The 121896-nt window shown below is 38.6% G+C and overlaps 4 protein-coding genes across 7 annotated transcripts; 1 reads left to right on the top strand and 3 right to left on the bottom strand.

The window, feature by feature from the left end:
• Positions 1 to 1627: 1627 nt before the first annotated feature.
• ALPK1 (alpha kinase 1) lies at positions 1628 to 57597 on the bottom strand. 2 transcript variants are annotated; one of them, XM_081960232.1, is made up of 14 exons: positions 57464 to 57597; positions 30472 to 30652; positions 26261 to 26415; positions 17459 to 17657; positions 15938 to 15997; positions 15311 to 15397; positions 14268 to 14344; positions 13048 to 13143; positions 10796 to 10900; positions 8106 to 10182; positions 6724 to 6877; positions 4294 to 4456; positions 3988 to 4174; positions 1628 to 2809 (listed from the first exon to the last, which is right to left on the bottom strand). In XM_081960232.1, exons 2-14 carry the CDS (start codon positions 30584 to 30586, stop codon positions 2610 to 2612), a joined length of 3675 nt encoding a protein of 1224 aa, XP_081816358.1. In that variant the 5' UTR covers positions 30587 to 30652; positions 57464 to 57597; the 3' UTR covers positions 1628 to 2609. The 2 variants fall into 2 exon arrangements, with proteins under 2 accessions (XP_081816358.1, XP_081816359.1); XM_081960233.1 differs by lacking the exon at positions 57464 to 57597 and adding an exon at positions 53527 to 53607.
• On the top strand, positions 57091 to 59061 carry TIFA (TRAF interacting protein with forkhead associated domain). Of its 3 annotated transcripts, none has more exons than XM_081960236.1 (2): positions 57091 to 57214; positions 58348 to 59061. In XM_081960236.1, the coding sequence occupies exon 2, from the start codon at positions 58370 to 58372 to the stop codon at positions 58907 to 58909; it is 540 nt and encodes a 179-aa protein (XP_081816362.1). In that variant the 5' UTR covers positions 57091 to 57214; positions 58348 to 58369; the 3' UTR covers positions 58910 to 59061. The 3 variants fall into 3 exon arrangements, with proteins under 3 accessions (XP_081816362.1, XP_081816361.1, XP_081816360.1); XM_081960235.1 differs by lacking the exon at positions 57091 to 57214 and adding an exon at positions 57612 to 57766 and having other exon boundaries at positions 58348 to 59060; XM_081960234.1 differs by lacking the exon at positions 57091 to 57214 and adding an exon at positions 57615 to 57861 and having other exon boundaries at positions 58348 to 59055.
• Positions 59062 to 63753: 4692 nt separating this feature from the next.
• On the bottom strand, positions 63754 to 84206 carry AP1AR (adaptor related protein complex 1 associated regulatory protein). Its single transcript, XM_081959736.1, has 10 exons — positions 83880 to 84206; positions 79188 to 79236; positions 77077 to 77103; positions 75264 to 75289; positions 73913 to 74009; positions 72117 to 72215; positions 68596 to 68648; positions 68167 to 68240; positions 66967 to 67095; positions 63754 to 64387 (listed from the first exon to the last, which is right to left on the bottom strand). Exons 1-10 carry the CDS (start codon positions 83957 to 83959, stop codon positions 64122 to 64124), a joined length of 900 nt encoding a protein of 299 aa, XP_081815862.1. The 5' UTR covers positions 83960 to 84206; the 3' UTR covers positions 63754 to 64121.
• Positions 84207 to 97790: 13584 nt separating this feature from the next.
• FAM241A (family with sequence similarity 241 member A) lies at positions 97791 to 112251 on the bottom strand. The gene is made up of 2 exons (XM_081959326.1): positions 111666 to 112251; positions 97791 to 99929 (listed from the first exon to the last, which is right to left on the bottom strand). Exons 1-2 carry the CDS (start codon positions 111867 to 111869, stop codon positions 99684 to 99686), a joined length of 450 nt encoding a protein of 149 aa, XP_081815452.1. The 5' UTR covers positions 111870 to 112251; the 3' UTR covers positions 97791 to 99683.
• Between the last annotated feature and the right edge of the window lie 9645 nt (positions 112252 to 121896).

Genomic DNA, 121896 nt, shown 5'->3' with positions numbered 1-121896 from the left:
CATATCACACAGGGTGGTACAAAACAGATGCCTGCTCTATAGCTGAGATCCCACCATTGTTTAACATTGGGAAAGCTACAAAGGTAATTACTACTTTTAAAGGGGGAAAAGGGTTGAGAACCACACTTCTCCTCCACCAACTTTACAAAATGAAGGGGAACTACGTAACACTAATGGATTTTGTGCAGGAAAATGTGTGTTATTCTTATCATATTGTATTACTGTTATTATATTATATCACATCATAAAAATATTCCCATATGAATATTTAGGAAATGAAACAGAGGGCTTGCTCAAAGCCATCTAACATATTCAGGCTGCTTCTGGTTTGACGCTCATCCTCTTTGAATGTTTTGTAGTATGTATGCTGTTCTTGCACTGGGTAAAAGCAGCTGTTACCTTTTATTCTTTCTATCTATCTATCTTTCCTTCTTGTTGTTTATGAAGCAATCCTTTGTGTTTTTTGATCAAAGCTTAAAATTCATGGATGTGACCTTCCTGGACTTTTGTCAGCTACCACCTGGAAGACTTTAAAAAGAAGCAATAGAGGAAATACATCGTTCTAGGATCAATGACAATATCATTGGCCAATGGGACAAAATGAGGGACCTCTTGATTCAGGAATCGCTCTGGGAAAACAGCTACGAGCTTTAAAAATTAAGATTAGAAAACTAGCAGAGAAAGTTAAGGCCCGGTGGCTACAAAGAATGTTTGCGAAATAAAGATGAATTTTATGCACCTAGCCTCCCAATGCATTTCAAAATGATTTTGGGTAGGTCCACCCCAGCACATTTATGCTTTAATTTGTTTTGGGAGAATCTATATTTATTTCTGCTGGTATAGCTTTGCATCAGTTTAGCAATTTAATAATTCTAGTATTTTAATTACATATTAAAATACATGTCCAAACATACACACATAACAAGTTCATATGTCATTAAGCTCCTTAGATCCAAGCTCTTTCCACAATTATACTTTTATTTTGAATTATTAACTAACATTTTCATTTATCGACTTCTTATTCAATGTTTTATTTTAAGGTTTGGTCTAACACGGTACATTCCTTAAAAAACACTATGGAATAAATTAAGACAGTTTTAAATAGTTTTATGGAATGCATCTTTCTCTATCACAAATGTGAGATCGGCATTAAAGATAATATTGCTGATTTTTGACACTGACTTTTTAAGAAAAGAGTTAAATGTAGGACTTTTTAATTGCTTCTAATAATGTTTTTGTTGCTTCAATGTTTTAGCATTGGCGGTGTTTAGGTTTTTATGAAGTTATTTTTGTTTTCATTTGTTTGCTTTCAAGAAGCATATGATTTATACCTCTGAAGATGCCAGGCACTTGAAGAAACATCAGGATACTGGATAATTAGACCATGACCTATAACATCCATAATTATCACAACTTGAAAATTTTTTTCCTTCTTCCTTGTGAATTTTTTTGGGTCACCTTGATTCCATGACTATAATACGAGGTAGTGTTTAAACCAGTGTTTCTCAAACTTGGCGACTTTAAGTCCTGTGGACTTCAACTCCCAGAATTCATAGCTGGCTGGGGGATTCTGGGAGTTGAAGTCCACAGGACTTAAAGTCGCCAAGTTTGAGAAACACTGGTTTAAAACATGTGGGCAACTATTATCATGTGTTCCTTGTTGGTCCCTAGATAATAAGTGGAAAATGAATCCATGGTCCATGACTCAAGTTCAAAGCAGAGCTCCCACTTAATGTATAAATCTAAGCAGTTGTTGAAGTCTGTTGACTAATGAATTTAACAGTGCTCAGCTAGTTTATTTATGTTGCAGTATTAATACAAGAAGGGAGAAATGCAGCCTTTTGGAAGAAAATGTACTTAAAATGCATGACACAACAACAAGAGAGTTCGCTGAGCTGAGAGTCTTACCAAGCCTATTTTAGCTTTGCTCAGCTGCATTAATAATCATTTCCAGATAGGGTAAAGTGGTGTATAGGCTGCCTTTGATCAGTATACTGATTTTCAATGACTAATTTATATGATGCTGGGGTACAAAGCTACCGGTATTTCTGTACATAGAACAAGACTTCTATGCATACAACACTGCAATTGTACAAAGAGTAAGATACAAAAGAAGCAACTAAATGCATGGTCCAGTGATGGGTTCCGGCTGCCGCTACTGCTGGTTCCCTCCGGAACTTGCGGCACGCATGCGTGTGCTTAACATGCGCGCACTTGATGCCCGCTGTACAGGCATGCGCAGTGCAACAAAAAATGCTCTGCGCATGCGCAGAGGCAAAAACAAGATGGTGCCAGCGAGAGAACCGGGTCAGGGGCCTGGCAGGCCTGGGGCGCTGCTGGTTCCAGCAACCCAGGCTGCTAAGTTACTACCAGTTTGGCTGAACCAGTCCGAACCAGTAGGAACCCACCTCTGGCATGGTGTCTCCTTGTGAGTAACATCCCTGCCTTACCACAGAATGAGCTTTTGATATCAGAACACACATAATAAATATTATTAACACAATATTAATTGGATTTTATGGTACAGATATTTTTTAAAAATGGGAAAAGATGTTTGTTGAAAAGTCACAGCAGGGACTCTTGGGTAAAAGGGCAAAGACCATCTAATATCACTTTGGTTTCTCTATGGTAGGTCTTGTCAATGAAAGACGGGAACAGATTTCATTGCATTCTGTATGCTGATTATTGAAGAAATAGTAGATTCCTTTCTTTCCAAAGTTTGTGAGGCCTGATGTTTCTTTCTTAGAGACAGAATGGATCTGGGGATCAGTAAGATAAATGAGGCCTTTTCCATTATCAGTCACCCAGCCTGAAAAAGGGAAACAAAACAAAAAGTCATTTTCTTAATTTAGGCATTATATAAACTCTCCTACTCCAACAAACATAATAGTGAAAATGCACAAAAAATATTTTATTTATTAAACAAATTTATATAGCCATCCAACTCACACATGATGACTTGTGACTGCGCAGCTTTGAAAACGTTCCCATTGATTAAAAGTTGTAATCTTTTATTTATTTGATTTATATTCCATTTGGTAGTATACATAGCACTTCCTTATACAATTTTCCCTGGCAACCACCTTGTGAAGTGAGTTGCACCAAGAAAGAGTAACTGGCCTAATCACCAAGCATGGCTGAAGATGGATTTGAATCTAGATCTATCTTAGTCCCTTAGTATTAAAGGCGTATTTGTTGACAATGTAACAATTAAAAACAGTTTCAAAGTACGAAGTACAGCGGAAGTAGAATTATGTGCTCTTTTGATTCTATGTTCCTAAAATATTTCAGCAGTAAATATTGGTTCTGCAACTGGATCAAAGGGCAGAGGACCTCAAGGCTAGCAACTGGGATTTTATGAGTTTTAATTCTATTTTTCAGAAAGACAACAGGGTAACCTTGGGCCAGTCACTCCTTTCCAGAAAAAGGAAGAAGGCAACAGCAAACACTTCAAAAATTTTGCCAAGAAAACTATATAAGTATCAGAAATTAACATTGATTTGAACATACCAAATAAATAGTCAGTGTCTTTGAATCAAGGTTGATTCCTAACAGTAATCCCTCTGATTGAACAGCCATGACACCATAACTACTTGAGTAGAAAAATGTCTTTAGATTTATTTTTGCAAATGAGAACAAATGGCATCTAAATTATTTATGGAATCTACTTAGGAGAAATTACTTATAGCTTAAGTGAAATGGACATTAATCACTTGCATCTTCCAATCAATCAGTTAAAACTTTTGCTGCTATTTGGCTGCTTTTGAGATACATTAGTTCCATTCCATTCTTCCTTCTGCCTGCCAACATTTTTGTTCTTCCTCTCATCTTCGTCCCATGTAATTATTTAGCATTCTACGGCCACTGAAATTAGAACTCTAAATAGTCACATGATGAAGGTATGCCTGTTCAAAACAAACCTCAGCTTTTAATAAACCATTGATCTAATAAAAATGTTAGATTTCACCACATGATGACTTTACAAACCTTGTAAATCGACCACCACATCTGTGCCTTGGGAAAATTCATAGCAGAAATGACCATATGCAAGTCCATATTCTGTGGCTTTGTACTCCAATTTTACTACATTGGTGTTGTTGGATAACTTCACAAATTCTCCTAGAATGTAGGGTTCCACAGTTACACATCCTTGGATAGACTTGCCTTCTAGTATCTGACAAAGAAATAAGAGAGCTACAGCATGAACAGTATAGATACTGTCCACTATTTTCATGAGGACATTTCTCCCTTGTCTTCTGCTGAATTCCTTATAGCTTTTTGTTTTCTCCTTACCAAGAGCACCACTGATGGAATGTAAAAGATTTGTGTAGAGATGTTTTGCTCATACAGTCTTTTGTTGAATTCTGTCACATAGTATTGAGCTGTCATTTGCCGTTCCACATCATTGAAATGGTACATAATCTCTTTTTCTTCTTTGTATTCTTTGCCAACATACCTAGGGATAGTGTAACACACAACACAAATAATATTCTTCAATTACTGGGACTAATATAACAAATATCCCCGGTAATAATTCATGTTTATTTAGAAAATGTGTTCATTGCTCTTCTCCAATAGCAGCTTAGGTGTGACATGAATATATATATTTAATATAAACACATTAAATATGATCTAGGCAGAATGACCCTATGAATAACCTGGAAGATTTTCCATAGCTGAAGAATCACTATCTTATAAGTCAGTCTGGGTTCATAGTAGAAAAGGTTCTGAACCTCCTTCTGTTTTCCATTATTTTTCCCTCCACCTTTAAATGATAATTTATTTTGCAAAAGAAGGAAAAATGCTTTATGACGGATACGTTTTCCTTATGTGTGGAAAGTGTCTAACAAAATAGGGATATAATCATGCAATTGATGGGCTATTGCAGTGGTCGGCAAGCCGTGGCTTGCGAGCCACATGTGGCTCTTTACACATTTTAATACGGCTCTTCTGTGTGCCGGGCGCCCGCTCCCCTCCCTCCTCTCGGGCATTTCAAAACAAGCGCCCCTTTCCCTTTTTTCTTTTCGACCCACAATGATTAGGGAGGATCCTGAAGTCAGGCGGGGACGAGAAGCGAGGAGGCAGAAAAAGAAACGGAGGCTAAGGAGCTTCCCCCCGTCCCCTCCCAGCAAAAATCTAACCGGGGAGCCGGGCGGGCAGTAGCAAATTAACCGATCACGCGGCGTGATCGGCTAATTTGCTACTGCCCGCCCGGCTCCCTGGTTAGATTTTTGCTGGGAGGGGGCAGGGGGGAAGCTCCTTAGCCTCCGTTTCTTTTTCTCCCTCCTCGCTTCTTGGGGCTCCACCAATGGGGGAGCAAGGCCCGCCCAGCGCCAGGCTTTGGGCTAACACAGAGGTCTGAAAAGTTGGCTGTTTTAAGACTGGTGGACTTCAATTCTCAGAATTCTGGGAGTTGAAGTCCACCAGTCTTAAGAGCCAATTTTGCAGATCCCTGGGCTAATATGTTTGATGCCTTTGGTGGACTTCAATTCTCAGAATTCTGGGAGTTGAAGTCCACAAGTCTTCAAGCTGTCAGATTTGAAGACTCCTTGGGGTTTTTTCCCTAAAGGGTTAGGGATGCAAGGATCTTGTAACTTGACAGCTTTAAGACTTGCGTGCTTCAAATGCCAGAGTTTATTGAAACTAAAAACAGTGTACCATCCTATGTATTTTCGGTTTTAAAAATGTGGCTCTCAAAATAAATTTCAATCGTGGTTTTGGCGAGATTTGGCTCAGTTGAAAAAAAAGGTTGCCCACCACTGGGCTATTGGAATAGAAGTGGGAAAAGGGCAAAGGTCTTCGTGAAAAACATAAATAATATTGAAGGAAGCCTTGTACAGGAAGAACTGTAGAGGAGGAGATTCATGATAAAATGAATCGCTGGAAGTTCCCCACCCCCAGGATTCAGGTTGACCCAGGATATCTGCTATTTTAATGTTACCTTTTCCCTAATTCAACTTCAGAAGCAACCTGGTCTGGTAACTGAAATTCATCCTTTGATAATATGGGTACTCAATACATGTGAGTACTTCAGGTCAGCAATGCTTCTACTGCTGGGGAATTCTGGAAATTGAAAACGAAGTCTATAATCAGTCACAGGTGGCACATGGAGCCATATCTCCCGGCACACGAGCCGTCAGCTGATTTTCAGCCTTCCAGAGGCCTGGGGGAGGCCGTTTTCGCCCTTTCCAGGCTTCAGGAAAGCCTCCAAAGCCTGGGGAGGGCAAAAACAGGCCCAATGGGAGAAGGTCCGATAGGAGGCTTTCCTAGAGCCTGGGGAGGGTGAAAACGGCCTCCCCCAGGCCTCCGGAGGAAATACCAAGCTCAGCTTGGAGGCGAGCAGTGCGATGTGCGTGGAGAGGGGAGTGTGTGGCGGGGGATTGTGCGTGCATGCACGTGTGGGGGTGGGGGCTTTGCATTATGGGTGCCAGCACGCACATGCTCACATTTTTGGCACCGAACAACAAGAAGGTTAGCCATCATTGATTTAGAAGGTACTCAGATTGGGAAAGGTTATCTCAGGAAGCAGATGTGGGAATCAAGTAGTGGCTGACTGCTTGAGTTTGTGTTGTATTTGCCACTTATCCTAGCCTGCTAAAATAGCATGTAGCCTCAGCAATGGTGGAATACTTTACAAAGGCTGAAGTAAGATTCCTATATATAGTCAAATGCAACACAATATTGCGTGAACTTTTCCAGATCATATATTAGGTTGAGTCATACCTTCCCAGGGTTTCTTCTTGGTGCAGAAAGTGCATCCAAAAAGCATTCCTCTGCTTGCCTTTCTTTGCCACACTCAAGTTATCTCCAATATATGCAGCTGTTTCCTGAGCTGTCCACAGCCCAGATATCTTAGAATATTTCAAAAGAAGAGCATCTAGAGAAAAAGAATGGATGAAGTGACAGAGTTATAGTATGTCACATATACTTTCGCAACCTGGTCCGTACTGCAGCACAGCGCTATCAGTCTCACATGTGCACAGAAAAGCAAAACAAGATGAATTACTTTGGACTGAGAAGATATTTCTCAATAATATCTTGCTGATGACTACAGATGTATAAACAATTACGGCCATGCCCTTCAACGAAGTATATTGTATTGTATATGATAACCACAAACACACTAAAATCAAATGATTCTGCAGCAGATACAGAACTTTAATTGAAATATGTGTATATCAGTTTTTAGATTCTGCCTCTTATTAAACCATTAACAGTTTCTTTACATCTTACATTTTAAGAATATAAATATGATACAAAATCCTTAGAATGCCATTGTATCAAACATCATAGCAAGATCTGAATTCAGAAGTCTTGATCTTTTCCTAACTTTTGCAGCCTCATTTTTTCCCCTTTATTTTTGAATGAAAAATAAATTTTATTCAATTTCACATCAACATTTTGATGAAATTCGCATCGGCAGGGTATGAAGCTTGTGTGTTTTAATTAGCTTCAATACAGCCATAGGGCGAGTATTATGCCCTTCACTGTACTACCCTCTTTCCAGCAATGGACTACAAGATTCTATACAACCATCTGACTCCAGCAGTCACAGAACTTCTGTACGTGTGGTCAGTTGCAGCTTTGAGGAAGAAAAAAGAAAGGAATAGCCTAATGGCATTTTATGTGGTAGCATGGAGAGAATAGCGTTAATTGCATCATTCCCTCCAAATAATTATGTGATTGGTTTGACATAATATGCAGGCTGTTACCACATTTGCTCTGGTACAGACAGTTGTAGTAGAAGATATATCCCGGATTTTGATATTCATGCATTAAGATATAAATTGGAGAAAACGAAGAAATACAAATTCAGAATGAGGCTAGACAATATTGACTGATATTTATCCCTCAAAATTTGGTGGTACATATGTAAAACAAATAAGCATAGTGCTCACTGATGGCAATAGCAGCCAGTCCTACTGAGCTTCTGATCCCAAACAGGGTGGATGAGCTGGTAACCCTACCATGAGTCAAATGGTCCAAATTTATAAATCAGTATGAAAATGCCAGGATGCAAACAACTTCTGTCTCTGAAAATAGCATAGATTTATGGGGATCAAAATTCCTGGAGCAAAGATAATAGTTTAGAAAATGTGACTTACGGTGTGTTTTATGAAGGAGGTTTGGTTTAAAGACCCCTGTATTCTTCATTCTCTCAACTAGCCAAGAATGTTCAACACCTGAAAACAGCTTGTTATAATCATCATTACTCAGAGTACGAGCTTGTTGCATTTGTTCTTTGACCATGCTAATAAAGGAAAAAGAGCTTCCGCTAGAATTCATTAAGGGAGAACTTCCCAGTTCAGAAAAACTACTGGAAAAACTGGGTCCTTTGTACCATGATTTCAGAGAGCTTGAGCTGTGGCTGCTGTTTAAAATGCCTCTCACATTTTCGCCTTCATCTTCTTCAGTTGTAGCACAGTCACTAGAATGATTTGAAACCTGCTTGTTGCCCGATCCTAATGAATCACTTGGGGACTCAGTCCTGTAATTTTGTGGATCTTTTATTATACTTTCATTAGTATGATGGTCTGTTAACTCTCTTCTATCATCAGAAACCAGTTCCCAGTCATCTTCTGCTTGTGTTTTAACTTCAGATATTTTAGAGGAGCATCCTGTTAATGTCATATTGGCAGATTGGTTGATCCAATTTTGTACAAAAGGGTCACATTCAGCTTTAAATACATTGTTTCTTATAAAAACAGGTACTCTCTGTTCACTGGGTAGATCTGGATTCATTAGTGAATCTTCCGTCCCATCTTCTGTTTCTCCTTCTAAGTCAACTATTTGCCAATGATTTCTACTTATTGGGCCTGAATCTCGTGTATGGTTTGCATTGTCTTCGATGCTTCCTTTTCCAATACTAGAAATAGTAACATTGCTGCTGTCCTTGGTTCTGGAAACCTTCCCTGAAGAAATTATTCCCAAAGGATCTTTTTCAGATGTAAAACTCATTACTTTATCTTGTTTGGAGCTGCTGCTACTAGCTCTGCTGGGTGACTGTTTTGAAGCATCCACTCCTGCCTCCATATGTTTCTTACTTAAATTTGGGTCCAATTCTTTTGGTGTATTAGTGAAAGGGATGCTTTTTGGAAAGGGATGCTTTAAAGAACCTGTGTCGTTTTGAGAGTGTTGAAGTGTGATTTTGTGTATTTTATTAGTTAATAAACAAAGATCACTCTCTTGAATTTTCTTTTCAATATCTTCAGGCAACTCCATAGTATTCTTTGCCTTCTGCACCTTATCTTGGGGTAGATCTTTTTTATTATTGACAATTTCTTCCCAACTAGTATTAGAGCTTGATCTGGACAATTTGCTCCAAGTTCCCTGTTCACTAAAGACTTTATTCCCACTTTGGGAATCAACTGAAATCTCACCAGCTTTCTTTTGATTATCAGAAGTTTCACTTTCTGTCTGTTCATCAAGAGAAACCGTCCTTGTAACAATGTGAGAAATTTTCTTTCCCATTTGGTCTTTAAGGCCATCGTGACTTTTCCTTGCTTTCTGTGAAACTGGGATTGCTACACTCTGATTTTCATAATGAGAATTTGCTTCAGTAGCACATATGGTATCCATATTTCTGGTTTCGGTCTTCAAAGTTGTTATACAGGCTCTTGCCTTCCCTTTTCCTGGTCTCATTTTATAGTTTCTGCAAGTACTTTCAAAAACATCACAGACTGATTCATGATGCTGAAAATACATTCTGAGAGCCTCCACAAAGCTCAAATCACAATTCAGAACCTGTTTTTTGACATCCGTTTTATAGCTATCAGGAATGTAGGATTTGGCATCTGAATTAGGAAAATTTTGCACTTGCAATTGTTCTTTAACCGACATGACCAGGGACATAATGTCTTTAGCAAGCAGTTCTTTTTCCTGCTCTTCATTTTGAAGTGAATAACCGTAAGCATAAAGCTTCTCCAAAGCTTCCTGGCACAACTGATTCACCTGATTAAGGCCCTTGCTTTCTCCATACAGCCGCTGGTGTACTTTGGCAAGGGAGAAAGCCGCTTTGATAAAACTGTGAAGCTCCTGTTTGCTGGTGACCAGTTCTTTGTCCTTCTTGCTCAATAAACCAATTTCAAAGGATTCCTTTGCTTGTGATAAATAAAATGCTTGCTTTTCTGGAGGACATGCACTTGAACAGCTGTAAGTTAGCAAACACATTCCCCGGATATTCTGAAAAATAAGTATAGTGGGAATGAATAGGATTTGTCAAATTTGTGGGTCAATATAGGTGTCAAATGTCTTAAAAATCTATTCCAACATGTAATCAGAATTGTTTTATTCAATTTTCAGTTGATTATAGTTTCTACCTTTAGTGAAATATTATTATTAGTTTAATTAAACAAACATTTATTTAGCATAACATTTTAAATCACTACTCATCATTGTAGAAAATGGGGGAGCTTAGAGGAATACAATAAAAACACCTTCAAAGCATTAAAAGAATATAATCAGTCTCAAGCAAGAATGGGTATAATTACAACAGAAACAGATAAAACATCCAAATGAAAGATACAAAACATCCAAATTAACTCAACCAATGTTGTTAGTTACCCAGAGTCACTTAGGTATGATTCGTGATGTAAACATGTGATGAATGAATGAATGAATAAATTACATATGGAAATTATAGCCTTGAAATGTGAAAGAAACCACATTTTCTACTCCAGCATCAAGTAAAGCAAGATTAATAATGTTAGGATCATATTATATCAGTAGTTGACAAAGACCACTGTAAAGAGTTTTCAGAGTGGAAGAAAATAGGAATGATGAACATGGTACTTACAACTGCAGTGAGCACAAACAATGGTGTGAACTGACTCAAGACTGCAGCCAGCTTGCAAGCTTCGGCAGCTGAAAGTAAACGATGATCGAATTCTTTAAGAAGGTTCTAATAAAATAACAAAAAGAAAATGGACATTGAAAGATACTTGTTTTGACGGTTTAAATGCATTTTATATGACATAGACTCAATTGCATCTCTTGATTCAGAGACAGTGTATGATAAAAAGAATAGGCTTGAATGACAAACTATTTTTAATAAATAAGAAGCTAAAGATTGATAAATGTGCCAAAAGCAGTATATGATAGCATGTGTAATGATAACATGTGTAATGATAAATGGAATTCTTACAGAATGGTTCAATAGCAAACTGAAATAATACAAATGTGTGTAATATCATCTTATTGGCTTAATGTATACTTGGTCAAATAAATAAGGAATGGTGATAGTATGCTGGATGATACATTAATGTATCTGTGTATCAGTAAACAAAAAATATCCTGTGGATTCCTGACAGTCCAAATAATTTGTAGCGAATGTAATGTAAGTCTGTCTGATGCAATTAGAAATATAGATTACAAAAGTAAATTTATTAAATGTACTTGCATTTGAATTAGAAAATGGAGGGATCAATTGTAAAGTATACATAACTGGTAATAACTGGAGCAAGTATTTGTTCTTTTTACATAATATTTAAAATAAATGAAAAAATGAATGGATTTTGAATAATGAAAATGTTTGTAGAAAGAGAGTGGGTACTGTGTTGCTGGTTGAAATAAGTGAAAAATAGCTAGAGTAACAGCTTGCCTACTTTGTTGTACAGAAGGGAGAGTTGAGTACATGCAGATAAATAAGCTATACAACACATGGCCATGAATGAATGAGTGATGCACAAATGTGACTTGAATACAAACATCAATAAATGATGTAAAAAAAAAGATGGGTCAAACATTGAAAATGATGAACTTCAAATACAAAACAAATATATGAAACAGGTGAATGGGTTGAGAGGATGGAGAGGATGGGGATGGAGTTACTGAAAGTCTTGAAAAGGAAGGTGAGAAAGGACAAAAGGCTAAATATGTGAACTATATGGATGCGGCAGAAACAAGAATGGTTAGCAAGGGAAGACAGCTATAAAGCGTTATGATGAATGATGTTGATATATATTAGTATTAGCTAGGTTTACTTTTCTTTTTTCTTGTTCAATTCTTTTGGTTTATATTGTATATTCCAGGGGTGGCGAACAAGTTCGACAAAAAGAGCCAAAATTTTAAACTGTGAGAGTCAGAGAGCCACACCACGCAGTGACCTGCCAAAACAGACAAACACTCACACAAAAGCATATAATTTTAACAATAATATATTAAACACATAATATAACATGCTCAGTCAGGTGTTTTTTGTTATAAATTTTTATAAACCCATTAGAGCTGCTGTATAACTTTTAAATCCATAAATAAGTGGAATCTCTGTCCACCTAACAACCTACAAGATTACTTGATGACCACAACCAGGAATGCCACACTTGCAGTCATTAAACAAAGCAGTCACATATCTCACTTAATGACTGCTTTGCTCAGTGACGAGATTGTGATTGTAAATCAAGTACAACCTATACATGGGTAAAGCCTGGTCCTAATATTATCTTCCTTTAACCTAATATATGTATTATAATATATATATGAGTTTGGATTATCTTTGATATCTATTATAATTACAGGCTGTGAGAAAAACACTCGTAGAATTTTGGGAAATATACTAACCATGGAAATTCAATTAAATGTTTTCTCCTATTTAAAACTCTGCTGCTCCTGAACCCAGAGCTTCAATATGCAACCATTATTATTAATTTGAGCAATCATTAGAACCTCACCAGAATCCTGCAGCAACTGTGCTAGACTTTGAAGCATTATTTTTTTGGGCGCAGCAGAGGGCGCTGTTGAGATAAACCCGGAAGTACGGTCGACGCGACGACGCTTGCCTGCGCTCCACCAGCTCAGAGCGCAGGCAAGCGTCGTCGCGTCGACCGTACTTCCGGGTTTAGCGCGCGATCCGAGCCACAGTATACTAAATAATGGTAAGAGGCAAAGAGCCTCATTTATTTTGGCCGCGAGCCGCATGCGGCTCGCGAGCCGCGTGTTCGCCACCCCTGGTATATTCCTTTTCTGTACTCTGCACAATGCTTGCTCCAAAAAGTATGTATGTATGAAAATTACTTAAAGCAGGTTCATCTCTGCTGTAAAAATAGTTACCAAGCCAAGCTGTGAATTGTTTTTAAATCTGATGTAATCTTCTTCACTCATGGATATAAAGATGTCTGCCAAAATACCCAGTGAGGTAGCTATTCCCTAAAAAAGAACACATATGAACAACGATATATATTTATATATTTATTTGGAGTTTGTTTCTATTTTAAGCTATTTCAAACATGTCAGAAGAAAGAAAAAATGACATCTAAGGCTCTTTATCTACCTAATTCTAGTGGGACAGGGAAAATCAACTTTTTTTTCACCAGTCAGGAAATTTTAAACTATATATTTCTGAAGAAAATTTACTTTTTTGTTGCAACAGATTTGCAACAATCTATATTTTTCCATTTGTGAGCAGATCTGATCATGAAGATTACAATAAATCTGGACAATATGAAGTACAGTAGTTGAACAAGATGAACTCTGTAGACACTAGTAAATAATAAGAGAACAGTGATATTAGGTACTTACAGGTTTTATGCCTGCTGAAACAACTCAAGATTAATTAGATATATCAATATTTTTTCAAGAGTAGTAGCGACCTGAAGAACACTAATAAACTAACTCATATTGCAGATGCAAATATAGAAATAAGAAAATATATTTAAATTTCACAATTAATTCCCCATCCAAATCACCTGCTATGCTTCAATTATTCCAAAATCAGTAATTTCTCTTCAATTAATTTACCTCTAATTAAATGTTCACACTGTTCCTGTTCAAAATTAAATTTGCCATCAATTAATTATCCTTCATCTTAAACTAAATTGCTTTAAGGTATAAGCTGCAGAATCATATTTTTATGTGGTGGTGGCATATAGGCCTGCCTGTGTCAATGAATCCATGAGAGAGAAAGCATAAAGTGTCCACATTCTTCTAGGAATTCTATTTCTTTCTTAGATACATGCATCTATATAAACCAGAGTCTCAAAACTTCTCACTTCAAGCTATTCCACTTTTTAAGATCAGAAAAGAAAGACAAAATTGCCCCTTAGATGCCAATGGCTCAAGTACCAAGGGGCTTCAGAGAACATGGAATTTTGCCACTTCAAAATAAACATTTTTTATGAAGCAGTCTGTTTCTTTGTAGTCATTTGAATGTATACAATCAGTGTTCAACATGTCCATTTTTAATATGAGCTTCTAATAAGCACACAAAGTGCTCAAACATGAGGCATAACTGAGTAGGAAATATTCAAGGTGCCAAAAAATACATTTATTACCTTCTTATCTGGCTGGGGAAGCGTAAAATAACCCAAAATTGAGGCCCAAATCAACTCTGCTGCTTCATACCACATCCCTAAAATACAACACACACAAACAAATGTTCATTTTTAAAACGTTTGTTTTATTTTTCAGAAAGAGTTTTGCTAGTGATGAATTTTGGAGCCAGTTCACAAATTCTGATAATGACAAGGGTTGAACATTTCATGATAGGAACAAATACCGTCAATGAGTATTTATTAATAATGTATTTGTTACCACTTATCAAGAAAGCCTACGAATTCATATTTATATGTTTAAATATTAAATATTTATATATTTATATTAATATGTACATCTATTTTTATCTCTATATTAAAAGACAGCAATTATATGTCAACATAATGCAGAACAAACTATGTATTAGAAACTATACCAAAACTTCATATTTTTGTTAAGAAATATTTTTTAGTATGAAAAACGTTTACTTTAAGTAACATTTAAGATTATTTTGTTTCTGAATGAATATCCATATTGGTGCCTTCAAGTCAGTCCTGAGGCCTGGCAATGATATGGTATCCATGACGTTTTATTGGCAACTGTAGATAGTTTGCAATTGCCTACCTCCTCCACCTGATAGGGAATGACAGGTTCAAAATCAGGGGTATCAAACTTGCATAGTCATGTGATGTATCATGACTCCCCCCCCTTCGCTAAACCGGGTATGGGCGTGGCCAGCAGGTGACACATCCAGCCTGCGGGAAACAAGTTTGACAGCCCTGCTCAAAATCATCCAGTTGACTTTGGTACCTAAGGTAAGATTAGAACTCTACTCTCCTAGCTACTAATCCAATATCTTTAATCACTACATTAACTGGCTCTCAGGAGATCATTGATGTTTTGTTATTAGTGTTATTATGTGCAAATTATCTCATTTATTTTTATAGATTGGGTTTTCCACCAAATTTGTCCACATGAAACAATTACTATGCAATCTATTCCAAAGTTATAGCTTCAGAACAGCATAGAAAGTGAGATTCTTGAATTTATGTAACAAACCTACCCAGTTTCTGTAGAATCTGTCCTCTGATCTGTATACAGACAGATTGAACAAGAATACGATCACTTTCTTTGCAGTACTTCCATACTCCTAAAAATCGAAAGGAAAAGATCAGTAAAATATCATTCAGAGCTTTAAAGATGAGGAATAATAATAGGAAGACCAGAATTTAACACTTGGTTGAAATTAACAATCCTTGTTTTACAGCTAGTTGTTTTGTAACTTAAGCTCTGGGAGACTTTCAAAGACATAAATACATTATTTATATTTTATTTTATGACATATTTATCATTGGATAACTACAATGGTAGTTGCTTATACAAAGACTCGTTAATTAACACACACACACACACACACACACACACACACACACACTACAGTTCTTCAGTGAGCTATTTAAAAAAATGACGATACATTAAAATTGGTTCCCAATAGACCTAACATGCAAGGTGAAACATGAAAAATTGAAGAAGTAAAACCAAAATGAAGTTTTTCTCCCAACGAATTAATTTATAACTTAAGGAACACGCATCCAAAATTATTTGCATATCCCAGTGAAAGCTATAACTAGCAATAACGGGAATATATCAATTAAAATGGAAAGAAGTCTAAAAACCACAATTTATTTACCTGTTGCTCCATTGTCAATAATAAGACTGCTAAGAATATATTCAGCCTTCAATAATTTACCTAGAAATATTAAATATTTTTGTTATTATCAACATGATAGGGCAATATCATTTCATGAGTAAGGTTCCTTTAGTTCAGGGCTGTCAAACTCCTGGCCCATGGGCCGGATGCGACAAACACTGGTCACTCCCACCCCCGGTTTAGCGAAGGGGGGAAAAAGTCCCAATATGTCACATGACTCCGCCATGATTACTTGAGTTGGACACCACTGCTTTAGTTGAAATGATCATCAGGGTGAATACAGACAGCTGCATTACTTCACGTGCAATCAACTTTGGGGTAATGATTTCTCACCATGCTTGACATAATTATAGGCTTTCTTTTAAATAACACTAAATCCCTTTAGGGAAAAATGGCATCCGGGGATCTACTTGTTAACCTGGTTTGTAGTGTCTTGTAATCATGATCAGGACCCACCTTAAATTAGGCTGTGACTAAGCAGCAACCTTGGTTAAAGACTGCTTGATATGATGGTCTCAGTCTCATTCTGTTAGCTAAAGTTGCAATTTATTTGGGATTAAGCCCTATTGAAGACAGTATATTAAACAATGAGACAATGCACAGCCTTACAATGCTTAGTTTTGTGTGTGTGTGTGTGTCTGTGTGTTTATAGGATCAGATTCATCCAAACAAATATTTTGTTCTATTGAGGTTTTATGATTTTGATATGCTACTTTGACGGACATTGAATTAAAAGAATGAACAGACCTATCCCTATTTATCTTGCATTACTCGGTATTGTTCTTGAGTTACTTATAAGTAATTTACTTTACTTCAGTTTTTATGCTATGATTTTTCAATTTAGTAGCTGGAGCAGTGAGATTGTGCAGTGAGCCAAAACACAGTTGTGGTTAATTGATTGTAGATTGCTAGCTCCTGTGTGAGGCAATCTGTGCTGTGATTGGTTGCTGTGGGTCTGAAAAGGAAGTTTCCTTGTTTCCCGTCTTTTTTTTTCTGGTCTGTGTGTTTTGCAATTTACCTCATGATGCTCCTGCTGTATTGACATACCTGATGAAGCTCCTGTTTGCCTGACTATCTAATTTAGTGTATAAATAAAATATTTATTTATATAAAACAAGTTTGTGTCAGTGTCTCTGGTTCCATTTGGACACCTGCTATGTAATTCTCTGACAGGTTATGGGCCCAGAAACATCCTGAAAAGGTAGTAATATTTTTCTGAGGTAAAAGTTTCTTCGTGAGCCCGAGGGAAGTTGAGGACAATTGGCAGGGAGCAGCCTTTAGGCAACAAAAGCTCTAATTAGTGTTTTCCACATTCTTTTACAATTTTTTCCTGTTTTTCTTCCCCATTAGAAACTTGTTGTTGGCAAAGTGCATGGCATAAAGAAATGTCACCTTCAGAAAGAGACAAAGTATCCTCTTGAAAGTCGAGTATCTTCTAATTGGAATTGGGCTAAGAAAATGGAGAAAGGGTCAAGGGGCTTGCAGACAGCATTTCATTACCTGAATTCACAGAGATGCGAGCCTGACGGATAACCAGCTGAGGGGCAATTGGTACCATAGGCTCAAACTGATGCAGCCGTTTGACAATTTGAAGAAGCTGGCTGGAACCATCAACCCAATATAAAAACCGGTCAACCAGAAATGCAATAGCTGTTGCTGTCAGATAGTCTCTGTTGACAATGGAGGTTTTTAAGCAAACCTGAAAAGAGGACCAAAAATATGTGAATAAGGAACAAGCTGCCCTAGGAAACTCTTTGCAGAGGATGATTCATAAAATACATCATTCACCAGAAGATAGAGAAGGTATCAAGCTGCAATATTCATTCACTTATTTCTCTGAAAGATGTTTACACTTCCCTTGAGCTGCAGAAACTCCCAAGGCAAAGTTGGGAAGTATTTCATCCAATGCAGAAAACGAATAGAAAAAGTTGAAAAGGGACTTAAATTAGTCTTCACAAAATACGGTGTACGCTTTTGGTATAGCAGCATAATATTTTACCTTTCGTGCGCAATGACATTTTTCAGGTTCACTCAGCTTGTTAACCAAAGTTAGGTGAGAAACTTAATCCTGTAAACAAATATATAGATTGTACTAAGCCGCTACTACTTTACTTTGTTGATTAAGCCACTGTTGCTGGGTTCACAGATAATGCAAAAATATAAAATATGGTTGACAAACTAGAGATTGAATTCACACCATAGGCTAAGCTAACTCACCATACAGTTTAAGCATAATGTGAACCTAGGTATTAAGTTAATCTACAGCTAAAAAGGTTAAGTTTGGTTCTCACTAAAATCAAGGGGGCTTAAATTGTGGAGAATGTATCCTAGAAATTTTAATCAGAACTAAGAACCGTGCACAGCATCTCTTCACATAAGTGCAAGAACACTCTTTTCCAGTCATGAGAATTTCAACACATGTCTCTTCTCCTTATAAAGAAATGTTGAAAGCTGATTCCCTTTCATTATAGTGAGGGAAATTTTCCTGCATTGTACTAGTGGGAATGCAGAGTATATGTTTACTCACAAGATCAGGGTGTTAATTACTTTGAAGTTTGCTCTTCAGATGATTTTGGCAATAAAAAAACTGATTCATTTTGAGGATTTTTAAAAGCAAAATAAAGTGTGACAATTGAAAAGGATTCCCTTTTCCCAGGAACATATACTTTCCACTATGGGAGGAATTCCTCCTCTTGAAGCACTTGTAAAATGATACGGCCTAGGTATAAATTCTTCACAGTGTTCCAGCATCTACCATATGTATAAGTATTGCCTTCATTGCCTAATATATATTTTCCCTTTGGTTCTTGCCTTCCTTTAAGAAACTGAAACACAAAAGCATGGGAGAGGGTGACCTGCCAGACAAAAGAGCCTTTGAGTTCCTAGGAAAAGGAGATGTGAAGAAGGGTAGGAGGAATCCAAGTGGCCCTATTATTTCCACTTGCACTAATTAGACATTTTTCTGTCAGCTATTGAGCACCGCTGAGAGGCCAAACTCACTGAATTCATTTCTAAAGTGTTTACAGAAGTTTGCATCTGTTTGTGTCTCTTCAGGAGGAAAATAAGCACTTCAATAGCATTGTGAAAAAAATCTATACCAAGTTTCCCTATTCTGGGAGGCTGGACAGCTGCATAATTTAACATTCTGCTTTAAAGCTGAAACCTCTTGTAACCCCTCTTCAAAATCAAGTTGACATAAAATAGGGCAAAGTCAAGACAGGGCAAGAATATTGTCTATTTTATTTTCCCTTTCCTTGATGGTAAGGTGGCACTTCACTCTGATAAATTTAGCTTGATATCAGTTGTTGATATTATAAAACTCTTTTCTGGTCTCTCTCAATGATATGCAATAATAAAATATTTGACTATTTCATTGCCCATAGAATCATACAACAGCATTTAGTCCACAAGAAAACTGTAAAAATTATAGATGTCAGACTTCTTCTTAAAAATATTTAAACATTCAGGCATAAAAAAAATCAGACAAATTCTGGAGACAAGTCTGAAGCAATTGAAGAGTGTAACAATGAATTCATACTGGAAGCCTAATAAAGCATTAGGCTTTTCTTCCCCTCAAAATCATTGGCAGAGATCTAATAAAATTATTTCTCACAGAGACACTAAATTCTGTCCAATTCAATTCTGTTGATCTCAAAGCCTGTAATAAATTATTGGTCTGCCATCATTTCCTTAAAAAACTCTATGTGCTTCTGGAATCTTCTTTTTTGACAGATTAATGTTGAGTTATAGCAAAGCTAGCTTCTCTTTTTGATAGCATGATGTAGCTGGAAGGATGGTACCCTAGTTCAAATGTTCCTATTCACACAGATCAAGAAAATTTAAGAATATAAGGCTAATGAAGAGATTGAAGACTTCCCTTTTAGATAATTTGGTCGATAAACTGGGATTGGATTTAATAGTGTTTAGGAAAAAACAATCCCTCTTTGTAAATTTATTTTTCACATTTTCACTTTCTCTAGCCATAGTTAAAACTATTATAGTTATAATCCAGTAATTTTGAAAGAAAACAGTAATCGTGACTGAAAGAAAACCCATTTCTTGTGTTACAATCAAATAATGACTATGTATAAATATGCTAATAGAAAAAAGGTAAAATATGCTGATCATTTGGAAATGTATGTTATATGTTTATACATTATATCAGTATAATCAAATACATGATTTATATTATTCCTTCCATTTATGTGTAATATGTAAGAATAGTTGGTTTCTATATGATTTTCATATACAATTATTATGACTTTTGAAAGCCATTATGCAATGATCTGTTACAGGTTTTTAAAAACCCATTAAGATAATAGATTACAATTTATGCTCAACTCCTGGAGTTATTTTCATAAATTTTCTTTGCAGTAGTACAGAAGTGGCTTCTTATTGGCTTCTTCCATGATTTTTCAAATCCCCAGTCTAGTTTACAGCCTTGATATTTCTTGTAGTCTCTGATCTAAATATAAATAGGTCTGACTCTGTTCAGGTTTACCAAGTTCAGGCAGGTGCTGCCACCTGCTGTGGCAAAATAAGTTTGTACTGTTAATGATACCAAGCTACTATCCTTTACAAAGGTATCGTCCAGAGCGCATAGTTGTGCTAGCGCTTCTGTATTTGAATGCTTCCATTCACTATGTAATCTCAGTAATTTCTTTGCCAGTTTTGAAGCAAAACTAGTTTTGATCTTGTTGCTGGTTTTGTTTCCAATTCCACACCAAATCCAGTATCTCCCGCCTCCCCATAAAAAAGTGACTGGTACATATAGATGCATATAATGTACCTCCACCAAATTAGTATAGTTTCAAATAAATCAATTTAAATTTGTAATTGCAGTATTTTTACCAAAATATAGTGTAGAAATCATTGTTTCAGTAAATGCAAACAGCTCAACCTTAAAAAAAAATACATGTAAAAGAGGATGGATTTGGGGGGGGGGAGTTTTTGTATTCATCATGGGTACAGAGAGGAATAAGTACGCACTCTGCTTGAACATCTGTTCAATGTGTGTATTAATTGAATTTAGGGCACAAAAGGAACTTCATGGCTAAAGAACTGAAGAAGGTGCAAATGGAATTAGATTTGCAGAACTATATATGCAATTAAAATGTTTGCATCTGGATAAGTTGGCAAATTGGGGATGAAAAAAATGTTTTCCCAAAGAGCTTTTTCTAAAAAGCTTAGAGAGGATGAATGTCCTGTATTCTACTACCTTATTTTAATGATTTAAATCTTTCCAGTTTTATGGGATTCATAGTTTCATTTCTAGCCTCAAGACCAATGCTACAACATCAAGCATTTGCCAGAAAAACTCCTACTTCTTCAAAAAATCCTACTCCAGTGATTGTTAGCAATATTACAAATACAAACAGAACCAATGTCTCCTAAAGTCATTTGCTGGTTCTGATTCTGTATGTTATAATGGCTCCTCATTAGAGACTGAATCACCAACACCAAGTCCTCTAGGAATTTATAGCATTGCAGTATTAAGAGCAAGCTGGTTCTCTCATTAAATTCAAATTTTGAAATACATAAATTTGAATCTCAATTAATGACATTGAAAATCCCAAATATTTTTAAAATGTCTCAGTAATCTTATTTTCAGAAGTGTGCAGATTCTACCACAGTACATGTAGCTTAGCTGCATGAAGAATGAGGCTGATTTCTATTTTGGCAACTGTAGCTTGTGATCACAAAATACTCAACTAGAATCAACACTTGGCTATGAGAAATCTACATTACCAAATAGGGGCATCAATGAAGTCTCTTTTGGCCTATCCTTTGGAGGGAGCTGTCCCCATTTTGTGACTATTTTTACCTTCTACTATGGAGACAAGGCATAGCACAATGGTTGAGGCATTAGACTTAGTTCAGAAAGATCAGGTTCAAATTCTTCTTAAATAATAAAAGTTAATTGGGTTACCTGGGGCAGCTATTAGCTTTCAACCTAGCTACACAACATAATTGTTATGGAAAGAACTGGAAGAGGGAACCATATTTACATAATTTTGAGGCCAGGAGATAAAGGCAGAATAAATAAATAAATAAAATAAAAATATGATTGTGCTAGCCCTGGTGGATATTATCTCCTGAAGTGGAAAAACAGGCAAAAAGTAGAGGGGGAGGGAGGAATTCAAAAATAACAACTGAAATAAATAATTGTAGCAAATAAGAATAAAAACAATGCTGAACAAATTCTAAGTTGATAGTTAAAATTCAAAATGTTTGGGCTTTTTTGGAATAACCATTCAAATAACTTTAATATTAAGTGTTCTTATTGTCCAGAGGGACCATATTCTCTGCATTTTATTGAATCAATTAAACATTGATCAGATGCATTACTCTGAATTTAAATTAATGAATGAGAATTACGTCCAAACTACTTAAAGAATTCATGAAAAATTGTGCTAAGAGTTACTATATCTTCTTTTCATTTCAAATTCCTAGCTAAAAGTTCAACAGTGAAAATCATGACGAGGAGAAAATATATATATATATTGCAGGGTAAACATCTCACTCCACCAATTTTTGAAGTTTGGTAAAAAAAAAAAACAACAACATGGGGATTCTCTCCACTCCCTGCCAGCTCCTCCGTGTCTTTTATGATCATTCTCATTCTGCTAGTTTTGTACAATAGGATTCTGCAGCCAATGCCAAGCTGAACTGTTTAAAAGGCTGATGTAAGCAGCCCTGATTGCTTTGCATACTCAGCCAAGCAGTGGTCTGCAAACAAAGGTTGGCTTGTAACAATGCAAGGCTAAGTCAAATTTTCAGACAGGAGACCCAAGTGCTCTCACAGAGATACTTTGAGATCAGGGAAGCTACTCAAGAAGTAAGATGCTGCATGCTGTGAATAAGGACCACAAAATCTGGCCTTCCAGAATAATAAACACTTCATTCAAGGATCCCGGAGCATTTACAAACACTGGTTCATTCTGGTTGAGAGCTTATTCTAAACTCACCACTTTAGAATAAACCCAGACATAATATGTTAACTGTTTTTCCCAACAATACCAACAAAGGGTTATTTGTGTTAATCTGTTAAATTAAAATAATTCCTCAAATCATATGAAAGCATTAAAACATTCATTTTTAGCTGTCAAATGAATTCAAAATTAGCTGTAATTTTGAAATATATATATATATTTCAACTGAAAATCTGATAATGCCTCAGTTATTTAAAAGGAAGGGGGGATGGGGGAGGCAAAGCAGGAAAGGAAAAAGCCTTTCTTGACTAATACTAATAATATGGGTCAAAATGTCAGTCAAAGTACGATTAAAAGGAAAACAAAAAGAAGTGTCCCTTTTCTCCTGCAGTACAATGGGCGCTGGAATATAAATTACCAATGAAACTGAAATAATGCTTCAAAGCCCACACGGAAAGGACTACAGTATTTGGAAATAACGTCTTACGGTAGGATGAAACCACGAAAAGGATGGGTAACTCACAAACTTTGGGACACTTGAGTGAATAGTTTGAAACTAGCATGACCTGGGGCCAAGAGACCTGCAGCCTGCAACCCCAAGAACTGCTTTGTTTTGCTGGGGCAGCTGCAGTTATCAACAGATGTTTCAACAATAAATAATTGGTATCATCCCAGAAATGGTTCATCTACCTGGGGTGAGAATACAATGTGTGCAAACATGGCTTTGCTATTACAGCCACATTAATCTGCTATCTATCCAGGTTTCTCAGGGGTTTTTACTGCAGGTGTTTTTCCTAGGAGGGAGCAGACAAATGCTTTTGAGTCTAGGGGCTTTGTGGGCATTGTCAAAGGGTCAGCCTCCACCATAAATATCTGTCTAAGGCCACACACCAGAAAGGAAAAGAAAAGTTAAAAGAAAAAGAAAAAAGGAACGGGCTGGGTGGGGGGGGGGGTTAGAGGGTAGGGGAGAGAGGGAAGAGGTAGAAAATAGCCAAAACAAATTCAGAATCACAATGAAACTCCACTTAGTGCCAGGAATTTGTAAAACAGCAACTGAGCCCTCCTCCTCTGTCAAGGCGTGTAAGTTACATCACACACGGAAATTAAACCCATTTGCTTATGGAGGGGGAGAAGAATGACTTAGTACTGACTCAATAGAACTTTAAATGTTACAACTCTCAGGCAAGCACTGCATGATGTCAACATTCAGTATTCTATTTTAACCCACTTGAACACATTTTTTCTGGTTAATGGCCCACAATCCCATGGATAAAGCTTGGAAATTCATATCCGTGCAAATACTTTTTAGCAACATTTTAAAGGCAGAATTTAGCAGAAAAAGCTGACAATAGGAAGTTGGGTGCCTTGGATGGGAAGGGTCTAAATAAAAGATTTTGGAATCCAACAGAGTATGCCTAATAGGACTATCTTATCTCTATGCATTTACCTAAAATGTAGTAAAAAGAAGTGAGCAAAAAGTGGAGTTGTTTCATTAGAGAATTGGTCCAGGCAATTTGTGGTGCCTGACGAATTTTGGATATTAGGAATATTTAGGTGATTTAAAGTGAAATACAAAGCATCATTTGGAGCCTGAGTGGGTGTATATGAAATATTTTCACCTTAAAGCAACTGCCTCTTTCTTGGGGTTTCTTTGGCTGCCAATTGTGGCTGTTTTTCCACTGTAGGAAAAGGTGTTTGGTTAATGGTCCTACCGGTGCTAATTGCACACTCACAGAACTTTAAGTCACATGTTGCCCTTTGAATAGATTTGATTTCATTCTTCAGCATGAGATGTTTCCTCTATAAGAGGCTTAATTCACCTTTCAGAGCCAATACTGTATTTTGGGTAAGGCAGAAGAAATATGAGTCTGCTTTTTTTTTTTTTTGCACTGACTTGTTGGCATCCTAAAATCTGATCCTCAAGTCCTAGGACTGGGATGGTGAATCTATGGCACGTATGCCACAGATGGCATGTGGAGCCACATTTGGGGGCACGTTAGCCATCAGCTTTGGCGAGAGCTGATTTTTCAGATTTCCAGAAGGCCAGGGGAGGCCATTTTTGCCCTCCCCAGGCTTCAGGAAAGCCTCTGGAGGCTGGGGAGGCCGAAAAACGGCCCCAACATACAACTGGAAGTTTGGAACTTCTGGTTGGCCCATTGGGGCTGTCTTTCATCCTCCCCAATCTCTGGAGGCTTTCCTGAAGCCTGGGTAGGGTGAAAAACGGCCCCAATGGGCCAACCAAAAGTTCACAAACAATCCGTTTCTGGCTTTCAGAAGGTCCAGTGACGCCATTTTCGCCCTCCCCGGCTTCAGGAAAGCCTCTGGAGCCTGGTGAGGGGTTGCACGCAGATGTGTGTGTGTGTGGGGGGGTAGGCAGCACAGGCGCAGTTGGGCAGGGAGATTGAATGGGCACGCGTGCCCACGTGATAGCATATGCGCGTGCAATTTTGTCAAGCCGTAAGAAAAAGGTTCGCCATCACTGCTCTAGGACAAAGTAACCCAAAAGCATACTGGGATTAAAAATGCAATAATAATAATAATTTAGGAAATATACAGATTTGTTTTCCCAATTACTCAAAATCAGTTACCCATCACCTAGTAGCTTTGAGAAGAAAGGTAGCTTCTAAAAAAGTTTTCAAATGGAAATACCCATTTCAAAATTATAATCATAATGTAACAAATAAAACAAGTTTGCTGTCCCTCAACATAAAGCTAGGCAAGCCACTAATGTCAATCTTTATCTAACAGGTAATATTTAGAATAATTTTTTTTACCTGAAGGGGAAAAATACTAGACATTTTAATCATTGCTATAAGTAACTATCATGGAACTATTATTTCAGAAGAGATTTATCTGCTTGCAATTTGCTTTGATAACCAGAATCATAATGGCACATATTTGATTTTTTAATCATTTTATGCTCACCTTCATGTGGCTGAATAAGATTATTCTTTATCAGGCTAACAGACAAAATGTTAGATTTGTGTTTATTATTTGCTCACTCCAAAGTATACCTGATGCACTTGAGTGAGTGGCTTCTTTCATCTCTTTACTGCAGGAAGTCCCCTTGTGCATGAACCCTGTGCTTACATGAAAATGCATACTAAACTACAGATCAGGTTACATATCTTGCAATATGTGAACAAAATCAAATCACTGACCCCATGTCTTCCGATGACAACAGGAATCAATTTAACTATTGACTTGAATAGAAGCAGGCTAGCAACTGTCATGGGGTAGAAGCAACAGTGAAAAATAGGGGTGTAGGGGGGAGGGGTCACCGGTGAAACAAGGAAGCTACCATCTGTTGGATCACTGTAAATTTAAGAGCTAGTGCAGGTTTCAAGGACAGGTGTCTTTGGTGTCATACCAGTAACTCATGCAGCCTTGCATTGATCATATCTTGCAAATTTGTTTTGTCTTCAAGGTCTATGGCTTGTTTGTATTGCCACCTTTCTGGCACAAAGGGCCACTTCATTTCCTTGGCCTCTTCGATGAGGGTCCTCAAATCCTCAGGGAGTGAAGCTGAAAGGGTCAAAGGGCAGGTAAGTGAGTCAGCCACAAAGGTTACAAGGTGATACCTTTCTTGCTGAAAGCATTCCCTTCCCCAGATTGCCTCTAAGGAACCACAAGCTGCCACTTCTTCCAGCAACAGACCAACAGGGAGAGGGGCTACCTGTCATCAGGTGACCTCTCATCCTTTGCCCTGCAGCTAAACTGGAGCTGTCTGCCATTAAAGAAATAAATTTAGCAGGAAGAGAAAGACCAGATTGTTTCATGGGTATCACAGAGTGTAAGTTGGAAAGGAGAGGAAGATATAGGAGGCTCATAGAAAATGCATGAATTTGGATATAAAGGATTAAAGCAACAAACATACGGTTTAATTGTTCTCCCTTTCAATATTATGCATACAAAATAAATATGGACCATTTCATTATTATCTGATATATTTATGCCCTTCAGAAGTTCAAGGCAGCTCATATAGACCTATATTCATTTTAACTATGCAAAACAATTCTGTGAGGTAGGTTGGGCTGATTCAAAGTCACCCAGTGTATTTTCACAGTTGAAAGTCTTTGTCCAACTCCTTGAACTTTTACGCCACACTGATTCTCAACAAAATTGTTAACTATGTTTGACATTTTGCATCTCAAGCTAAGAACTCGGACAAGTATCATAATTGATTGGATCCAGATTTGAACATTCTTGTTCTATAAATGGGTTTAATGCAACGATTATATTTTTTATCCTGCTAAAATATTGTTTAGAAGAAAGTGGGAGATATTGTGAAAAATTATCATCCCAATTATCTAATCAATCCAGGTTCTCTTGGTGAAAAGCAGCTTTTCGTGAGACGCTATTCTGATGTTAAATTAGGATAAGAGATAAGTCTCCAACTATTATATGTAATAGATAAATAGAATCTCAAGGAGAGCAGTGATGTATAGTAGTAAGGATACTGAACTAGTAGAAAATCCAGCTTTAGCTCCATCCTCACCCATGTTATTTCTTAATCAATGAATCAGTTTTTTAAAAAAATCTTCACTAGAATTATTTGTTGATCAACGTATGCAATGGGGAAATATGAAAAGTGTATGAAAAAGTTATATAAAAGGAACTAACACGGAAGATAAGAAAGACAGTGCTGCTACAAGGTAAGACACACACACACACACAAATTCAAAATTTTATTTATCATGGTTTTAATGTGTGCAATAATGAGCATTTGCATTTCATTTCAACAATTGGTGTTCAAGGTGAATTTGGATGTTAATAATTTTAACGCTTATTTAATGGCTTAGGGATTTACAAACTGGAAAGGTATCTTTCCAAATCATCTTTTTCTCTCTTTTCCCTTTTATCTCCTACATTCTGCCTCACCCGAGCATCATAGAAAATAATAACAGCTCCTTGTTTTGAATTCACCAACCACCATAATAAAATATGCTGCACCATTCCTGTTACCTTACAAGCATGATGCATGCTTTATGAATTAGTTGCCAAAAATTCATGTTATAGCTTTGAGATGTAAACTTCTCTTCTTAACTACCTCTGTGTGAAGTTTACAATACAAGTACTAAACAGAAGGGCTTGTATTGTGATGTCATAATGCACATTTTATCACCAGGGATGGAAATGGACACCTACAAATTTTTAAATTAATCATACAGAAAATCACATTAGGCCATGACCCAATTAACTGCATTTTAAGCCTGGTATTTCTACAACTTCAATCACTGAAGAATCTAAAGCAATAATCTCTGTTCACGCATTGTGACATTTATCAATATGGCCCTCTTCATTGGTTCAGGCAGATTTTTACCCTTTTCTCAGCTGTGGATAATCGATCCTAGGAAGCTCTGAGTCTCAGATCCTTCACTTCCTGAAGCAGTTCACCTGGAGGGCCCTGTCTAATGAGGTGATTATAAAGGCATTGATGCAGCAGATCTGGAACTAAAGCGATTGTTCACCAAGATCTGCAGCATTTCACAGAGGAAGAAGCAAAGAAAAAGCCACCCGATTAGAAGCTGCACAGCCCATCTGAAGAGAGGTAATACAGCTGAGAGGAAATAGTGACAAGGAAGCAAAAGTACCCCTTAGATTTATTCCTGCTAAACTATATTCTTACAAGGAACTATTGTATAATCCAAACTATACATCAGCAATTCACAAATTGTAGTTCAAGAGGCTGTCCACATTCCCCAGGATGCAGTCCACATCACTTCTATAAATAGTCACCAAAGTAAAAAATATTAGCTACAGATCTAAGATACAGGTAGTCCTCAACTTACATTTAGTGACTGTTCAAAGTTACAATTTCACCGAAAAAACTAGAGTCTGTTGAAGCACCCTATGGTCATGTGATTAAAAAGAGTAGGTAGTTAAGATGGTACTGACATTTTTGGGTTTTTTGATTGCCATTTGCAACCTTCCCAACTGGCTTGCAATAAGTAAAGTCAATGGAGGAAACTAGATTTGCTAAACAATTTCCTTAGCAACTGCTTGATTCACTTAACAAGTTTACTTAACAATTATGATAAAAAAATTGTACAATTGTGCATTATTTGCTTAATAACTGTTTTGCTTAGCAATGAAAATTCTGGTCCCACTTGTGGTTACAAAAGGAGAACTATCTGTAAGGATGAACAATCATATTAAAATAATGCATTAAGTGTAAATGAAATTATCATGGATGACTTATTACAAAATAGCAAGTATTACTTGCTATTATCAGACTAGGTGGAGATAAATCTCTCATCTGTGTGTCAGAAAAGGTTGTTACAAAACCTGGTACATACAGGCAAACTATAGTACATGTAATGATTGCTTGGAGACTTTTAATGAATAAGAAAGCAAGCATAATTATTTGATATGAAATAATTTGAAAAAAGTTATTGTTCTTAAAGGGTATGTGAATATGGCAGAAAAGTTGGATGACAACCATGTTTTCCCAAAATAAGACAGGGTCTTATTTCCTTTTGACCCCTGAAATAAGCACTTGGCCTTATTTTCGGGGAAGTCTTATTATTTTTGAGGTGCAGGAGGTGGCAAGCGTGGTCACCTCATGGCTGCTGCTGTGTTGCAATATTTTGGGGGAGGGCTTAATTTTGGGGGAAGTCTTATTTTAGAGCATGCGCTCAAAAGCCCGATTGGGCTTATTATCCGGGGAGGTATTATTTTCAAGGAAACAGGGTACTTTATAATCCAATGCATTGTTAGTCATTTGAAGTTATGCATGGAGTTTGGAAAACTTTGCAAGTATCAATCGTTTGCAAGTTTCTCTGCCTTAGGTTCATTGAGTTCAAATAGACTTACATTTGATCGAATGCATAAATTTGCACTGTAAAATGATTTAATGTTTCTATTAACATATTGGGATAGCCATCTGGAATAATATATCCCAAAAGACTAAAAATGCTAGCTTTCTTTAGAAAGTAAAGAGCAGTAGAGTTTTGTTGTATTTTTATGATCAATAAACCACTCTCTTATGGAAGGTCTTGTTTCATCATATGGCACACTACATAATTTACAAATATAAACACAAATTGTTTATATATATAAAAATATAGAAAATGTATTTCATATTATTAGCATTTATGAGCCTTTGTTCAAAGTATAAAAATACCACATAATATTCTATAAACGTATCTTGCTCTACTTTATTTTCCACAATGACCTATATAATGAAAAGGCAATTAAAGGATTCTAAAATAGGGGAATTTGTCAAATGTGTTTGTAACAGAGAATGATTTTCAGCAAACGGAAAAAAAGTAACAGGCAGCATTCAAGACATTCATCTTTATTTTTTCAATAGTTTAAATATATGTGCACCACCAATCTTTGGGGACATTGTTTTTGTCAAGGGAAAACTGCTCCTTACAACCTATGTTTACTGAAGCTTAAAATGGAAACTGACAGCAATTCAATGGTATAATGTGGCCTTCTACTCTGCCTGCCTCTACACCCACATCCGGTTTGGGTTCTAGAAGTTTCACAGCTAAAGAACAGAGCACATTGGTGACCATATAAGCACGGGTGATCAGCTGTCTTGTATCTGATTAGATAACATAATTATCTCACCTCCGAAGAGTTGATTCATGCTTTCCTTGGGCTGGTCTTCCACCATAAGTGAGGGCTGCTCCAGCATTTGCTTGCATTCTTGCAAGAGACAGTTCACCATTCTTTGATTATTCATGTTGCACACTCCTGCACTGCTGGAATCAAGAGGAGGGGTTGTTCTGGTTGCACAGTGATCAATTACCTAGGAGAAGACACACATTCTAAATGAAAAGAATCCCTTTCAGGCTGGCATACCTGGTGAACAAAAGAAGTAGTGGGGGAGATGATTAACTAAAACATCATCAATTATCTGCAAGGCTCAAATAGGGTAGGATAATAGGATATGTATATTATAGCCTCCAAGGGCTTTATTAGAGAAGGGTATGAAATTACTCCAGGGTCCACACGAGACAGGCTCAAGTACAACAAACATCTCCTCGCAAAAGGGTACAAAGAAAGAATTTGAAATCCACAATGTTTTAAAACCCAAACAGTGAAATGGCCAGCTGACCTGTGAATAAGAGAATCACTTTACATATATACAATTTCTTGGGCTTAAGTGCTTTAAACTGAAAAAAAGCAAGAAAGTATTCTAGCTTTAAATTAGAGGAAAGAGACAGAATATTAGATAGACTAACTGAGTTCTATCATATAGTCAATCAATCAGAATACAGCCGTAAGGGACCTTGGAGGTCTTCTAGTCAAACCCCCTGCTCAAGCAGGAGACCCTATAGTAATGGTGGTTGTCCGGTCTTTTCTTAAAGACATCCAGTGATTAAGCACCTACTACTTCTGAAGGCAAACTTTTTCCACTCATTAATTGTCCTCACTGTTAGAAAGTTTCTCCTTAATTGAAGATTGCTTCTCTCCTTGATTCGTTTCCATCCATTGTTTCTTGTCTTACCCTCTGCTGCTTTGGAAAATAAGTTGACCCCCTCTTTTTCGTGGCAGCCTCTCAAACACTGGAATGCTGCTATCATGTCATCCTCTAGTTCTTTTCTCTACACTGGCCAGACCCAATTCCTGCAACTGTTCTGCATATATTTGTCTCCAGCCCTTAATCATCTTAGTTGCCTTTCTTTCTTCTTTCTCCAAAGTCTCAACATCTTTTTTGTAATGTGGTGACCAAAACTGGATGCAGTATTTCAGGTGTGATCTTATTAAGTATTTATAAAATGTACTAGTATAAATATATGATAGGTTCACGTACTACACAGGAGTTGGAAGGTGGCAACCTGTAACCCCATCCCCCCACCAATAAACAGGAATGGATCAATTTCCCTTGTAAATGATCACATTGATAGCCCTTCTTAAAAACTACAGAGCTACCAAAGAACATGGCTGTTGTGTACTGGCGAGCCCGGCCAGCAGAGGGCGTTCAGAGAAGCGCCTCTGATTGGTCTAGGCGCACCTGCCGGCCGGCGGGAGAAATACCCAAATCCTATTGGTTCACCGTCTGACAGCTGCATGTATCAATAGCTGTCAGACGGCTTCTGTTACAATGGCATTATTTTGTTGGGTGGAATTCTGTAATAGCTGAGGGTAATATATGTGATGGACTCCGGGAAAACTCTCTCAATTTTTAATGCATAGTGCTGCCAATTTGATTAACTTATTACGTGCTGAATTTCATTTTCCATGATTTCCTAAGCAACATGACCAAAAACTGCGGGGAAATGAACCAGGTTGAAAAAGACTACTGTGTTTCCCCCAAAATAAGACAGGGTCTTATTTTCTTTTGACCCCCCCCCCCAAAAAAATGCTTGGCCTTATTTTCAGGGAGGCCTTATTATTTTTGAGGTGCAGGCGGCGGGGAGCGTGGTCACCTCATGGCTGCTGCTGTGTTACAATATTTTCAGGGAGGGCTTATTTTTTTGGGAGGGCTTATTTTAGCGCATGCGCTCAAAAGCCCAATTGGGCTTATTATCTGGGGAGGTCTTATTTTCAGGGAAACAGGGTAGTCTACATATTCTCCCTTTAAGTTTAAAATGCTGTCCTGTTCTGAGTTTCACTACCCAAGAGTAGAACATGAGTGGGAAGGGAAAATGTCATAAAAAAGTATATGATTTTGACAGAAACCTAAGTATTCCTGAGGTGGAAGTTTCCTTCAATATAGTTTCTAATTTGTCTGTGTTGATTTTTCATTTCTAAATTCAAGGTAGTTCATATAATCTAAAAAGTTTAAAGTTCTGTACTCAGTTTATGAAGCTGCCATCCCATGCAATCATATTTTCTAAAGCAGTATGAGTACAATCTCCAAGACTTTATTAAAAACCAATGCTTCGAAGTAGATCATAAATATCTCATAAACGCTTGTGTCATAATTGATTTCTCTACAAGCAAATGCAGAAAAACTGATTTTCTTTTGCAACACATCAACACAGAAAAATCCTACATTTTATATTGTTAGAAATTGAATTTCACATTCTGAAAAGCCAATTAGATTACTTAAGCCCTTTTATTCCTTTTTTTAAAAAAATTACCCTAATTTTGATCTCAGGTTACACTATTTAATTCCAGAGACCAATAAACGGGTAACAAAGACTTGAGGCGTTCTATGAGGAGGCTGTATTTATGGATTAATCCCAACAGGGAACAAGTAAAGCTCCTCACAGGCGCCTTCACTGGGACTTAGCACAGTCAACGGAGAAAAAGCGATTGTTATTTATGGCTACTGGTGTTTTGACTTTCAAATAAATATTTTAATTATTTTAAAGGCCGCACCAAAAATTCCTTGTTCTTTGAATGGAGATCTGTGGTGGTCCTAAAATAGATGCAGCTGTAATTATACAAATCTTTTTGTTATGTTAGGATTCATTTGCAGAGCCAAATGGGGAATGAGAGATGCTTGAATTACTGGGGATCTGGCAGCTGCAGGAAGCACAAAGCTCATTATTACCATTAGGAGTTCCCTTATTTCCCTTTGGGGAAGGTAGCCTTCTCTTCTTCTTCTTTAAAGTATTCAACTAAAGATTCTAAAAAAAAACCCTCTGGCTTTCAAGCATCAAAAAATTAATTATTCAAACATGGAGAGGCCCAGGCTTTCCTTACATGCAGTGAGTCCAAGTGGCTCCAAGTCTCCATCAGGAGTATCTTGAAGGATAATGCAGGCCTGGAGTGAGACCAGCATGGAACTGCTAACTCTGTTCTAAAACCATTCTGAAATAACATAGTTTGTTATCCTGATTTTTAAGTTGGTTTCTTTGTTGCTTCATGTAGCTTTATTTTTTAAAAACATTTGACAGATGGTACACTACACAAAGAATGTCTGTTTTAGGGTGGTATAAAAGAACACTCAGTCTATCAGATATTTTGTTTCTTATCCATGAACTTACTGGATGAGAAGTGAAACTGTCTTCAAGCAAAACAAAGAAGGCCAGTTGCCTTTTGAAAATGCACCTTTTGAGACAACCATGATTTGGACAACTGAGAATCTCCACAGACAATTATTCTATCAATTTAGATCAGTGATTTGATGCAATGCATTGCATTCCCTTGCAATGGGGAGACCCAAGTCTATGTCTCTTCATATCACAAAGCTCACAAGGCAATTTGAGGCCAGTTTTTCCTCAGTCCAACCACTCTTACAGGATTGTTATTAGAATAAAATTAGAAGAGTTCTAATAGAAAAAGCCTATGTAAAGCATGGCTACTTGGTTCATGGAGATTGTCTTGATTCCAATAGCTACAACAGTGTAACCCCAGAATTGCCCAGTCAGCATAAAGAATTTTGACTGGTGAATTCTGAGGACTAAAATTCACATATCTCAAAGTTGCCAAGTGTGAAAAACACTAGGCTAAGACAATATACTATAGCTATGATATAAAGAAACAAGATATCAAGGAGAACCTCTGTGTTTTCATTAGCTATTTTACCAGAAGTGCCAGGAAAGAGAGTCTTCTGCCCATGTCAGAACAAAGAATTGAGCAGAATCAGCACAAAGATGAAGTATGATTTAATAAAATTAATTTCATAAAATTAAATTAGATAAAATCATAGTGTTTTACCCAAAGCTAGACATGTTTTCAAATATCAAAAAAAGAAAGGAAGTTGTAGAGCGCTGTATTCACCCATAGTATTTGCCTGGAAGGACCAGCTTTAATTATAGTATTGTACACAAATCAGGAAACTAAGGCAGTTCAAATGAATACAAGGATTTATTGCAAGCTTAAGCTCTCTACAAGAATCTGACCTACTAATGGTCAAAGCAAAGTGTGAGGTGGACTTAGATCTCTTATGGGCGTGAAGGGACTCGAGACTGATGATGCATTTGACCCCTCCCATGGATTCAGCCTTGTCATCTCCCACAATTGTATGATGCATGTTACTATTTCAGAATCAAGCTTTTAATTTTAGAGCCAAAAATGAGAATAAGATTCCAAAAGTTGTCTGTTACCTATGGAATGCATTTCATATTTATTCTTCTTTAAGGACAGTCAATGGATAACCTAGATGTTTGTTTGTTTGTTTGTTTGTTTGTTTTGTTTTATTGGATTTATATGCCGCCCTTCTCCCAAAGGACTCAGGGCGGCGTACAGCATTAAAAAACACGTATTACAAAACTTAAAAGAAAATTAGAAACAATCCAAGAAACAAACCAAATTAATATAACACTTTTTAAAAATTGGATAAAATTATTGCTAGGGTCTATTTGTCTGTGTAGGAACTACTCCCTGCGCAGACATCTGTACTATAATCAGGTTTCTCTATCCTAGTCCTGGTAACTCAGGTCTATATTCAGGCTTCTGTAAGTTACATAAGCAATCTTTGGGATTCATATCCATCTACCCTCCCAATCCCCCAAGTTTTTCAGTAAGAATGCTGAAATGTTGCATATTTTTTTCCGATACCTTAGAGCAAACATGCATGAATGCCAGAATATGATGAAATAAACTATGTATTACTTTTTATTATTTTGTTCGCAGCTGGAAATGGTGTGAGGATACCGTCTAGAGGCTGTCAATACAATGGAATCATCTATGGCAGCATATCATTAGAACTCATGCTATTAAAGTTCTGTTGCAAATAAAAAGAAACAGAAAAAGAATTGTCAGTTTTGCATCAGATAACAATTTTACAATCACATGAATAGCATGAAAAGTTATTTCAGTTATAGAGTAGTAAAATAGATTGGAAAAATGTGATAAAAGCTTGTAAACACAACTGCAGGAGATGAAGTCTATCATCAGGGAATGGCAGGCATTATTGTAACAAATACAGAAGCCAATTTTTATTTGTTCTAGCAATAACGGAGCGGGAGTTGCAACCATAGCTCTCTCCTCTGATATTAGTTGAAAAACCATTTTTAGAGAATTATAAACTAATGCATCCAGTGTTCAGCCTGACTGCAAATTATCTTCCTTCTCCTACTGCACTTTGAACTGCGTGCTTATTAAAGCTACTTTGAACCCGTGTCATTACGCTACAGTGCATTTTGTCTCTATTCTTTTAAAAGGGGGGTCTTTGCTCTCCTTGGAATTGAATAGCAAAAATCCTGTGGTTCTGTCGAGAGGAGGAGGACTGAGGCCCAAACACATGGCCTTTCCAAAGGTCAGATTTAATTTTTTTTAAAATTTTCACGATAATGAACCTTCTCCTCATTTTCAAAACAGGAAAACCACATTTTATTTGCACTTCCTACACTTTTTATCTGAAATTACATTTAAAGCAGAGTCGAGGATGCAGGGGGAACGGAGCTACCAGTTGTTTATTTTGGGAGGCGTTATTGAGACAAGTAAAAATTACCATTGTTGGCCTTTCCCCATTTAATGCGTTCCAGATTTTTGCTTTGGTTTCCTTTGCAGAGTTTTGTGAAATAAATACCCAGCGAGTTTTTCAGCTCAACAGTTATCAACAGTAGAAGATACGAAGCCTTCCTCCTTCTCTTTCTTTTCTTCCTGGCAATTTTTGTTGCTTTTCACTCTTGTAATAAGACATAATATTCCACACAGCACGGAATCAGTGTAACACAATGATCTAATGTGTGATGAGCCAGCCAATTTGCTCATAGTCCTATTTCCATCTGATTTGGGGACTGCAAGGCTCAAGGCTTCCTTTTTTCTGCATTGCTCAATACACCAAATGACCCCAGTGGTATTAAAATAAGGAAAACCCTGACCAAGAAAAGCCTCTCCGAAGACAAGCTTACTTGTTAATATGCAACTACATGAAAGGCTTTCTTTTCTCCTATGCAACCATCAGACTGTGTGTGTGTGTGTGTGTGTGTGTGTGTGTGTGTGTGTAAATTGCAGGGGGCTCATTGGCATAAATCTTGGCTGCGACCTCTGAGGTAAACGGGATTTACATTACTTTCTGACAAGAATTAAATGAAGGCCTTGTGACTATATGAACAGCCTTCGAGACTGCAACAGATGGGCATGAATGCGCTCCCTAGACAAACTACCAGTGACATCTGTGTCCCCCAAATTCTGGTGGTCTCGGCCAATTAACAGGCAAAATGAGGGAAAGGGGAGGGGGACCAAGAGAGGATATCCTACCCCACCCCCTTTCCTCAGCAAAAGCTGCAGCAGAAATACTTGGGTTTAGAAAGGAGATCAACAATACTCTGGAGCAATGTAGAAATTGTTTGCAGAAATAATTGGAATGAGGAGATGAATATGTTTTATTAGATGTTAGTTCAGGACCAAGGTTCCTTTATAAAACAAATATCCCCATCTTCCAGAGAACTATAAATTTATACAAATGTGAAAAGATGCAGAATTTAGCTTGGTAGGTCAAAACAAAGATAGCTACACAGCAAATATCTTGATTCTCCAATTGCCCTAAAATGTGTAGATTTCTTGCATTCCTATATGCATCTAGTAGCATGTTTCCAGAAATTGGATCCAGCTATTGTGGATATTGATTTGACAGGGGTGTCCACCCCATGGTCCCAAAACTACATGTGGTCAATGAAAAGCTTGCTGGGTGGCCTCTAGAAACTCCTCCAAAGTTTGCCATTAAAAAGGCCTTTTCAAAAGGACAGAAGGGGGAGATAATCAGACAGATAAATGTACTTGAATAATTTAATTTCAAGTTTGCTCTAATTACAGTAAGTTAAAGTTGGGTCCTTGATCCACCAAATTTTTTGTGGATCACAAACCTTTCTGGTAAATGGCCTCTGGTGTAGCATTCAACAGCCAAGAATAAACCTATCCCTCAAAATTATGATTCCAGCAATATAACATGATCCTTCCTCCTATTTACCCACAATTATTATTTATTAAGTCACCTATAGTGGGAGATAAGCAATCATTTACTCATGCTCAGTTTTATTAAATCATCTGAGATAAGTATATGAATCCAGATCCAAAACAAGAAAGCGGTCAATTTTAGAACATTTTTCATATGAGAGGGAATTACTATATCATGGCTTGATCTGTCACCATTTATCTTTGGGCCAAAAAATAACCCATATAGCTTGGATGTAAAACTTTATTATTAAATATATGCAAGTATGTCCAACATACATACATGGGCATATTTGCTAGGCATTCTAAGAGGTGCAAAAAAAAAGTATTCTTTAATACTGTATTTAAACCCTTGGTTAAGAAATGTGTCTGCAATCTTCTGAAGACTAGCATGATTTTTTTTAATGTAACCAAGGAGATAAGAGTTGTACTGACACCATCAATGCACTACAATCATATTCCACCCACCCACCCACTCTTTAGTTAACGAAAGTGACAGATTACCTAATGATTCATTCAGTCTCATATCTAGCTTGACTCTGACTGTACAATTCTTTGCATAGTTACAGGGAATAAATGACACCGAACCCAAAGACGTTGTAAAATAAACATGCATATGTAGGTTAGCCCTCTAAAACAAAAATGCTTATTGGAAATCCTACACCGTTACCAATGTACATATGCTCATTTCTATGAGGCTAATTCTAATCAGCCCAAATCAATCTACTGAAGGATAAAGATCTCTTCGTTAATGGCTATGGATCTAACATGCTTCATTCAGTGTGGGTTGGTAGATTACTAGACAGATGCTTTTCAACATCCCAAAGCAAAACTGAAAGTGGGTGACTGACCCAAAATCACTTGGGTGGCTTCCAGGTCTAACAGAAAACTTGAATGTGAGTCTTCCCACTGCTAGTCCAGTACTTTAATCACTACAGTCTGCTAGTTCTCATGATGCTAATGTGCAGATAACTATATTGACGATAGAATATCATGCACATCTTTTCATAGGATTAAGCACACATTCCAATGAACTTTACTCAAACTATCTGCATAGGATTGCAGGCATAATTTTACAAAATGTTTTAGATAAATCCCAAATTGTATTTTACTTTTGAATTGTTATGCATATTTTCTTTAACGGAGACTACCTGTACTCGATGCTTTCCAAATCTGTCTCATTTTAGGAATTATGCATATTATAGTCTAACAGGGAAAATGTTTCTATAATATGAGTTTTGATGGAGATGGTGAAGTGGGAAAGATGACCTGCATCCACAGATTCCCAGATTCCCCCTTCTTAAGATGCAAGGTAAAAGTGCAGATATTCTCATTCTTCCCCCTTCACATATGTAACTGCTTATGATTAAAATATATTTTACTTTAAGTTTTGTTCGCTCAAAGAGTTGAAAATCTTGTTTGCCTCAGGAAGGATGGTACAGCAATTAGCAAGGTAGGCAGAAAAGGCAAAATCTGTTGCTATGTCATCATGCTATCTAGAAGTTGCATAACCTTTTGCCTTCCAAAGGGCAGGACCAATACCTCCTCTAGAGCTGGCTCTACTGAGCAAAGTTTTTTTGTCCCCACCACTGGGAGTAGCCAGGGAACCAGGCTGGACCCATTGCCGCTGGACCACATCCATGAAGAGACTAGGAACCGGAACAAGGTCCTGAGGTACGGCCTGCACTTTAAACATGTTGTCGTTAAGAGTTAGCCAGGGTGGAATCCGAAGATCCTTGACCGGCCTGGGGCTTGGTACCCAACTAGGAGGTGTTCTTGGCCTTATGAAAGATGGACTTAAATAAACTGGGTTTAAAGAGACTGGAGAAAGCAGGGGCATCTGGGGGGAGGTCTTCATCCTCCGAAAGTTCCTGCTCTTCCTGCTCTGGGTCCTCCGAGACAGATACCTTGCTGAGCGCAGAGGACTCCAGAGAAGGATGGCGGACCCGTCGGTTGGTGACGGTCGCCTCCTGTCTGGACCCAGCTGGTGTCAGTTTATCCGGTATCTGATCCTTCTTTTGAAGCCCCTCGGCTATGCCCTGGGATATAGCGCAGGTGATAACTGATTGCATGTGGGCGGACAATTTGCGCTCCTGAGCTACGATGTTCCCTGCCCCGCCCCTGTCCCTGGAAGAGGAGTGACCCTGATGGGAAAGGGATGATCCTGTAAGCTCCCCCAGATTTGGACCCACGTATCCAGGCACCAATTCAGAGACTGAAGAAGGGGTAGGAGAACCTGGATCTGCCAGGGATATATAGGGTGATAGATCCTGAGACTCCACTTCCTCATCAATAATGGACAGGGGATCCCTCCTTGGAGGAGGCGGGAGGGCTGGCTCAGCCCGTGCAATGGGCTGAGGGGCCTTTGCCGCCTGGAGTTGGGCTCACTTGAATTGCTTCTCGAGAGCCTGCTGCTGCCGTTCAGCATCCCTGTCCGCAGCCACGGACGATGTGTGGTAGGGATGACTATCCTGACTGGCCACCCTGCCCCTCCTTGCCCTCATGCCCTTGCCTGAGGTGGATCCCTGGCTAGGGGCTTGGGAGGGCCCTGGTCTACTATCAAGGGAGGCAGGTGGCTGGCTCAGGAACAGGTGAGTGATGAAGGGCTGAAGAGCTTTCTGGTCGCAGTCAATTGTGAAAACAGTCCCAAATTACAGAAAGGCTGGGGCTCTGGAAGGAGTCCAAGGAAAAGGGCCAGCCACTGAAGAGTAGGTGTGGTGAGGAAATGCAGCCGCAGCTGCAAGACCTCGCAGAGAGATCCAAGGAAGGTGAAGGCACAGCCCTGTGTCGGGTATGACCGCCAGGCGGCCAAGACACCAGCATCATCCAAGGATTCGTTGCACGTGGCAGTGACCCTGCCGGAGCCCCGAAAAGAGTCACTAGCCACCCGGAGGCTATCTGCAAGAGCATGGACGAGCATTAGAGAGCTGTTGGAAAAGGTGTGGAAAAAAGGTAGGAAAAGCCACCGCTCTGGTGAAAGAGGAGGAGAAAATGGCGGCTGAAAGTTTCAAAATGGCTGTGCACCTCTCCGCGGCAAGCGGCGCCTTGCCGAATGAAATTTAAGCAAAAGCACCCGCTCCTGGCAGCCCGAGAGCCTTGCCGCCCTGCTGCACTAAAGCAATCTGGCAGATCTCCGCTGCCATCCTTAAGTGGCATGGCGAGTGGAGCACCCCCCATGTCCACTCCTACTTCTGAGTCTCTCTGAGAAGCCGATGAGCCAAAAAAAAAACCAAAGAGGAAAAATTAGAAAACAAAGCCTAAGCTAGAAGGAAGAAATGAACAAGGAAAAAGAAATAGGCAAAAAATGGGGAGAGTCTAAGCCTGAATTAAATTATAAACTGGAGCTCACAAAACAGTCCCTAAACGGGCCAGACTGAGGAAAAAAATCTGGTGTTATGGAGCACCAGGAGGCGTGGCCAAGGAAAAAGATTCCTCAGTACTAGAGAAATCAGACTAATTTAACCCATTGCTTGGACTCTCCAAGCAGTGCACAGGAAAACAATAATCTTCACGGTTATTGGTATTTATCAATCCCAATGAAAATGGTCAATAATTAATAAATATAGTCAATATTATAAGAACCATCAATTAATTATCCATTCACTTGATCACACGATCATCTTTGACTTGTTTAGTTTGTATTTCAATAAAAAACTATTAAATAAGAGCCAAGAGATGTTCTGAATTTTGTGTTGCAATGTTTTCAAAGTCAGTCAAATCTGAGTATTCTGCATTGTTTATATAATACCTTTTGAGCTATACTGCTTACAGTATCTGAAAAATATTGAACTCTGTGAAGGATTTGAACACTTTGATGAGATAATGTCAAAGAATTCATCCTTGCTTCAAGGACAAAATCTTGCAAATGTATCTGAAAAGTTATCTCTATGCTAATTAAATTATGTTCTGCATTCACTTCATAGAAATATTTAATAGTGGTACAAGAAGAATAGATCTGGACTTACTCTTTCTCTTTTTAATCTTTTAATTTTAGTACACACTTTATAACTGATTAATTTTTTATAGGTAGTGCCTTTATTTTATACCTAACCAAATACAATTGTACAAACCTTCTGGAAGCTACCTGCTTCAATAGAAGCAATCTAGTCAGAAAATATTATAATCCAATGAATGATCCAAATTAACCAAATAAAACTGATTATTCGTCTTTGCCACTTGTGCAATGCCTTCTTTTTATTTTTTTGAAAACCATTGGAAATTGATCCTCACTAAAACATTCATTTTTCTTCCTAATTACAAGAAGTTTATTTTTTCCCCGTCTTAAATTATCTGCTCTTATTTGTATCCACATCTGTGAGCTTTATTATGTTTTATGAAATAAAATACTTAGGTACTTGGTACTTAAATTATTTTATTAATAATTTTAATAAATAATTGTAATTATTTTATTAACTTAATTATTCTATTCATGCTAATAGTAAATCTGTTAATTGCTGCAGATGTTACTTTTCTTCTTCAGGCAGATCTTATGTGATCATTTGCATTCTCTGCTTATTAACCCATTACTGTAAAGTAATCTCCTATTGAAGCATTCTATTGTACATGTTCCATGCTTAATTAATTCCATTTTTTGATTTTTGTGATGCATGCACCAAAGAGACGGGATTTCAATGCAATGCTGTGATTGTTCTCTTCATATTTTGATTTCCCTACTGCAGATGCTGCTGGATCAGGGGTGTCCAAACTTGGGAACTTTAAGACTTGTGGACTTCAACTCCCAGAATTCTCCAGCCAGGAGTTGAAGTCCACAAGTCTTAAAGTTCCCAAGTTTGGACACCCTTGCTTAGAGGCTCTTCGAAAGCTTCTGTCAAATCATAATATTTAAACATGACAATGACGAAAATATGAAGTGCATGAAGAATAATCTATATGCCATCCTCAGCAGTGGTGAAATTCAGTTTATTTCACTACCGGTTCTGTGGGTGTGGCTTGGTGAGTGTGGCAGGGGAAGGATACGGCAAAATCTCCATTCCCTCCCCACTCCTGGGGGAAGGATATTGCAAAAATCACCACTCCCACCCCACTCTGGGGCCAGCCAGAAGTGGTATTTGACGGTTCTCCGAACTACTCAAAATTTCCACTACCAGTTCTCCAAAACCTGTCAGAACCTGCTGGATTTCACCTCTGATCCTCGTGTATTTACTTTTACATTGGGCCTTCCTACATCCTCAGTCTGGCTTTTTCTTCTTCTTGGATGCCCCCATGAAGCACAGTAGACAGAGGCCAGTAGAGTTCTCTGCCTCGAAAGACTTACGGTCTTCCTTTTTGCAAACACAGTTTTTATATGCTGACATATCCAGGTCAAGTATCCATCTGTTATTTAGCCAGCTCATTTGGGTTTCTAGGCCTTGCTTGGGATATATTTAGGTCTGGGTGGCAAATTTAAAACTTACCCACTTTTCTTATGTGATGAATTATTCTATTCATGAGTCCTACATTCTAACCATCCTCTGTATGCAACTCCATTCAGGCAGGAAGATTCTGTGGCCAAAGGCAGAATCTGAAGGGAGTCACATTTAGGAACAAAAGCACCTGTTGTTTTCCATCACTAATGTTCTTAAAAGTACAAGTTTGGACTGTTCCTCTCTAAATATGGCCATCTCAAAACTACGCTACATGTTGAAGAGAAGATCATGTTGAAGAGCAATAAATTTGAGAAGCCCATTAAAAAGACATAATGAATTTGGTACACTACATATTTCTAGATCAAAGGTACCTTTGAAGTGACCAAAGTCCAATCCGTGAACAACTGAAACTGATTCCTTTTTGTTCTGATCTTGCTTGGTGGCGTCCAATAAAATAGAAGTTAAGGAAATTGTCATTATCTGAATATGGTCAGAAGAAGTCATCAGTGAATGACAGCCTTGTCCCCAACAACAATTGGCAAAATCATTAGGAAGGCAAGGCCAAGTGATGCAAGGATTTCCCCCCCCCCAACTAATCTTGTCATTCAGCTGTTGTCACCCACAACTCCCATCCACTTGCTGTGTGAAACCAGCTTAGTCTTTGTCAGTGTTAACAGGGTCGGGAAAGACTTTCTCATTCATGAATATGTATCATCAGCCCACAAGTCTACAGAGACAAACCCTTCAAAACTCCAATTAAAAAAAAAAAAAAACCCCGCCAGCCAACCAGCCACTAAAACCCTGAGCTATTGGGCTGAAATGCTAGAGAGTAATGTGAGCTCACGCTTTTGAAATTAACCAGAGGAACTCTCTGTTTTAAACCTTTCTTTGCAGCTTGATGAGGTTTGTAGAATATTTCTTCATGTGCAAATGTGTAAAACCCAGTCTCTCAGGGGAAAAGAAACAATTACGCATTTTAGGGATCTGGTCCCTTTTATGTACCGTATTTCAAATGGGTTTCCAGAAGCACTGTGCAGGGGTCAAATATTTACACCTATGTCTAAAATTGATAGGGTCTTAGTTTTAAAGTGGCAAGACACAAACATCGCCGTTTCTGCAAAACAAATCTGGAGAATTTTTTATGCGACAAAAACTCTTGATACATATCTACATGATCATGGTGTGTGAATACTTTCGAGTTGTGAAAGTATTCTTTAAATCAATATTTGATTTAAAGATTTCAAAATGTTTATCATGTTTGAGATTCAAGGAAGTTAAAGTCTGTCAATTATGCTTTTGTATATATAAATAATATAATCTTTATGAGACTAAATGTTTATATAATGCACTTTTACAAGTGACACCAATATGTTGCAGAACTTTGTGGTTTTTTTTTAATGTTGACTCTCTGCATTAAAAAAAGAGAGGAAAACAGAGATATAGAGATACAATTACAGCATTTCTCCAGAAGTAACACCACTTTAAATTTCTTCAATAAATAGGGGAAATAAAACAAAGTCTAACGTATCTTGTCATACATAGACAAAATTTGGAGTACTATTTAGACCACTATATATGGTAATATGCCACACTTTCAGTCTATAGAATATGACAAAGAGTTTCAGATGAAGTAAATAGTGTAATCAGATAAAGAAAATAATAAACAAGTTATGGTATGGAGTATGTGAACAATTCAGACAGAATGCGTATCCACAATTATTCATCACAAGATGTCTGTGCTGCAACACAGAAGGGAGAGAAAGGAAAAAAAAACAAGTTACAAGATCAACCACATGATACCTCCTGCCATACATTCAAAAACATTTCAGAAGCTGTAGAATGGGGCTTCCAAGGTCTGCAAGGGGGCATTGCACACTGCCCAGAGCCTACCATTCGAGGACAAATTATGCATTGTAAAGATTGCTTGGAGGTGGGAGATACTTCCAGTGTAATCTACCAGATTCCCTGCATGGATTGCCCCCGTGACTATATAGGACAGATGGGGAAGAAGTTTACCATCAGTTTGCAAGAACACAAGCAAGCGGTCAGACGAGGAGACCCAAACTCATTGGTAGCCTCACACTGCAACGAACAAAAACATACTGTATTTAATTTTGCAGCTATTAAGATTGTTGGATGAACAGGCCCAAAAAACAGCCAGAAAGTGATTGAAGCCTGGGAAACGGGAGAAAACTTCATCAGTCAACATATGCTGATTTACCACCAGCTTATCAAGTACTTAGGAGACGAGGACTTAGCAGCAGAAGCAAATAACAGCCAACAACTTAATAGCCAATAACACCCCAATCGACATCTAAAAAGCCACATACAACAGGCACCATATAAATACCACACACAGAACAGCCCAAAGCACACAGTCTGCTAGAGAGAAGTTCCCTGAAGATGAATGAATCAAAAAGCTTGGAAGACAAAACCGCTGATCCTGGTGATCGACCCAAATTGGATCCTGAAGCAAGTTATTGTTCTCTTTATACAGACACAGGTCTGTGAATAGGATACATTGAAATTATATTGTAGTCTTTAAAATCTTTGGAGCTTGCATCTGTATTCTTATGTTTTTGCCAAGGGGTATGCTTACTCCTCGCCTCAGAAAAATAATTTCCTTATTATACCAAAAACATGCACCTGCACACATGCAACAACTTATATCATGTTTAGTACTTCCTACATTATTCATGACATTTTACCTTTGCAGCAGAACAACAGACAGGATGGAATTCTGTGATAGAGTAACCACTTTGGATTCAGAAGATCCCAGGGACAATATATAATGTCTCCAAAAGCCAGATAGCAGGGTGAGTATAGTCCTCTGAAGGAAAGAAGATAATGCAACTGCATCTACAACTGATTCCAGAAGAAACAATATGGAAATAACCACTTATATATAACTTCCTTCTTGGAAATATATGGACAACTAGGGGTGATAGTAGTTGTTAGTTGCGAAGTCGTGTCCGACCCATCTGACCCCATGGACAACACTCCTCCAGGCCTTCCTGTCCTCTACCATCCTCTGGAGTCCATTTAAGCTCATGTCTACTGCTTCAGTGACTCTTCCAACTAGGGGTTAACAACCAACATGTACTCCGTATATTAGAAAACCATAGCATGAAAGAGTATTTCTTGTATTTATGACTGAGAAAGATTTGAAATGGTACTAGTCTGTGGCACTCTGGATTATTTTTGACAAAGCGTATTCTACTGTGTTTATTCTGAAGACAATTCTGGTTATTCAATGGTGCTTGCTCCTGGTAACTTTCCAGATGAGGTGTCTCCCCCTCCTCCCCAAAACTGGTCTCTTTCAGATGTTAGGGTACAAATCCAGCTGTCACTTCAGCCAAGTGTGGATTGTATATCAGCTTATCGCATTCATGAATGATACAAATTTAAACTAGATTTGAGTAGCAAATATTCAGAATTCCGCTGGGTGACAGCAAAGAGATACAGAAAACTCTTAAATTGTTGCTGCCATCTACTGGTTTAGACTATGTAGTCCATATTTAGTAATCCTAGCAACGAACTAAAATTTCTGTCCTAAGAATTTTCAAAGAAAGATGCTTTTCATGATGAATCAATTCACCCTAAGAGGTGTGTCACTATTATTTTAATTGAGTAAAGTAAAACAAAATAAAAATACAAGTAATTTTTTTGCTTTACTTAATATTTGGAGAAACTTGACTCTCAGAAAATACATTGCTGTTAAGAAGAAAACACAAATATATTTCTTTCCTTATCACTATTCCCTTTGTCATAGTCAGATAATGCCCTGGTGATTTTGAGATTTTTGTGCTTGTGTGCTCTCCCTTTCTGCAGGGAAGTTGCTCTCTATATGCCATGTCTGACATCTATATTACAAGATGGGCCACAAATAACCACAGCACTGTCTACCTCCAACAGACTGATTCTCTTCAGATACCAGTGCACTGATTTTCCATATATTAATTCAATTATTGATACCACTTGGGATACTATTATAAGTGGCAATTTCATGTTGAATGCACATCATTTGAAGAACTTGATAATGGCTGTCAAAGTGTCATACATTTTAAAATCATAATAAAAGCAGCTTTGGAAGTAAAAACAGTGGTTTTCTTACCTCAAATGACATTGTACCTTATTTCTATACATGGCGGTACCATTTAACCTTTTTATCTATTGTGTTGAGTATTGATTATCATAGTGGTAGATGGCTGGTGACCTCTATGTATTTTAGAGTGTAACTCTCATAATCCATGGCCCTTGGCTATGCTGACTAGGTCTGATGGAATTATGTACATAATCTTACTATATGAGTTGAGCACCAGCTCTATAGTCTGACAATGCAATGAATTGAATGTAGGACATTTTACATGTGAATAGTTTACATTTTGTCTTCCAAATTACTTTCTCTATGTATCACTAACTTCAGAATTTGAACTGATAGCAACTGGATAATGCGTTGGTGGGCAATTAATTTTCCCAGGAGGCCACATGACAAACTGGGACTGTTGTGAAGGCCACTACTCCGCCGCCACCTTGTCCCCTCTCGCTGCCACAGGCTGGACAGGGACAGACAAAGGGGCAAATTTAGGACACAAAATGCTCAAGTCTGGGCTAAAGACTTTGTAGTTGCACTCTGCTATACACCAGGGCCATTGTTAGTGGACAACCAGTAAATCAATAATATACTCTTTTTTCAGTGCTATTCCAATTTTGAGCAGTCATTAAATGAATTGTTGTAAGTCAATGAGCACATGCATTAGGTTTTTGTAGGACTGTTATCACATGAAATTGGAATGTAGTCTCATCCCACAATTCCCCCCTTTCTATTCCCCATTTAATCTCACTTTGGGTCAATGACATCTTTATGTCACCCCTTTGTTTTATATCCTTATCCTTGTCATTTAATTGCTTGCTGATTTTCTAGTTCTTTGTTTGGCTTCTATGTGGTTGCTCATACAATATTTCACTTATTAATCTTACCTTGGACTTTTATCTATGACTCTTCAATTCTAGTTATTTCCCACTTTCGAAAACTGTTAAAGCCACAATCTTACTCTTGGGGTTGCCAGAAAATTAGGAAGAGAAAGTTTGTGTGATGCTTCTTCAATTTTGCCTCTGTGCCTGAACTTCTTCATTTTAACTCTGAACGTCTCAAAGGAAATGCACACAAGTAGAAGTAATGTCAAGTTCAGTGAAAAGACTGGTATGTAAAAGGAATCACGTTTAGACATTCTAATAGGATCAGTTTCTGCTGAAGAAGTAATTTTTCAAAAGTAGAACAAACCAAACATTAATGGGCAGTATGAACTCATAAAATATGTCTGATGCAACACTGCCCTCTAGGGATAGGAAAGAAAATGCAACTGTTTTCTCTAAACCACACGCTATGATTTACAAGAGTTCATTGAAGTTTCAATAGCACTGAAAAAAGTGACTCACACTTACGACTATTGTATTGTCATGTGATCAAAATTCAGACACTTGGAAACTGACTCATACTTATGACGCATCTCAGAAGATTATGTCGGGTCATTATTTCTTGTAACCTTCTGACAAGCAAAGTCAGTGGGCAAACCAGATTCCTTTAACAATCTTGTTACTAACTTGACAACTGCAGTGATTCATTTAATAATTGTGGTGAGAAAGGTTGTGAAATGGGGCAAAACTCACTTAAGGAATATCTCATTAGAAATTTTGGACTCAACTGTAGTTGTAAGTCAAGGACTACTTGTATACAGTAGAGTGGCTGCAAAAAATCAGAAGGAATCTGGTGTCATTTCTCAACTAGCAATATTTATTAAAAGGAAAAGATGGCTCTAGACTCCTGTTTTTGTTATCACATATATTACTTCTTCTGACTGCCGGCTCACTACGATTTGGCAGTTCGATTCTCACTGGCTCAAGGTTGACTTAGCCTTCCATCCTTCTGAGGTCGATAAAATGAGGACCCAGATTGTTGGGGGACATATGCTGACACTGTAAACTGCTTAGAGAGGGATGTAAAGTACTGTGAAGCGGTATATAAGTCTAAGTGCTATAGCTATTAATATAGCTATCTATCCTCTTACAATATAGAATAGCAGGAAATCTTTGAAATAACTGGGCAGTGTAATGTATCTGATTGAGATACATGTTTTTTTTCATTTGAGAAAATAAGGAAAGTGATTTTTTTCTATAATTTTTACATTTATTGTATTAATATTTTCCTAATCTCTATTTTTTCCCTTTCTTATTTGATCACCACTTTGCTCATTAACATAAACATTTTTCCAATTTCTTTGTGGAAGTTGTACAGGCAATTATAAAGCTTATTACAAAATCTGAAAGCTTATTAATAAGAGCAGAGTATGTACTTCAATCTTCCAGTGAAAATGAAGTACTGTAAGAGTGTTGGATTTTGGTTACATCATATATTTAGAATAATTTGTGGTAAAAAGGATCTACAGACTACTCAGCTCAATTGCTCCATTTTCTTAAAAATATTTCTTTACTGAAAATTTGTTCCACATTTTCCCCAGAAGTATTTATTAGATGAAACTATTGGGGTTTTCCCATGCAACTCTGTAGGCTTAACCTCTTTTTTCTACTTCAAAGCAAGCCATGACTTACTGTTTGATTCAAACAAGAAAACTAGACTTTTATTTGCTGATCTTGATTTACAAAGCAAGTTCACTAGCTTATCACTTTGGCCCTTTCTGTAATATGCATTATTTCTATAATACGCACTATAGAATGGGAGAGACTCATTGACAATACAGGTAGCCCTTGAATTACAACCATAATTAGATATTAACTAGAATTTTTGACGTAAGTCAGAATGTGGTTGTAAGTCAAACCATCACCTCCTTGGATTTGATTTTATCAAACTCTTTTTATGACGGACATAACTCAAGTTACTGTGTCGGTAAGTCAAGTTGTATGGTCATAAGCACGAACTCAGCTTAACCAAAGGCTTCAGGTGCTGATTGGTGGTTACCACTTTGGGTGCTTGGCAATCAGTTTGCAAGTATGCAGTTGTAGTTTTCTGTGATCATGTGATTGCCTTTTGCAGCCTTCCCTCTGCTTGTCCACCAGCAAAGTCAATGGGGGTAGCTGCAGGAGGTTGCAAGTCACTCTTGCAATTTGCTCCCACTCTTCCACGTTTTCACCCAAGGAGCTCCGAGGGGCATGGGGACCTCATACTCTCTAGTGCCCATCTGCCTGTACAACCTAGTCCCCACTTTTGACCGCTATCTGCCTGCTCATACTCCACCTGCGTATTTGTGATAGTCACCCGCCCCTAGGAAATTACCCACCAGCCTGCTTGCATGGAACACAATTTCACCAGCACAAGCAAGCCTTTCCGGATTCTCTCTTTTTCCTACATCAAGGTCTCATGAGTTCATTGCTTAACGACCCATGTGGTTCTTGTTCAACAATGGTAACGGGAACTGTTGGGATTGCTGCTGCTAAATGGTGTAGCCAGGTGATGTCATATTGTATGACTGCATTGTTTAGTGACAGAAATTCTGTTATAAATTGCTAGCGTAACCGAAAGACTATCTGTAGTTTATTGCAGGTAATTGTCACTTACTCACAGCTTTCTTCAGCGACTGTTTGAAGTTACAGGATGCTGAAAAAGTAGGTTTATGACCCGCCCTTGAACTTGCGGCTGTTGCAATATCCCCATGGTTCTGTAATCACAATATGGGTGCTTTACAACCAGCATGCATTTACCATGATCTTGGCATCGTGTCTATCCTTGATTAACCTGGATTCACAATTATGACTTATGACCCCCGTGATTTGACTTAGAACCTTTGTAAAAATAGCTGTAAAATCAGAACAGGTGATGATTAGTTGGTTAGGTGATTACTCGATTTAGACCACAATGACTTACAATGTAAATTACAGTTCCAACTGTGGTCATAAATGGAGGACTACTTGTAATGCCGATTACAGTCTTTCCTATCACGTTATTGCCACCTGCAATTTTCCAAGCTGATTTGTGATCAGCAGAGTCAATGGGGAAAGTGGCAGGAAGCTACAAGAGGAGATTACAAGACAGCTTGCTTAACAATGCTTAATAATAGCAGTAGAACTGATGTCGTAAGTCCAGCACAATCATGTGACTATTCACTTTATGACTACCTACAGCAGATTCGCCAATCTTGATTGCGGTTGGTAAGTCAGCATTAACCGTATTAGTTTCTGTTTGGTATTTTCCATATAGATGAAGAATGGGCTTCTAAATTAAGCGACCAGCATCTATATTTACAAAACCAGCCAGCCATATTTCCCCAATAATATTTTGTTTATAAGAAACAAGTTTAAATAGTTTCCCATCTTCCAAAAGGAAATTCTGGGCAGCAAATAGAATAAAAACACAATACAATAAAAAGACCATTTAAAACAATAATGTTGAGGTCCCAATGAAACTCACATTCACTTACCAATCACCCCATGCCAGCTCCATCATATGAAACAAGAAACAATGGTAGATCACAGGCATGATTCTTTTGGGAAACTTTCTAATATTTCTTTGGGCAAATGTTTAGCTCAAAGAAGAACATAAAGGATATAAAAGACACCAGAGACTACAATTTAGTGACAGACTGAACACAGGTTCGATCATTTTCCCAAAATAAATCTCTACTTGAGTATATGAAGTAGAATTTATCTAAAACTGTCCACTTTTGCATCCATCTCTAATACAAAACAGATAACATACATACAACCTATTTAAGGTGAAAATGATTGAACTACTGCACCACCAGTAAATTAGATTCACATTTTCCTCCTCTCTTTTAAGCACACATTTTTAATTATCAGTAGTCATCTCTAAGTAATTTGAGAGAGAGAGAGAGAGAGAGAGAGAGAGAGAGAGAGAGGGAGGGAGGGAGGGAGGGAGAGCGAGCTATAATAAACCAACCTTCTTTAAGTAATAAATCAAATCACTCCTTGAACTTCACTGAAACATTTTCTGGTTTTATAGATAGCAATAAGAATATCTTCATTATTCAGGAAGTTGTTTTATTCTTATTTGAAAAGTTTATGTTTCTTGTAACTTGAAGACATTGAGGAAGAGAAAGCTAGTAGAGATTTGCAGGAAATTCACAGTGAGGACATTGGTCTCAAACATTGCTCAAAAGGGGATTTCCAGAGATGTCTGTGGCAAATGACATCAGGTCCTTGTGAGACATAGACAAATAAGGTTGTTTGGCTAATACAAACACTTTTCCAAATTGCAAATGGAAGTTCAATCTTGCAGCTACTGTATTTAGAGTGTTATAATGTTTTCTTTAAAAAAAAACCCTGTTCTAAATGAGCATAACCATGAACAGTATATAACAGCATATATTAAACATGAGTAATGAATAATAACAATAACATCTGTAATTCATTTGTGGATTTAACTTTGACAACGCTGGGACCAAAGTGAATTAAGCCATTATCAAAAAAGCAACTTAGCTAAATTTGCAAATTGCTCATGATTTTATATAACATGCTAAGCCCCATACATGCAAGCAACATTGTGGCTTGTCAATGTGAATCAATTACATCTGAAGGAAGCACTGATCACCATAAGAAACGAGACAAATGAGAATAGGTATCTGTTCTTAGCCATGAAGCACACATTGTGACTTCATGATGCAAGATACAAACTCTGCTACTTCTTTGTATTGAAATATTGCATTCATAGATGTAACAGAAGAGTTAACATCTCAATGTCACACAACACAAAGATGATGAAAAGTGCTTCCCTCTGGATGCCCATATGAATGAAATAGTTGAAATGGCTGAAAGGGAAGATGATTATATGTGAATGAAATAATCCCATCAAAATGCAATGATATATTTTGGATTATCTAGTGAAGGAAACCTTCTCTGTTCTACAGAAGATACAGAAAAGAAATGGCCCACTATCATCTATCAAAAATCATATAGTTAGCAGTTCCCTAGAGACACCTGATATTGATCTAGGAAATTCCCTGAGATATTTCACCGTATTTTTTAAATATGGAGAAAGGAATAGGAAGATTCACACTGAATATTAAACCATAATTTAACATACATACATCAAAATAAACAAATCAGAGTCAACATTTAGATGTTCTTCCACATAGCTATGAAGACATATTAACTAGAATTCAGTATGAAATCCATACTTCTCACTACATACAAATTTTAAAAGAAATTATACTATAAAGGCTAAATAACACAGTTGTAATTTTTATTTGTTTAAGATTTTTTTTTATTTTAGACCACAATTTTTGATTTTCAGCAAATAACATACCAGGCATCAAGTAAAACAAAGTGGATTCTTGGTACTTTCTCCCTACTCATTGTACATCATTTGTTTGATGCTATCCTAATTCTTAATTCTACATGCTCATCATTTAGCATTAAGAACTACTGCTACTATTTAGCATTAAGAATTACTATTATCCAAAAGCACTTTTTCCCCAAAATGATTTTATTTATATATATATATTCCATCTTTATTATTTTTATAAATAACTCAAGGAGGCAAACCTACCTAATATTCCATCCTCCTCCTATTTTCCCCACAATACCTCTGAGTAATGAGTTGGACAGAGAGAATGATTGGCTCAAAATCAGCTGGCTTTCATGCCTAAAGTTAGAACAGAAAATGATGCCTCATTTTTCATCAAGATAGGGTGATCTACAATTACACAGACATGGTTGGTACAAAATATTGTTGCTGGAAATTGACAGCAAAAAGTTAGAATTTTTTTTATTGCCTTGCTCTATCTATTTGGTCAAAAGAGTTTTGTAGCCTAAATCTAATAATGCTATGTTTATTTAATTATGATTTTTAAAAAAAGAAATGGCTTGCTTTTACAAAATGGTAGACATAACCTGTGTTTTACAAGCCACAGTGTCTGGTATCACTTGGTGATAAATCTAAATAATTTTAGGTTAGCAATGACATGTAAAGAACACAAAGCTGACTTTCAATGACATAAAAATATTGATATTGCTGCTTAACGGTTAAATTGACCAAATTTAGGTCAACACTATGTACTTTCTTGTTTAAGAAATGTTTTATGAACAGAACAGTAAGTTCCACTTGGGGATTTATGACTGGATGACACCACATGGGCCATGATATCACCACACAAATATTATGAAGTGTATCACAATTGTGTGAATTTACCATATTATTTTTCACAAAACCACATTAACAAAATTATAAAACTACAATGGGACAATAGTGGGACAAATCCACAGTATTTGCATCAATGTCTTCTAACCCATTCTTTGAGAGCCAATTTGGTATAGCGGTTAAGATGCTAAACTGGAAACTATGCATTCTAATGCCACTTAGGCAGAAAATCTTTAAGCCAGTCACTCTCTCTTAGCCCTAGAAGTAGGACAATGGAATGTCTGAAATCCTGTCAGAAAGCTGCAAGTCCAGTTAGTTGCCAGGAGTCAAGATTAACTTCAAGCCACCCCGAAAATTCACTTAACAAATGTCTCACTTAGCAACATAAATTTTGGGCTCAATTGTGGTCAGAAATCTAGGGCTACCTGTATTATTATTATTATTGTTATTATTTAAACGGAAGTTTTTTGCAGATTCAGTACTGCAATAATTTCTTTCAGATAAACTAAAGGTTGCCAGCAAAAGCTAAACCACAGATAAGAATCAGTTTTGATGCTTGTTAGAAACTGCTGAAGGCAGAGATCAGGTACGAGAGCCATTAAGTTGGATGGAAAGATGTGGTCTGAAAATAATCCTAAGAAATCTGCAAGAGACCCAGCTATTAAGAGGTAATGTGGCATTTGGCTTACAGGTATGGGCATAAGCATGCGAATTTGAAAGTGATAAATAGCTATAAAATAAATAAATTAATAAATAAAAAGTTTATTCTTTGAACATGATGAACTTGGCAGTTAACTCTTTTGAAATATTTCTGAGTTATCATGTACACAAAGGCCTAGTATTTTAACCTTGGTTCAGGAGGGCCTGACTACCGAAGGCCAGGAATTTTAAAAGTAGCTTATAAAAGAGTCTGGCTGGGGGTGCCCATTTCCTTTTGAGATGAAGTTTACTGAAAATGACAGCTGGGACGCCCACTTTGCTCCTGTGCAGAGATAAAGTGTTTGAATTCTACTTTCCTCTAGTTAATGAGAATCATTCTCTACACCACGTAAAATGAACAAAGAAGTGGCTTGGGGTCAGCCTCAAGTTACAACCATTTGTTCAGTGACCATTCGAAGTTACAGTGGCACTGAAAAAAGTGACTTATGACTGGGTTTTTTTATTTGCAATCATTGCAGCATCCCCATCAGTGGTGGGATTCAATTTTTTTACTACCAGTTCTGTGGGCGTGGCTTGGTGGGCGTGGCATGGCTTGATGGGCATGGCAGGGGAAGGATACTGCAAAATCTCCATTTCCTCAAGATCAGCTGGGACTCGGGAGGCAGAGAATAGATGTGGGAGGGGGCAGTCAGAGGTGGTAGTTACCGGCTCTCCAAACTACTCAAAATTTCCACTACCTGTTCTCCAGAACTGGACATAACCTGCTGAATACTACCTCTGATTCCCATGGTCACATGATCAAACTCTGGGCTCTTGGCAATCAGCAGGTATTTATGACAGTTGTAGTGTCCCAGTCCCAAAGTCATGTGTTCATTATTTGCAACTTTCCGAGCTGGCTCCTGACAAGCAAAGTCAATGGCAGATTCACTGAGCAACCAATAGGTTCATTTAACAACTGCAGGGATTCGCTTAATAATTGTGGCACAAAAAGTCATAAAATGGGGCATAACTCACTTAACTCCTATCCTGCTTAGCAACAGAAAATTTGGGGTTCCATTGTGAACATAAGTCAAGAACTACCTGTACATGTGAAATTTTGTTGAATTAATCTTATCTTGAGATGGTAAAAATATGCTTAATATTGTTTAAGTCATGGGTGTCAAACTACATCACATCATGGACTGGATCGTGACATATCGCGGCATTTTCTGCCTTTGCGGAGCAGGGGTGGGTGGGGCCTGCGCATGATGCATCCAGCCCATAGGCCAGCAGTTTGGCAGGTCTGCTTTAAGTCTTCACTATTTTTTTTCAGCATGAATTTCCAGCTCCTATCCACCAAATATTTGCAAACTGCTACTATCAACTTTAGCAATGCTCATTAATTGCCTATTAAAAGTTATAGATTTGAAATTGTCCAAAACACTTTTCAGTATTCACAGTAATTTAGGAGGTCAAGATGCTGTTAATAGGTTTGGACAAAATTGTGAAATTAAAAAAAATTTTTTAACTGAATACGGTGTCATTCCTCAGAATTAGTCAATCCAAATGTCTCTTGCAGTATCTTAAAAGGTTTAAAACTTGAAATAAGGTGACTTAAAAGTAGGAAAACACCTAAGATCCTACCAATCCCATGAATTCCAATAGAAATTTTCTAACTGAAATTAACCCCAAAATGAAAATTATAATAGGGGTCAAAATTATATTTCAAACCTAATGTCTTCTAAGTATGGCATCATTCATTGGATGCTGGAATACAGCTACATTTTGATTTTAAAAATGGAACTATGGCATTTCAAATGCATCAGAGGTATCGCATAATAGTTTAAAAAAAACCGTGTGCCTATAATGTTTCCATTGAAGTTGGATCCTAATCGGAAAAAAGATGCTCAAATGTATCCCCAGTGAAAAATTCACTCATGAAGTACTATTATCTGCTTAAATTCAGATATCAAAATATCTCTTTTGATACTGTTTGGTTGTGAAACAATAAGGGCTCCAGAGAAAGAAATAACAAGATGTCTATGTAAGAACATCAAAATCGCAAATGGTGTGTGTCTATGTGTGTGTGTGTGTGAGAGAGAGAGAGAGAGAGAGAAACCGACTGAGTAATAATTCTCAGTATCGCTGATAAGAAAGATGTTCTGTTATGCCACACTGTAAACGAGCTTTTATCGACATTTTACAGTCTTGTTTATCAGCTCGCATGCCCCACCCTCCTTCTATCTTCGCGGTCTTAGGAAAGGAGGGACCTCCCTTAAGCATCAGAATTGAGACCCGTCCCCTTTCCTAACGTTAGCCCCCTCCCCTTTTGCTGGCCGGGAAAACGAAAGGAGGGGATATTTTTCTTTCGCCACGCATCTCCTCCCGCGAGTCTCTTCCCGCTTTCTCACGCTCTCCTTGGTGGTGGTGGTGGTGCTTTTGAGATCTCTTTGAAAAGGTGAGTCCCAGGAGGAGGAAGGCAAACCAAATCGTATTTTGAAGCTGACCTGCCGCTTGATCTGTTCAATAGAGGCTTTGATCATTTAAATTTCTAACACGTAAGAGTTCGGTAGAGGGCGCCCCCCCCCTTCCCGGCCTCCAGACGACGCCTTTTGACGCGAATATACTCGTGTCAAACTCAAAACCAGCTACGCTGTCGAAAATGACGGGGGGAAGCAATGGAGTTGAAGTCAGGCTGACTGCTTACCTGGGCTGGGCTGTTGCCCGCCTGGCAAAGTTCAGACGAGAACCGGGTGGAATGGGAGCTCAGCCAAGGAATCTTTAGCCCCGCTTAATTGCAGGCTTCAGCGCCTGCCTTGATGTCTCGTGGGATGTTCCCGAAGACTCAAACTTCCAGTTACCCCGCCGGAAATAGAAGCGAAAGTGCAAGCCCTCGTAGGGAAGGGCCTCCAAACGCAAACAGGATTAAGACAAGCGGGCGGAGAAGACGCCGCCATCTGGGAACGCGGAGCTGAGAAGTTTTGCAAAAGGACGCCTGGCTGACAAGAATGTAAAAGTTCTACACTACAGCAACCCTTTTTATTTATTTTTTATTCCCCTTTTGGAGGAGAAGCAATGCGAATAAATGCCCCGGTATATCCCCGGGTAAGGGATGAGGATGCTTGGTCTCAGCCTTAAACGAAGCATGGTTTGGGTTTTTGCATTTAATCTAAACTTGTATCTTCAATAGTTTTCATGCTGCCTACGTGTTTTTTACCTTCATGAGCTGCCTCATGACTTTATAGTAATGATGATGGATAGGGGACTTTACAAGCCACAATTGTCACTTTGGGTCTCTCCATAAATGGCAGTATTTGAACAATTAGTTAAATCAATACTTCCTATGTAAAAAGAAAACCCAGTGAATTAAAATTAATCTTAAAGGGTTTTTTTCTTCATTTTTTTCAGTTTACTGGGACCAAACCTTGTAGCCGCCATCCTTGTCAAATATTTATGATCCCCATCAAAATGACTTTGCTGCATCCCGTTTGCTTCCATTTTTGATGGGAGATGGGTTTTTATTTTGTTCTTAATGAAGTGACAAGCACTTATGATTTTAAAATGATTTTAATATGTGCTTTGTTCTTTTAGGATTTTCTGAATTAGCACTGCCATGTCTGATTTTGAAACTCAAGATACTGAAGAGACTGTAACTTGCCTGCAAATCGCTATTTATCATCCAAAACAAGCAGAAAAACCAGTCTTCAATGCTTTAAGCTTCTGTCACGAACAACAGCTGAGAGCAGATGATATAGTGAAATTTGGAAGAGATCCGAACATCTGTCGTTTTCACTTTGTGGATTCACGGGTTTCACGGGTTCAGTTTTGCCTTCAGTTTTTCAGGCACTTCAACAGCTCAGTGTTTGGTTTTGAGATTAAGAATCTGAGCAAAAAGGGGAAATTATCCGTGGACGATGTTGAACTGGCCTATCTAAATAAAGTCAATCTACCAGACAAATGTATGGTTTGCTTTGGAGAGTACCAGATGCAATTGCAAAAACAAGAAGGACAATGTGAAGACTACTTTAACATCTGCTTTGAATTGGCCAGAACGCCACTGTTACAAGAAAAAAACCTATTTTTAAAAAAACCAGTATGTGAAAGCAGCAGTTCACACACCCAATTTCCAACAGAGATGGATGAGAATGAATAAATTGGAAAATTCCATGAAAAACAATTGTGTATTCAGTGGGCATCTTTACCTTGTGTGCCATGGTAGTTGAAATGATATCTGTACATCTATATTAGAGGTCCTCAAACTTTTTAAACGGGGCCAATTCATGGTCCCTCAGACTTGGGGGGGGGGGGAGGGAGCGGACTAGTTGGGTGGGTGCGGCTAGGTGGTCATGTGATGGTGGGTGTGGTCAATTTAGCAGTCCACTAAACAATGCACACAAATTAAACTCTAATCTGTTTTGCTCCTCGGAGTGTTTTATTTGCTTTTGCATGTTGCTCTTTTGGTTGACTTTTCTTTTTACTAGATTGTTTTTTAAGTTGTTTAGGAGTCTAGTGGTCCGCTTTAGGAAACTCAGTTTTGTAGCAATTCTTCTCAGCTCCAAGGAGCTTATAATCAACAAGTCTTTTTTTCACTATCTCTCTGTCTCTTTCCCTTTCTTTCTCTATCTCTGTCCCGCGCAGCGGGGGGGGGGAGGAAGCCGTGCCCTGGTGCTGGGTGTTGGGAATCTGACATCTCGAGTGCGTGAAGACTTACGATTTTCTGCCTTGCAGAAGCAAAAACGGGCCAGACATTTAAGAGCATACAGTGCTCCAGCGTGGCGCTTTCCCGAGGATCACCCACCCACCCTCCCGTCCACCTTATGGCCCCACATCCAGCCTATGACTGGGGGGCAAGCTTCTTCCGGGCTAGTCTGGCTGGCAGGTGGGTGAGTGGGTGGCCCTCCTCGGTCCATCCAGTCCTCCTGCAGCACTCCCAGCCGCACAGCAGCCCCGGGAGGCCTGTGTGGCCATTTTGTGGCTTCCCCAGCCTCCAGAAGCACTCTACTGGTCAAAAATGTTGGCCTTACCTTCCAGCTCCAGCTCACGGGGCTTGCAAAGGTAAGGCCCTACGCTCGGCCGAAGGGTGGGGGTCGGCGGGTGGGCAGGGCAATGTAGGTGGACAGCCTTGTGGTCCCACGCAGGCCGGATTAATGGTTTCAGCAGGCTGTATCTGACCCGTGGGCCATAGTTTTAGAACTCCTGATCTATATTGCCACCGATGCCAATAATTAGCATCTTTCAGAGGCACTTAATGAATGGTCAGTCATAAAAATTGAATAAATATTGTTTCAACATTGCTACCTTTTGGTATATTTGAAAACTTCCATCAACCAGTTGCAGCAGCTTTTTCTCTGTATTTAGATCCAAGTTACTGATATTTGTACAAGGAACTTAATGCTTCCATTTTTCTCCTCCCAACATGTTCTTCTATGTCTCTCACTTATAAAAGCATTTGATAACTCTGTGTTTTAAATTGATGAACACAAGAGAAATATGTTTGTTTTTATAAGTATCTTTAAGAAACATTTTGGCCAATGATGTTAACATTTGGAAACCAATTTAATTTTTTTAAGAATATTTAAAGTCCTGAATGGTGTGAGGGATTGCTTATTTAGCATGGACTTGTTTGGGCATTAAAGTTGGTAGATGAGAATTTCTTAGACAGTGTACTAATTTTAAAGAATTAGATTTCAAAATCAAAAGACAAGTGGACATCTATATAAAATAACCAGTAAAAGGCATCGTAAAAACGAATAGTCCCTTGTTCTTCCAAAACCAAGTACAGGTAGTCTTTAATTTATGACCATAATTGAGCACAAAATTTGTTGCTAAGTGAGACATTTGTTAAGTGAATTTTAGTACCTTTCTTGCCACAGTTGTTAAGTGAATCACTGCACTTGTTAAGTTAATAACATGGTTATTAAAGGAAGCTGGCTTCCCCAGAGAGGTTGCTTGTCAGAGGGTCACTAAAGGGGATCACATGACCCAGGACACTGCAACCACCATAAATAGGTGCCAGTTGCCAAAGATCTGAATTTTAATCACGACCATGGGCTTGTAAATGTGAAAAACACTTTTTTCACTGATGTAAATTTGAATGGTCACTAAGCAAACTTGTTAAGTTGCAGACTACCTCTACAATGGAACAATAAGACTCAAAAAATATAAGGCTGGTTATGAAGTGCGTAAAAAAATTTATTCACAGCTTGATAAATCTAAACTTTTAAGGGTTGTAGCATTTATGAAGTGACAAATCATATTAAACCATATATATATATAAATAAATGTTTTCGTAGATTTTCACAGTTATAGGTATGCAGGTCTTGGCGTATTCGGGTCTTTTCCCATGTAAGATTGACAGTATCTTGGTGACATTTCGATGAGGCACCAGCCTGAAGATGATGTGTGACCTCGGCGAAACGTCACCAAGATACTGTCAATCTTACACAGGAAAAGACCCGAATACGCCAAGACCTGCATACCTATACCCATGAAAATCTACGAATATGTATATATATATATATATGCGCAGTGTACAAATATCTTATAATAAAGCGTATTACAAGAACTCAAAATACAGAACTCAATTTTTTTCGGCAACAAACTTCTACTTTAGAAATGCAATATATGAAGAAAACAAATTGTCGGGTATTATGAACGTTAAAGTCTGTCTTTTAATTTAAACATAAAAGGCACAGGAAAAGAAATCAAATGATCACCTTGGTTTACATTAATTAATTTTTTACATATAAACAAATAACTATTTACTGTCGCTGACCTCTTCAAGCCCATAACCCTGGAGATGTGAATAATGTAAACAATAAATATTCTGCATCTGGAATTATAACTTATAAATTAATCTATAGAAGAGTTAATGAATCAATATGGCAGTAATAAAGTTTGTTACTGAGCAGGAAGAGACAAAAGCCAAGCACAAGCCTACCAAGTAGAATATATGTAGTTATTAGTGTATGCATTTTAGTGGTTTTAGAAACCACTATTGCTTTGGTAGCAAAGGTGCAAGAGATGTCCAGCTTTTGTTCAGCAGTTGGCAGCTCTGGTTAATTTTGTCAGTCCTTGGAACCCAATTAAGATTAGATCTGAGTAGTACTTGGGACAGAATCCAGTCAGTACCATAGCTGTAGTCTAGACTGAGAAGTGGGAAAAAGATACTGGAAGAAAACTCATGCAACTTTTATGGTATTGCAAAAAAAAAAAAAAAAGTGGGTGGGTGGGTGGGAGAAAGTAACTCTTGGTTTTTTCATATCCGTCAAGGGTTTTTTGTTTTTGTCAAGCTTGACTTGAAGGAAATGAACTTTTAAAAACAAAATAAATAATTTTCAGTATTGCAGTTCTGGTTTTCCTTTCTACTATAGCAGCAGCTGCTAGAAGCCATCATCTTGTCTACGTTTCTCTATGGTATTTCATTGTTAATGCATTGCAAGAAAACTCGTAGGAAGCTTAGAGCATGACTAATAGACAACTCAAGGAGATACCTTGAAGTAAATACTGCTGCTCCCTGATTTACAGTACTGCGTTGCTACACTGAAAATGGTTATGAATCAATACTTGTGAGAGACATGTCTGCTTTATCATACAAATGTAATCATCATTCCAAAGCAGTTTTTGTCTTATCAGAAAAACAGCTTTATGAGAAGAGTTTTCTAGTCTCAATGGTTAGAAACAATTAATGACAAGGATTTTGGGGAGATTAAACCATACTGGTAATAGTAACATTTTTGAATAATGGTGTCATCACTCTATCATTTTCAGAAGTTATTAAATCTGATAAACTGAATGTAATTAAATTACAACAATGGAATGTTTCACATACTTCAGAAAGATATACTTTGATTGGAATGTGCATTTGCATTGATTCAGCCACAGAAAGTATCCATGCTATCTGTATTTTACAAATCAGAAGAACATTAAATTACCAATTATTAATTTTACACAATTTAAAAATTAAGTAGCTTCTTTGTATTAGAAATGTTTATCATTTTAATTTGGAAGAACAGTGGAACCTTAAAAATGCAAAACCTCTGCATTTTGGTGTCCAACGTTTTAAAATAAAGAAAGAAGTCTTCAATACTTCCAAATTTCTATAATTAAATGGGTCATTACTGCCATGATAAATTTTATTTATAATGTTTTAGCTTTATAAATAAAATGCTTTCAAATGTAAAACATTGTGCTTGAGATTTAATCTCAGTAAAACACCAGGAGGAATAAAGAAAAAATACATTCCAAAGTTTATTTCGTTTTCAAAACAAATTGAACTGAAAAAAAAAGTAAAACTCTTAGGGATGCTTTAGCTCAGGGGTGTCCAAACTTGGGAACTTTAAGACCTGTGGACTTCAACTCCCAGAATTCCCCAGCCAGCATGGCTGGCTGGGGAATTCTGGGAATTGAAGTCCACAAGTCTTAAAGTTCCCAAGTTTGGACACCCCTGCTTTAGCTGAATAGTAGAACATGTAGTGTGCTTTCAACATGTCCCGTCCTTAACATTTCCAGATGAATCTGGAATTGCATGAAACACCAGAGAAGTGGGAAAGTAGTGCCAATGCTTGGAACATTGGGCTATATGAATCAATAGACTGACTCAATGTAAGGCAGCATCCTATGTTTCTTGGGAAGCCATAGCAGAGTTCCTATTCCTAGTTTCATACTTCAAGTACAAAGGTGCTGATCAGTTTTCCTGCTAAAATTATGCTAATCAAGGTATAGCGGTACTTTGGTACTCAATTGCTTTGAAACATCAAATTTGGTACTCAATGTATTTTGATGTGAAAATTTTGTCCTGGTATTCATTGTTTGGTACTCAACGCTGTATTGGCTGCCTTGTGACTCACTATATTATTCCTTATGGGAAAAATCAATTTGGTACCCATCGTTTTTGGTACTCATTGCACCTCCTAGAATCAATTCACGAGAAGTACCGAGGTACCACTGTATTTAAAGAGAAAAAAAATAATCCAAAGACCGAAATAGGACAATTGATTGAAACATTAAGCTGTAACGCTGTATTTAATACAGGGTGCTGTATGCTTAAACCTAAAAACAGACATAATAGAATCATTCAAGTATAAACATTTAAAAGGTAGATTATAAAAATTGCACTTACAATTCAGTTCAGATAGCAAACCACATTGTTAGCAAACCATATTTTTTAATGGATATAAGTAGCGAAGATTCCTTCTTTTTTTATAGAAATCTGGAGCTTAATCACCAAGAGCAGTCACTGTATCATTTCCTTATTGAAAAAGGAGGATTTGCAGCAGCAGCAGTGATTACAAGATTGTGCACAATACAAGTTTGTAGGTTTCCCAACTTCAACCATTCTGCTAGGCACCCAATGGCCAATTTCATTATCTCACTTGTTGATCAACACCAGAAGTTTTTTGATCTGTTGCAGAAAGTTCTAAAACGGGATTTACAAATCCGGCATACTCTGAATTGCCGTTATCATCCATTTCTGCACTAACGAAGTCATTCTCCCATTCCAAACCAGTAGAATCATCCGATGTAGAAGTTGGGTTACTTCCAGTTTTCTTGCCATTAAATTTCAATGCTGCCCGGAGAATATCTTCTTCAGTTTTTGAACGTTCTCTCAAAGGGATCATTCTGTTTATACCTGCCATTGAAAAAATGTTTTTAATAGAATTCTTGACCTTAACCCTAACCTTTGAATCTTTAGAAGTTGTCTTTCCGTGGTTCTTAGGTTTCATGTAGATACATCCTGAGTCAAATAACTACAATTTCTTTTGCAAAATATCTAATATTGGGAGGCAAATCCATGTAACAGCCAGGAAATGATAAGGTACTTCAAACATTTAATACATCAGCATCAGAGGTGGTATTCAGCAGGTTCCGACCAGTTCTAGAGAACCTGTAGTAGAAATTTTGAGTAGTTTGGAGAACCGGTAAATACCACCTCTGACTGGCCCTCATCTATTCTCTGCTTCCTGAGTCCCAGCTGATCTGGAGGAAATGGGGATTTTGCAGTAACCTTACCCTGGAGTGGGGAGGGAATGGAGATTTTTAAGGTATATTTCCCCTGCCACGCTCACCAAGCCATGCCACGCTCACAGAACTGGTACTAAAAAAATTTGAATCCCGCCACTGATCAGCATGGCATAAATGTTTATGGAACAGAACCCACATCACCAATAGCTAAGTTTAATGTGGTTTCAGAATTCAGCTTTCAAACAAGCTTTTGACAAAACTTGTGATGAGGAATATATTAAGAAAATCAATCAATCAATCAATTTTATTTACAGCAAAAAGGCCAAATGAGTAAGTTACAAACTCAATCTAAATTAATATATTAAGAAAATAAACTCATAGTGAACGCTATGACAAAAATTAATCTTAGACTTTTAAAATCCTACCTAGCTTATTTTTCTGCAGCTGTTGTCTTAACCAGCCTATAAAGACATTTGAAAACTGTTTTCTATTAATTCTAACATTAAAAACTTTATTACACAAGTCTACTTTCTCTTACCTTCCATGCCTCATTTTTTCCTTGTGATTATATTTAAGCAATATAACTATGCAGAACATTCTCTGTACTATGTAGAAATATATAAAGGTATTATAACCTTTCCTCTGCAAGTTCTGTGAGTCCAATGCAGCAGCAACATACTGATTTTTCTAACAATATCTTTTTAGTAGCAAAAATGTTTTATGGTTAAGGAAAATTCATTTTTTGCAATGCAAATAGGAGAATACTGGTAAATTTGGTTAATGACAGTAATTGGGATATGAATTTTTATTGCTAAGCAATGTGTTCATGAAGCGCGCCATCACACAATCATGTTGCTTAGCTTCTGAGGTTTTCCAAAGCTTTGTGAGAATGGGGCATGCTATTCCACGAGAGCATGGGCAAGCCTAGCGTGGCCACAGCTACCTCTACCTCCCATAGGGTCGGGTCAGGCATATCTACTTAGCAGCGGAAGGAAGACAGCTAAGGTCAGTTGGATGCAGCAGAGCAGAGTGCCAGGGGCTTTGTAGTGTGGCACTAGGGTGACTGGCTGTGGCACAGGGCTTGAGGCAGCACCCCTCAGTAGTGGCGAAACTGAAGTAGAGGCTCAAAGACAGTAGTGGCCAGCTGAGATGCTGAAGGCCCTGGACCTCTACTTCAACTATAACATCACTGCCAAGGAGTGCCACAGGGAAGGGAGATAGGTGGTGGTGGTGGTTTGAAGGGACCCTGCAGTTCTAGGTGTGGGTAAGCTGCCAAGTACCCGAAATTTCAGGGACTGGGTGTAGGTACTATTTGTTCAGTGCTACTGTAACACTGAATGGCTGCTAAACAAACTATCATAATTTGGGGGATACCTCTATAGTGTGTTTCTAAATATTCTGCTATTGTGGACAACTAACTATTTAAAAATATGGGGGAGGGCACCCAAACACCTTCTTCCTATGTTTCTGTTTTTAAAAACATGGGAAGTCATGCTTCTCAATGAATAAGGTAATGCTTATAATTACATTTGTATACGCGGCCTTTTAAAATTTAATTTTGTACTTAAATGTATTTACCATTTGAATTATTTTGAATTCCATGCCATGTCAAGAATGTTCTTTTGTCTGAATCTCTGAGTTCTAAGTCTTTCATATCAGTGAGGATGATGTTGCATCTCTTCTTGTACTAGGAGATTCATATTCGACTTGATGGTGGATAATCTGACCACAGAAACTATATACCATCAGAAAAGTTGCCAGGTAGTGAACATAAGGAGGAAGGATCGAGGGACTCAGCAGACTGTAACCAGTGAATACAGAGGGACTAAAGATTGCAATTGGTCTGCAGGCCACAAAATGACTTTCACTACTATAAATGATAGAACTAGGATACAACCAGCAACTATCCCAAAAACACTTGTAGTTCTCAAGATCCATAGCATGTTCATCACAAGAGCTTGGGAAACTCAAATTTTACATGACTAAATTAACTTAGATATTTCAAAATTTATATTGCTTGCCCAATGTTTATGTACCTGCAAATCTTCAATCCAGTTTAAGTTTACCTACTGCAATTTCTTCTTTATTCACGCTTCCCTCAGATGGATTGGTAATCTAGACATCTTATGAAATTTCAAAAGCAATAATGCAGTTTTGATTTTTAAAACCCAACAGTGTGTACTGTGTTGAATTAGTTTTGGATCACTTTAGATCAATGAAACAATTATTATAGGATAGAACATGTACCTTCTTCATCTTCCCATTCTAAATCTAAGGAATTACTGTCATCATTTCCACTTGTAGATTTGGTTTTGGTCATTAAATCACAACTGCTCTCTGTATTTGGTGTTAGAACAGTGGCATCTGATGAAAGTCCTGTAATAAAAAATAAATTAAATGTACTTGAACAGAAGAGGAGAGGAATAGGAGGGAAAGGGATAGGAAAAAGAATTCCTCATTTGCACACTGAAAAATTCTCAACACATTTTTAGAATTTACTTTAGAAAGTAATAGGATTTTTAGTAAAATGGATTATTTACAACATTATTGTTCAGTCTTTTGAATCATAATAAATAGTTAAATGAATATTTTAGCAATATTAATGTTTAGTCAACTAATGGACTAGAGTTCCCGAAAACAAAACTTGGTTCCATAGGAACTTCTGATTACGTAAAACAATATTTACTCCCTAAAGCCATCTATAGTTTCCAAAAACTAACTTTGGATATGTTGGGTGCAAAGAATCAGGACCACACATTAAGTTCTAGTTGAGTTGATTTATTGCTCATGTCTATAGCGCTTATCACTTAGATTTATATACCACTTCATAGTGCTTTATAGCATTTTCTAAGTGGCTTACAGTCAACATAGTGCCCCCAACAATCTGGGTCCCCATTTTATCGATCCTGAAAGGCTGGAAGGCTGAATCAACCTTGAGATGGTCAGGATCAAACTCCTGGCAGTGGGCAGAAACAATACTGCATTCTAACCAATGGTCCACCATGGCTCAGAATCTAGTCAACTAATGGTCAGCACTAAATTGGTGCTGGACAACAGTTAATGAAAATCAAGAGGGGGCTGGACTTGGACGACTCATGAGAATCTACAATTACAGGATGAGTCCTCTCTTGATAAGATCTGCCTCTTCTATATCATGGGGCTATGTAACCCTCTCGGAGACAATAAAGGAACTACATCAGAATCTGCAAACATATCTCTCCAACATTTATCCTTTGTCAAACAAACATTTGTATAAAGTTTCCTAAATAAGGAAAGTAATAATGTCTTTCAGAAGTAAGGAGACATTGCTTGCTTCGAAAGGAATTGAATGGTTGCAATTCATAGTCATATAAGACATCATGGGCTGTTTTATGTTCACTGACATGTGGGTAAAATAGCAAACTACAAATGGGGAAATTGTAGAAAATATATAAATAGGAAACTTACTACTAGTGCGGAAAGCTTCATATGGCAGTTTGGCATTTCTCAAATAAGAATCCAAGTCTTCTTCTACCATAGAACTGTAAAAAGAAGTTATACCAAAAAGGCCTACATTCAGAGAAATATTTTGGAAATGAAAACAGGTCTACTACGCTGACAAAATGTATTAACTTTGTTTTAATTTTAAGAAAAGTATGCTGCATAAGTGGCTGCCAAAAATTAATTTATGGATGATTGTAAGTAAAATTGAAAACCTTATCTAGTACAATTGGATTTCTAAAAAAATGGCATTAGCTTTTGTTTTATTCTTGCCTTTTTCTATATTTCCTGTTAAATATGTAAGGTAATCAATTCTACTATTTGAAATTCAAATTTTAAATAGTTTCCGACTGTACTGCTTATTTAAAATTCCTCAACTTTAGTTGTTCCTCTTACCTTTGGGCATCTCCGTGGTTTGCTTTCTGAGTTATTCTCTGCAACTTTTGTTGCTAACAAAAGTAAGAAAAAAAAAAAGAAACAGCCACTTAATGATAAGATCCTCCAAGTTAAGAGCATAAGCAATATTATCATAGCATATCAATTTCTAGGGTCAGTACTCAACAAAATAGCATACTGGTATGTCTGTTTGCACTCCATGTCCGATATATAGTTTCTCATTAGCACTGGAATGTAGTAATGTAGTAATATAGACTGTCAAAACTTATCAGATCAGACAATTCAAATATGAGGGTGAGATAAAAATTAAGAATTAGAGAACTTAATCCAAGATAGTTAGCATTATGCTGATATCATAGATCAACTCATTCTTGAAAAGATGACATGGTATGGTGAGGGCAAAATAAATACCTGCTTTTGAAAGTGTAGAAAAAAGTATATTGGGACATTTCCTTTACTTGAAAAAATGTATTTGGGCATTTAAATACATTTCTCTAAATGAATAATACGTAAAAGCAGCTTAGTATGTGGAACTGTTGTACCCAGTAATCATTCAATTCACTTTTAGGACTGGGCTTTTGACATGTTTCACTTTTTTCTCTATAAAGGGCACAATCTAACAAGCTGTTTCAGATACCTGAGCATAGCATGTTTTTTACATACACGAGCAGCCTCCATTGTAACTTATTCTGTATAGCCTTTCACATAGCAAATATATAATTTCAATCATGATTTTTTGGATCACTAGCCTGCATGCTACTCTATGACCTTAATGTGTTTTTGGTGTCCTAAACAAGTGATATAAACAGGAAAAATATATTATTTATTTGATGATGATCATGTATTTATTTATCTAGACAATTTATATGGCTGCCCACTCACTCTCAGGGACTCTGGGCAGTTTACAGACAATAAAAACCCCATATAAAAAGGGTAAAAACAATAACTCCCCACCCTTCTGACCACAACAAATGAGCCACTTGATGGGATCCACACTACACCCGGTTCCCCAGGCGCATGGGCAAAACTAGGTCTTCAGGGACTTGTGAAAGAGTGTCAAAGTGGAGGTGAGTCTAATCTCTGCAGGGATGATGTTCCAAAGGGAGGGACTACTATTGAGAAGGTCCTTCTTCTGGACCCCTCCAGCTGTACCTCTTTAGTAGAGGGGACCAGCAACATTCCTTACCTCCCTGCTCTGATGGTTTGGGTGGATATAACTGAAGAAACAGTCCTTCAGATAAACTGGTCCCAAGCCATGTAGGGATTTAAAGGTGACAATCAGCACCTTGAATTACACCCGGAAGCAAATCAGCAGCCAATGCAGCTCCCACAGAAGACGTGACACGTGTGCACACTTGGATCTGCACAAAGCCATGAGGACTGCTGTATTTTGAACCAATTGGTGCGTCTGGATGCTTTTCAAGTTCAACCCCATATTATATTCTTTTATGACCCTGGTGTTCCATTCACCTTTGAGTTGGAGTCCTTTTCAATAAAGAAACAAATAAAGAAACAAATCCCCAGAGATCTGTTGAAACCTGGGCAAACAACAAAGATTTCTAACAATCTCTCTTCTCCTGATATACCTGGCTTGAGAGGAAAATTCCTAATTTGTTACTTTTTTTTGTACCTGTCAATTCATAATTAAACTGCCTTGCAGGACTTTTAAAATCAGCTAAATTATGTTGTTTTGTAGGAAAGTTAAATAATAGTAGCTTTGTTAGGCAATTAGTTAATGAGCCAGAAAATCTCTCAGAGGGAGATATAAGAACTCAAGCTCGTTTGCTCATGCATATTTTTGATTACTGAAAAAGCAGTTTTAAAATGCGAGATCAGACATTACATGAGAGTTTATAACTTCTGTAGTGTGTAAAGACCTCAATTTTGTCATTTGTGCTAGAAGCCTGTCTCAAATAAGCAAAAAACAACACAGATAAAATGAAACTTAGGAAGGTTGAGCATAAAAAAATACTAGTGAAAACAGCAGAATGGAAAGAAATCAAGTTACAAATTGTTTAAGAATAAAAACTAATATTTGTTTATGGATAATTGTAATGACAATGATTATATTCATATTCCAAACAGAAGTAAGAATATACATGGTTATTCCCCACAACACTCTGAGGGAGATATAGCTGAAATGTATTAATATTAGAGACAGTTTTCAGTAAATTTCATAACTAATTAAGATCTCATTCTATGTATCCTGTAATATGAAATGTTAATGTTATTTCCTGTTGGTTTTCAGATTTACTTTATGGATTACATTATATTTCCTTCCTTGCTTTCAATAATTTCCCTCTGCATCCTTAGTATTCACGTTCTTTACTTTTCTTTTGGCAAAATGCCCCTCCCCCTTTGTTGCCAGTCAACAATTCTAATAAGCCCAAGTACTGCATTTAGAACAGAATAGAATTCGTTATTGGCCCTGTGTGATTGGACACACAAGGAATTTATCTCCAGTGCATAAGTTCTCAGTGTACATACAAGCCCCAAGTGATAAATCATGATCATAATCATCATAAAAGTACATTCATTATAAATTGTAAGATTTTACACTAAACTGCTAATGCAGAATTAAATATTCCAGTCAATTTTTGTGAATTAACAATTCTGCAGAAGAGCTTTGTGTGCAAATATACACTGAAATATTATGATTTATCCACAAGTTAAAGCCAATAAATGCTGGAGTTTAAAATAGGAGGAAGGCAAGGATATTGGTATACATGTTACCGTATTTTTTGGAATATAAGATGCACCGGAGTATAAGACGCACCAAGATTTTGAAGAGGCAAATTTTAAAAAAAAGTTTTTGCACTCTGCAGATCTCCCCAAAAAAGGGCAAGCATGGCCTTTAGGAGCTTATAGTGTGCTCCTGGGAGCTGCCCTTCCCCCAAATGAGCAAAAAACGGCCCGTTTTTCACAAAAACCAGCCAGTTTTTTGTAAAAGAAAAAGGGGCATGCATAGCCTTTAGAAGGCTTATAGAGTGCTCATGGGGGGGCGGAGGGGGCAAAAACGAGCAAAAAACAGCTCGTTTGTTGCTCGTTTTTGCCCTCCCCAACCCTCAGGAATACTCTGGAAGCCTCCTAAAGGCTATGCACGGCCATTTTGGTGAAGGGGCGGGGTTTTGGGAGGCCAAAAATGCTGAAGTCAGTGCATAAGATGCAGCCAGATTTTCACCCTCTTTTTTGAGGGAAAAAGGTGCGTCTTATACTCCAAAAAATACGGTATATTAGATAAACCATGGACAGGATTCATTTGTCTGTTCAGCAATTTTTATTGGCCAAAAGAAAAAACTGCAAATCAGAGAGCATTAACAACTTGTCTACATAGTATGAACCATAATTGTAAAAAAAATGGTTAGTTATTACAGCCAGTATCTAGTGATAGACTAGAAAAAAAATAGAAACTGCTACAAACCAGTGTTAATGCTGAATGTTGTTTTAAAAAGCACATGAAACTAAGAGGAAGATATAAATAGACACTCTAATACATATATTTTGGGGTCTTTTCCCCTCACCTCCAAGAACTTTCTTTGTTTTGCTGCCCTGGCTCTTTCACGCTGCACAGCATATAAAGTCTCTTCTTCTATTCTTAACTTCTCCTCTTGTATGGCTAACTGTATATGAACAAAATAATAATGGTTAACAAAAGAAAACCTAGCTATCTCTCCTATGAAACAAGTGCACTAAATTTAAAGTAAAGGTACTTATAAAAAATCTGAAACATAAAATATACTAATATTTTAAAATAAAGTATTCCCATATTTAACACAACTTTTAATTGTACTATGCATGCCATTTTAAAATTCCTTTTTTTTAGTTTAGTTAGTAATGCCTTATTCTATTATACCTTTTTATGTGAGCTGTCAGGCAGACATTTAAAGCATGTTATTTAACGGTATTAACATGTCAAAGTAGAGGACCAAAAATTGTCCTTCAATACTGATAAAGAATAAGTATTGATAAAGAAGTAATAATTACTTCCATTCTAAAAGTAACAGAGTTGAGCCTGTATTCAGACAGCAACAAACATTTATCCATGAAGCAAACAACAGTTGCTTGGTTTAAATTGAAGCAATTGCTCTGAGCCTGAGACAACTATTTTCAAACTTGAGTGCCTTCACATGCATGATATCAACAGAAAGCACAGTTATTTACTGTTGGAGTTACCTATTTAGACACGTTTTTATGCTTCTATCTACATTCATAGATGTAGAGTTCTAACTGCAACATATGGGAAGAAATCATACCAGATTAAATTACACAGCATGTACAAGACAAATAATGAGAAATATTTTTGTTACACAACACATTTTCAGTACTTCAACTACCCAAAGGACAATTTTTTGCATTTCCCCCTGTGTTTATAGTATTATTACTGTAAAGCAGAATAGCAGCAAGGGGTCTTCTATTAACTGTTTTCCCATGCCAAACAATTTTATAATAAAGGATAAACAACTGATTATTGATCTTATTTCTATCTTTCAAATGGACATGTTCAATCTTTTTCATGGTGGCATATGCTATTACCATGCTCTCCTGTTTTCTTAATACATTTCTAAATTACCAATTAACTAAAATTTTTCTGGATACATTATAGTAGTTTAAAGCAAACAATTAAGTAGCAATAATCAATAAAGTATTTCATAAAATTTATTGATAGAAAATTAGCTGAAAATAACAACAAATGTTACAGAATGGGAAAACAATATGAAGGTAGATACCTGATATATCTCCATAGGAAGATAGCCTCACAACCTTTCTAGCGTTTTTCTTCACAGAAAAAAAAATACAATGCTGCTCTTTGAAGATTACTACCCAATTTAGACAATTATTCCAGACTTCATAAAGCACTGATCGTAAATCTGGGTCCAAAGTTTGAAGCTTTCAATGCAGATCAAGTGGCGCATGGCACAAAATACTCAGGAGTTAAACCATAACCATCAGAATTTTGGGAAGCTTGGAATGATTTTGTCTACTGGGCCTTTGAATAAGAAATGACTGCACAAATATTTTGTCCTCTCCGTACCAACATTTATCTAGCACTCCAAGCTAATATCTAACTGCTCCTTTTATACTAAATTTTAGTAACATTTATCTAAACCATTTCCCTATGAATTTACTTTCATTCATGACAACATTTCTGCTTGGTATTTTTCCCTACTCGCTTAGTCCCTTTAAATTCAATTTTACAGTATCCACATTGGATGCTTCACTCACAAAGTTTCCATCTCCTATCAGCCAATTATGAAAACACATTATATATATGCTAATACAAATTATTTGTCCATGCACAAAGAGTTACTATGCTTACCTCTGATTGAAGCTTGTCATCTAAAGTTCTCTGTTTATCAGCAATGGAATTATACTGCCTTTCTTGAAGAGCAGAAATTTCTTCTTCAGTCAGGGGTCTGAAGAAAAAGAAGAAAGAGTGCCATGCCTCTCATTCTGATTGCCTGAGTAAGAATGTCAGTTTCAATGTTTAAGAATTAGAAGGCTAAGAAGTTGTCGACATGCAATTCTGTACTGAGGCATCATTTCTGAGTCACGTAGTCATTATAGGAGCCATGGCGGTGCAGTGGTTGGAAGACAGCATTGCAGACTAATTATTCTGACTGCCAGGAGTTCGATTCTCACAGGTTCAAGGTTGACTCAGCCTTCCATCTCTTTGAGGTCGGGAAAATGAGAACCAGTCTCCTTTTGAGATAGCAATAGCAATAGCACTTAGATTTATATACTGCTTCATAGTGCTTTTACAGCACTCTCTTAGCAGTTTAGAGTCAGCATATTGCCCCCAACAATCTGGGTCCTCATTTTACCCACCTCAGAAGGATGGAAGGCTGGTAAGATTTGAACTGCAGCTAGCAGTCAGCTGCTTATTAGTAACCTATGACTATCACTGTTATTATCTTATGATTCTTGATGAATGTATTCTATTTTATTTTTCTTTATGTACACTGAGAGCATATGCACCAAACAAATTCCTTGTGTGTCCAATCACACTTGGCCAATAAAGAATTTTATTCTATTCTGAAGTAGCCTGCAGTACTGTAACCACTGCGTCACCTCGGCTCTTTGAAGCTTTCAATAAGATAAGATACATTGTGACTGTTTGTGTGACTGATAAAGTGTTCTTCACCTCTTCATGAAAATCATTAATGAATATGTTGAAGAGCATTAAGACAAGGCTTGCATACCTCAGTTTAATTTAATGAGTTACTGATTACTGTTCTTATGGAACAATTCAATAGGTTAAACTACTTTTCTGAAATCCAATATATCTATTTCATACTTTAGTTTATCTTAATATCAAGAATTTCACAATTAGACATTTTCTGTTAAAAGTCAGAAAGTCTTCCTTATTAGTCAGAGATAACCATCTTATGCTTTTCTGTAGACCCATGAAGAAGAAACTTTCTAGGACCATAGCTAGCTGAACTTGTCTTACAAATGATATTCCAGTGATTAAAAATAACTTTCTATGATATATATCTTCTTTAAAGAACTAACAACATTACAATCAAATCAGTATTTTCAATTTCAAAAATGTCAATTTGCTGAAATGAATTAAATTGAAAAAGTAGATGATTAAAAAGAATAAAGCAAGGAGCATACATGAGAGAAAGGAAAACAAATCAATACATACTATAAATATAAATTCATACCTTTGGTTGCTTCCTGGACTTTCACCCTGTTTTAAAAAAAGTGCTTTTTAAAAATGAACCTAAATATTAAGTTACTTTCAAAATAGATCTGAAATATATGACTTTAAATCCCCCAATCTTTTAAAATATCAAATCACTATAAAACTGTCAAATTACAATATTTAGAAAAACACCTACTCATATATTTTCAGGCAATATCTAAATCCTCCTTCTATTCTTCCCTGAACTGGAACTGCAATTGTGTGAATTTTTAAATCAGATTGAGCAGCAAATCTAAGGAATGTACATTTTAAAGTAAATATCAATTCTTTAATGGGATTATCAGTTGATCAACAGATGTGTTATTTTTATTTTATTTCAAATTATATCTTAAGACACCGAATTGTTCTGCCTTTTAGGATTACACTAAATGTCACAGAAGCAAATCTGTTTAACCGCAGGACTGGTTTCTCATGATTAGTGAGAAACTGGATATTCATATTCACTCAGACCTTCTCAGCTATAAAGACAGTTGTTAGGGATGAGAAAGATCACAAACAAGACATGAAATTTATCTTCCTTTACTGAATGAGAGGATTTATTATTAAAAAATAAAGATCTGCTTTACAAAGAAAATCTTGGATACTGTGCTAATCTCTTATACAATATATATTATATATGTATCTTATGATTAATTTATATTGAGGGTGCCTACAAAATTTTCCATCGAAGTAGGTCAGAGGCATGGGAAATGGGAATGGTAAAAAGCCCACATAAAAGGCTTCTAAAATCGAATCCTTTCCTTCTATCTATCTATCTATCTATCTATCTATCTATCTATCTATCTATCTATCTATCTATCTATCTATCCATCCATCATCTATCTATCTATCATCTATCTATCTATCTATCTATCTATCTATCTATCTATCATCTATCTATCTATCTATCATCTATCCATCCATCATCTATCTATCTATCATCTATCTATCTATCTATCTATCTATCTATCTATCTATCTATCTATCATCTATCAATCATCTATCAATCTATCTATCATCTATCTATCTATCTATCATCTATCTATCTATCTATCTATCATCTATCTATCTATCATCTATCTATCATCTATCCATCCATCATCTATCTATCTATCTATCTATCTATCTATCTATCTATCATCTATCTATCTATCATCTATCTATCATCTATCCATCCATCATCTATCTATCTATCTATCTATCTATCTATCATCTATCTATCTATCTATCTATCTATCTATCTATCTATCTATCTATCTATCATCTATCTATCATCTATCTATCATCTATCTATCATCTATCAATCTATCTATCTATCTATCTATCTATCATCTACCTACCTACCTATCCATCCATCTATGTATGTATATATTTGTATACACTAAGGTATATAAAAGGATTGGATCTTTATAAGCATCCTTTTGAAAAAGCTAACATTATTATTTTCCCTGATCCAAGGGCTAAGTTTCCCCCAAATGATTATTATATTATAACACTATGAACATTATATAATTTATCTAAAAAGAACATAATTTAAATAACACAGAATTGTGATTATTCTTATAGCATAGCGCATAACATTTCCCCATCATTCTGCAGATGCCAGAAACTAAAGATAGTAGTGCAATTCATAAAATTAATTCTAAAAACTGAATAAATCTTAGATGTCACCACTTCTAAACAGTTTTCCAATTCACTACACTTTTAGTTGTTCTAATTTCAAATACCTTAGAATCTAATTTGCATATATAATACATCTACTGAACTTAATAAGGTCAGTATGAGGAACTTACTTCATCACTTTCCACTAGGTTTTCAAACTGAAAATAGATACAATATTTCAATTAATCAGCACAAGTAATGTGTTTAGTGAAATACCAAATACATATCTACTTCAGGCAAAATAACTGTCACGTGTAGTAAAGCTGAGCAGCTATATTTTAATAAAACCTGTAAATTATCATTTTAAATTTAAGTACATGGTACAAATATATAATTTTGCTAATATATATTATATATAAATTAGATATAGTTATATCATAATATAATATTGCTCAGCTTTATCTTTAATTAATAAATATCTGACTATGCATTAGTATTTGTATTAGGAATATATAAATTTATTCCACTTTGTGTACAGATAATAAAATTATACCAAATAGTTTTTATTTGCTTCATTAAATAAAGATAGTAAAACTGACCTAGGATCTAGGACAATTTTTTGCTTATTTATTTTCCTTATTTGAATGCAAACTATTTGCCAAAACCTTTGAATTTTTATATAAGACCACCACATATTGTTATGTACATGTGATCTAATTTGGGTACAGCTTTGCCAAAACCTTGGGCTTATCTCTGGTTCTACTGAACATAACTTTCTTAAGGATAGACTATCTATGTAGCAAAGTCAATTAATGTCTCCTAATTTTACCTGATATTTGTTTGATTTTGCCCCTATAGAAGTCCAAAAACAGTTTAGAAACTTGTTTTAAATATTTTAAACTGTCTTCAAATTCTATATAAAGTACTTGTAGATATTTTGATCAAATCTCAAAAATATTAGAAATTCAAGTCTTTTTTTTTCTGATTGGTTTTGGGGATAAAGTGTTATGATACCCAAAAAAGAGTTTAAAGTTTTACCTTTTTTGAACAGCTACAAAACAATAATAAAACAATATTTAAATCAAATTTAAATCTGAAAAATATTCTGATGTTATAAATATATTCTATCTTATTGCATACTATATCATTGTAAATTGTGAATATTTTATTCCTTCTTTATTTGCATTGCTGTACCTAATTTCAGTCTCAACTCATGCCCTTCCCCATTTGTATAGTTATTTATTAATCTTCTGCCATATAACTACTTTATAAATAGCCAGATGAAGACATTGAAATAAAAAATAAACATGGTAGAGATTTTGATCAACTTCCCTAAACAAAATAGCTTAAATGATTTCCATGAATTAATATTTGAATATTTTTAATATATCCAATAAGTGTAAATTTTTAAGAGCATCTTTAACATTTTAGATATGATTACCTTCAAATAACCAAGATATTTTATGTTAATTTTGTGCCTGATAAGCTCTATATTTGTAATTTTTTTCTATATTGATAAAGATTGAGTTCAATTTAGTAAGATTTATGTGCACACCAGTCAAATCACCAAAGTTCTTTAAAACATTAAATGGGTTAAACTGGAATTAACAAAAACTAGATGGTCATCAAACAAATTAACTTTCATCTGAATTATTTTAAACTATATTCCTTTAATATTCTTTGGGATATCGTCTAATTTCTGCAGCAAATTAATTTCTAGGAAATGCAAAAATATTGGTGACAGAAGAGTTTTGTCTGCTTAGCAGCCATTTACAATCACCTACATGCAATAGTTCACTGTCTTTTGATGTTTGAAAGTCTACTGATAACTGGAAGTCACAGATTGTCTTCTGCCATTTCTTAACTTTTCTAATGTTTGATTTTTGCAGCTTTGGGAAATTATACGTAATAACGAGCAAAAGTAGGACAAATATTAAGGAACCAAAGAGCTCAAAGCTGGCAACTTGTCACCACCTTCCATCCCTTTTACCCAGTCACATAATGGAACATACACAGTTCATAATTGAATGAATGTTATTAGATTTATTTTATCCCAATATTACAGTATTTAATGTCTTATTTTCATTTTAATGAACATAAAACATAGCATATTGTGATTTTAATTATTGTCATTGTTAAGAACAGGCTGTCCCAAATTGATGTGATTGAAATTAGCAACAATTAATTTTAACTGCTCAAAATTATTTATTTATTGCATGTTTCAGCCAGCAAATCTGCAATAAGAAAAACATCATGCTAGTTTCATAATATGACTATAATGGTATTTAAAATATTTACTTACCTCTATAGTGAAATGTTCTCCTGTTGAGCATGTCCTGAAGTACTTTGATCTAGAATATAAACCAACAGAATTACTGTTATATTTAAAAAATCAACAGAATAATTTTTCCCTTATTAAAATGTTTAATAAACTCCATGTGTAATATTGTATAGTGTACTTTTCAACACTTTGTCATGAGAAGGCTGCACATAGTTACATGCCCTTTTTTTTTTTTAAAAAAAAACCTCTTTTAATAAAAGCTTGATCAGTCTTTCTTAGCAAAGAAAGGCATGAAATTAGAACTTGATTCCCAAATCAAAAGTTGCTACCATCTGTGGCATGTTAAAATATTCTGCAGACAGAGTTTACATATCACATTACAACATGTTTGTTTAGACTTGGTTTTCTGAATAAATCACAATTTATTACATTAATACAAAACTAATAGGACCTTGTGGCAGTGTAAAGCAATGGGTGAGCCAAACAACCATATACAAGCCTAATTTGGAAACAATATATATCTGAATAATTGAAAAGAAACACTTAGCTCTGCTGTATTGCAATACTGTAATTTCTGCCAGCACATATTAGCAGAACGGCAAAGTATACAGTTGAATCTCCTTTCCTATCCTTCTAGAAATAAAGAATTAGAAATTACCGCAGTGTTTCCCAACCTTGGCAACTTGAAGATGTCTGGACTTCAACTCCCAGAATTCCCCAGCCAGCAAATGCTGGCTGGGGAATTCTGGGAGTTGAAGTCCAGACATCTTCAAGTCGCCAAGGTTGGGAAACACTGAATTACCGGTCTATTTTGCAGAACACGAATGTATCTGTTCTCAAGTGAATAAGTAATGATGCACTGACCCTGTAAATAAGGGGTTGGCACATTCAATATGATACTATGAAAGAAATTATTAAAGACAGTAAAGTCTGTCTATATGGTATGTAAAAATATGTATCAGCTATAAAAAGGGTATTTTTAATCCCTTACTCCTTCCAGAAAAAAACTGACCATGTGGAACAAGTAGTGACGTGGAGGGTGATTGGTCAATTGAAAAATCCACTCTTGTTTTAGAGGAAACTCTACTGCGAGCTCTGGTGGCTCAGTGGTTAGAATGCAGTACTGCAAGCTAACTCTGACCACATCTATGAGTTCGATCCTGACAGGCTCATGTTGACTCAGCCTTCCAAGGTCAGTAAAATGAGATCCTAGACTGTTTTTAAAGAAAGTGCATGATGCCTATTACTTTATACAAAATAAAGGAGTATTATAAATTTAGTTATTCTCCAGATAGGATAATAAAAGTAATCCCAAAGCTCTAATTATATTTATCCCCATAAGCACTTATAGAATAATGTTGTGATGCCTCTGGGGGTAAAATGAAAGTCGACAATGAAGAAGCTGAAATTACACACGACTGAATTTCTAATTATACCTGCAGCACAAAGAAGACTTCTTTACAACAAACAATTTAAGCCAAAGGCAGATATATAATAAGCCACAATTATATCAAAATAAAATACATGTCATGATATCATACAAATGAGATGTGTTATGAGAGCTGATGCATTTACTTGTGGCCATCATGGTGTACATGTTGTCATTTATTCCCTTGAAGACATCACAGAAATATAACCTATATAGTGATTAAGATAATACAGATGGAGATTCACCCATCTGCTCTCCATAAAGTACTGAGGCTACATGGTACCATTCTAAAATGGGCTCCATTTTGGAGCGGCCACAATTCACTGTGACTGTTCCCAAAATGGCACCCACTTTCATGACAGCACCACATGGCTTCTGTTTAGGAAGGTTGCCTGGTAGATCAGCTTCAAGAAAAACTGGCTGATCTGTCCTTCGGCTTTTGTATACTGACTGCTTCCTGAAGGAAATCTATAGAGAAAGTAAGTGGACTAAGCTGGGCTGAGGGTCTGGGGAGGAGTGTGTGGGACTCAGCAGGGTGGGAAGTGGAGCAGGGGATATCTCTAGGGTGGCAGAGGCCCTGGGAAGCCATGTGTGAGCTAGGGAGGTGCTGCAATGTGGGCTTGGGTATGCAATAGGATTGCCAGTGCCTTTCTCTACCTGAATCACTCCATGCTCGGACTGCATGACCCATGCAGTTACTTAATGACAATGGGAGAGCAGAGATTGCAGTCATCAAGCAAAGCAAGCATGTGGGCACCCTGCTGGATGATCACCACAACTTACAACCATTAAGTCTACCGTGTTTCCCCGAAAATAAGACAGGGTCTTATTTTCATTTGACTCCCCAAATTTTGCTTGGGTCTTATTATCGGGGGGGAGGGGTTATTGGTTTGGGGTTGCCGGGTGGCTGCTCTCTTGCGAGCGGGTGCCTGAAGAGCCGGGCATAGCCTCAGGGGCAAACGGCTGTGTTGCGCTGTCGCAGCAGCGCAACAAAGCTGCCATACTCATGCTCATGAGCAGCCACCCAGCAACCCCCCTTTCTAGCCGGGCAGAGTGCCACTCACCGACCCAGTAATATCCCAAAGGCGCTAAGCCGCGTGGCACTCTGCCCGGCTGGAAAGAGAGGTTGCGCGAGCACTTGTTCTGCTTCCAGCTCGCGTGCCTCCCAGCCTCACCATGCCCAGCGCTCCCTGTAGAGCTGGGCCAGGGCGCTGCTGCTGCCCCACCGCTGCTAGGCTCCGAGCATAATCGGCTTCCAAACTCCAGAGATCCGCTGCCGAGTCTTCCGGTAGCAGCCGCTCTGGGATTACACTCTGTGGTAGTGGGCTGGCTGCGGGAAGAATCTCTGTCCCACCAGTAAATAGCTCATGAGAGCAGCTGCCCGGCAACCTCCCACTCCAGCTGGGCACAGCGCCACTCACCAACCTAGCGGTATCCCAAAGGCGTCAAGCAATGTGAGCGCCTTTGCCCCCCCTCCCTCTGGCTCCTGTGGCTTTGCGCCTTTGGGATATCGCTAGGTTGGTGAGTGGTGCTCTGCCTGGCTGGAGGGGGGGGGTTGTCCAGGGGACTTATTATTGGGGGAGGGCGTATATTTTTGCTCACAGGAAAAATATGGCATCGTCTTATTATCAGAACATGTCGTAATTTCGGGGAAACACGGTAGAACTACATATATTAGAACAGAGGTTCAACAGAGGGTTTTAATTGTGATGTTTTAAGATTAGAATTATTTATTTCTTAGTACAGCCTATTTCCCCCTCCAAATGTATCTTAAATGTAGTTTAAATGTATTTAATTATTATGAATGATTTTATTATATTGACTGTACACCGCCCCGAGTCTCTTTTTGGGAGAGGGGCGGTCTAAAAATCTAAGAAATAAATAAATAAATAAAATAAAGGGGGGAATTAAACAAATTCTTACAGGCTAGAGCGGGGTAGTCAACCTTTTTATACCTACTGCCCACTTTTGTATCTCTGCTAGTAGTAAAATTTTCTAACCTCCCACCGGTTCCACAGTAATGGTGATTTATAAAGTAGGGAAGTAACTTTACTTTATAAAATTTATAAAGCAGAGTTACAGCAAACCCCTAACGCCCACCATGAAAGCTGGAACGCCCACTAGCCTACCACTGGGCTAGAGATTCAGCTAGGTTACTAGCTAGATGCCTGGTGATTACTCCATACACAGAGACAGATATCATTATTTCATCAGTTTCCAAAAAATCATAGACAAAGTCTCCTCATGAATTATGAGGTTTTTTTTTAATGATCTTGCAAACAAATCTAAAGTGGAGGCTGAAGACAACCTAAACTGTATGGTTAAAAAAAAAGTTAACATCAACTACCAGCAGAGCTATAGTCTGAATTATTGCCCCTTTGATCCATAGGAGGCTTACAAAAATGTGGTAATAAGTGTGCTCATCAAAAGGAAACTGTTTATACCCTTCTTCATAGCCTGGTTATCCTCAAATAACACTGCAGCCTTTGAGAGCTGTCTGCAACGAAATTTCATTTTAACGTGTGCCGGTTAGTGTACATTCAAAGCGACAATAAAGTTATTATTCTATTCTATTCCCTATCCCTACAGGGGCAAATAGGAAAGGCTGCCACATTATTGGTTATTAGTTCGCTGTGAACACAATTAAGCACATACCTGAATTGGCCTGTAAGTATAGCAAATGAGACCAAAATCCTTTATTCGCCCTAGACCTCCAGACTTTATTAGAAAGGCCACGTGCAAGTCATGAGAGCCCCTGGACACCACTGGATCCCATCGTTGCGCTAAGACAACCGTCACCACCCCTGTATTTCGTTGTATACATGATGTACAATGACAATAAAGGCTACACTACTATTTTCAGTGGCTGCCTGTCTCTTGGGGAGGACCTTCGATCCGCACTTAACTGGCAGCCCATTGCAGCTCCACCAGACTGAAAGATCCCTTAACTCTACGCCGCAGAGGCCAACCTGATAACCTCCGTAAACACCGCCCCCCTCGCCCGGCCATGGCTTGAAGGCCAGAGCCTTTCAGAAACGCCCGCCCCGCTTGTTCGCTCGGATTCAGATAGACTGCCGGTGAACGTGGAGGCTTTGTTCCCCCCTCCCGGTTAACAAAGCGCGGGGTCGTGTTTCTAGCCGAATCCCCCTCTTCCAAGGCACCTCGAAGCAAAGCGGCGAGGAGGGCTCTGCCTTTCAGTCACAGGCCGGCCTTTCCTGAATTCCTCCCCCGGAAAGGCGGAATGGAAGTCAACCGGCCCAGCCCTGACGCCCCACCGCGCTTACCCTCCTCCTCGTTGGAGGCGCCCCGCTTCCCGTCTCGGGAAGACCCAGCAACACCACTGCGCCGCCCAGCTGTTGCCCATGGCATGCTGAGAGAGGGGCGGCCGGGGGCGCTCGGGTCACCCACCGACGTAGCGCCGGAATCGGTTACCACGGTCCCTTGGCGGCGAGCGGAAGAAAGAGATGGCGGGGCAACAGCTGTGGCGGCTACGGCTCTCGGGCATGGAGGAGAAAGGGACACGCGGCGACGATCAGCCGTTACAGCGCCGCCGCCGAGGAAAGCAGCGAGTCCGCTCCTTCCCCCGCCTCATGGAGCTCCCCCCCCCTCTCACGTTGTGACGGCGAGCTCGGCAGTCGCGTGCGGCCGTCAGCCACGCCCCCGCCTCATTCACCACCCGGGGCTGGGAACCGAAATGGCAGAGAAGCGCATGCGTAGACCGAGACGTTCTGACTCCTCCCTTACTGCTAGATGAGATATGAGTGTGATCTCCCGCTGGGAAGAGTCGGAAGGCTGTTGTGTGTTGCGTGTGTGTTTTGCGGTGGAGGGGACAGCGGCTGTCGGATACCGGGATTGGATGAATAAAATACTTATTCTTAATAGCCGCAGAGGATGCCGGGAGTCCCTTGGCGGAGTCCCAAAGCTGTTTGCTGATCTGCTTTTACAGCTGGGCATATTGCGAGGCGGCTCTGCCCTCTTGCCCTTCTCCTTTGCTTTCAAACCTGAAGTGCTTTATTGGCGAGGCAGTTTAACCTTGGCTGCTGCTCTTTCCGTGGCTTAGCTTTGTTGTCTTCGCTGCTTTCTCCCCATTCCTAGTTTATTTGGCCTGAAGCAAGTAACAAAAGATTGAAACAAGTACTTATTAGATCCAAAAGATTTATTTTACTGGCTCAGCTTTTGCTCTCCCTCCACTGAAACTAAGTTGGAACAATGTTGTTAAACCACAATGCAACCCACAATGTAGTAATGGGCTGAGGAGGAGGAGTGGAACACTCTACCTGATCCTGTTAGTTCCTCTAACCCCCATACCTTTTACCTTAAGCTGCCTACCGTGGACCTTACACATTTCTTAAGAGGTCCCTAAGCCGGTGTGCATAAGCACACCAGCTACTGTCCCTATCCTACTGTCCCATTTATATGTACTCTTTTTATGTTTTTATGGCTATGTTTTGCTTATTTTATTCATTTGTGCAATTTTTTCATGTCATTTTCATACTTGTTTCCTTGTCTTATTGACAAATAATAAATACTGTAGAATGGCAGAAATTAATGGAAAAAGAGCTTGTGATGATGGATGAACGTGTATATTTGTAGAATTCTTAATGCCCCTATGATGGTGGTGGTTGTTGTTAGTTGTGAAGTCATGTCCGACCCATCGCAACCCCATGGACAACGTTCCTCCAGGCTTTCCTATCCTATACCATCCTCTGTAGAGTCCATTTAAGCTCATGCCTACTGCTTCAGTGACTCTATCCAGCCACCTCATTCTCTGTTGTCCCCTTCTTCTTTTGCCTTCAATCTTTCCCAGTATTAGGCTCTTCTCCAGTGAGTCCTTCCTTCTCATTAGGTGGCCAAAGTATTTGAGTTTCATCTTCAGGATCTGGCCTTCTAAAGAGCAGTCAGGGTTGAACTCCTCTAGGACTGACCGGTTTGATCGCCTTGCAGTCCAAGAGACTCACAGAAATCTTCTCCAGCACCATAGTTCAAAGGCTACGATGGTTATTTCTTTGCTAATAACTTTCTTTAGCCATTTGGCTTTATATTTTAATAATATTAACAGAACAAATTATTTCCAGGCATCTTCACGATATGATCCATCTGGAATCGATTTAGTTGCTTCTTACTCATTTCACATATTGCTAGAACCAACAGTATAATGAAATAATGGTGTTCAGAGGCTTAGTTTTTTTAAAAAAAAATCACATAATTTAAAAGCAATGGATTCTATGTGACAACTATTATCAGATCCACAGAGAAATCTAGCAGGTTTTATAGAGGCAGTATTTTTCTTTTCAGTCTCAAGACAAGTATTTTTTATCAGTGTCTCAGCCCATTAATCAAGTCAAGATGAAGTTTAGATTGAAAAAAAGACACTTTACTCATAAATCCTCAGAATTATAGGCGATAATCCCATTTATTTTTTATAATCCAAAATTATCTCCTAGGCCTAGACCAGTTAAATTGACCTCATGATGGGAGGCCTGAAAGCCAGATTTTTTTAAAAAAATTTTTTCCAGAATGCTGCTCTGAAATAGCTTGTCTAAAAATTTTTATAGAAAGCAGCCAGCATTTTCATAATTCAACTTCAGAGGTATTAGAAAGATAGATTCAGATGCTTTGTAATTTTTTTTCTTTATTTCTGCTATTACAAGACTAAAAGATAAATGCTCTAAGAAGAAAGGAATCAAGAGGATGAAAGGAATCTATTTAGCAACGCTACACAATAAACCATATAGGAAGTCAATCTCAAGATCCTATCAGACAGGCAGTATTAAATTAATTTTATTTGGAATTTAGTATCAGTGATTCTAGCATTCCGTTGATTTTTCTATGGCTTGGACTTAATTCTAGAAGGGCGCTTTAGAGTATATAAGGGTATATTTGCATTTTTTTTTTGCATCTTTTGCAGTATCTTTTCCTGAGTTAGGAAGGCTGGTTTCTGCAGCTGTTGTGCAATCCTGGGAAAACGTATATCTGAGGAGTTACTATGCTCCACCACTAAAATGAGAATAGAGTAACTGTGCCCTCAAGAAATCCTCTGAATAGTTTCTATCAAATATGTCCAAACTTATTTCATTGATTGTAGTTGTTCAGGACTTGGGATTTTTTCCTAGTCGGAGTTTGTTAAATAGTTTTTTTTCCCCAAGGAAAATATCTCTAAACCAGGGCTATCAAATTCACGTCGTCACAATGGCATCACAAGATGTATCGGGACATTTTCCCCCTTCACTAAACCGGACGTGGACATGGCTAGCACATGACGCATCTGGCCCATAGGCCAGGAGTTTGAGAGCCCTGCTCTAAACCAAAGAATACAGTTACTTCATAATTATCAAGAGTTTGTTAACTGCAATAGATAATGATTGTTTTAATTAAATTGACCCGGTTGCGGTTGATTGTGTTGTCCAAATATGAAATAACCATTAATGCATGGTTAAACAGCAATTATTTCTTCATGGTCCTTCAATAGTGTCTCTGTTGTCTCTTTTGAAACTGCACAATTGCCGGCGGGCCTGCATTTTAAAAAGAAAGGCTGGAGAAAAAAAAATGGATTGGGAACAAGAGCCAAAATGTGAATTGATCCAGTTATGGTTTTTGTCTGCTTTGCAGACAAAATTTGTAATGTAATTTGCAACCTATGAACGAAACCATTGTACAGGTGGTTGGGATATTGATCAAAACGAAGGCAGTGGGCAAGTTATCTAGCACTGATTTGCTGCGGGTTTGCCCCCCCCGCAAATAATGGGCTGCTCATAATGAAGACAACACACAGGTTTCTTGATTACACGAGTGGCCCAGAACGTTATCTGGACCCCCCTTTTATTAAGAGCGTATAAGGAAATAAAAGCATCGTAATTTATTATTGGTTAAAATACAGCGTTATGCCTAATATGGTTATTTTTAGCTATACCTGCTTAAGCGCTTTTACCACGTGTTTCCTATGCAGCTAGTAACTTCCTCAGTTTGAAAGTTCCTGTTAAGATCTAAGCATTGCTATTGTCATTGCAAACACAGCTTTCTAATTTGGGTCCTCCCAGTGGGCATCCATCTCAACCCGCATTTACTACTCAATTTATTCCAGTCCCAAATTCCATATATGTGTTCCAATCAGGAAAACTGATCTGCACATATACCATGGTGACCTTGTTCCCACAATTTGCTTTATCATCTGCACTGTTTTCTTTGGCTGAAAGCTTTAACTGTGATGGATTCTAAATCATGTTTAGGGCCTTTTCTCTATTACACCTAACCACAGCATAAACATTAATTTTTCATAATTATTTATCTTCTAGCAGTCAGCAAAAGGTGGCAGTTTTGTGGAAACAATCTGTTTCAATTCCAATATTTAGGAAATGTTGCCATCAAATGACCCCTAGGAGATTGTATCAGCATTCATGACCTAAACATGGCTTATCAACATTTTCTTTTCTGTCATGTTGTCATTAATAGCACTTGTTTTTCCATGTTCCATGCATGAGAAAAACCCTCGCTTTGTTTTTCTGCAAATCATAAATGGCCCCTGGGTGGCACCAAAACAATACAGAGGAAGTTTACTGTCTGCCCAATGATGCAGTAGTAACAGAAACAGAGGGAACGAAACAACAACAGAACATAGGCACAAAAAATAAAGAAACAAGCAATCCCTTCTAAGAAGATATGAAGAGCCCTGCTGGTTTATAGCCAGTGGCCCATCAAATTCACTTTTCTGTATTGTATTCCACAGTAGGCAACCAGATCCATCAAGATGTTTACAAATATGAACATGGGCATGATCTCATCTCTTCCATCAATGCATCTCAGCAATGAGCATTGAAGGCATGCCTTCTGTGATTTTAGAGCTAGCAAACTACATCAAAATGATTAGCTGTTTAATGTCCAGTTATTCCAGTCCTATTTAAAAAATATTGGCCGATGGTTGCCAATCACATCTGATGGCAGCATCAGTGCAAGTTTGCATTGGGTAAAAAGTACACCCTTGAATTGGTCCTTGCCACATTTAGGTTTAATAGAAAGCCCTTGTTCTAATATTGTGGAATGGAGAAAAAGTTCTCTCACACATATTTTCATACATGAGTTTATGTACATACCACTCTTCCCACTGACTGCCTTTGCTTAAAGTTAAAAAGAACCAGCATTGTTGTCGAGTATATCAATGTGGTATAGTAGCTACAGTGTTTAATTAGTTTTGAAAGTGAATAGAAATTCATAGGGCCAATTGCTTTCTCTCAAACCAATAATCCTATTTTGTGGAATTATTAAACATCTTAAATTGAAGATGGGAGTATTCTATGTTGAGATCTTGGAAGAAAAGGCTAGAATATAAATCAAATAACATCTTGTTAGGTAAGTGTTTTAGCTCCAAAATGTTTGTGCAATATAAAACAACACACAAGTGTTTGCAGAAATATTTCTTGCCCTTTCAAGGGCAGGAAATTATATGAGTATGTAAACTGTTAAATATTTGTCTCTTTTTACATATATAACATTTTCTATCCTCTGAAGTGACAGATATTTAAAGGTTTTTTTTTTTTGCACTGATCTATTGAGCACCTATATAATTCTTCCTCTTTTTGTGATTAAACTATAAATTGTGTGGCATAAATGTTCACTTAACAGTTTATAGATGCAGTATTAAACTAAAAGTGCTAATATGCAAACACGATCAATTATTTAAATATTTCAATCTGAAAACTATAGCTTTAGAAAAGTATCAAAAATTTCACAACTGCTTACTTAATTCATGGATTTCTCTTAACTTAATGGTCATAGATATGAAGAAAGTTCTGCAATATTACGTGTATGTCAACAGGTAGTTAACTATACATGTATTTCCATAAAAAGGTATTTAGAGCAGTGTTTCTCAACCTCAGCCATTTTAAGATGTGTGGACTTCAATTCCTAGAATTCTGGAAGTTGGTCCACCCATCCCAATGTTGCTGAGGTTGAGAAACACATTTTTATAATGTTAATATTATAAAAGAGAGAATTCTGATACCTGGAGAAATTATTGTTCGAAAGAAACTTCAGTCCCTGCCCACCAGGACACAGTGTTAAATCTCCTTCTGTTAACTCCAACCAAAAGAAAATTGGCCCATTCCACTGCCTCTTGTGACTTTCCTGTTTCTGATGGTCATCAGAAGAATTGCTATTTAAATTTAGTATCTAGTGCTTATTTCCTTGTTGACTTCACCCCCCTTTATCTTTTGCCATTTGGCGCTAGTGCTTCAGAATATAAACATAAAAGCAGATTTTGCTGATAGAATGTAAGCCACAGTGGCAGCATTTTTTGGCTGAACAATGTTAAAGAATAACTTTAAATAAATAAATCTTGGGGAGACTTATTGCCACAACAAATGAAAGTGAGTTGGTGATAGGCTTAATTTTCCAACATTCTATCCTTTATTTACAGAATTCACATATGTAAGATTGTGTGTCCCCCACCCCATATTTGTTACCCTCTAAAAATACATTTAAGGAGTAAAAATCTTTCTTAATGGCTGTCAAGTTAAGGCATAAGCCAAGTGTGTTGTACAAAATCAGACATTATGGATTATAAATGATGGCATTTGGTGTATAATATAATGTGGAAAATTCAACAGCTATTTTATTTATTAGATCTGTATTCAGCCTTTATTGTTTATACTGTTGCTTACTTAATAAACTTAATTCATTATCCAAATGGCTGTTTGGTTTTAACCTAACAAGTTCTATAAATCCAGCCATTTTGATTTATAAACCAAGGCTTATGGTTATATGAATCCAATCAAAACTTAAGGTGAAGAGAAGCCATGAAAAATGGCTTAATTTTCTAAAATTTACTTTTCTGTCTCCAGGTTTTATATACCTGTGTACATTCTGTTCTCATTCTTTCGTGATGGGAGAAGTGTTGGGGAACCTGCATGGCAGATTTACTAAAAAATAGTCTGGATTAATAGAGCCCGAAGTCATTCAACTGAGAAGAGGTTGACTTTTGCAGGTTGTTTCCATGCACAGGTATGGCCATTGCTCAGTTGTCCACAAAATAACACCAATTATCTTTATTTCTTGAAGGCAGGATATATGAAACTTTAGGAATGCAATTGTTCATTAGCTTCATAGCACACACATAGTGTATGTATTAATATAACTAGAGGTGCGGTTGCTTCTCTCTTTATTTTCTCTGAAAATAAAATATTTGAAGTGGACTTTCATTGCCTGGCATAGTCCAGTTTGAATCATTATTACTTCATACAAAGTGGACAGATTACTACTGGGGAAATCACTGTTTGTATCAAGTCATTTCTAATCCGAATGACTGAAACAGTTTTTGAATGATTTATTTTCCCCCTTCCCTCCCTCTTTCTGATGTAACCCATATCCAGATAGGAATAAAAGTGCCATGCAACTTGACCTGTTTTATGGATGTCTCTGTGTAATACTTTCAAATATCTGCCAAATACCAGGTGTGCTGAACTTTATGATAGCCATTATGGGCCTAAGCCTTCTCAAGCAATATCTCTTTTTCTATAAACTTTTAACACACTCTTAATTCTTGTTGTGAATGTCTGTTTCAGATACTGGTCCTACCTGAATTTGATTTTATTTCAGTAATTAAGATAATTTTGTTGTGGTGGTACACCCACCACCAATTAGATCTCCGCTAAGGAGTATGCGTGGAACAGGAAATGTGTTTTGCTTCATATACACTGACTATTGAAGATTCCAGAAGATGGAAGTCCACAATCTGGAACAGAATTGCTAATTCCAGACATAGCAAACATTAAGATTTTGAAACAGGCATTAAATGGCAGCAGAAAAATATAGCAAAGCACCTCTTTGCTGCTCTCTACTGATTACTAGGAGAGAAGAATCAATACCCACCGAGTACAGCTAGTCCTCAATTTACGACCACAATTGAACCCAAAGTTTCTGTTGTTAAATGAGATATTTGTTACGTGAGTTTTACCTCATTGTACGACGGTGTTACCATATTTTTCAGACTATAAGACGCACCAGAGTATAAGACGCACCAAGATTTTGAAGAGGCAAATTTGAAGAGCACTCTGCAGGCCTCCCAAATCCTCTGCATGCCTCATTTTTTGTGACAAACAGGGCATGCAGAGAGTTTGAGAGGCCTGCAATGTGCTCCTGGGGCTTTGGGGGGGGGGGAAACGAGCAGAAAACAGGCCTGGGGGTTTTTTTTGGCAAAAAAATGGGCCTGCATATGCTTTGGGAGGCTTGTAGAGTGCTCCTGGGGGCTGTGGGGGGGCAAAAATGGACCATTTGTCATGAAAACATGCCTGTTTTTTGCAAAAAAAAAGGGTATACATATGCTTTGGGAGGCTTGTAGAGTGCTCCTGGGGACTGGGGGGGGGGACTGGGCAAAAACGGCCCATTTTTTTGCTCGTTTTTGCTCTACCTAGCCCCCAGGAACACTTTACAGGCTTTCCAAAGTCTATGCACATCCATTTTTGCAAAGGGGTGGGTGGGAGGCCAAAAATTCTGTATTAATTGTATAAGATGCACCCAGGTTTTCACCCTCTTTTTTGGGGAAAAAAGGTGTGTCTTATATTCTGAAAAATATGGTAAGTGAATCAGTGAAGTTGTTAAATTAGTAATCCAGTTGTTAAGTGAATCTGACTTCCCCATTGACTTTGCTTGTCAGAAGATCACAAACCGTGATCACATGACTCTGCGACACAGTAACCATCATAAATATGAACCAATTGCCAACCATTTGAACTTTGATCACATGACCATGGGGATGCTGCAAAGGTGGTAACTGTGAAAAATGGTCCCAAGTCACTTTATTAACTGCTGTAATTAGAAAGACTACCTGTATTTAAAGAAGTATGTAACATTTCCTGAATCTGGCTATGGGAGGAAAAAATGGAAAAGGAAAAGGAGATTTTCAATTTCTTTTTCAAAGAAATAGAAAACCTTCCCAGAGAAATACTATATGATTTTTTTTAAATCTCTCCTTGCCTGTCTATTCTCAATCCCAATTTAAAATATATTTACAGTTTAACTAAAACAGGATGCATATCCCCCCCCCAAAAAAATCTGGAGCACTGCTCTTTCAAATGCTGTTCATCATTTCAGATTTCAGACAGAGTAAATCATAAGAAGCATTTGGATTTTGCTCAGCCCTGACCTTCTGAAAACATGCCTATCTCTTTTTGTTTTTATTTTGTTTTGCTTGTTGTATGTAAAATTTCATTTGATCTTGCTCTAGAAGTGAAAAAGATCAATTCTAATATTTTATATGTGTTCCATCAGTGCGTTTCAGAAATGTGATTTGAGGTATTAGAAGACCCAGATGAGAGCTATTTCTTTTTGTATCAATATAAGAAAATTTATATTTCTGCAAAAGAAATTGTGGATTACTGTTACTAAATTCTTTACGAAGAAGGTGTGGCATACAGGTTTTGTTAGTATACCTTATTGTACTTATTTGACCCAAAAGTTAAAAACTCAGCCTTTCAAGTGTCTGCATTTCAGACTATTTATTTTTACATAAAATAGCAATTTTTACAAAATGTTGATGCAATTTAAATATAACACATCCACTTTTCTGTTCTTTTTGAAATGCTGTTGCCTTAGAAACCATGGCCATATTTTAAATCAGAAGCAAGAAAAATTAATAGCAAATCAATGGAATGCTGAAAGTCATTAGAAGGTTTCCTTGTGATATACATAAAGACACCAAATTAATGATGTGTTAACTTGTATCATTTTTTTAAACCTCTCTCAGCTCAAGCATTCCTTGGAAGCAATGGACTGTAGAGATAATTTGAATAATTTGAATTATTTGAAATAATTCCATAGAAATATTAGTTAGCAGTCTGAATGCTATTAGTCACCTGTCCCAACTTTTGCAGTTTAATTAATATCGCAATTGAAATTTCAAGTGATCAGTATCACAGCACAAGTGTCTATCATATATCTAAAGAATAGCCCAAGTTCCCAAAAATGTATTTGGTTAATCAGCTGTTTTTAACCATTGCATTTACTTTAAGTATTACTTGATTTGTTTATCAAACTCATATATACACTATATTGCCAAAAGTATTCGCTCACCTGCCTTTACTAGCATTTGAACTTACTGTAAGTGACATCCCATTTCTAATCCATAGGGTTCAATATGACGTCGGTCCACCCTTTGCAGCTATAACAGCTTCAACTCTTCTGGGAAGGCTGTCCACAAGGTTCAGGAGTGTGTTTATGGGAATTTTCGACCATTCTTCCAGAAGCACATTTGTGAGGTCACACACTGATGTTGGACGAGTTTACTTGGCCTATCACTCCGTGGCTGAGTTGCTGTCATTCCCAAACACTTCCACATTCTTTTAATACAGCTGACAGTTGATTGTGGAATATTTAGGAGCGAGGGAATTTCACGACTGGATTTGTTGCATAGGTGGCATCCTATCACAGTTCCATGCTGGAATTCACTGAGCTCCTGAGAGCGACCCATTCTTTCACAAATGTTTGTAAAAACAGTCTGCATGCCTAGGTACTTGAATTTATACACCTGTGGCCATGGAAGTGATTGGAACACCTGATTCTGATTATTTGGATGGGTGAGCGAATACTTTTGGCAATATAGTGTATGTATGTATGTATGTATGTATGTATGTATGTATGTATGAATGTATATGTATATAGGCAATCAGACAGAAAGTCCCCATTTATTGATGGTAATTGGGACTTAGTTAAGCAACACGGTCATAATGTCACATGATCATGACGCCTGACAATTGCAGTTCTGACAATCCCAGTTGTGGGAACTTCTTTTTGTGATATGCTGGCTTCCTCATTGACTTTGCTTGTCTGAAGTTGGCAGTGAAGTTGCAAATCATATGAAGTTGCAAATGGCAATCATCATGAGATGCTTAAATAGCCTAATTGGGAACAGGTTGCTAAATTCCCAAATTACAATCACCTGACCGCTGAGATGCTTGTAACTATGAGGACCCATCATAAGTGCCCCTCATTGAGTGCTATTGTAACTTTGACATGTTGCTGAATAGGTGCATATTAATCAAAGATTATCTATAAAAATTTAATTATATACAAATAGCATTAATGGCATAAATAAAGTAATTTAAAAAGGTAAAGGTTCCTCTTGCCAATGCTGTCTGAAGACGTCTCTGTGGTCATGTGGCCGGCATGACTAAAAGCCAAAGGAGCATGGAACACTGTTACCTTCTCACCAAAGGTGGTTCCTATTCTTCTACTTGCATTTTTACATGCTTTCGAACTGCTAGGTTGGCAGAAGCTGGGACAAGTAATGGGAACTCACTCCATTATGTGGCGCTAGGGATTTGAACCACCGAACTGCCAACCTTTGTGATCGACAAGCTCAGTGTCTTATCCACTGAGCCATCACATCCCTTTAAAGTAACTTACATCACTTCAATTATGTATTCTTTGATTTACCCGATTTTAAGGAATAACCATATTATGGCCTGGCAAACTCCCTTCTGCAGACAAGGCTCTGTTACCCTGCCATACTCACTTGTTAAAAGAGTGCATGATAAAATAGGTTAGGAATTTTGGTTAGAATGTACAGATGGACCAATAAAATTTAAGAGACAACTCATAGAATGCCTGGACAACCTATGATCTGTTGGTTTATTTCTCCAGCGGTATTTCCTTCCCTAAATATAGAAACTATATATGTGATAAGGAAATACCTCTGAAGAAATAAATCAAAAAAATTACAGGAGGTCAGGACATTTTATAACAGGTATCTCTTAAATTGTATTGGTCCATCTGCATATTATAACTGTATATTATCAGTGGGAGGGAAGTGGCTTCTGACTTCCTGTTGGCTTCTCCTTTGTGGGAAGCTCACTGAGCATCAGAAATCTTCCCTTCCTTTTTCAGCAAGCAGTTAAGTCATTGCTGCTGGTGGGGGAGGGAGGGAGGAAGTGTGAGAGTGGTGGGTATGATACTAGCAGAGGGACTGGTGGAGATTGCATCATTTCTCCATTGACTTGCCTTGCAAGCTTCCCATTAGGAATGGGGAAACAAAGGGTGTTGTCAGTCATATCAGTTCCTTCTGGGTTCCCCATCAACTTGTGGGAAGCTGTCAGGAAATATTGAAAATGAGGATCATGTGATTGTGGGTTCCCGGATCAGTGCAATGGTATTGAACAGCAGCAGCACAGTGGTGCTGAAGTAGGAGGAAAAAATCCCTAAATGTCATCACCTGAGGAATAATGGAGCCCGGCAGATATAAGTTACCTCATTGGAGGTATCTTGTTGACAAACGTTTGTCCTATAATGCAGCGTTTCACCTTAATTGAAGGTTACAAACAGACATGAAAGATTTAGTAGTATATAGATGTGCTGTAGGTACCAGACACATTATTTAAGATGTATAAAAGTATTTCTAATCAATGTTCAAAATGTGAAAAGACACAAAGGGACATTTTACCATGCATGATAGAAGTATGGGGAAGAAGCAAAAAACATCTCAAACAAAACACAACCTGGATGTAAATGCACATAATGCTGCAAATCACTTAAACAATTAATATTCTGATGAAATCTGAACTTTTAAATTGATAGCCAATTTTAAAAAAAGACTTACTGCAGGAGGCTATTAAATTCACAAAGATGGGAAAACACTGAAATATCAGAGTAGTGGAGTAGATTGTAAATACGGTGGAATTTGAATAGAGGATAAAATTGACCAGCTTGATCAGTAATTAAACAATACTTTCATAAAATACTGAAAAACCCCTATGGACTTTTGCTGAAAAAATGGAAAAATGATTTGGTTTTTTTATGGCTTGTTGATTAAAAAGAGTTGAATATGGGAAATGTAATCTTAAAGAGATGAGGGCTATTAAGTTTGCAATTGATGGAAAAGATTGGAAGCTGCTTCTTTTTCTTTTTCTACTTATATTGTCCTATAATTTTTATTTTATTTTACCCCTATTTTTTATTTTTATTTTTTATATTTTTATAAAATGTAATATGTATCAACCTCTAACAAAAATATATAAAAATATGCATGGACAGCAAAAGCATTTTCCAGCTTTATAAGATTCTTCATGCACCAACTCTATTTTTCTTTCAGTAAATCTCAGGTCATAATAAAACCTATCGAACAAAATTGTCCAGAGGTAATGAGAGTAATTCATGGTCCAAGATTCCACTAGTAGCATAACAATCCCTAAGTACATAATGTTTTTATTTTCCACAGGGACACTCTAATGCATTTTACAGGAAAGCCAATGCAAGGAGTTCATAATTGCAAGGAGCTGCAGACAAAAAGCATTCATTTTTGTTTTAAAATGACAATCAGAGGATAATTGAGTCCTAGGTCTAGTGCTGCTCTCAATGTGCATAATATTGTAGGTTATACTTTCAAATGAAATGCAGTAATATTTTTTAATTTTGTGAGTACACATTTGAACTTATCCCTTTTCATTTTATATTACATGCACAATAAATGCTGAAATAAAGAAAGAAAGGGAGTTGCCTATATAACATGGGGGAACAATATTAAAACAGTGCTCACCACAAAAAGTATGAGAGAACTTGCTGCAGTGAAGTTCATGATGGGATTTTATAACTGACCATCAGTTTTATGCATTTTGCTTTAAAATTCATTTATGTTCATTCTTAGTGTACTTTCAAATTAGATTTTTTAAAAAAATACTCTGGCCAATTTACAAGACTGCATAACCCAGGCAATGTGATTATTAAGACCAGATTAAACAACATTAATCATCCACCTCCTCCTCTTCCTTGAATCATATTCAGCTGAAGATGACCTACTTTTTGCCTTAGGACACAAATTAGATTTTATTTCATACTGCTATTTAATTATAAAAAAGTTAGTATTCTGCAATCATGAATGTGATAGTTTTAGTCAATAAAATTAAACATTACAATTTGCTAAGTTTTGAGATCTTTGGGGAAAGCATTCAAGCTGGCATCAATTCTATCCAAAATCAATGCTCACCAGACTAGCAGAATCAGATTCATCCACATTGATTGAGAGGAAAAATTAAATCTTATAAACCTTATTTTATTTTTAGTCAGTAGCTTGTTTTAATGCTCATCATTGCCAGGAACTACTTTTCCTAAATCTGTTTTTCTTGTAAAAATATTTGTTAGTTTTGCATATGTTTGAGAGTATATGTGAAAATATCGGAACTTAAAATGCGCATCCCAAAACAGAAAAGTTGTTGTAAAGAGAAGCTGGTTTTTCTGTATATATTCTGACATTTCATTGAAACACATAATCCTGCTTCCTCCCAAAAAGTGAAAACCTTCAGATATCAGAGAGCAGTAACAGCCATCCAAGATACAAAACAATTCATTGTTCTTTATTACAGAATCAATAATCTTTGTAGATTGTTTAGATAGGGTTACATAAACAGAACAGTGATATTTTTAAATAATACAACAAAATAAATTAGCAAGTTTTAATTTAAAATAAATCTTTGCATGAACTATATGAGTAAAAAATAAAAACTGGTGACTCAATGAAAGAAGAATTGACTATTGAAATGGAGACTGGAATTAAATTTAAGTAACAAAAGGCAATTTCAGCTACAAATATTTTAAAATATCCTACCTAGAACAGCTAAAGTATAAAGATAAATTTATATTACCATAAATAGCAAATATCATGAAAGTTTTTATCCAGTCGTGATCTTCCTTTTGTCTATAAACCATTGATCTAGTTAGGAGATTGCTATGCCACTATTTTCATACATATTTCTTCAGAAATCTGTACCAGACTTGAAACAGTATAAGAATGACATAGTAATCTTGCATATAAAAAGGAATCTCCAAATTTTACTTCTGCATTAGATTCTTGATATAGTAAACATGGTAAAAAGGACTTTTCATTTGTGAACTTAATTTATTTGGCAATGCATTTCTATAATTAGGATGGATAAACTACTTATTATCCCAATTTTCCCCTTCAAAAAATTTTCACATGGTAAATCAATGTAATCATAACCATCATACTTTTAAGAGACACAAAGAGCTTCACTAAAAAAAAATCAGTTGGGTTCTAGAGTTACACAAGAAATACTGACTTAACAAACTTACAGGAAGCATTGCTTTGAGGAGGAACTGTACAAGCTGTTTATCAACTTATCAACTATGTTCTGCATGATTTTTAAATAACTTAAAACAGTGGAGCGTCTATGGTCTAATAAGTTCTCTGCAGTGAATATTTACATTATAAAGTAAACTTGATAAAGAATGTTAGTAATATTTTGGCTCAATACATATCAGTCCTTGATTTTATAACTAGGAAATGTATTTATTTTTTCTCCCCAAAATACTCATTTAAAAGGGGAAAAAAGTGGACAAATTCAGCAAAAATACTTTATGTAGCTTGCTCTAATAATCTGTCTGCTGAGACTGCAGTAAAATAATTAAACTGAGATAAATTAGGAGAAGCCCATTAAAAAGAATGGAAAAATCCTAATTTATTTCAAGACATTTTTTAAATAAATACATACATAATTAAAAAATGAAATGAAAAAAATCACCAGATTTACTGTCTTATTTAAGAATGTTTAGACTGATGTTTTTCTAATACATTTACAAATCATTAATCACACTAGTTATACTGTACAAAAACAGATTTGCTTAAGATGAGTTCCTATGCATTCACACATCAGTAAAGAATTTTGCAAGATTTACATGGTGATAAAAAAATCATGTAACACCCGAGCTCATAAAATTGGCTTTTTAACATTTAGTTTTAATATAAAAGGTATTTTTGAAAACAGTTGTTACATGAATATAAAAAGCACCATTCATACAATGAAAACTATGTTTGTACCTCCAAACCTCTTAAAATTTGAATTCTTCCACTTAGTAATAGGATTTACTAAATGAAGGATTTGACTACACTGCCTCATACTGAGAATCTTTTACTCACCTATTCGTGACAGATAAGAATGCTTTTTCTTTTTAAATGACAAAGATTGGAAGAAAAAAAACCCATGCAAACATTTAATGGCTACATAATATTCAGCACAATAGTTTGTAGTAATACCACTCTTGTTCAGCTAAATATGTAAATCCATCAAGATATGAAATAGCCTATCCAGTGTCTTTTATTGCTGAACATATATAATAACAAGGCACAGGACAGCCACCAATCCAAGAGCTTGTAATCCAAGAAACCAGAGCATAACCCAGAAGAACAGGATTATTACAGGTTCTACAATCCTTTCTCCAAAATACATCCTTGTGAATCCTATTCTTATGAGGCTTTTGTTGAGTTCACCAAAGAGAGTCCCCATCTTTTTATAGTCATCAATAATTGATTCAGTATTATTTTCCCTTTCTTCTTGTAGGACCTAGAATAAAAAGAGAATAAAGATTACTAATCTATATCAACAAAATCATGTGATATTATTCCTGCTTTTTAAAATACAACCTTGTATGTAAAAATAGTTTAGTTTTTTTTCTAAATTGTAATAATCTGAAATATTGTCATATTAACTAGCTGTTTTATATTATTAAACAGTTATCTTTCTTTCAATAGTATCATGTTTTGTCACATAACCAAGTACTTTATTAATGTGCTACAACATGGCTCAGAAAGTAAAGATGTTGAGCTTGTCAGTTGGAACTGGCAGTCCAGGTTCAAAACCTGGCACCAAGCAATCGGGTGAGCTTCTGCCCGACTAGCAGTTCGAAAGCATGCAAATGCGATTAAATTAATAGTACCACTTCATGTATATGGCGTATAACCATACTGGCCACATGACTATGGAAAATGTCTTCGGACAAGGCTGCCTTTCTTTAGCCAAGAAACAGAGATGGGCACCATGCCCTAGAGTCAAACATGACTGGATAGGAAATCTTATATATACAATACAATACAATAGCAGAGTCGGAAGGGACCTTGGTGGTCTTCTAGTCCAACCCCCTGCCTAGGCAGGAAACCCTATACCAGTGATGGCGAACCTGTGGCACGCATGCCACAGGTGGCACGCGGAGCCATTTGTCAGGGCACGCGAGGCGCTGCCCTGTCAGCTGGCCAGCGTGCATGCGCGCGCTGGCCAGCTGAGTTCACCCTTTTTTAAAGCCATTTTTCACCCTCCCCAGGCGAGGGCGAAAGCAGGGCGAAAAAAGCCTTCGGAACGCTTAAAACGACCCTCCGAGCAAACTGGAAGTGACTTCCGGTTTGTTTGGAGGGTCGTTTTGAGCGTTCTGAAGGCATCAGGGAAGTCATATCAAATTTGCAGCCTTCGGAGCGCTCAAAACGACCCTCCGAGCAAACAAAGTCACTTCCGGTTTGCTCGGAGGATCATTTTGAGCGCTCCGAAAGCTTCAGGGACTGTCTGGAGGCTTCCCTGATGCCTCCGGAGAGTGTCCGGGGGGGGGCAGGGGAGTGTGTTTTCGCCCTCCCCAAGCTCCTATAAAGCCCCTGGAGCCTGGGGAGGGCAAAAAAAAGCATGTAAAATGGGGGGGGGTTGCACCTGTAGTGCACGCATGCGCACTGGGGGTCATGCATTGCATTATGGGTGTGGCACGCCTGCACACGACCCCCCTGCGCTCCCCCCACTTATGGCACACGAGCCAAAAAAGGTTCGCCATCGCTGCCCTATACTGTCTCAGACAAATGGCTATCCAACATCTTAAAGACTTCCAGTGTTGGGGTATTTACAACTTCTGGAGGCAAGCTGTTCCACTGATTAACCGTTCTGTCAGGAAATTTCTCCTCGGTTCTAAGTTGCTTCTCTCCTTGATTAGTTTCCACCTATTGCTTCTTGTTCTGCCCTCAGGTGCCTTGGAGAATAGTTTGACTCCCTCTTCTTTGTGGCAACCACTGAGATATTGGAACACTGCTATCATGTCTCCCCTAGTTCTATTAAACTAGACATACCCAGTTCCTGCAACCGTTCTTCATGTTTTAGTCTCCAGTCCCCTAATCATCTTTGTTGCTCTTCTCTGCACTCTTTCTAGAGTCTCAACATCTTTTCTACATCGTGGCAACCAAAGCTGAATGCAGTATTCCAAGTGTGGCCTTACCAAGGCATTATAAAGTGGTATTAACACTTCACGTGATCTTGATTCTATCCCTCTGTTTATGCAGCCTAGAACTGTGTTGTCTTTTTTTGGCAGCTGCTGCACACTGCTGGCTCATATTTAAATGGTTGTCCACTAGGACTCCAAAATCCCTCTCACTACTATTGAGAAAGGTACCACCTAAACCAGCGATGGCGAACCTTTTTTGGCTCGCGTGCCATAAGTGGGGGGAGTGCAGGGGGGTTGTGTGTGTGTGTGCTGCACCCATAATGCAATGCGCTCCCCCCCAGTGCGCATGCACGCACTACAGGTGCTCCCCCCATTTTTACATGCTTTTTTCACCCTATAAAGCCTCTGGAGCCTGGGGAGGGCGAAAACAGCCTCCCCCGCCCCCCCGGACGCCCTCCAGAGGCATCAGGGAAACCTCTGGATGGTCCCTGAAGCCTTCGGAGCGCTCAAAACGACCCTCCGAGCGCTCTGAAGGCTTCAGGGACTGTCCGGAGGCTTCCCTGATGCCTTTGGAGAGCTCAAAACGACCCTCCGAGCAATACAGAAGTGACTTCCGGTTTGCTCGGAGGGTCGTTTTAAGCGCTCCAAAGGCATCAGGGAAGCTCATGAAGCCTCTGGAGGGCCTCGGGGGGGGGGAGCTCTTTTTGCCCTATAAAGCCTCTGGAGCCTGGGGAGGGTGAAAAATGGCTTTAAAAAAGGGTGAATTCAGCTGGCCAGCCCTGACAAATGGCTCCGCGTGCCACCACTGCCATCACTGACCTAAACTGTACCTGTGCATTTCATTTTTCTTGCCTAAATGTAGAACCTTCACCATTGAATTTCATTTTATTAGTGCCCAATGTTCAAGTTTGTCAAGATCCTTCTGTATCTTAAGCCTATCTTCTGGAGTGTTGGCTATTCCTGCCAGCTTGGTGTCATCTGCAAATTTGATGAGTTCCCCATTTATTCCCTCATCCAAATCATTGATGAAGATATTGATGAGTATTGGGCCTAAAACAGAGCCTTGGGGTACACCACTGCATACTTCCCTCCATGTAGGTGCAGCTCCGTTGAGGACTACACGTTGAGTGCAGTTGGTCAGCCAGTTACGAATCCATCTGGTGGTGATGCTGTCTAACCCACATTCTTCTACTTTATCTAGTAGTAGGTTATGATCTACCTTATCAAATGCCTTACTGAAGTCCAAGTAAACTATATCGACGGCATTCCTCTGATCCACTAATTTTGTCACATTGTCAAAGAATATGAAATTTCTTTATTCCCCAATCTGCTTTAGTCATTACCAGCCCTTACCTAAAGTACTAGCTTGTATGGATATATTATTTAAGATTTAATTCCTTATTCAGTATTTATTTTAGATTTTACTATAAGGAAATATGGCTTTCCACCTTCTAGCAATAATGCTCAACTATACCACATGGATCATAGACTAGAGAAGGTATTTTCTCTCTCATTTTCCTCTTTAGTTTGTTAATAAAACTATATGACTTACTAGCCAAAAGCTAGTCTTCAATATTTTAGTCAATGTGCCAATACTATTGTAAAGCAAGGGTGGACTTCTACCTTTAATTATAGTGTATTATTAAGCAAAATTTCTTTTCTTTCACTGCAGTATTTGTTTTTATATTTAATAATAAATACTTGGTTTTTATTAAAAAGACTATAATGACTAAATGAATAAAAGTATCACAGAAACAAAACACTTTAGATTGACTTGATTTAGTGCCACATTTATTATAATGATATACTGACACTGTCACATAAACTACAATACACCCTGAAATATATTGTAATTTGCTTCCTTCTCTTTGTTTCCAACAGATCCTGAAAAAGAACTCAAATAATCAAAAACAATTTACTTCTGCTCCTGTTTTTGCTTAAGATTTTTTTTTGTTTCACAAAACTCAGTAACTTGTTTTTATGGAGTCCACTATTTCTTGTTAATTAAAAGTTGCAAGAATAAGTACCTTCATAAAATGTGTGTGCAAAGCAAACATTTTTATCTGGATTTAGTTTTTATTTGGTTTCTTTATTTTACAGCCCAATTTGAATGATTCCATATTAATTCTGTGTTATTTATTTGTATCCTGCATTTATTATTTGTATCCTGCTTTTATTATTATTTACAAATAACTCAAGGTGGTGAATATATCCAACATATTTTTCTCCTCCTATTTTCCTCACAACAGCAACCAGGTGAGGTAAGCCGGGCAGAGAATGATTGGGTGGCCCAAGGACTTCATGGTTAAGGTGGGACTAAAACTCAGTATCCTGCTTTCCAACTTGGTGCCTTACTCACTAGACCAACAGTCCCCAAACTTTTGGGCACCAGTGACTGGTTTCATGGAGAGAGATTTTTCCTGGACGTGGTTTCGTGTGCTGCCTGGATCTTGCAGATGGGGCTTCGCTTGTTTGCATGGTCCTGTTTCTGGCACTGGTCCATGGAGCGGGTCTTGGGGACCCCTGCACTAGACTAAACTGGCTCTTAGTAAGCAGAACAGAATTTACTAAAAAATATTAAAATTCTATTTTACACTAAAATCAGTTTAATAGATAATGCAGAATCCAAACCCTTACATGGAGTTCATGAAAAAATTTCCCTCATAAGGTTCTAATTTGCTGGCAAATTTCATATTCCAATAAAAAGCAACAGCATTACAGCCATTTGTTTTTTCCATGCTAAGCAATGAGACAAAGAAGCCTAAAATGCATTGTATTGTTTGTGATATTAAAGATTTTCTCTTGTGTTTCCTCTTGTGCTTGATTTTGAAGGCTGTTGTAAGTATTTCTTTACTAATTTAGCACTTATAAAAGCTTTGCTAGCATTTGTGATAAAACTGCAATTGCCCCGTTTCTTGTTTTAGAAAATACATGTTTCAATTAAGACAGGAAAACAGAACAAAAGAAATGTATTAACTGTAAATTGCTGGATTCTGAGTAGTAGAAACACAAATGTTGTATTTCATGGACAAGGCCTTTACTATCAGCGTTATGAAGTTAAACAATAATTATTTAAAACTTTTTTTTTTGGATATTTAAGTGCAAATTACAAAAGCCAAGTAGAAACATTCACATTTTCATCCAACAATGTTACACTTATACAGCATATACAGTGTTCTTTCTCTTACACACACACAACCAATTGTGACTAGATGTCTCGGAGAGCAATCTCTTTTGACTTTTTCATTTTTATGACAAGATATGTATTCCACATTGGTTAGTCTAGTTACAATGGAGAAAAACGTTCTATCTTTCCATACAAGCACTAGTCTAAAAGCCTGTCACTAGACAAGAACTATTTACTGGAAACAACAGTAAATCCCAGTCACTCACTTTCTTCCAAACAAGATTGTTCATGAAATTACATTCATGAAAACACTTTATATCAATAGAGACAATCATACTTTTTTTAAAAAATATTTTTTTTTCATTTTTTTGTTCTCTATATACAATTATAGGTATACATTCACATAGTTATTATTCTTTTTTTTCATTCATGGTTCTTATACATTTGTCATTCCATTTATAGAATTATAATATTCCATTTGGGTTGCTTTGTTTACCATTCCTCACCTGCTTTGACACCATCTTCTTTTCCCTTTCTTTTCTCCCTTCTTCCCTACTCCCTTCCTTCCTCCTTTCCCTTCTTTCTTCTCTTACCTCTCCCCTCCTCCTCTTCCTCTTCCCTTCCTACCCTCTCTCCTTCTCTCTTTCTCTCTTTCTCCCTTCCATCTTCCTCTCCTCCTCTCTATCTTCCTTCTCTCTTCTTCCTCTCATCACCTCTCCTCTCTTCCTTTCTCTCCCTCCCTCCCTTCTCTACTTTCTTCTTTCCGAGACAATCATACTTCTTGATATGGAGGCTAGATTTTCATGAAGCTATATTAAATCATAATTGTGACAAGGAAAAAGATTGGTGACTGAGACCTATTTTTTATCTTATAAATATAAATGAAACAGAACGTCAAGAAACTTTGAACTGTATGCCTTCCATCTCAGAAAGTTCCCTTTTAATTAGTCCACATAGTTCTGATAAACTGACCAAGAGCCTTAACAAATCTTAACATTGTAAATTGTGTAGTACTACAGGTAGTCCTGCATTTATGACCATTTGTTTAATGACTGTTCATAATTTACAAAGAGTAACTTATGATCAGTCATGTGATTATAATTTGGGCACATGGTACCTGGCATGTATTTATGATGGATGCAGTGTCACAAGGTCACATGATCACCATCTGTGCTCTTCCCAGGCGGCTTCTGACAACTGGTTAGTGGGGGGATTGACTTAACGACTGGTGATTTGCTTAGTAACTGTGGTGACTTGCTTAACAGTGTCCAAAAAGGTTGTAAAATCGGGCACAACTCACCTAATGACCACATAGATTAGTGATGGAAGTTTCAATACTAATTGTGGTCATAAGTCAAAGACTATCTGTATTGATTCCGAGTCTGACAAAGATTCTACGATTCTTTAATTTGTAGAACTTTAAAACTTTGATTTTTAATGATGTACATTTATTTGGAGGAAACCATTCAGAAAAACAGACCCCTTTATCAATATGCACAAGTATCAAACTGAAAATACATTTAAATGTTATATTCAAATGCGGAGTGTGAATAATTGAAATGATGAGTTTGAAAGCCTCTAAATAAAAGCTGAATATAGGAAACTAGAATGTAAAACAAACAAGAGAACATAAACCTGTATTAAGCACCAATGTATGTACTTTTTATCCTATTATAAATATAGGTCGTCTTCAATTAACCACTCAGCCAGTGACCATCAATTTCGCAGCAGCAGTTAACAGGTGGTACTTATGACTGCACCCCAAGGTTCTGGTTATTACAGCACCCACATAGCACATGATCATGATCTGGATGCTTGGCAACTGGCTCACACTAATCATGGTTATAGTGTCCCATAATCATGGAATTGCCATTTGTAACCTTCCCTGTCAACTTCCCACAAGTAAAGTCAACAGAGAAGCTGGCAGAAAAAGTCACAAGTCACTCCTGCTTTTTCCCCAAAGAATTGGGCTACGGAGTACAAGATCCCAGAGATATTGTATTTTGTAGTACGTGCACCTGCCCCCAGTATCCTCCTGCCTTCAATAGTACGTGTCTACCTCTCCTTGGCTCATCAGCACTCTCCACTGCTTGCCCTTATATGGTGCCACAGACCTACCTGCCCACTTCCATAGCACTTACCCCACCTACAAGCCTGCTTACAAGCCTCCCAGGACTTGTGACTTCCTGCCAACTTTCCCATTGGTTTTGCTTGTTGGAAGCTGGTAGGAAGTTGCAAATTGTAGTCATGTGAGGTATTCATTTCGTGACAGCAATGGGGCCTGCTGGGATTGCTGTTGCTAAGTGATGCAGTTATGTGACATCACACTTTATGACCATATCACTGAGTGATAGGAATTCTGGTTCCAAACATAACCTGAGAAGTATCTGTAGACATTTCTTGTCATTTTGAAGTCAAGTTTCTTCCTTAATGGCAGGCATAAAATTAATATACTAAATAAACAATAAAACACACAGATACTATCAAATCAGCATAGTCATAGACCAACAATAAAAACACAGAGGCAGAGACACACTGGCACCTTTCCCTTTCTCTCCTTTGTACAGGACCAGTAATTTGATCTGGCTCAAACAGTAGGCAATATTTTTAGTGCCTTTAAGTCAGATGACTCCTGATAACTGCCTGGATTAGTCTTTGAAACTGATTTGCCTTTGCCTGCTTCCCAGGACTCAGAAAATGACTGGCCCAAAGTCACCCAGCAGCCTAATGCCTTAACCACTGCACCAGATTAGTTGTCAATTGGTTAATAGCACTTGGCAAACAAAGCACCTGTTTTAAGTTACAGCTGGCTATCTCTGCATTACATACTTGTATGGCTACTCACTTAATGGCTATCATGTACATGCCAGCAGCTATTATGTACATGCATGCGGCTATCATGTACATGCATGCAGAGATTGTTGGGGAGTGTCTTTTGAAGCACAAAGTTTGTAAAGAACAAGAATGTTTAAGAATTTGAAAAGAGGCACTTTGTACATGCTACCATGTATTGCAAATGTATTACTTCTTAAGGTTGTATAGTAAGGATGTGTGTTTAATGCTTTGTATTAGTTTTAAAAATATGTTTCAGGGCATCTGAGGCCACAAAAACAGTTTACTGGAATCTAGAAAAACAATTTCCTATGTGCTGAAAGAATTTGTTTTCAAATTATTTCAAAAGAGCCCTAATTTGAATATCCCAATTGAGTAATTTAAATCTATCTGCAATTATGGGGGAAGTACTCAGAGAAAAGAAGCTTCTATACATTTAGGACACATTTAAAAGACCTTTTAGAGGGCAGAGCAAAGGCAGAAAATATGTAACTTAAGAAAAAAGACCTGGAAGTAACAGTACCAATTTAACATAAATTACAAACTCATAGCTCCAACTGATTTCAATCTAATTTTGACCAGGAATGTTAAGAAATAAGTTTTGCTTTTTATAGCCGGATATGTGGAATATATTACGTGATAATTCTAAATTCTAACAATGCAGGCACCATGCAATAATTGTTCATTGTTAAAACTTGTCTTAATTTTAAAAATTGAATATAACACACTTTTTCTTTCTATATTAGAATGTATTCTAGGCATTTTTGAATGTATTCTAGGCTATATTAGAATGTATTCTAAGTATTTTAGATATTGTGTAATATTTCTGCTTTTGACACAAACTATGCACTACTACAACAACAACCAAAGTTATGGTGAAGTACACAGAAACTGTCTGTAATTGTTAGGTACAAACAACCAAACCCTCATGTTTGGTTTCAAACTACTTTATCATTTTCTGCCTATAGCACAGGAATCTTCCCAGAAAAGTAGTTGTAGCGTGTAGACTAGATAAATTTCAAAAGTGTGTGTGTGTGTGTGAGTGTGAGAGAGAGAGAGAGAGAGAGATCGTTTGCCATGCAAGTCCATGCTAATTTTCCACTTGAGCCCTTCTCCTGATTGGGATGGTTGCTCTCCAACTTTAATTGATTTTGAAGCTTTATAAGAGATAGATGCTATGTATGTTTTTAATGTTAATTTTGTTAAAACTGTATTATTTTCTTACATTTTTACAGAGGCTGAGAAACTCAAAAATTAAAAAGATATACTGTAATATAAAATGAACTAATTTAAATCGTGTAAACAACTCAATTGAAACCAGGACTTAGTCATAAAGATAATTGGTCTTGTTACAGAATTAGGTTGAGAATAAATATAGGTCAAGGACTTTGGAGTACAATGCTATATAACTGAAACATTCTTTTACAAATTTGCTCAAACATGTTAGGATTTCACACCCTTTATTCCAGGAAGGTTACTTTTAATTAGCCTGTTAAAAAGAAAAAAAAAGAGAATGTGCCCTATAATAACTTAAAATGAATTTTAGGTATATATTTTCAAGGATCCTTTTTGTTTCAGTTTTACTTTATAAAGCTTCAGTGATTAAGGGTACATAACAAAAGATGCAGTTTTGTTCATAGTAAATAGAAATATCATGCACATTTATGTAGCACCTTGAGATCTAAAGGGCAAAAAGGAATACAAAGTACTCTTATTGTAGTAAACATCTATTTCTATAGGAAGTGTGAAATGAAGAATGTACTTAGGAAATAATTTCACTTCCATATTTATATTAATTTTATTTAATACAAACATTTATATCAATTTGTAGTACTTCTAAAAATCAATTTATTTAATAATGTCCTTGGAATATCTGCTTAGAGGTAGAAATTGCATCACAGAATTATATATAATTTCAAAACTACAGATGCCGGTCTTTAGTATATTGTCTTATTCTCTTTAATAAGTACATTCTGAAAATTATAGCCTCAAAGAAAATGAAATATGCCTGGATATTAAATAATTATAATAGAAAAGTCTAATTGGAGCAAGCACACATTTAGAAATTAAATCTTTTAATTTGGGGATTCTGTGTTTATTTGCAAAATTTCATGTTTTCTTCAGTTTGGTAAAGGACTAACTTTCTATCACTTTGAATAAAATGTCATCATGCACTTTCATATGTCAGCTGTTAGGCCACTTGCTCTTGAGACTCATACAAATTGAGGATTATCATGTGGAAGAAGATCATTGCTGCAGAGAAGTTCTATTTCACATACTCTATTTTTTTACTTTGCACATTGTATACCTCTGCTAATAACAGAGAAACTTAACAAAAATAATATACTTAAGAATTATTTGGGAGTTTTCTCTGAAACAGTCTGTTTTCTAATGTTTAGGATCAAATAAAGAGACAGAATGAATTTACCACTGCTTTTGCTTAACTGTAATAACAATCTCAATCAAATTGTGGTGACTGTCACTCATGCACTTTATTGCTCCATGATTGGCTTACTGCAGTGCACTATATGTGAGTCTGCCCTTGAAAACCACTTGGATGTAACAGTTGGTGCAAAATATGGCAGCCCGAAGCTAGTGTGTGAGAGTTGCTTCAGTGGTATTACACCTCAAGGAGAACAGCTCAGGGATCAGCTGTTGGGTCCTTGATGCTTTTTGAGCTTAGCTGTTTTCTTGCAGACATTTCATTTCCATGCTAGGTAACAGTGCAAGCAGCAGCAGGGTTTGGTGGCTGTTTATACATTGGAGCTTGCCCTACCAGCCTTGTCATCTCCCCAGGGTTTCTTAGTGCTTTCCCATTCAGATATTAATCAGGCTGAAATATGTTTAGAGATTTTGTAGATTAGCCAAGGTCAGTGGGATGCTGCCAGCTGCTTAGTGTGAAAACATTCAGAACTTTTAGTTATCTCTGTCCATTTTTTCAAGTCATACTTGTGAGACGTAAAGCTAATTGTTATTCAAATATTCTTACTGTTTTTAGCAAAATGTTCCAAGCATCCCTCCAGATGTTTTTTTTAAAAAATGATTCAGTATCAAATCATAAGCACAGATACCTGAATGATGTGGCATGTCATCTTAGGCTGATTATTATGCTAAGCATTTCTTCTTTATGTGAGTGTGGGTGTGTTTTATTATTCTCTTTAAATTTTATGGACATGAAAACTCCCTGCTTTTAAAAATGCCAACATTTCAATGAAATTATCATTGGCAATTGTGGAATTCTTACACTTGTGATATGACTGGTTATTATTTCTTCTTTAGGATATGACTATACATCATTTCTTCAACAACCTACTGAACTTCGTACATGTCTGTCTCAACAATTAGAGGCCTCCAGACTGGGTAGGATAGGCTGCAAAAGATGCTTAGGATTGATACAGGATGGGTTACAGCCAAAGAAAGCAACATCAAAAACAGAAGAGTAAATTATTCTCAAATATACAAAATCTATAGACCCTTAAACATGAGACCGAGAAGAAAAAAAAAACAGTTAAATGTCAATGCAGAGTTGTTTTATAACATTTTGACCAGATCTGGGAAACAGCTCACAAGTAGGAAATAATCCTATTCCTACACAATAGGAGTTTATCTAAGGATGTCAAAATGGTCCTTTTGTGCATGTTTCCCCCCCAAACTTGGCAAGAGGACACCTTCCACTGTCCCAACCTAACCACCCAAAGGATAATCTCAGATGCCAAGACTGCCTTATGGTGGTGGTGGAAATACTAGATTTCTTTTCTTCCAGAATGGCAGGGGGTAAAATACCACCTTACCTCCGAGCTCCAACACTGCAGCTCTGCCAGAAAAGGGACGACGACGACGACGACGGGGGACTCCTGCTTGCCGGCGGGGATTACTGGGTCTGAACTGCCTCGTGCAAGTAGGTGTGTCATTTACACACACGCACACATACCATTTCCCTCCTGTCTGCCACTGACAGCAGGAGAACGCAAAGCGTGTATACCAGGGCGGAACAAAGGCCTCTCGATCCGGATTCCCCAAACCGAATCCCTCGACCTGGTTCTCCCCGTTCCCCACAACCTTCCCCAGGAAACCGGAGCTCGGTGACACACCACCCGGCGACGCTTGACACGCGTCCCCGGCAAGTGGACGCTTCTCACAAGGCGCTCACCTGCTGCGGCGGCTTGTCCTCGTCTCCCGCCAAAGGCAGCGAGGACTGGGCTGGCTGCGGTTGCTGGTGCTGCCGCCGCCGCTTGTGCCGGGATGCGGCCCCTCTGCCCCTCAAGGGCGGCAACGGCGGCGGCGCCGATCCCCGTTCCCACTCGCTTTCCAAGAGGCACTCGGGCGGCAGCAGCAGTTCCTCGGTCGAGCCCATGGTCGTCCCCGACGCCGGTCCCGGCGCCTCCGAAAGCGGGGGGGGGGGGGGGAGGGAGGGCGCAGTACGGGCGCACACCCCGCGCGGTCGCGGGTCGTCCCGTGGGCTGCCCGCAAACGAGGGGACTCTGGAGGCAACGCGCGGCCGCCCTCTCAGCCTGCCCGCAAACGGCAGCTCCGGCCTGGCAGGGCGTGCCTCAAAGGCTGTCACGGGTTTGACGGGAGGAGGAGGAAGGAAGGAAGGAAGGAAGAAAAGAAGGGGCGGGTAACGGATGTGTGTGTGTATGTGTGAGGGAAAGGGCGGCGTGGGGGCTGCAGCGCGGCAGAAGGGGCTTTGTGGCGGGGAAAGGTGGGAAGGAAACGGAGCGCGTTTGAACCGCCGTTTCTCGTTGCACCTTTAAAACTGCCTTTATGAAATCCCCGCCCCTTTGGAAGAGTGGGCGTGGCTTTCCTCCTCTTGGCCATTTGGCCCGCCCGCTCTTCCCTTTGTGAGGGGGAAAAGCAGGTGGAAATGTTATTTGTGTAAATGCCAAGCTGTGGCCTTCGGCCTAGAGCAGTGTTTCCCAACCTTGGCCCCTTGAAGATGTCTGGACTTCTGGGAGTTGAAGTCCAGACATCTTCAAGGGGCCAAGGTTGAGAAATACTGGCCTAGTGACTTTATCTAATAGCTCCGTTTCTTTTTCTTTTTCTTTTTTAATTTTTCCCCTCACATATACATTCACAAATATACATTCTCATAAGCACTATTAATATTTATGTGTTATCTTGTAATATTTATCACAATTCATTTAAAAATATAACCGGGGTCGCTTTCCTGCCATCCTATGCATCCATCTTATTTTATAACAACCCTGCTTCTTCCTTCTCTTTTCCTCCCAACTTCCCTTCTCTACCTTCTTTCCTTTCTCTTCTTCCTCTTCCTCTCCTCCACTCCTCATCTCTTCTTCCCCTGCCTACCCTCTCGCCTACTCTTACTACCCCTCCCTTGCTTCCTCTCCTTTTCCCTTTCTTCTTTCCCTCTCCTCTTTCTCCCGCTTTCTGTTGTATTTACTTATTTTCTTTGTTAGATTCGGGCAACGAGAGAACAGACTGCGGACACGTAGTGACTTATCAGCTCTTTATTAGTAGTAGTAGTGATCCAGCTTGCTCTGTGGCCGGAGGGTTCCCCTTTTATAGGAATCGGGTACGCCTCTCGACCAATCAGAGCGATACCTGTTTCCCGCCGTAGCGGCGGACCAGAGAGGAGGCTTGCTGCGATATATGCTAATATCTAACATTCTTCTTCACACTGATGTATTTTTCAGGATGGGATTCAAGCAAAGCTGGTTTTATATTTACATAAAAATAGATTCCCTCTTCCACATTTTATTTTCATTGTAATAGTTCCACAAAGGTAATCTTTTGACTGTATATTTGTATATTAATACTTTTCTGTTTTTCCCTTCCTCTCTCCCCTTTGTTTAATAGTATGTTGTCTAGGTTACTTAATCTGTAATCTTTTATTCATATTCTATAATAGCTCCATTTCTATAGGCTAAACCGGGAAGAAGGTGCAGTCCAGGACTGGATTTGCAGAGTTAAGTGGAAGGAGTCCTTTCTGCTTTTCTACACCGAACGGGTGCCATGGGAGGCTAGCCTTTGGCGGGCTTTGTATCGATGCTAGAAAACCGGAATCCAGATGCTGATCATCTGGGATAACTGGGATCCAGATGTTCAGCAATGTATTTAGCTTGCACCAATTAGTCCCAGGTAGTCCTAGCTGCTTCTAGGCAGTTTTGGCTGATCTCTCGAAGCTACGCTGGCTTGAATCCAGATCTCGTAGGACTCAGAAGTTAAAAAGAAAATGCCTAGAAGAAAGTAATTTCAAATCATTTCCATATTGTTGTCTGTGCAATCAACTTGAACTGCAGCATTTGTTTAACCAAATACGGCAGGTGGTTACAGACTGTTCAGGACCAGATGCCACACCCAGAGCGGCAGAAATAAAACAGGAGATGTTAGATAGGGTAATGAAGGCACAAAAGGCAAGTGGTGACAACAGCTCTTTATTAGGTCAAGTTCAGGCAAGCTCTGACTAGGGTCTGGCAGCTCCCCCTTTTAAGGGGAAGCTGCCCAGCTCTCCAGCCAATCAGGGTCCCCTGCTCTGCCTGAAAGGAGAGGACCTGAGTGGAGACTGTGATAGTCCTTGTCAACAACTAGATGGGGGGGGGAGTATCTAACACCCCTCCCCCCTAGGATGGAGTATTCTAGTAAGTGACGTAGTCGCGCAGGTAGACGGGCCTCTGGGTCGACCTGCTGGACCTGCGCGGTTCCGATGGTTGGGTGTCCTCACGCTGGACGGTCGGCCCCGTTCCTTCTCTGGACTCGTCGGACGGGGATTCCTGGAACCCTTCGGATGTCTTGGCTGGCATCGTTGTTCGAGGCCTTGCCCGTGCCCCGTTAGAGTCTGCTAAGTCTCCAAGTCCTTCCGCCCCGGTCTGTGGGGGGTGCGGCTCGACCTGCGCTGGTGTCGGTAGCAATTGCCGGTTCTGGGAGCTTTCTACTCGTCCCCGGAGCTGGTCGATGTGCCGCCTCCAGTGACGCCTGTCCTCGAGCCTGACGGAGTATGATCTCGGCCCCGATATTCCGACGACGGTCGCGGGCATCCACAGGGTTCCCCCTGTGTAATTGTGGGCATAGACTGGGTCTCCGATGGTGAATGCCTGGATCTTTCCCATTGAGTCAGGCGGTGTGTCGGAGGAGTAGTTGGGGTGCAGGCGGTCTAAATGGGATCTGAGTCGGCGCCTCATGAGCAGCTCCGCTGGACTCCTGCCGGTGGTGGCGCTCGGCGTGATGTGCTGGATTAGGAGGTAGTGGTCTATGCGGGTTCTCCAGTCACCCGGGCCCATTCTGCTTAGTGCCTCCTTGGTAGATCTCACCATCCGTTCTGCCTGGCCATTGGACGCCGGGTGGAATGGGGCGACAAGGGCATGCTGGATTCCCTGTGTTGCTAAGAATTCTTCGAAAGACTTGGCCGTGAACTGTGGCCCATTATCTGATACTAGCACATCCGGGAATCCGTGGGTCGCGAATAGTCCTCGGAGCATCCTGATAACAGCGTCTGTGGTGGTGGATGTCATCAGGACTACCTCCAGCCACTTCGAGAATGCGTCCACCACGATGAGGAAAGTCTGCCCGTGCATTGGCCCTGCGAAGTCTATGTGGATCCTGGACCATGGTGCCTGGGGTCGCTCCCATTCTTTCGGGGGTGCCTCTGGGGGAGCCTGTCTGGACTCTTGGCACGGTGTGCATGTGGCCACCCACTCTTGAATGTCCTTGTCCATGTTGGGCCACCACACATAGCTCCGGGCCAACGCCTTCATCCTCACTATCCCCGGGTGACCCTTGTGGAGGGCCTCTAGCACGGCCACTCGTAGCTGTTTCGGAATGACCACTCGGTCCCCCCACAACAAACAACCCCGGATAGCAGACAGTTTGTCTCGTTTTGTGGCGAATGGGTTGAGCTCTGCCCCAAACGGCCCCTTGGGCCACCCCCTCCACTCCCAGTTTAAAATTTGTTTAATGGTTGGGTCTTTCTCGGAGTGGTGTGCGACGTCCCTGGAGGAGATGGGTCCCGAGTCTAGACAGTCGATGAGGAGAACGACGGTCTCGGGTGTTGGATCGGCGAGCAGCTCCGGTAGGGGGCATCGGCTCAGTGCGTCTGCATGCCCCAGTGTGACGCCCGGACGGTGGATGAGTTGGTAAGAGTACGCGGCCAGGAAAATCGACCACCGGGTCATGCGGGGTGAGAGGGACACCGGTGTTGGGCGATCTCCAGCTAGCAGTCCCAGCAGCGGCTTGTGGTCAGTCACCAAGTTGAAATCCCTGCCATACAGATATTCGTGGAATCGCTTGACCCCCGCCACAGCAGCCAGGGCTTCGCGGTCCAGCTGGCTGTAGTTCCGTTCGGCGGTGGACAGCATCCTTGAATAGAATGCAATTGGGGCTTCCGTGCCATTCGGCATCCGGTGGCTCAGGACAGCGCCAACTCCGAACGGGGAGGCGTCGCAGGTCAATACCAACGGCAGGGTTTGACTGTACTGGACGAGGAAAGAGTCTGCTGATAAAAGTCCCTTCACGGCGGCGAACGCCTTAGCTTCGGCTTTCCCCCATGACCACTCCGCGTTCTTCGATAGCAGGCGGTGTAGCGGTTCAGCAACCGTCGCTTTCTGCTTAAGGAACACGCTATAAAAGTTAAGGAGTCCAAGGAACGCCTGGAGTTCGGCCTGATTCCGGGGAGTGGGGGCTTCCCTAATGGCCCTGATTTTCTGGTTTGTCGGGTGAATCCCGGAGCCGTCAATCATGTAGCCTAGAAACTCTACCCTGGGTACATTAATTTTACACTTCTCTTTCTTGAGACGGAGGCCCTTTTCCCGGATCCTGCCTAACACAGCGCGAACTCTTTCTATGAGTTGCACTTCGTTTGCAGCGGAGACCAGGATGTCATCGAAATATGGGACGACTCCCGGTATCCCTTGCAAGAGGCGTTCCATAATGCTTTGGAATAACCCAGGGGCAATACTAACGCCGAATTGCAGGCGGTTGCACTTGAACGCCCCCCTGTGTGTTACTATAGTCTGGGCCTCTGCAGTAGCGCTATCTACTGGCAGCTGCTGGTACGCCTGTGCCAAATCCAATTTTGCGAAAACTTTCCCTGGGCCGAGCGAATGCAGTAAGTGTTGGACTACAGGTACGGGGTACGCACTCTGTTGCAACCCCTTGTTGATTGTGCATTTGTAATCGGCGCACAATCTGATTGACCCGTCAGACTTAACCGGAGTCACTATTGGTGTTTCCCACCGGGCGTTCGAGAATCCCCTGGCTCACCAGTTTGTCTATCTCTTTATCGATTTTAGGTCGGAGCGCAAAGGGCACTCTCCTTGGTTTGAGCCGAATTGGGGCTACGTTCGGGTCTAGGCTAAATGATATGGGGGCCCCCTTGTACTCACCCAGGCCGGAAGCAAACACGTCCTGGAACTCCTTAAATATGGTTTCCGCGGCGCTCCCTGTGGCGGCAGCGGTTGCTGGGTCTGCTTCTTCTAGGGTGTTGACTTCGGCCACGACCATTCCCAAAGCTTGGAACCAGTCCAGTCCAAAAAGGCTCTGGAGGTTGTCCCGCACCATGATCGCCTGCAGTTTCTTCGTGGTCCGTTTGTAGCGTACCGTGAACGTGCCTTGACCAATGAGGGGAACCAGGTTTCCTTGATAGTCGCGGAGACGGACGTCGGGGCGTTTTAGTACTGCCCATGAAATGGTTGTGAGAGCTGACCCGGTGTCGATCTCCATCTCGCAGGGGGCACCTTCGATGAAAACGGTGACCTTGAGCTTCCTAGGGCGGCTGATCCGCATGTGCCGAACAGGGACCGTGATGCTTGGAATCGCGTGATGCTCCTGGTGTTCCTGGTCGGATGCGGTGAGGTTGGCTACGTGGTCGTCCACCTCTGCCCTGCAGAGCTGCCTCTGGCTGGGTCGCTGCCTCCGATTTGGTCCTCTTTCTGTTCTCTCGGGCCGACCGCTGGTTGCAGAGAGTTTGCTGCGGCATACCCTGGCTATATGCCCCCTCCGTTCGCATCGCTGGCATGTTGCGTCTCGGAACCGGCAGGTTGCTCTCGCATGATCGCCGCCACAGCTGGCACAGGGCAGGCCCGGCGGTTTGAGTTTCCGCGCCGGCACTGCTCGGTTGCTGCGCATGCGGTGGCTGACCTCCTCGTCGCTCTCGGAGCTCTCTTGTACTATGGTTTCGCGGTGGATGCGGGTGCTCCTGGGGGCCTCGGAGGGTGCGGAGAGGGGTTGGAGAGTTTCAACGGACTTCTGCGCGGACTCGGTCGCCCCGTGCTTCGTCGAGGGCGATCTGGAGGGAGAGGTTGCTCCTTGCCAGCAGTCTTGCCTGCAGGCCCCCGTCTCGGACCCCCATTATGATCCGGTCCAAAAGCGCATCGTCCAGATCCCGGAATTCACAATGAGTTGAGGCTTTCCGGAGTTCGGCGATGTACTCATTTATGGGCTCACCCTCCAACTGGTTCCTCTGGTGAAAGTGATAGCGCCGTACGTACTTGGATGGTGTCGGGGCGTAGTGAGTCTTCAATGCCTGCTGTAAGGCAGACCAGGAGACGGCCGGTAGCTGCGTCGGTTCCGAGAGGTTCTTGGCGGTGTCAAGAACTGCGGGGCCGCAGTATCCCAGGAACAGATTCTTCTTCCGGAGATCCGAGGCGCCCCCGAGATCGTTCGCCCCCAAGAAAACGTCGAACCGCAGCATATAGTCGTCTGTGGCTGGGTTGAACGGAGGTGGTTGGGCATAGGTGGCCATTCTGACTCTCTCTCTGGGTTCACAAATGGCTAGTATGCCTCCCTGTGCTCCAGGCGGAATCCCTGTCTCGTGACCAAGCTCTTTGTAGTGAGTTTCGCTCAAGCTCTTTGTAGTGAGTTTCGCTCTTTTGTCAGCCTAATTGCCTTCAATCCCACCTTCGTCGCCAGTGTTAGATAGGGTAATGAAGGCACAAAAGGCAAGTGGTGACAACAGCTTTTTATTAGGTCAAGTTCAGGCAAGCTCTGACTAGGGTCTGGCAGCTCCCCCTTTTAAGGGGAAGCTGCCCAGCTCTCCAGCCAATCAGGGTCCCCTGCTCTGCCTGAAAGGAGAGGACTTGAGTGGAGACTGTGATTGTCCTTGTCAACAACTAGATGGGGGGGGGGAGTATCTAACAGGAGAAAATATTGCTGAGCACATGATCAACTGATAAATATTTTACTAGAACTTGGACTGGCGTACAAATGGATTTTCTCCTTTTTGCTGATATACCAATAAATTATGGGAATGTCTGCTCTTGGTTTTAGAACAGGAATTGAAACACTGATGTAATAGATTTATTTTGTTTGTGTGTGTTTTTTTTAAAATTAAAGCCATTTTATCTTAGAGCCAGGTACAAGAAACATATAGCCAGAAATAAATAGTTTGATGTACCCAGGTGTAATTTCTTCTTGTGAATTTTATGTGAGTTAAGTGAAAATGAAACCTCACACAGATTTAATATGAGCAAAGGTGCATTTACCATATAATGTATCATTTTAATTTGCTCTGTGTGTGTGTCTGTCTGTGTCTGTGTGTATCTATATATCTATATATCTATATCTAAAGATAGGTTCCCTTAATTCACATGCCCACCCAAATAAACACCCATTTCCTTGGTGAAAACTTAGTATGTCTGCTAAACCAACTGGTTACATTAACACAGATAATTATTTTAATACAATAAATAATTGATTCAATAAATCTTTAGCTTAAGTGGCTTCTGATTTGGCAAAATCTACTGTATCTGAATTTTGTCCTAATTGCAAGCAGTAACAGAGTTTCTTCTAAACATGGACAATAGACCATTGTTTGAATAACCCTTGCTGCTTCCCCTCAAAATGAGTTTTCTCTGCTATTGGTAATACTATATGGGATTCTTTTATTGGGAGCCACTTTGGTATAATGGTTAAAACACTAGACTAAAAGTCTGGAGATTGAATTCTAGCCCTACCTTAGGTTTGTAGCCAGTTGAATGATTTTGGGCTGCTCCCTCACACCACTAAGAAGAAAGCAATTAACAATGCTCTTCCAAAGAACTGCAGGGATAAGTCGAGGCAGTTGTCAAGAGTTAATGCACTCATTCAAACACACAAATCTTACATTATATATAAGTATGTTTTGAGGCTAAAAATATTCCAGTTTTCATTTAATAGACTAAGATGTCATTTATCCAGCTTTAAGGGACATCCTTCCTTCATTAATCTATTAAATCCAGGGTTTAGTGTAGAATTCATTTTAGCTCAGCTCTTTTGTTCCAAATTCATTTTTTCATTTCAACAAGCTCAACCCTTGCCGAGTTACTTAATTAAACCAGAGATCTACCTATAGACTTTGATCTACTTGTAGTATTAGTCAAAAACACTGTACTGTCATACAAGAATCAGCTGATTTTCATGGTTGTGTCATTTAGAATTAAAGTTCATCTGGAAATCATTGGGAGAGGAAAATGGCTAATTCTGGGATGATTAGGAGCAAGCTATTAACAACTCCAGCATTACCTGAATTGTTATCTCAAAATCTGCATGTGCTGACTGGGTAATCATGCTTGGATCTTAGTATTACCAATGTATAAAATGATGTATGGGGTTACATACAAAGATATTCACAACATACATTAGCATTCACCTACAGCAGGGCTGTCAAATTCAAGGCCTGTGGGCCAGATGAGGCCTGCAGGGTGCTTAGATCTGGACTGCAGGCTGCTCTGGAAACAGCGAAGGACCAGCCCATGGTGCCTCTGCCAGTGAAAACGGAGCTCGACAGAGCCACGCATGGCCCTCCTGAGTTCCGTTTTCTACTGTGAGGGCTTCTTGCAACCTTCTGCCAGCAACAATGGAGTTCAGGAGCCTCCCAAGTGCTATTTTCTCCGGCAGAAAGCTTGGGCCACCCTAGACGCCCCTGACACAGGGGTGAAATTCAGCAGGTTCTGACAGGCTCTGTAGGAGATTTTTGAGTAGTTTGGAGAACTGCAAATACCACCTCTGGCTGGTCCCAGAGTGGGGTGGGAATGGAGATTTTGCAATATCCTTCCACCAGGAGTGGGAAGGGAATGGGGATTTTACAATATTCTTTCCATGGAATGGGGTGGGAATGTAGTTTTTGCAGCATCCTTCCCCTGCCACGCCCACAGAACCGGTAACATTTGAATTTCACTACTGCCCTGACATGAGTGATGTCGAGCTGCCCACGCCCACCCACCCACCAAAGTCAAACACCGCCGCTCTTATTGCATCCGCGGATAACTGCCCTGCCGCCCTGTTTCGGGTGACCCGCTCCCTCTTATCACAGAGGCCGTGGGAAGCCCCTTTGCAGGGTAGAGCAGAGGAGTTTGGGAAATATCTGCAGGACAAAATCGATCAGATCCGGAGTGGATGGGCCCCCTTCAGTGGACCAGGGGAGACGTTGGAAGCAAGTCTTGAGACACCACGCTGGGAGGGGTTTGACTCTGTTGCCCCCGAGGATTTGGACAGGTTACGTGGGCGACTGCGAGCCACCTCATGTTTACTGGACCCGTGTCCCTCCTGGCTTGTACTGGCATCCTGGGAGTTTACACGAGGCTGGCTCCTGGGTCTGGTGAACGCTTCACTTGAGGAGGGGTCCTTGCCGGCCACCTTGAAAGAGGCGGTGGTGAGGCCCCTGCTCAAGAGGCCTTCCCTGGATCCGGAGGAGCTAGCTAATCATCGTCCTTTCTCCAACCTTCCCTTTTTAGCGAAGGTTGTAGAGAGTGTGGTGGCGCAACAGTTCCCACGTCACCTGGAGGAAGCAGACTATCTAGACCCGCGCCAGTCCGGCTTTCGACCCGGTCACAGCACGGAGACGGCCTTGGTCGCGTTGGTAGATGATCTCTGGAGGGCCAGAGATAGGGGTTGTTCCTCTATCCTGGTCCTATTAGATCTATCAGCGGCTTTCGATACCATCGACCATGGTATCTTATTGCGCTGGCTGGAAGAGGTGGGCGTAGGGGGCACCGTTTTGCGGTGGTTCCGCTCCTACCTCTCCGACCGGAGGCAGTGTGTGTTGGCAGGGCAGAGGTCGACCCTGAGGCCACTCACCTGTGGGGTGCCGCAGGGTTCGGTCCTCTCGCCCCTCCTGTTTAACACATACATGAAGCCGCTGGGTGAGATCATCCGTGGTTTTGGGGTTGGATACCATCTGTACGCTGATGACACGCAGCTGTACATTTCCACCCCAAACCACCCCAACGAGGCCGTCGAAGTGATGTCCCGGTGTTTGGAAGCCGTCCAAACACTGGGGACAACAGACTTAAACTCAACCCCTCCAAGACTGAGTGGCTGTGGCTACCGGCGCCCCGGTTCAACCAGTGGATGCCATCGCTGGCCATAGGGGGCAAATTACTGCCCCCTGTGGAACGGGCGCGCAATTTGGGCGTCCTCCTTGATGCCCGGCTGTCGATGGATGACCA

Source organism: Natrix helvetica, assembly GCF_964273705.1.
Source record: "Natrix helvetica genome assembly, chromosome: 7".
Classification (NCBI taxonomy): Eukaryota; Metazoa; Chordata; class Lepidosauria; order Squamata; family Natricidae; genus Natrix; species Natrix helvetica.
The sequence above is the reverse complement of the archived record's forward strand: the minus strand, read 5'-3'. Positions and strand labels throughout refer to the sequence as shown.

What these genes read in the sequence shown, in the direction of transcription:
- ALPK1 (XM_081960232.1), bottom strand. Translation starts at nt 30,586, where the DNA reads ATGAATAATCAAAGAATGGTGAACTGTCTCTTGCAAGAATGCAAGCAA. An exon ending in ACAGATTCTACAGAAACTGG is followed by an intron (nt 14,345 to 15,310) that starts GTAGGTTTGTTA and finishes GTTGTATTTTAG; the next exon opens with GGATGTGGTATGAAGCAGCA. An exon ending in CAAGAAGAAACCCTGGGAAG is followed by an intron (nt 4,457 to 6,723) that starts GTATGACTCAAC and finishes CACTATCCCTAG; the next exon opens with GTATGTTGGCAAAGAATACA.
- TIFA (XM_081960236.1), top strand. Translation starts at nt 58,370, where the DNA reads ATGTCTGATTTTGAAACTCAAGATACTGAAGAGACTGTAACTTGCCTG.
- AP1AR (XM_081959736.1), bottom strand. Translation starts at nt 83,959, where the DNA reads ATGGGCAACAGCTGGGCGGCGCAGTGGTGTTGCTGGGTCTTCCCGAGA. An exon ending in AACCACGGAGATGCCCAAAG is followed by an intron (nt 68,241 to 68,595) that starts GTAAGAGGAACA and finishes TTCTTTTTACAG; the next exon opens with TTCTATGGTAGAAGAAGACT. An exon ending in TGAAGCTTTCCGCACTAGTA is followed by an intron (nt 67,096 to 68,166) that starts GTAAGTTTCCTA and finishes TTTTTATTACAG; the next exon opens with GACTTTCATCAGATGCCACT.
- FAM241A (XM_081959326.1), bottom strand. Translation starts at nt 111,869, where the DNA reads ATGGGCTCGACCGAGGAACTGCTGCTGCCGCCCGAGTGCCTCTTGGAA. An exon ending in AGGACAAGCCGCCGCAGCAG is followed by an intron (nt 99,930 to 111,665) that starts GTGAGCGCCTTG and finishes TTTTTATTCTAG; the next exon opens with GTCCTACAAGAAGAAAGGGA.